Genomic DNA, 144179 nt, shown 5'->3' on the forward strand with positions numbered 1-144179 from the left:
GCAGGCTTATTGGAAAGCCCGGAGGTGGGCGGGCGCAGGCCGTGCTGCCCGCATGGTGGCATAACTATGGGGCAGGGGGAACAGCGGGGGAGGGGCTGGGGGCTAGCCTCCCCGGCCAGGAGCTCAGGGGCTGGGCAGGTCAGTCCCATGGGCCGGATGTGGCCCACGGGCCGTAGTTTGCCCACCTCTGCCGTAAGAGCTCCTACTTTGCAAAGCGTGCAGCACTATGCCACCAGTAACGACCCTTCCCGCTGGGCAAGCGTCAAGCGTGATGTGACAAGCCATTTGCTCCTATTACTTGCCCAGTGGGCAAGCAGATGCCAGTATATCCCCCCCGCCCCTTGCAGCGACCATGTTATAACTGTAACAAACTGGTTAACTCAAATCCCAGGGAAGGAGAGATGAGAGGGGATGTATGATTCTGCCCGAATGTTCTGCAGATTTTACATAACAGCTGACAACAAAAATACACCTGCAGCTTCCAACATGCAGTTCAAGGTTAAAGGGGCTTTTCCACAAGGGATGGGTTGGAGCATGTTGGTAGAACGGACTGAACGCTCGGAATAGCCGGCTGGAGGCCCAAGAGCACCTAGCAGCATCCACTGCAGCTTTGTGCCGTAGCAGCAAAGTAAAAGGGATGCTGCAAAGACAACGAGAGCTGTGGCCCAGTGGAATGAAACGAGTCTTTAGGGCTCAGCTTTGCTGCTTCCACTGCCCCACCTGGCACGGGGGAGCCCGAGTGCCTAATGCTGGTGTTAAGAGCAGCCGGTGGGAAGTGGAGCTTCCGGGCGAACGTGCAGCGCAAGGGCAAAGATGAGGGTTGGCGGGGGAGACAAGCAACAATGCCGCAGTGACTCAGAGACTTGGGCCATCACGTCCAAGACCCGCTGATTCAGACTCTCAGATGGGCGTTAAGACTTCAGAGGACCCCCGGACCATCTGCCCCCCGGCTAAGGCTGTGTTATTCTCCATGGGTGAACCCAGCCCCTGTGGAGATCGGCAGGGAGTAGAGACATCACAAGAGCTAGCCACCTTTTCAGTTCTATTCTCAAGTCTGAACAGTGCACAGGCCTCAGGCTGCCCCTCAGCAGTGAACCCCCCCCCAGATATTGTCAATCTTACTGGGGAATGACTGTAAAGAAATGTGGCAAAGAGGTGTCCCGTTGGGATCCAGGAAGTGGGCGGGTGGAGCCCTGCTAAGAGACCTCCCCCCAGCCCAAGGGGAGGATCCACGGGGCCGGGATGCCAAACGATTGCGGGGGACAGCTAAAGATTGAACAGGAACTGGAGTGAGGTCACAGGGCGTTCCGACCAGATGATCACAACGGTCCCTGCTGGCGTTAACACCCATGAATCTAAAGATTAAGCCAGTGGGTTAACTCGCCACCCCTGTTCTGGAGCACGCTGGCCAGCCACGAGACTCTAGTCCCCTTGTCTTCAGGTGTATTCCTTCACCACTGGAACTATTGAACGTACATTCAACACACCAGTCGTGTCTGGGATGGTCTCTGTTTCATCCGTCTGGACAGTGCCTACCCCAACGGGGCCCCGGCTGGGTCTCTAAACAATGCCATAAAACAAACAGATCACGAATTAATCCAGTAATGTGCTTTTCTAACCAGGAGTTCACTTATGGAGGATAACTCACATGCTTCAGACAGCAACGAAACCAACCCCCACAACATCACATTCTAAGGCACTTCAGGAGACAGGAGTTTGGCTCACTCGTCTCAGCTTGCCACTGGTCTTCAAGAAGATTTGCTGTAAAAATTATGATTGATCGAATCGAAATGCATTTTAGAATGGCTTCTCTCTGGAGGCACAAATCATAGCATTTGTAGAAAGCCGTGTAACTGGAGCTGCTAATGGATTGTATTCCCTTCCCGGCCATCTGAAAGAGGAACGTGTTTTCAATAATTCAAACAGAATGAAAAGAGATGCTGCCTAACTTCCGTTTAAGCTGGAATGGTCCAAGGCCTTCCGTGGTGAAATGGATTTTAGAGGTTCAAGGTAAGATTTATCAGCGCTGTGGATGAAACCTGGGCTCCACCTTTGTAGCTTCCAGGAATTATTTTCCATTTTGCTGCAGAGAATGACAAATCCCGGACACGCTCTCCTCTGTTGGAAGTGCCTGGCACAACACTGCAGCACTCCATCGTGCCCAGACTCTCTCCCAGCTCAAGGCCATAAGGAGAGACAAGCCCTCACTTACTACGGCCCTTTTACATGCTCTCTCCCCTATTAACACATACGTTCTAGACTGTCTGAGGCCCTCCTCTTGGCCTGGCGTAGGGACAGTTCTCACAGCTCAGAAACAGGCTACTCTGTGGCCTAGACCTTGACAGACAGGACTCACAGGCCACGTGCACTTGGCAAAGCCGAGTACTATGGTCTCTCTACCCCCAACTCCCTGTTCTCTGGGCTTTGGTCTAGCCTCCTCCTCAGTTATCATGCTGGATTCCTCACTGAGTAACAGACATGGGACTTGTCGGCCTTTGCTGCAGGTCCTGTTATCGACTTCACCTTCTCAACTTATAAAAAAATGCCATGACACTGCCCCTGCTGTCAGTCTACAGTCACAGCGTAGATGCGGTGATTGAGGCGTAAGGGGAAATAAACCAGGAGCCAGGATAGACAGACATCTGAGAGGAAATGATCACACTCTTCGTGCCCATGTACCTCACAAAATGGTGACATTTATCAATAGGTGCACCACACTGTAACCGTACGCACTTTGCTTCACAAGCTACACACATCTGACTGGACATTTGCTGCTTCGCATGGCCCTTTGAAAGCAGACATGCTGCTTAGTTTGAAAAGGTTTCTGGTTTCCCTTTAAATACGGCTCTGCTGTCTCCATTATACAGATTATAAATCTGACAAGGAATGCAGGCCGATGTTAACTGCATTACAGAGATTCACTGAAAGTCAGTCATCTGCAGCTCAAGTACTTAATTCACTTTTGAACTCTTAGTGAAGCTGAGCCCTCAAATCATCTTGTGTGTGTGTGTGGATACTGCTAAGAAAAGCAGAAATTTAAAGAGAAAACCAGTAATTAAGAAATTTTAAAAAGACCAGACAGATATGGGTTTCAAAGTGGAAAAATTGGAGAGGTCAGAATGCTTTATTCAAATAGCCAGACAGCATTTATACCCACGAATACCTAGGAAATGTTTTTGCTGAAGTATAAAAGCCACCTCTTCACAATACATTCGCTAGGAGACATTAGCAGCATTATTACGAATAAGTGCAGAGAGGAGCTGTAAGGCTCACTCATTACTAGGGTCCAAGCACAATAAATCTGACTCTGCAAAAAACTCCTCCTAGATGAATCTCCACTTTTACACCTCTCCATGCTGGCTCTAAAGACTATCGTTACTTGCCGCAGCAAGTCTTTAGAGAAACGAAATGATCTAGACAGTAAAAATGTCACCTTTCACCAAGAATTGAAAATATTTGGACAGCCTTATCTGGCAGTTTACACAATAATACTCATAACAGAAAGCAAGTATTGCAAAACCAAACAAACCACAACCCCCCACTACACACAGAGAACAGCCCTGACAGGACATATCTCCCTCCCCTGAGACCATCAGGATGGCAACTTCATAGACGAACTAGAATCAGATGCTCTGATAATGGAAGTTAAATATGTAATCAATCACATTAATACTGCTCCCTATCATAATCTTCAAATCATCATCACCTGGACTTCCCATACGGAAATGTTTACTTGATCACAGTATGCTCCATAGCAAAGCAAGGTTCTCACATGTTGCCAGAATTCTGCAAACACTAACTTGCAGCCTTAATTATAGATGAAAACTTACAAAAGCTAAAAGACAGAGGTCTAGGTATCTGTGTGCATTTAAACCATATGGCATGCTGGCCAGGCCTGGAGCAAAGATCTTCTCGCAAACAGCTGAGACAACTATGGACAATTAAAACAAAAGTTAGTCCAACATGTCCTCTGAACAGTTTTATACTGCATTGTGGAAGTTGGGCGATGGTTAATCTGTCACCTTTGGTGAACACTGAATTCACTCTTAGGGCACAGACTTCAACCATCTCACTAATGATGCTTATGAAAGCTGGCATGAAGTGCAGAGTATCAGCAAAAGGGATTGCAAACTGAATTAACAAATTTGCATCCATGCTGGCCATGTGGATTGACACGCCAATGCTTGATCTACGACAGTATCCAGCCTCTGCTCAAAGGCCAATTTCCTGCCTCTTAAGGTCCCACAACATCTGGCTGCACGACTAACTTCTCCATGCTGTTGCAGAACACGTGGCATGCACCGCGCTGGCAATGTTACAGCTCCACCAACCCCTGTGGGAAGTTAGATCACAGGGCTGGCCAAGCAGCTACAGTTTTACCAAACAGGAGAGGCCAGATCCAAGGCCCCATTCCCTCTCATAATTTGACCTTATTACGCCCTTTGGGGACTAGTAGTACCTCAGCCTAAACAGCATTTACCCAGCCTCTGACTTATGAACTAGCTCCCTAATTCAAGAGGGTTCAGTGGTAGCTGTGACATCTCCAGAAGGGCACATGCTGGGTAAGCACACTGGAGAGGGAGACAGCCATATAAGATTTCTAATGGTTAGTGTTCTGAGCATCCTTTATGGAAGGGTCAAGGTGAATAAGGACACCGATGTTGTACAGGATAGCATTCCCTTCGCAGGTCATCTTTAAACAAGAAACAAAACACAGTTATAACTAACAACATTTTCACAAAGTAACTAGCTTGAGATTTACTGTCAACCTTCCTTGCCCCCAACATCACTGAGCAAAAGGGAAAGGGGGTGGGGGGGGGGGGGAGAATAGTTCTTCTGCAGCTCCCAGAAAGCAAACCAAAAGACCAGCACAAAAATCCCACAAGTCCAAACCATGGAAGTAAGTTGTAAAATTGGATGGTCAGTAAGGAGAGACTGACAAGTGTGAATCATATTAAATATGCAAAAAAAGATGCTTGTATTTAAATGTTTTTATTTCAACTAATGCTTTGCCACCATATTACAGCATTTGAATAGCTCAGAATAGCAATGTGATCTCAAAATACAGCCAACAGCTTGCCAAAGCAAGAGTACATTAACTCCTATGGATACAGCTCCTTCCTTCTTTGGTGACACCACTTCCTGCATATTTGTAAAAAATAGTTTTAGGTCTCGGCACTTTGCAGTTCAGATTACTTAACCCTGCTGTTCATAATATTTGCCTATTCCCTTCACAGCCACCCTACAGCGTTTTATTGTTTTATTCCCAACAGCATTTTAAATAAAAAAGTAACAGAAGTTTACATGCAGGATTTGTAAAAATTATTTTCTAGGTGCACACAATTGAACCAAGATGCGTACAAAAATGCATTCATTTGGATTCTCAGATGTAATGATGCCATCAGCATGTTGTTATTGGATGCCATCAGATGTCCACTACTGCCAGAGAGGCTGAGTTTTAGGTGGTATTCTCAAATATACTCTATCTTGAAAGACCTTTAAATAAAAGGTAGCAAGAAAAAAAACACTATGCTTTATTTGTAAAGTAATCAAAATATTTGTTATGTGTATAAAAAAAGCACCATGTAGAGAGAATACTGCAGGAAGACTGATCTTCAGAAATATAATTTTCTCATTTAACCTTATAAATTGCGCTACAGATCCCAGTTACTTCTGTAACTTTATGGTTACAGAGGCAAGGAATAAAAGCTCAAACCCAGAACACACGAGATTTGACCACAAGACACAAGATAAACTGTCTTTTAGATAGCAAGTGAAATTTGTTTCTATTAAGATTCATGCCAACCACCTTAGCAACCCTCAGAAGCAAAAAAACACAGAATATCTGAGAAATAGGTCCAGTGCAGCATTTTCTGAGATGCTGGTCTGATATGAATGCATTCCCGTGAGCACTTTAAATCAAACTTCCATTCTGGGAAAAGAGCAAATCTGTTGGTTAAAAACTCCTTTCCCTGAAAACGTTGATAATGTTCTAGTCTTGCAAAGCAAAACTGAGAATCCTTGAAACTTCAACAGTTCTTAGGCCAACAGCATTTCATCCCGGACACAGCTGATCAGCTAGTCATGCACTGGGGTGGCAGGTTGGGATTTTTGCACGTGTGTCAGCATCTTACACTTTCTTCATTCCTCTGCCCATCAAACAGGCAAACACTGTCATAACCATCTTTGGTTTCACCTCCACAAGGTCTTCTGGAAGAGCGTATACTCTGGCTCCAATTCTTCTCGCCATGGACACAGCATACCTATTCACCAGTCAAGAGAAATGAGTACATGTAAACATTTCAAATCCCCTTTTTACCTGAACTTGTTAGCTAAAGAGCCAGCCATTGCAGCGCGATTTCAATGATCACTAACGCATAGTTTAATAAGGTATTAACCCCGATTTCAAGGTGTGATTGTTTAGATCTTGCAAGTAGATTGGTTTTATACATGCGTTTTTAATATAGAGCAACTGATTTTAAAATAACCTTATTACAGAGAATTAGTAGTTTTTAATATACATGTTGATATTTTGAACCTAAGTCCATTCTACAAACAGTTGATGAGAAAGTGTAATACATATACCTTGAGTTATTCAATATCCCTTCAAGATAAATAAATACTAACCCTTATTGGTGAATAGTTAAGTTTCTGAACTCTCTCTCCTTCTGTTCATGCTCCTTGCATTTGCTTTCTATCCATATTAAAGCAAGCAGAGTACTGAAAGTTACCTGAAAGTTTGCTGTTACAGTTATTACAGAATCTTCATGGAAAGCAAGTTTCAACTTTCCAGTTCAGTACTCCCACTAGAAACTTATTTTGAAGAAGACTCGTGCTGTTCTCACCAGGAAACAGACTTGCCATAGTGACCCATGTGTCCAACAGTTCAAATTTCAAATATTGAGATACAGGTCAAGTATTTATTAAATCAATCTGAACCAAACTAGAGAGAATCTGATCTGTTCACAGGGCTATCTGCTAATGGATAGGGGATCACACTGCTAGAAACTGTTCAAGCAGTTCTCTGTTCCTTCCAAAAGCCGGCATCACAAGAAGCCTGCCCTTCTGACCTGCTAAATGGGACGGTGTCGCTGGACTATCCCAGTATGGCAAAAGATTGAGAATGTGGGTTTTGGAGCACACCCATCTGCAGCCTGAAGGTCATGAATAGGACAGCAGTACTCTTGCAATAAAATGCACCATTCACAGACTACAGACACTTACATAGCATTATTCTGTTTGTCATCTTCTGATAAGTCACCTGTCTTTACAAGATCATAGTTGATACAACCAGGCTGTATGGCATCTATTAAATCCACCACTGCCAAGCTAGTGCTGATAGTCTTGTCCTAGAAGAACACAATGACATACAGTGAGGATTCAACAAGTCTGGTTTCTGATTCCACAACAGCGGAATTGATTGTGGAATGGGTAACCAAACTAAGGGTTTTTTAAACAGTCAAAAAATTGCTACCATCTACTAATAATTAGTCCCCCCCCCCGGGGATCCTTTCCAAGCCAGTTACAATGCCGCATTACCATTATTATTCTGTTTAGCTGCGGCTAAGTGCTTAAACTATGCTAAACAAACAATAACTGGTTTGCAGGCAGCAAATCTCCACCCATGTCCCTCAATGGCTTGCAACGGAGGTGCCCAAGTCTGCGGCTGACACTGTAACACAATGCATTGCAAAGGAGATGCCAGTCCCCCTCCCATTGGAAAAAGGAGCCCGGTACCTTAAAGCTCTGAATGGAGGTTGACTTGCCAGCTTCTCTCAGTGTCCTGTTCACCCAGTTTACTATGATGTCATCATTTGCTTTCTGACCATCACCAAGGTCCTCGAGAACATTCAGGGTGTATCTGAGAATGAGTGGGAGACAGTTCCTTACAGCGCAGGGTAGATATGGTTCAGGAACAAAGCCATGTTCTCAATGCAGTCTAGGATTCAGGCTACTGAGCCAAAAAAAGAGCAATCTGCAATTGCGGGCCCATCTTGGGAGCCCCGACTTCAGCCTCTGCTCTACATTACCTTTGGTGGACAAGGGAAGAGAAAGATTCTGCTGTCCAACATCCTCTCAATGTGCCCCACCAGTTAGGGCACCCTGAATAACACTGAATTGATGCGGTGTATTTAGTCACTTTTTAAGCTCCATCAGTTCAGACGAAGCTAGTGACTGCACTGGGGTTGACAGGAGTTATTTCAGAGGGGTAACACGCCCAAAGCTTTACATTACTAAAAAGGCAGATAAAATTCTTTAGAGCCAAATCACAGAAAGGTAGGGCATGCGGTGGTTCTCAACCCAGGTAACGCATATGCAGCCCGCAATGATAAATAGGGGGAGAACCACTGATTTAACCCATTCTTAAAAACCTCCAATGAAGGAGATTCCACAACCTCCCTGGGAACCCGATTGCTAGTGCTTCACTACCCTTAGCATTAGAAACCTTCCCCAAATATCTAACCTAAATCTCCTTTGCTGCAGATTATGTTACTTCTTGTTATCCATGTGCACTGACAGTCGGACAATGGATCCCAGCTCTTTGCCCTTAACACAGGTGAAGACTTAGAAGGTCCCTTCTCAATCTTATTGTCTCAAGGCTAGAGATGCCCCCTTTTTTTAAAAAAAAAACAAAAAAAAAAACACACCTTTCCTCATAGGTCAGTTTACCTAAACCTTTAATCATTTCGGTTGCTCTCCTTTGGATACTCTCCAATTCTTCCAAATCTTTCCTACAGCGTGCGCCCAGAACGGGACACAGAACTCCACCGGAGGCCTCACCAGTGCCGAGTAGAGCAGGATAATTCCCCCCTGTGTCTTATACACAACACTCCTAACACACTCCAGAATGACATTTGCCTTTTCACAACTGCATCACATTGCTGACTCATTCAATTTGTGATCCACTAGAACTCTGAAACCCTTTCCAGAATTACTCTCTAGCCAGTAATTCCCCAATTTGTAGTTTTGCATTTGTCTTCATTGTATTTCATCTCGTTGAATTCAGACCAATTCTCTAATTTGTCAAGGTCCTTTTGAATTCTAATCCTATCCCTGAAGGTGCTTGCAACCCGTTCCAGCTTGGTGTCCTCTGCAAATGTTATAAGCACCCTCTCCACTCCAATATCCAAATCATTAATGAAAATATTGGCTAGCATATTGAATGTTATTAAGTGGCCTCATTTGATCTGTACAATACATATTTTCAGTTTTGTATCTTACTAGAATCATTTAGAGCTGGCTTTAAAATGCTAGTTAATTGTAATAAATTCCTGGAAAATAGCTTTTTCCATTTAATAAAGAATTTGTCATTAAGTTTTTCATTTTAGTGGGAAAAAATATCACTTTGTTTATTTCCTTTTCCCCCATAGGGCAGGGGTGGGCAAACCTTCTGGCCCAAGGGCCACATCGGGGTTGCAAAACTGTATGGCGGGCCGGGTAGGGAAGGCTGTGCCTCCCCAAATAGCCTGGCCCCCACCCCCTATCCACCCTGTCCCACTTCCCACCCCCTGACTGCCCCCCTCACAACTCCCAACCCATCCAACCCCCCCTGCTCCTTGTCCCCTGACCACCCCCTTCCAGGACCCTTGCCTCTAACTGCCCCCTGGAACCCCACCCCCATCCAACCTCCCCATCCCCGACTGCCCCACCCCTTAACAGCCCCCCCGGGATTCTCATATCTATCCAACCCCCCCTGTTCCCCATCCCCTGACCCCCCCCGAACCTCCGTCCCATCCAAACCCTCTGTTCCCTGTCCCCTGACTGCCCCCTGGGACTCCCTGCCCCTTACTCAACCCCCCTGCTCCCTTACGATGCCTTTCAGAGAGGCAGGAGCTCACAGCCCCGCTGCCCAGAGCGCTGGTGGCACGGCAAACTGAGGCTGAGGGCGGGGGGACACAGTGGGGGAGGGGCCAGGGGCTAGCCTCCCTGGCCAGGAGCTCAAGGGCCGGGCAGGACGGTCCCGCGGGCCATAGTTTGCCCACCTCTGCCACAGGGGGTTTAAAAAAAGGAAAGGCCGGGGGTTGGTGGGGGAGGCTTTTTACCCCACAATTTCAGAACAAAAAAATTTTAAAAAAGTTTCAAAAAAACTGAAATTTGTTGCTGTTTTTCCCTTTTCAATTGGGGGGGGGGGGGAGTGAGAGAAGTTCTGAGCTCTAGAAGTATTTTGTCAGATCTCTATCTGTGGTCTCCCCCATAGAGGGAGGGAGAGCAGGGAGCATGGGATACACTATGTTACACTCAAATGCTGTATTCACACAGTTTAGATATTTTAAACGAGCTTTGTACCTCCTCATCAACTGCCAGACTAAAGCTAGCGTCAGTGTTTGGTTTCCATCATTCAGGTCCTGTCCACCAATGCCCACCAGAGAGAATTTGGCCGGACGCTTTCCCAAATCCACTGCGTAGTTACAGTTTTCGAGCTACACGCACAGGGAAAAAAAATATGTACAAGAACAAACAGAATTTGAAATGTATATACAACGAGGCTTCCAAATCTTACATTTCTAACCTAGGCTTGTTATTGTTCTTACAGTAACCTAAAGTTCTCACCTTCTTCATGTTTGCACCAAGCTTGGGGTACGGTGGCTTGTTAACCTTATTCCAGTCGACAGGAACTTTGATCTTTTCATATAGTTGCAATATTACTAGTGCATCTTGCAGGTCACTAGAATGGATTAGCATTGGTTAGCCCTGGTGTTCTGAGAGTGAGGCATATCTTGACTTTCCTTAGGTTTACATTTAATGTTATGACTAATTATGTTACAACAGTGCAAAAAAGAAGCAAACAACCACCCCAGAGTAAAATATCAAACTTCTCCCACCTTCTGACATGGGGACATAAACCCTGGCTATCATATGGCAAATCTAGATTCCAGTGCATCTCCAGAGTGACTGGCAGCTGATATACTGACTAGTCTTGCAGTTTTACTGAGAACCACCTGTTTTAGGTAGTTTTAATTTAAAAAGAAAAAGAAAGACACCTATCCAAGGCTCTAGGTGCCCTAATGTATCCTTAAACACAACCAAAGAGATCTGAACAGGTTCAAATACCTACTTCAATTCTTAGTCGACCAAAAAAGAAACCCTACATTTAAATGAACTAAAGTTGCATTCGATCAAAAGCCAACAGCTCTAGTGGAAGAAAGATGCAGAAAACCTACCCATACAGATGGTTTACGTGTGGATTCACACCGAGAGAGTTCATCCAGTTACGGAAGGTCCTTTCTTCACGTGTCTCTCCTACGTTAAAGGAGACAGACATTATGCCGCCTGTTCGGGTGCCTCTCACCACTCTGGAGAGAAATCATGCCTTTCGGACACGGAGCATCCCACCTGCCCTGGCAGGAAGCGCCATACCAGGCAGCTTACATTGAAGGTTGAAAACCAGTTGCCTCCATAATGATTCATAAAAGGACCAACTTGTAGGGCAGCTACCTGGACATCTTTTCTCAATGCTGAAAGATCTAACTAGGATTTGGGAAGTTAAGAAGTTTAGGGTCAATAAAACGGACTATGATGTATGCACGACCGGTAAGCGGTGCAATACCCCGGGTGAGACTACGCACCATTAAATTATTAGCATTAATAATAAATGGCCGAGAACCAGGCAGCCCAGTGCTTTCAGCGATGCCCCTAAAAGCAACAGCTCAGTGTCTCCGGTAACCCATCTACACATGGACTCCTACCTTCCCAGCCTCTCAGCACTGTTGTGGGGGTTGATTAGTCTCTTTAAAGCACACTATAGGTAACTCTACAGTCACACTTCAGTGCACAGCCTGGTATCTGACCCCCGTGCCAATACGCAAGAAGAGTTGGTCACACGCAGACACTGGTAAACAGCATCGCTGAAAACGAAACACCATCAGGCTGAACCTTTCGTTACTTGCACTCTTAAAAGCCTGATGGCTCATCAGAATGCTAAAAGCCTTTTGTGGTACAAACCATTTCCATTAGGTATTGTTCCTTCACACATCATGATAGGAGAGAAGTTTTATCACCTTCCAGTAGTGTCCAATCGATGTCCTGATTTTCTGGCTTGGTAAGTGCCGGATACTTGTTGAACAAGTTTGCAACGAAGGCTAAGTTCAGTTTGGGATTCCCACTGACAACATCAGCAGGGGTAACAAACTGTCTGCAGCCCAGTCTGTCTGCCTGCTGAAGCATGTATTCTGCTCTCTTCAAGTCATCCTTCTCCTGTTGGGGTGACAGAAGCATGAATAGCCAGCAGATTTGGAGGACGTCACTCAGCTATAAAGAGCAGGAACTTCTTCCTGAACACTGCCTTTGCTGGACTGAATACACAAGTCCACCTGCTTTCAGGAGATATGGGGCATTGACTAACTAGGCCAAATAAAAGCAAAGCAATGAATAAATATTGTAGTAATAAGCCATAGCGTATGGATGCACTGGTCACCATCTACCCGCTTGGTTAGAAAGCTCCCCTCTCAAGCTTTACAGTAGCCAGCTAGAATAATAATTAGAACTCATGATTCAGCATGCTCACAAATATATCACCAGGTATAAAGACGACTGAATTCTCAGACATTTGGTTTACTCCAATTGTTACACTGGCCGTTAATGCCCAGGTCTAAACATGTCCTCATTTAACTGGATACCAGATGTGTGTCTGTCTTGCTTTCCCCACACTGATATTTTATTTATTCTAAGTCTGACAATCACCAGGCGATCAAGAGGCCATAAGCAGCCTGCAAAGTCCATACCCAGCTTTCAGTTTTACAGCATAAGGACAAGGAAAAAAACCCAGACAGATGTACTGAGTACTTACATTGAAACCAGACATGTTAATGTCAATCTGCAGCTCGTCTTCTTTCTGTCCCTTTGGTGCAATTTGGTTGAGGAGATGGAAATAGGCTCTCGAATCCTGAAATGGATTAAGTGGCATATTCAACTCTCCCACATGGTGCTGAACACACACGAACATTACATCGCAGACTTGTCTGATTCAGGTCACTGAATACAATACCTTGACTGAATTACTGAAGTCAGTGAGCTTGACAGATAAGAAAGAGGGAAAGAGCACCACAGCAGAAATCCCGGAGGCATGAGCGGGAAGAAGAACAAAGTTAGAAACATTAAGCCAGTGTTAGAACCATAAACCAGCACTTAAACGGTCAAAAATAACTGGTCAGTATTGAATATTTTACACCACCACAATCTGCAAAAAAAAAAAAAAAAAAAAATGCAAGTTGGAGGTCCTGGTCTTAAACAACTGCCTGCAGAGATCCAGCCCATATAGATTGACCTCTAGAGTAGCTTCATGCTCCTGATGCCAATTACTATATAATTTCTCAGGCACATTGGCACATCCTCCCCACCTCAAATCAGAAAGGGATCCTTCTGCAGGGCTACCACATTCCTAAAGGAAACCAGTAAAGAGAAGACAGCGTTGTTGATATTTTGACTACATGGAGCCTGCAGGTTTTTCTTGTTGCATCACATTTACAAAATGCAGGGTTTGGGTTTTTCTCTTAAAGCAGATCCCAAGACAAGATATGAGTTTTGTGTATTCACATGAACGTTTTAGCCATTCCAGAGATGATTTGGGGGTACAAACCTTTCGTCTAGTGGGAAGCGGGGGAGTGGGGGGGGGAGATACAGGCCTGAGCTTGTTTTTTTGAGAGAGAGAGGAAAAATGAAGAACTAAAACACTTTCCCTTACTGGGACCATGAAGTGTCCCACGAGAGCCTACCAGCTGGGAGCCTGCACTGAGCAGAGCTGTCTGGGCAGAGCACTTGGAGTTTTTCTAATTTTGAAAATGGGGGGAAAAAATTGAAAGTTTATGCAGCATTCTCTGCACCCCCAGCCAGCGTTAGGCATCGATTTACTCCCTGCACCAAAGGAAGCTCCCTTTAGGCAGAAGAAAGTTTTAAATATTTTTAAAAAGTCACATAAAATCACTTGCTTCTAACCCCCCAATCCGTAGGCATGTCACTGGATTCCAGGCATGTTTGGAGCCCTTGCTGTATAAAGTTCACAAGTCATCACACCCAGGAGGGCTGCTAGCTGGAAGGAAGCCACAAGATCAGCCACTAGCATCAGGGTTGAGGCCCTCTAGGAGACATGTCTTCCCCCACCTACCCCCCATTTCACCAGGTCCCATGTGAAGGCTACAGGACTAGAGGTCCCTGCAGTGCCTCAGCCAGTACTTCTCAGGTAAAGTATCAGTATTTGCTAACAAGGGTTAGCATTTCCATACAATGAACGAGCTCTCCCCTGCAGAAACGGTCAAAACATTTTGTGAACATTTTCCCCATGTTTTTGGATGAGTTTTAATCCAGTGCTTTCTACAGACCCTTGAAAACAGCTTCTGAAAGAGAACCGTCTTGAGAATGTGCCTTTTAGCCACATGAAAGCATCCTAGCTATGTACTGCTTCCCCGCTCGTACAGTAAAAACCCTTAAGGGCTTTTGAACTGGTATCTGCAGCTTTTGAAAATGAAGGCATCCATAAACAACAAAGATACACCACACTCGTTTTTATGGCTGGAGAATCAGTACCAAGCAGAGAGGATTCAAGGGCAGAACCCCTAAGTACGCTAGTTGTCGTTTCTCTACTGTACGAGGACAGGGTCAGCTCTTATGTTGAAGTAAAGCAGCCCTGGATCCTGCAAACACTAAGAGATACTTCGCTTTACCAACCTGAGAGTCTCATTGAAATCAAACTCAGGGCAGTGAAGTTAAAAGCATGTGTGTGTTTGCAGGATCAAGGCCCAACTGGTTAACAATTTATGTAAGAATTCAGGAAAGAAGCAAGTACTGCCCAATCAATCACACACACATACTTCACCCCAGCAACCTGGCTCAGATGCACCTGGCTGCGCCTCACAGAAGCGGAGCTCCAATTACCTTGATGTCGGAGCTGAAATTATTGATTTTCTGCCACCCTGCATTTTCCAAATGGAAGTTGGCCCATCTTAGAAGCAGCTCTTCTGGGGACAGTTTCATAAGATCCTCCAAAGTCTCACCATCGCGAAGTAAGGCAGCCAAAGCTGGAAGAAAACAGATGTGCCTAAATACAGGACAGTACTGCTTTTTAAAAACAGGGACTTCTTCTAAGTTACAGCTAGAGCTGGCTGAAAAAAATGTCACCCAAGTATTTTTGGACAAAAAATGACTGACCATATCCAAGTTTTTCCTCTAATAATTTCAGATTCTGCCAACATACCTTGGTACTGCCAATAAAAATAATTTTTAAAAAATCGTACTTTTCCATGCAACATCTTTCTAGAAGGGATTTTATTTTTCCCCTCCAGAAAATACTTACATTTGTTGATCAGCTCCAGTTACAACCCTCCAGATCGAGGCAATTTAACTGGCTTATCTGGTACATGGCCCTTCCATTATAAAAAATCAGTGTGTATGCGATTTCACATGTTTTTCTGAAAAATCACCACCACTGCCGTGAATCCATTGCCGACGCGCATTAGGCAGGGGATTTGGAAATTCTATACCCAAGGGCTGCTTACATTGGCAGGGACAGGGGAGGGGAAAATGTAATACAAAGAAAACCAAAGTCACACAGAAGCCTTTGTGTGACACAGTAAGCCCACAAGGATCCCAGAGCTTGTTGACTGGTGGGATCACTTAGCAGCTACATGTGGCAGGCATCCTGCAGCATCACTGTACGGTCTTTGACAAGGGAAAGGAAAGCTAAGCTACCCTACCAAAAGGTGCCAGGGGAATTTAGGTGGTCGAAGAAGGGAAACTGCCAATGTGCAGTTATTTGTGATCCAAACATCTTCCGAAGTCTCCCCTTAAGAGTCAGTGTTTCGAGCTCTACCAAGAAAATGCCACTCGCCGAATGACTAACACCACTGCTGGCATGGAAGGGGTTCCCATCCAAGTTCTGGCGTGGTCCAATTCTGCCTCGCTTAGAAGAGCTGATGTCACAAGTCCACATGCCATAACCACCAGGTAGCCAGAAATTTTGCTTGATTTGACATCCAATCCAGTTTCAAGATTGTGATTGAAAGACTACACCTTTTATTTGAGTCAGCTGGCTACATATTCAGTAAGCAAGATCTGTCTTGTAACAAACTTCTCCAACAACTGGAGAGGTGCACCAGGACATAACGAAATAGAGTGTGAATGCACTTGCTCTTTGATGCCTGGTGTTTTAAAGCAAGGGGCACGCTAGCATCGATACACTCAGGACAGACACAGTGGACACTCACAGACCAGGTTGAATATTTTTCATTTAATCATGACAAAAAAAAATGGTTTTGTGAAAATTTCCATTTGGTTAAAAAAAAAAAAGAGCAACAAAGTCAGTTTTGGGAGGTTTTTGTCAAAAAGCCAGAAAGTTTTAATTACAACAAATCTGAGAAAAGAAGACATGCTTTTTGACCAGCTCTAAGCATCACACAATGGTGCCCTGTGATTTGAGAACATCTACTTGCAGATAGAAACACATCTAATTAATGGTCTATGGACATTTAGCGGTTCCCCCATTCCCAGTCAGAATTTATCATTGCTCAAAGAACACGAGCTCATTCACACCTTTTGAGGCTTGCACTGGTTTAGCTCAAGGTGGACCCGTGACAAGAAAACCTTGTGGCTACTGCTACAGCTGAAAGGTGCCCATGCTACCCGCACGTGCCATCCAGCCTATTCCAGCCAACTCCATAGAGTCCTGGGAGGGTTAATGGCCTCTCAGTCCGAGAGCCCAAAGCAGGCTCTTCACAATCAAAGTGAGCAGTAAAAGAAGTCCCTTTGCAGAGAAGGGGAAGAAAAATGAAGAGTAGATTGGCTGGATGAGAAGAATGTGGCATGAAGGACCTGCTGCTGAAAGACAACGTCTGTCAGGCTGAGCTGTGCCGCTGAAATGAGTAATTTCAAGTCTCGTTCAGATATTCCCCCTCCCCACGGGACAGTAGGTCAAGATCAGGCAGATCAGGTGACCAGGGGCTTGGTCTTATATAAGCAACTGATTACTCCCCACCTCCATCCCAATTCACACTTGCTATCTGGTCACCCTAAGGTTAGGCTTGACTAAGGATAAACAATGATTTGCAGTGTGTTACTACCTTCATTTCTGCTGAGTTCGATGTCGGCAAACAAGCCAATCTTAATAATCTGCCAGAGAAGCCCCAGCACCAGATGTGGTTTCCCTTCCCTCAAGTCCTCTGCTCCAATATTGACAACATGACACCCAATGGCGGAGGCGGAATTCAATGCCAAGTTCAAGTTCTCCTGTAAACAAGAGAGCTAAATGAGAGGTCTCTCTCTCTGCCTTTTGTTCCGTGCAGACAGCCTGGGGACTTCCCTGCTTTTAGTAGAAGAAAACTTGCAGTTTTACAGTAACTACAGCTGCATTAGACTCCAAGGGAGTATTTTAAAAGAAGTCTCATGGAAGTGGACTGAATTAATAAGAACTGAATTAGACCCAAGGGTTTAATTTCAGTCTCTGGTTTTTAGTTTCAGCCTCTGAGTCACATCAAGTGGCATCAACAAGATTAAGATTGGAACATCAAAGTGTGCATTAAAATGTTACATGTGCACACACAGGTTTGTGTATTACAACACGTATCAATTTACTACGTTGTGTATTCTAATACAAACATACATGCACAGCTATCGGCCTCCCTTCTGAGAATAGCAGCATAAACCTTGAGGTACGTAGATTGCTACAGCATTTCAGTTTTGATAAAGTCTGTGAAGGGGACCTTTAGCAGCTTTTGGCATTACGTCATTCCTCGTGCCCTTACGAATATTTACAGAACATTACCCTTTGCACTAAGATTTCCATTTAATGCACAGTACAGAGATTCCTTTAAATTATTAAATACAATTAAAACTGATCTCTGCTCTGGACCAGAGTCCTGAATTAATTCCGTGAGTTGCTGTATTAATCTCCCCTCACAAACCCTGTGTGATTTCAATCTTTGTAAGAGATCATGAAAGTATATTATACCATACCTGAATTATAAATGGTGTGAGTTTTTTCTTGTTGATTGCTCTTTCGTCAATTGTATCCGGAACAGAAAGATTGATCATTTTACTGACAAAGACAAAAATATTCAAACACCATTAAGCGCTTAATCCTAACACAAGTTGTTGCAAATAAACAGAACAATGAGATTTGATCAGACACTTTGTACTCAGTTGTTTGAAATAAAAGGTTTAGATTTGGGACATCAAGAATGTATTTGTAATTTATAGTTAAGCCTGATGAAACTTTAAACACAGTAACAGCCACCACTGAACTAGATCAGTTGCTTGAGTAAAAACAGATGAATTATCAGAATACCATCAGCAAACTAGTGAAGACCCATTATTCTGCTGTAAATTCTAGAGGGAAGACTTGTTTTCTTCCAATTTAACCCCGTTGTGTGTTTCAGCATACCTAGAAGGGAGAGACCGTGCTAATATTAAATAGGAATTCCAAAATAAAAACCCAGACAGTGCAAACATTTGGAAGAGATGGCGTGTGATGCGAATTCACAAAAGGCTCAGAATGGGTTTTTCTACTACTCAGCGTGTAGAGCAATGCTTCCTGCATCTACAGGCAAGAGGAGTCGAAGCAGAGGTTTTGCTGTACATTATAAATTATTCCCCACTTGGACCTACTTGTAGATCACAGATCGGCAGGTGTCAAAACAAGGCAGGTAAAGACATCATCAAAGTGAAAATAGGCAATGCCTAACCTAGAGTAGATCTTCCGCCTTTTGCTACAGTGCCGCTGGAATACCATGTCACCTTGCTTTTCAATCTAAAAGCCGTTTCTACAGAGTGAAAATGTAGGCTATTTGATGGCCCTGGAGAGTAGACTCCACATTTTGCAGTGAACAGCAGAGCAAGTTTCCCTACTAATGGGCCCCACCTTCGTCCTAGAGCCTAATCCAGCTATCATTAGAGCCAATGGGAAGTAGATCGGGTATTCAGAGATCCTGTTGCTAGATGCATTTCATCCTTAGCCTCTGTTGAGGCTTCCAACACGGGACATGACAGTGCTTCGAGATGCAGGTATGTAAGGAAACTGGACTGATGTCAGAACATGCCCCCACAGGTCACTGTCACACATTTCTGTGCATCCATGAATGTAGCTGGGTTTTTGTAGGACAGACTTTTCTGAAGTCAGTGTGTGTAACAAGACCCAAAGAGTGAAGCGAGAATCCACAGACAATATATAACACCAGTTTCCCCCACGTCATCAAAGCTGGCAGCAAAGCAAAAGCATGCTCTTGCACTGAAAGTCTGAAGTGGCTACGTACCCCTTTTTATATGAGCTACGAATTCTATCCAAACATACAGGGTCAGAAAAGCAGCCTAGATTGAAGAGTCAAGTCCCAATGACAGGGCTTCTGTAGGAAACAGACTTACCATAGTACAATCCCATCTCCAACAGCTTTGAAGAGGTCATCTGTATTTGGATTCATTGGAATAACATGCCTGCAGTCGGGATCATTTTCCAAGGCTTTGTTTATCCAGTTTACAAAGGCATATTTTTCTTCCTCTAAAACGAGTGCAATTGTAAAGCAAATGTAGGCTTTTTACGGCATAGCATACGTTTGAACTGTGCACAGTAATTATTGTACTACATTTTCACTTTCTTTGTCACAGCGCTTCATTTGTGCCAGGGCTGAGCCCCGGCACCTCTAGGCTTGGCTGTTCAGAGCCCCGTCACCTTTGGCTTGCTGCATCAGTTATGAATGTAAAAAAAACAACTTGAGCCCCGGCACCTCTATCATTACAAATTAAGAACTGATTGGTCATAAAAGTCAAATTCAGAGCTTTTTATACTCTGTAGTAGTAGAGGAATTTTCATAGTACAAGTCACTCACTGAGCTGGCTATAGCCAAATGCAAGAGGAATATATCAGCAAGCTGAAAATGCTACAAGACAAATCTCAGGAATGTGGACATACTCAGTCACTCCACTTAATGTGACATCCCTTGATATTTAGCCTTGCTCTTGTTTCAATTGAACTATTCAGGGCGGGGGGGGGGGGGGGGGAGCTTGTTTTCTGCCAGGTCATTAAACTTGCTAGTTCTAGGGTTTGGCCTGTTTACTCAGGAAGGCACCCGAATGTCGGGGTAATACCTGAATACGAATGTTGGGTTCCTTCGCTGGAGAGCTCGGATGTCCCGCCAATAGCACAAATCCCCTCTTTTCTGTTGATGGCTTTTCTGAAAGTTTTAGCAATCTCGCTGCTTTTCAGCTCTTGGAAAACCTGCAGTTCAGAAAGTTTTGTTTAGACAAACATTCATTTTTATAAACTGGAAAACACATGTTTAAGCAAACATCGTGGTATAACCAGTAAACATAAGAATGGTTTAGCAAAATAATGCTGGATCTAAATTTACGATGGGGGAAAACAATGTGGTTCCATTAGATTTAATCACGTTAAGGAGAACAAACACCTACTGAAATGGCCTTAAGAAGCCATTACATACATTTATCACCATTTTAGTTCGGTTTCAAGAGGCCACCAGAAGAGCGCAAAACTCTGCAGTCTGAAAGCAAGCGTACATGCAGTCTCCATGTGAGCAAAACAATTCAGAAAGCTGTTGCACAATTGTAACCCAGTTTGTGTAAGCAGGACAGCTCATGGGATGTGCCTTTAGTTCACACAGATGTGACTTTGTCCACACCCCACAGAAGACAAAAACCTGAGATTTTTAAAGCACATCTGAGCAAGTGTAAAACAACATCTCTAAGAAGGACCGCAGCAGTGACTTTCCTACCATATTAGGCTATTGCTAGGTAACAAACTTTTCAACAGATCAAATCAATACATGCTCTTTATGTTTGAGGTCAACAGAGAATCTTCAGCATGGAAAAGTTTATGCTGGGATTTCTTTGTAGATATTAATGTACTATTAATGTCTATTGAACTACTGATTAGGAAAGAAAAACTAATTAAACATCAAGAAATCATCTCCTCAGAGGTGACCTCTGCCTAGAACTATCATAACCTAATCAGCTGTCCAAACCTTCAAGAGCTCACCATTTTGCTCTCCTCTTGCTAGTCCCTGCTGAGTCCCAGTCCTATTTGCTCATCTGTGTGGGCTTACAGCAATCTCTGTATCACACCTTGCATCTTCCATGAAATATTTGCCTAAGTGAGACTCAGTCATCCTCTTGGGGTTTTGACAATCATCCAGTTTTTCTGCGCTCTTACTGAAAGCTTCCCAGCTGGCACATCCTACTGGAAAAGCACCCAAGAGCTTTCAGCTCCAGCTTCTGCTCCGCAGAGGAACGCTCTCCATGCAGGACAGCTTTGCCTCTTTCCCTGGTGCATTAAAGATACATGGTGTCTTCTCGTATTTCCCTTTTCCTCTCTACAGTTACCAGGTACACACATTTCCCCCTCTGCTTCTCTTGTGTAAAAGGCACAGTTTTGGCATTGAGGAGCTGAAGATAAGCCCCCATTTCCTGTAACGATCTGGTCCCAGTGTGGCACAATTCCACATACCAAGCTGGAGCAGTAGCATTAGTCACACACAGTAGCTAGCCTGCCATATCCTGGCTAACTCAAAGCTACTACTTCAAGGGTGCCTTGTGATGGGCACCACAGATTAACCAAGGCGGCAGCAGGCTAGTCTCCCGTCGGGATTTCAGACCCATCCAGTATTTTAGCTTAAACCTAATGTTTACTCCTGTGTGCAGCTCTCGGCAGCCGGCAGCCTTGCTAAGCATTTCAGAATTCCAAAGGCAGCATTTGCGGGCATACTGAATGCAAGTCCAGGAGACCTGGGGTAATGTCAGAATCTCAGAAGAACGCTGGTTATGGAGCACCTTTCTAAAAGCCCTCAGGGCTGGGACTCCTCGTGAGGTTGGGGAGAGGAGGAAAGAAAAGAAAATGCATGTCAGAACATATCCCTACCCAACCATTCTCGATCGACTTCAATCCCCCTGAAGGGATTGACTTCTGTCTTCAGCAAGGGGCACCTACAGCCATCTCTGAAATGCTCTCAATATCGCATAGGTGTCAGACAAACTCGCATGGTGCTCAGGGTTCTGCCTGGAGACTCAGTGGCAAGGCTCAGGTAGGGCTCTCAATTACGGTCTCAGATTTCAGTGTCTGGTGCTCAAGCTCCTTCCTGCCCCCAGTGCTCACTATTCTCCCTCTAGAACTTCTCTGTCCCTTGCCGGTCTCAGCAATCCCCCTTCTTCTGGTACAACCCGTAGTGTGATCCTTTGGCATGGCCTGGTGGACTCCCTTGTCAGGGCAGGACTAAGCACTTCTCTAGTGGCCCTATCTATTTTTCAATTTTTTCTTGAATTGCAGTTCTGGTTGCAGAACAGGGCCGTTAGCCTGTCTTAACCAGGCAGCAGAGGGAAGCCCCAGTAGCAGAGCGATTGTAGCTAGCTCTGTGTCCCCATTCCCTACTCCTTAAAGCCCTCAGCCCCGGAGACATGGCCAGTCAGCACAGCATTAGACACCATGCTGAATCAGCCCCTGCTGCCACCAGGATGGGGTAGCACAAAGGTAGCATTTAGCAACATCGCCCCTCCCTGCATCGCTCCTGTGCCAGGGACAGCTTGGCTGGACCAGAGGATCCAGGCTCCACGGGGTTAGGAGTGAGTTTGTGCCACAGTTCTTTTTATTACGAATTTGGAAACGTGCAGCCTCACACAGTGAAGTATTTGTTAGACTATTCAAACGGACCCTTTTAAATCCTCTTTTAAAAGCACTGCACTTCAGATGGCATGTTTACTACGACCGGTCTGCAAACCGTTTTGAAAAGTAACAAGCTGTTCACTAGATGAATTACTTTCATTTTAATAAGTTACCTAGGTGTTTTTTCGTTTTATTTTCCACGACCAGTCAAGGAGCTGCTCCAGTACCCTACTGTTTAAGTCATTCAAATGAACACGGCTAGCCAACCCTTCATTTTAAGACCACTTTTTGGCAATGAAATCTTGGTCAACCTCAGATAAGTCTTCCTCCTCCTTCATATTATTTCTCCAAGTAATTATGCTGAAGCTGTAACGTTCCCTCTTTCTACACTTTAACAAACAAACTTTATAAGCGGAATTGTTGCTAAATCTGATGGTCTCCCCGCAGAGGTTAGTTGCTGGTAGGAGATCTTCATATTATGAACATACAAAATTATTAAACACTTCACTTATGGGGATGAGAATCTTTTAAACCGTGTTCCAGTGCAAGTTAGAATTATGAACCAGTGCAAACTGGCATTTGAAACATGCACCCAACATGCAAGTGCTCACAAACTGCAAACGAACTCCAACTTACTATTCAGCTCCGAACTCGAGAGTTCAGAGGGTCTGAAAATAACCGAGGGACAAAAAGGTAAAGCTAAGTTAAAAGAAATCAAGAGAAGTTGCACATAAAAACAGCTGTCCGTCTCACACCACACATTTAGTGGCATTGCTGTCACAACATCACTGTCAGAATGTAAAGAGGGTAGAGGGCGGCATTTAACCCGTCTTTCAGAGAAAGCCTTTGCCAGAAATACCACACTTTTTCTGATCCCTTTTTAGAGTCAAAGGCCAGATTCTAGATTTTTCTACCAGATCATCATGCTCTGCACTCCTCCTCCGAAGGGAAAAGCAGGCCAATGGTGAAAGTTAAATCAATCAGACCAGCAACTAGAACTAACCTCGAAGTGTACCTTATAAACCCGCCTCCCACCCTCATTTGTAACAAACAGAGAAGATTCTCAAGAGATTTGTAGACACATGAACTTGAGAGGTAAAAAACTTTCCTTTCCTTCTGCTCCACTAGTCTGGGGAACCAAGTATTAACTAGCCACAATCCAGGAACTAGGACAGAATTTAAGGCTTATCTATACTTAAAATTCTCCCACTGGTGTAGGTAATCCACCTCCCCAAGAGACAGAGGATAGGTCGATGAAAGAATTAGTCTGACGACTTACTACACGGTCTACACGGGGACTTAGGTCGGGCTAACTCCGACATGCAGAGGTGTGGATTTTCTGCACCCCTGACCAACGTAGTTAATCTGACCTAGTTTTCTAGTGGAGACCAGGCCTTAGCGAGCTGTGAAGTGGCATGAGCGCATAGATCCTATCATATCAGTTCTGGTTTGGGTCGGGGACCTAAAAAGTGTATGGAAAGATCAAGTTGATTTCAAGTCAGTATCTTCTGAGGTTTGATAAGTGAAAGAACCTTTCCTTCTACTCAGAAAACACCACCAAGTCACCCTAGAAAGCGACGACCCTTCAGCGTCTCTAAGACAGACAGTTTTCATACTGGAAAAGTTCTGAGACGTTCTCTGATCCATTCCTTCAAAAGTAACCCTGCTCTTTCCCCTGGGAAGGCCAGTACTTTAGTAGGAAAGGCTAGGCCTATTCAGCTAGTGTTTCTAGAAGCACAAGAATTACTGCAAACAGTCTTTTTAAAAAAAAAAAAAAATCAAGGCCTAATACAAAGTAGACAGTCTGATCAGGGTGAATGGAGTGAGGAGAAGTTACACCCATTATTATTAGACTTCATCTAAGGCAGTTCAGACTGTGTATTTGTCCCAAAACCCTATAGCAAAAACACGGTTAGCTCAATTGCAGGAAAATGCAGAAATATACTTACAAACACAAATTCTTCAAAGCTAATCTTCCCATCCTTGTTCTTGTCACTGTCAATCATAAGATTCTGAATGATCTCTCTCACTTTGTATCCTGGGAGAGGCAGATTAGCTTCCTTGAAGAGTTCATGCAGCTCATAATCACAAATGAATCCATTGCTGTTGAGATCTTTACATCATAGTGGGGAGGAAAAAGGAGAGAATTGTAGAAACAAGTTAATCCTCCTGGAAGTACATCCCTGTTGTCACCAAAATAAATTAACCCCAAATCCCCCAGCATGCCTTACTGAAATGTAAAAGGGGTCTAACCATTTGTTTTGTAATTTCTGTAAGGCACAGAGATGATGAGAATACTGAACAGGAGATAAATATCCTAAGTAGTCTACTCATTTAGATCCAAATCTACCTGTGTCACACAAACTTGCTGTTCATAACTGTAAACTGGATTCACCAAGAATGTGAATTAAACAGCAGGAACAAAAGAAAGGTTGCCCACGCTGACAGGAGCCAGCTGGTACATCATCATGGTTTTTTGTGAGACGTCTCATTCCGTGCATGACAAGGGTCAGACCTGGGACTTGGAGGTCCTGCATTCAATGCATGGACTTTAAATTTAGCAGGCAAGCACCAGCAGCGAGGCGCCGATCCTGCACGGACTAGCGGGCTTGACTTTACATGGTGCACGTAAGCCAGCTGCCTTCAGACTTGATCTGAATGGGATTGCTCACCATGCACAAGGTTTTGCATTGCATAAAAGTCTTTGTAGTACCAGTGCCCCCGGCTTGTATAAAACCCATTTTAATATATTTTCTGAATAAGAACGTACATCCTAAACACCTCCCTCTAATTTAAATTACTGGTGTAGGTTCCATGCTTTCAGAATCTAAACAGGTTTAAAAAAAATCAAATACAGAACTGATTAAATCACTTCAGTAACATTGCCATCTACTGTGAGCTGCCAAAGAGCGCTATGCAATGACATTTGGTTTGATAATCAGCTATCAAGTTACAGCGCCACTGGATACTCAGAAATAGGCTAAAGTAAACACCTCCTTGGGTAAGGAAGAGACTGGGACAAGGGACAAGACTTTCAGTTTATCTACTGCCTTTCATACAAATGGATCCCGCGTATTTTATCATCACACAATGCCATGTAGCAAATGTTTTCCCTGCCACCGATGTACAGGCATACGAGGCGTTGCATTACCAATTACCGAAGGTGCTGGGTCTAGCGCCCCCTACGGGTCTCATCTGGAAGACTGCTCCTCCACCACCAGCCTGAGGAGTGCTGGTTCACTGGCAGACCAACGAGCGCTACCTCCCGACTCACGCGCCATTCTTCCTCGTTGGGCACGGCTTCTCTTGGGAGGACTCTTACCAGGTATTAATAAAACCAACCCCCTGAAGGCTGACGACCTCACAGTTCGGTGTGTACAGAGCCTTCGCAGGCTCAACCGCAAAGGCCAACAGCGGCCCTGCGTCATTAACAGACTGTGCCCTACATCAATGCAAGGTGCGGGGGGAGAGGGGTTAATCCAGTTCCTAGGGGTGGGGGCCACTTCACCAGTGACCCCCTGGATAGCACTTAGACCAGGCCCAGGGGCAAGGCAGGGTATAGAAGCTGAGCTGCTGCCCATGTGGAATTAGGAGTTGGAAGGAAGGACTTCCCTCTCCGGTGCTGTCCACCGGCCTCCTCAGGAGCAAAAAAAGTCATTTAACATCCACAAGCACTCTCTGAAACAACAAAGGGCCTTGGTCCCAGAGAAAACGGCACAGACCGGCAAGTCTCCTAGATACAGCAGCTGCTCTTGTTTGAGAGCAAAGCAACTGCCCCACATCTCTCTTCCCCTCCTCTCCTCCCCCAGTACAGGCATTAGGGCAGTCGTCTTTAATTCTTTTCCCTTGACAGCTCTGCAGTTAGAGCCACCAGTCACATCCGCTGTGTATTGCCAAGACTGTCTCCCCCAGAGAGCTGGTCTGCTGCAGAAAACAGACTACACGCCTAGCAGCTCCGGCAGCCACAGGTATTTTCAGCTGGACTCAGCCAAATGCATCTGTGAGAGTCACACACGTAAGTTCTTCTGCCTTAAGATCAACAAGCACACCCTTAGTCTTCACTCCACATACTCTCTCCAGGAAGAGAGCGGTGCTTCGACGAAACGTGTGTTCTACTCACAACACAGCTGCCTTCCTACGAGCGCCCAGAACTTAAACAGCCTGCCCCAGAAGCAACGTCTGTCACTGGTGCACATTCAGATGCCAGGTTGTTGTAGACTCTACTGGATTGTGGCAACAAACAGAATTGCTCAGATCAGGGTTGGAAGGGACCTCAGGAGGTCATCTAGTCCAACCCGCTGCTCAAAGCGGGACCAATCCCCAATTTTTGCCCTAGATCCCTAAATGGCCCCCTCAAGGATTGAACTCACAACCCTGGATTTAGCAGGCCAATGCTCAAACCACTGAACTATCCCTCCCCAGCCAAGACCAAGCCAAAAAAATAATCATCAAGGTCAGTCTTTACTGATCTAACACAGACAACCACCTTTAAACAAAGAAAAGCCAACAGCACATTAAAATAACTGAAAAGCCTGATCCACTATCTAAATGACAGGTTTCAGAGGAACAGCCGTGTTAGTCTGTATTCGCAAAAAGAAAAGGAGTACTTGTGGCACCTTAGAGACTAACCAATTTATTTGAGCATGAGCTTTCGTGAGCTACAGCTCACTTCATCAGATGTTTACCGTGGAAACTGCAGCAGACTTTATAGTTATTTAACAACAGCGCTGTAAGCCTGATTAAATCTTGCCTAGCAAGTGTTCTAGTAAAGAAACCCCTCCCCAACCGGCTCCGTTTCCCAGTTCCATGTGGTATTTTAAGGAATTTCAGTAAGTTCACCAGAAAATGAAATGCAAATGGTTTAATGGCAGGTGTCCAAGGTACCATAGTACAACCCTGTAGTCACTCCTAAATTCTTCCTTAAAATGTAATACAATCAAAAGTATTCCAAAGTGAATTACTAAAAGATTAAAATCCTATTCACAACTGCAGCACTTAAAATAATGCTGACAAAATAAAACGTGCTTTAACCAAAGAGTAATTTTAGTGAAAAACACTGCTGTCTGGCCTTCAATTTTAGAACTTTATTCCAAAAATACAAGCTTACAAAGCAAGCTTTATTAAGCCCAGCAGTCAGATGTCATCAGCAAGCTATTTCCCCTGGAGATAAATCACAGCTTCTTTCATTAAAATGTCTCATTGCACAAACTAGCTCCTTAAGGCAGATCCTTTCACTACCTAGAAACCAATGAAAATGCCCAATGCATAAAGGAGGCAATTCACCCCCGTGTAGAGGGCCAGCTCTGGCCTTAAGTGGTACTTCAATTTCACCCCAAATCCCTCTGCAAATCAGTGCTAAGTCTTGGAGTCTTGGTTCACAATGACCCACCAGAACCTTCTGCACTCGTGCCAAATAAGTCAGATAAGCCCAGAGACACCTGTGCAGAGTTTTGCTGAATCTTAAGCTAACATTTGTCCAAGGCACGACTGCCAACCATTTTCTACAAAGGAAATGGCCAAGTACGCAAAACGCTGCCTCCTTGAAGCTTTAAATACAGACCTTAGCCAAGGCAGAAGGCCAGCTGGGATTTTTATTTCTATTCCTCATTTATTTTCCATTTCTGACACCTCAAACTTGTATCTAAAAAAGTATTTGCAACCCAGGTTTGCCTACAGCACATCTGTGTTTATCCAGAGGTGTCCCGGGACAGGTGACGAATGGGAGTTCACATGATGGGAAGCTAGTTGGAACGTAGTGAGGAAGTTTTACTTCCAAAGTCCTCAACCCTAGAGCTCAGGAAAGAGGCCAGCCAACCTTCAGTGCTGGCCAGCTGCTTTGGATCCCCACCCTGCATCACAGAGGAGAAAGCCTTTAATGCCAGCTGGCACTATTTGGAGCTCAGGCCTAAGTCAGAGGTCCAGCAAATCCTCCACTCCCCTAAAGGTACATACCACTCCAGGGATGTCACCAGCTGTGGGTTCACAATGTTCCCCCCCCCCGTATTTCTTGCAGAACAGAACAGAAACCACCATTTCCACAATTAGAGGAGATACCGTAAGCAAGGACAGGCCACAAGAGAGACTAATTATTTGAACTAGTTTGTTTCTAAAGCCCTGGTTTGCTCATTTGAAATCCCATCCGGTCTATACAAACTGCTTTCCACATCCTATCATCAGGTGCTTTCAAATAGATTAGATTTACCTTTAAAAACAGGCAGGAATAGTTTTACCAGAAAGGAAAGCTCTGCCCTCATAAGTGCCTTATTACAGAAGACATTTTCACTAAATGGCCGCTCATTCTCTTGTGAAAGGCATGGGGGGGCGCGGGAGGGGAGGGGAGGAGAGAGAGAAAGAGAGAGAGAGAGACAGACAGACAGACACCTGGAAACTTCTTTTATTTTGGAATGATGGGACAGCCTTATAAGAAAAACAAAAGGGCAACTTGATGCGGACAGATAATATAGAACTTCAGTTGTAGGGTCTGGCTCACCATCTCTTGGCAAACGATTTATTCTAACGCTCACCAACTCTAGCCAAAAGGCAAGGATCACAGACACACAATGCTACTTTAAGCTAGTCCCGTAACAGAGACATTTCAGCTGACTATACCACCATTTAAGCTTATCACTAAAAAGAAATCCTCATTTACTCTGGGATTTCTTGCAGATCAAAAATTATTCCAAAATAATCAAATATTTGCTTATTGGGGGAAAAAAAATAAAAATTTATTTATATCATCAACCATATCCTGAACGGCTGGTCATTTCAAAGGAACCTAATGGCACATTCTCTTAACCAGGTTCTCAGAACACTTGTGTAAAAAACGGATGATGAATTGACCAAGAATTCCTCCTTAGCCTGCAAGCAGACAGACCACGGCTAGATGCTTGGACACTACAGTTAGATACCCACGGCTGGCCTGTCTCCGCTGACTCCGGCTCAGGGAGCTCAGTCTGTGGGGCAGTAAAATTGCAGTGTAGCTTTCTGGGCTCGGGCTGGAATCCGAGCTCCGAGACCCCACGAGGCGGAAGGGCCCCGGAGCCCGGGCCCAAATGTCTACACCACAATTAAACAGCCCCAACAGCCTGAGCTCCACGACCGTGAGTCACCCGATACAGACGTGGTGGGTGTTTCATTGCCGTCGAGACTCACCCGGGCTACATCTACGTTACCACACACCACCGGGGGTAGCCGTGTAGCATGCTGCGCCCACACAGCCATGTGCAGTTACACCTGCCGGAGAAAGGCTCGGGCAGATGGGAGGCCGTGGGGGGAAGGCTCTCGCTGGCATCAGCATGTTGTGCAGTAAGTGGCCCGCGTGGACCCTGCTGGTGTGCACGAACAGCTCCCTTGTGCCGGTTAACAAGAGCACCCACTAACGCACTCTGGGAAGCTTCTAGCGCACACCAGCAGGGTCCACGCGGGCCAGTTAGTGCACACCGCATTGGGGGGACTAGAATTTGCACCCCACTCATGAGGACTAACGCACTGTGTAAACAAGCCCCCACGGTCCCTTTTTAGCTTAAGTTAGTGTTATGTAAATCTGATCCCAGCTCTGTTGGGTTGGATTGCAGTTACAGTGATTTACAGAGATATGCCAGGATCTCCTGCTTACTACTCTGATCAAAAACCTGAAACAAACAACATATTTTAAGACTCTGCATTTCGGTGTTGCCATTGGACCTTGTTTTATAGGGATATCAGTGTCCCAGCTGCTTTGCGATTGGGATTTACAACTTAAATAGTTCTTCTCCTGCCTCGGCTGCAAGACATCAGGCCGCACAGCAGAGGGTTTACAATACACAGAGGCTTTTGCATTTTCAGTCTTAACTCCTTGGCAACAGAGCAGTGGATTTCGGTTTTTAAAGTTGGATGGATACGCTGCCCCAGAATTGTAATAGTTTTAATGCAGTCAGAGTGGAAGCCAGGAATGCCCGGATAGCATCTAGCTGAATAACTGAGAAGCACCCAAGCACTTACAAAAACAGTTGAGAGTGACCCTGCAGCCTGGCTCTGAAACACCTTAAAGATCGGTTATGGAAAGCTACTATGTCGTTACTAGGCAGGGGAAAGCCACAGACCATCTTTGTGACAGAAAGCAGTAAGTCTACCATTTACCTTTTCATGGAAGGGGCCTAGTACCTCACTGGCATGGTCACCATTGCTCAGACCAAGTTGTAAGCTCCTGCGTAGCAGGTGAAGTTTCACATTTAGTTACAATGTGATTCAAGCACTCCAACTGAATACACAACGCCTGTTCTGGAGAAAAGTGAGAGAGTGGAGATATGGGCAGAAGAGAGGCTGTCGAGTTTGGGAAGGGAAACTGATAAGCAGAATGGAGATGCATATTACTACGGGCTATACAGTCTGGCAATCTTAACGAGAGAGAGACAGAGAGAGAAAACGAACGAACACATACACAACCTTAATTTGTATGGTCTGGAGACATAACCTTCTCCTTTCAAATTTCAGCAGGTCCTTGTGGTGACCCAATGAAAGTAACTCCCATAAAAAGACAGAGCTCTAGTCCCTCAACCACAGGACATTTACTCTTCCAGAGGCTTACTCCGCACTCGTTCCGGCACTGCACAATAGAGATTTTCAAAATGACAACAGCACATAGGATTCAAGACTTGTTTACAAGGGTCCTTGTTGTGTGCTGGCAAGTTCTAGTAGGCTACTGTACACCATCTCCACAAATTCACTGCATGCTAATCTCCTGCATTTCTGGATGCCCTCTACTATTTGGCCAGACTTAAGACGGGAGGTTGTCTTGACATCAGCTCATTATTAGCGGAGTAAAGGTTATTCACTGGCTGAAGGTCCCAAGTTAGAAAGCCTGTGCCAGAACCAACGCTTGGGCATCAGAAGAGCCAGGACTACAAGGAAGCAAATATGGAATCGTTCTAACAGGCAAACTACAGACTGTGAGCATTACACTTTGATGGAAAGGAAACTACAGCTCATCCAAAGTTTCCTATTTCTGCTGAAGGAGTCTCCACGCCCACATGCTGGACCCACTCAAAGGTCACTGCGATGATATATGGGCACCAGGCTCTGCCCATATGCAGGTGGCAACAAAACCACAAGCAAAGAAAAAATCAAAGCCACTTCAGCTCTGGCTCAGCTTCCTCCAGACAAAAAACTTAAAATAGCTTAAATAACAGGATGCAAGAGGGGAAAGTAAACCACACATTTCCTTTTAAGGATATGTGCTCTTGGCGTGACAAACTCCTTCAGCATCACAAATCCTCTTTATATTTGCTTTAATATACTTTCTGGAGCATTTTTTTATTGCCTTGCCGAAGCAAGCAAAAAATGTTGAAGTAAATTACAAATATTAAATCCTTGGTGTTTCCAAGCAGGAGGGCCATCACCTACAGAAGTACACAAAATCGGGAGAGAAGAAGTTGAACAGATTTTGTTCTGTACCTGTCTCCTAGGGGGGAAATGCTGCTCACATCCAAGTACAGACCAATAAAGAACCCAACATTACGAGACTGCCCTTATTTGAGATTTGGAGCAAGCCCCAAGCACTATGCATCACTCAAAATCTGGACACAGCCAGTCAGGGCACAACATTTCAGCAGCCCAAATCAAGTTACTGCCATAAGCTATTGCATTACAAGCACATCAATAAAGGGGCCATTTTAAAGGTTGCACTTTCAGCCACTGGTCCCTTCAAAGCTGCCATTTGCTTCTGTCCTCCCACTCCTCCCGCAACGACAGTCCCTGGTTTTGTAGGGCTGTTTGTCCACGCAGCCGAAACCTCCATTTTGTTCTCACATTCCAAACAAACCCCAGCTCTCCTCTGCCTGCTGCCTTTCCCCTCCATCGCGTGGCAGAGTCAGAGGTGGAGCACACCCGCCACGCTGGCTTTGCCGATGGCACGCACGCATCCCTCAGACGCTGGCAGGTCTGAAGAGAAAGGAGATGGCAGGACCAGTTCTGCACAGTGAAGCTGGCCAGGGTGTGAGTCCTTTTAAATCTGGATGAAGACAGTGAACCAGAGCAACCAGATTACTACCCCCTGCCCAGTTCTTAGAGAACCTTTCACAGGTGATCTCCTTCCTGAATTTCTTAATGGCAAGGAGAGATCTCGGACACTAACCAGCAGAACTGAAGCTAAGGGATTGTCTACACCTAAAACGCTACAGCGGAACAGCTGCTCCGCTGTCGCGCCTCAGTGTAGACACTACCTATGCTGACAGGAGGGATTTTCCCGTTGGCATAGGTGATCCACCTCCATGAAAAGCGGTAGCTGGGTCGACAGAAGAATTTTTCCCTCGACCTAGTGCTGTCTACACAGAGACTTAGGTCAGCTTAACTAGGCTGCTAGGGGTGTGGATTTTTCAAACCCTGGAGCGACGTAATTAGGCTGACCTAATTTTTGAGGGTAGACCAGGCTTAAGACAAACAAACAGTGACTGAGAACAGGGGTGACCATCAATGCTCCTTCTGCCTCGGAAAGGAGCACTGAAAGCTGCTGGTTTGGAAAGTTAAGCTAGCTACTCATGAAAACATGCCCGGTGTTCACAGCCTAGCACACAAGAAGCTGCTACGAGTTACCAACGTAGCAAGAGAGGGAGGTTGGAAAAGTGACAAGTGCCAGATGTTACATTTGTTCAATACTGCACCCAGGAGCTCTTAAGAACATAAGGCTATCACAACCATACCTCAGCCCAGGTGAGCCCATCTGCGGCTAGTGTCACCAGCACTATAAATGGAAGTCCACTGAAATGGAACAGCGATTTGCTAGATGCTATAATCAAAGTGGTTCTGACACAGAGTGTAGTTTCGCTTCATTGGCAGGATGCTCATAAAGTCAAGTATCAAAACTCCAGAGTGACTTACTTATCAGTCATTCCATGGAATTCCTCCTCTCCCCATCCACACACACACTTTCTAAAAACCCCAAGAGCTCAATTTTGCTACATTTGCACTCATGTCCAAGGATCGTAACTGGACTCTCCATGGTGAGAGGAGGATCTCTTTGGAAAGAGAGTTACATATTTTCACATTTGTAAAAGAAACTGAAGAAAGATTCCCAGAAAACAAGTCATAAATCCTGAGGCAAAAAAACCCCGTGACATTCAAAACATTTCAGATAGCTTCAGGCATTTCCATTGTTGAACCAGACTGCCCTGTGTTTTATGCAGACAAGATGGTTACAAGAGAGACAAGAAGGAATCAAAGGAATCTACTGAGGGACAAGGACTCCTAAGTCACCCTTGTTGTAACTGCCTGAAGATAGCAATGATGTTTCAAAGGTTTATAAGTCATTTTTAATTAAAGAGAGGCTATCTCCAGAATTACCAGTGACCTGGATTCTCCCAGAATAAAACTGTTTTTGACAGCGATCGTTGCGTATCTTAGATCAACCCTGCGCAGTAGTGTAGACAAGCTCTTACACACTGGTCACAAAAGAGACTGCTTTACTGTGTAGGGAGTCAGTGTAGTGATCCTCCCATTCTAGTGGGGACTCTTGTTAGGGGCTGATCTGAGATCACATAACTCATGAGCCTTTGGCACACAATGCATGGACCTCCTGGTGCAATCACTTGGCAGAGATTTACGCCCAAAGTGGTAAGGACATGTATCCTTGGAAATTCACTCAGCAACAATTAGTCCTTTTGCCCCACTACCTGGAGCATATCTGGGGGTAGGGCTAAAAGAACCAGATGGGAAAATGCACAAATTCACTGTCCAAAATAGCCATTTTAATTTCTGCAGACCAGAACTCAAACTTTTCGGAATGTGCCAAAGAGCAGCGAGCTCACGACAAAAGCCATTATGTACGTAACGCTCCTTGTTGCCTGGCTCGGTCTTTAGGGTATGTCTACATTTTGAATTTGTTCGAGCCTCTGCCTCCTGGTCGGTCAAAGTAAAACTCACTCATGGCACACAGTATGTGATGAAATAAAACAGAAGAGATCTCTGCATCACATACCTGAAAGACTTTGGGTTTGTTCTCTTAAATTTCCCTTCCCCCACAGCTCGTTCTTATAGAAATGATCAGTGAATAGAGTGGGGTTAAAAACAAAACAAAACAAAAACCAATTGGTATTTTTTTAAAGCCCAAAAAATATTTTTTATTTACAATTAAATACATTTTACTTTTTAAAACATTTAAAATGAAATTTGAAATTATGACAACCTAGGTTAATGCCGAAACTAAACTAAAATTATTAAAATCATTTCCATGAAATAAAAATATTAAGCAGTACATGTGGCTGCCAAAGTCAAAGCCCTGAACTAGTGGAAGTCACTGACTAAGCACCTCGAACCAAAGATGGCTGAAGAGCTCAGCCAGCTTTTGACAGCTGCAGTCTCTTCTGAAGGTTCAGAGAAGCGCATTTTCCGTTTATTGAACTAGCTCAATTCAGTGACTACTTCATTTAAAGCAGAGGAATCAATTGGGTGTTGAAAAAGCAGGAAATCTTGTTTTATTCAGAGACTGGAAGAGGGAAAATGGAGGTATGAGCGGATGAGACCAACAAATCCCCAAAAAAACCACAAAAATGACACAACCAGAATCCATCAGTTCAATTAATTAAATTCATTGTTTAAGTAAATCAGTTTTAAATTCAAATGCATCTTTTGAAAACTGTACTTGTTTCTTACAGATCCTGCACATTTAAGGTAGTTTTGTTTTAATAAATTTTGGTTTTCTGCATTTTTAATTGAATTCCAATTTCCATCCAAGTGCAGTCTGAAACAGATCATGCACAAAAAAATTTATCTTGTAAAATAAATGCATCATTCACCATTTTCTAACACAAAAATATAAGTTAACATATTATTCAGGTGGCTAACTTACATAATTAGCTAGCTAAATGTTTATAGATGTGTATCCTTCTGGTTAGGAAAAGAGTTCCAAATTCAGTGTAAAAGTTCTGTGTAGTTGCAAACCAATGTGTTGATTCTCAGGTGGTAACCCATTAAACCCTCTCTTTTAGTAAAAGAGCTAAGAAGTACAAATGCAAAAAAAAAAAAGTTTAAAATCAGTTATTTAAGTCATTTTGCTTTAAATGAATCCTCTATCAGTAAATAAAATGCCTTAGACCAAAGTCTCACCATGTTCATACAGCAGAGAGATTTCATACTGACTGATCTTAAACATGAGCTAACAGAGAAAGCTTATAGGAACACCACTGGAAGTGAAACACTAGGCCGGTCTTCATAGAAGGAGAAGAATTTGATCCCTGCCTACTTTGAAATAAGCCTGAAGCATGTGTAAAACAGGGACTTCCTCGTTGACTGAACGCTGCTTACCTCCCAGGGGAAACTCAATTAAAAAGTAGATGGACTCAGACCTCCTCACCTTCGCAATTCATTGTCACTTAGCACTAGATCTTTGTGGACTACCCTGGCCCCTAAAAAAGGTGCATTAGCAGGCCTAAATCCATCCAACAGAGGGCAGCAGCATACTCACACCAGAGTCACAATATGACAGCAGGAGAGTGAATTTGTGTGGGGGGGTGGAGGGTGAGAAAACCTGGATTTGTGCTGGAAATGGCCCACCTGTTGATCACTTTAGATAAGCTATTACCAGCAGGACAGTGGGGTGGGAGGAGGTATTGTTTCATGATTTCTGTGTGTATATAAAGTCTGCTGCAGTTTCCACGGTAAACATCTGATGAAGTGAGCTGTAGCTCACGAAAGCTCATGCTCAAATAAATTGGTTAGTCTCTAAGGTGCCACAAGTCCTCCTTTTCTTTTTGCGAATATGACAGTACCTTTCTAACCAAAGAATTGGTCTTCCCATAGCCACAAGTTTGGTGTCCCCACTCAGCCGATTCATGCTCTAAGAGCTGTGACTAGATCCTCAGTGCTGTGGCTTTCCTGCCAACTCTAATCCCAAAGGCCATGGGAACCTGCTTTCTAAAATGTCACGTCTCACTCAACGGCTCACTTGTCCCCTTAGGACAGAAAGTTAGCATGGACGTTCACCGGGTTGTGCCCAACTTCTAGTAAGGTTGAAGTGAGCATGAGCAAGGGAGAAGGAGCAAAGATGCCGGAATGGAAGCATGCTCACACTTCCCATCAGGAGATGCAGTTTTGCAGGGTCACTTATCCTGGAACAGGCAGGTCGTGCTGGACCCTGCTCGGATAGCAAAGCCTCCTGGCAGGTGTTGAAGGATCCCAGATGAAACTACCCCCGGTGCCTACAAGGGAGACCTCTTGCCAGTTTTGTTATGCCCCCATGTTTTACCCAGTCCAGAAGGTTCAGAGCTGTGCTTGAGGGTTTTTCTCTGAAGCTGGTTACAGCACGCGGCAGGCCTTCAAATGCTAAGACATCACCCACGCCAAGCGCCTAAAATAATGTTGTTTGTTTGGAGAATTCCACTTCCACCCTTGTCAAGAGATAACGAAGAACCTGGCCAATAAGGGATCTGGGGCAGTCCGGCATCTGCTGACTAAGACAGGACTGCCCAAGGAACAGGCATTGCATGTATTCCACCAGCTTGCCCACAACACCATGGTGGGTGCTGTTAAATGGTTCACGTGAAGGGGCACTAAAATTGCAAGGCACTAAAATGGCACCAAAAGCCCACCTGCCACTTTCCTGGTGTTGCTGTTGGCAGAGAGAGAACGAACCCGTCAGTCTGTGTTGGTGGCCCTGAGTGTGCAGATGCGAGCGAGGTGGTAGGATCTCATCTCTATAAGCTGCTTGTTACACTGAAAGCAGGAAGAGCTACTTACCAACTTTGGCAAAGGCCTCTCTCAGTTCTTCCAGCTCATCTTTGGAGATCTGCGTGGTGCTGGCCATCTCAGAACTTAGTAAGTACCTGCAGGGAAAGAAGAGAGTTCATGAAACAAAGTTGTTTTGTTCACGTGCATTTGATTCCGCAGTTATGCTACAAAAGACTCTGCATGCAGCTAAAGGCAAGGGCTATTCTTCCAAAAACTTATCTCAGTAGGTCTTGTAGTTGAATTTCTCTAGGCGGCAAAATAAACAGCTGTTGAGCACAGATGGAAAGGGATGCCCAGCCCTGCCAGCCTTGTTAATATTTATCCATCTGTGTGTTCGTTTTAATAGTGGCAGCCCACACTGCAACTGCTCTTCATGTTCCATTAAAGCATCTGTCACAGGTGTGTGCCATAGTCAGAGCTGCTTGAAAAATGGAAAGCTAGTTGCATGAAAAATCTCAAATCACCTGAAACTAGAACCACCTACGTTCCTCCCCGCCCCCAGTACAATTTCAAAATATTATTTTCTTCCACGTTTACGTAAACAATTAAGCAGATTATTAAATTGCTCTCAAAATTTTTCATTTACCCAAAACCTGGTGTTTGGCAAAATAAGAGATTCAAAAATATTTGGAAAAAAGTCCCCAGACAAGGCAAAAAACCCAAAATGGCACAAACAAAAACTGCTTCCATAAAGAGGCCATTTTTACTTTGTAAAACCGGTTTGAAAAGCATCAATTGTCTTTAGCAGCCAGCATCCTGAGGAGGAACGGGGCTAATTTTCACTGACACAGGCCTCCTGGCAGCATGGTTCTGCAAGGCATGGGACAGGGGCGAGCACACAGAGGGACAAGGGGCTCTATACCATGCTTAACATAAGAGCATATGGAAACTAAGTCTTAGTTTGTTCAGACTAGTGACAGTTCCTCTGCCCTGGGTGTACTTCAGAAGCACAGAGTGGAGCGGTGCCTCTCCGTGGGCTGCAGCTGACCCCCGCCCCCCAGAGGCATTTTTGGAGGAGCACGCAAGAAGGGGGCAAGGCAATGGAAGTCCGAGGCACAGCATGCATAGGCTATGCCTACGCTGCAAGGCAATACCTGCGGCCGGCCCGGGTCAGCGGCCACCCACAGCAGAGTCACGGGGGAGTGAGAGCAGGGAGGGCACCCAACACAACACAACACTCTGCTGGGCGGCGCCAACACCTTGGAGATCCTGGGGTAGGGCCATGTGTCAGAGCAGCCGGCAGGCTGCGCAGCTCCTTTTCCCTGGTTAAATATTTACAAGGTTTAGAGCTGGGGCAGATTTTATTTTACCAGAGCCAAGGCTCTCACTGCGTCAGGGGCTGGCGACATAGGTACTACTTGTCAGTACCTCTGCCTGCCCGAATCCCGCCCCAGCCGGACACGCTAGACTAGGCAGGCCCCACGTTCACCAGGACTTGGGGACACGACAAGGCTGCTTTGAGTGCCATCGGCTGGAGAGAGCCAAGCAGAACAGTTTCTCCCCCACTTAGAGGGGCCGTCCCCATGAGCCGGGGGTTGGGGGAGGGGAAGGGAGCTCATCAATCTACATTTTGCCGGCTGGCAAGAGGAAGGTCGTGCTCCACTTTAGCGCCTTTTGACCCAATAAGCCTGCACATGCACTGATCTGCAAGCCTCCTTTGTCACCCAGAGTTATATAACAGCTCAGTTCCAAAGCGTGGCTCGTTGGGATTCCAACGTTCAGAATGTGTATTTGCCTGGGGCTGTAGATACGAAGTTTTACCTTGTTACGCCGTTTGGTTTGGGGACAATAAATAGTTTAACAAGGCAAGAAAGGGTGGGCAGAGGCAGACCGATGGGAAAGCAAAGCAGATGGGAGCTAGTCACCATTGCCTTATTGCAACATACTTTGCAAGGGAGCAACTTGTTAATTTCCTGGCTCTCAGCAGATGGAATTTGAAGATGGAATTTTATTTACACTCATTTATAAAAATCCCTAACAATATTGCAGTCACGGACCGGCTGACAGTCCTTTAACTATGGCAGCACGAGAAGCCTTAACCTGAGAGTGGGCCTGACTGTTATAAAAAGACAGTCAGCTGCGAACCAGCTGAGCGGGGAACAGCGGAGAGGCTAACAGAGGGAGTTCGCCCGGGGAGAGCCCACTGAGCCTTTCATCTTGCCAACTTCTCTGAGTAGTTACTACAACTCCTGAGGAAGGTTGTAGAAGGACGGTAATATGGATGGGGGGGGGGGGTTCAGCTGTTGTGACCTGCACTGGATGTGCCATGTTTGTCTTTCTTCCACAGGACAGAAGCGACTTTGTCTGTACGAAGTGCAAGCTGGTCTCCATATTGGAAGAGAAGGTTCAAGGTCTGGAGCAACAGGTATCGACCCTGCGTTGCATAAGAGAAACTGAAGATTTCCTGGACAGACGTCAGAATATGCTTCTACGGGCACAACGTTCTGAAGATTCAGAGCAGGCTGCGCCACGGGGACAGGACGACGGTGAAGGAATTTGGCAGCATGTGACCTCCAGAAGAAGAAAGGGGAGCGTTCACGTACCAGCAATGCAGATACAGGTAAGCAACCGTGTTCATGTTCTCTCCACAGGGACCATTGCGGAGAGTGGACCAGATGATACATCTGAGGGAAGGGAGCAGAAGGAGACTGGAAGGCATGGGATGCACTGTCCTAGGGTTGGGGGTTCCACGACCACCGCTCCCAAAAGGAGGCGGCGGGTGGTGGTGGTCAGGGACTCTCTCCTCAGGGGGACTGAGTTATCTATCTGCCGCCCTGACCGGGAAAACCGAGAAGTCTGCTGCTTGCCAGGAGCTAGGATTCACGATGTGATGGAGAGACTGCCGAGACTCATCAAGCCCTCGGATCGCTACCCCTTCCTGCTTCTCCACGTGGGCACCCATGATACTGCCAAGAATGACCTTGAGCGGATCGCTGCGGACTACGTGGCTCTGGGAAGAAGGATAAAGGAGTTTGAGGCGCAAGTGGTGTTCTCGTCCATCCTCCCCATGGAAGGAAAAGGCCAGGGTAGGGACCGTCGAATCGTGGAAGTCAACGAATGGCTACGCAGGTGGTGTCGGAGAGAAGGCTTTGGATTCTTCGACCATGGGATGGTGTTCCAAGGAGGAGTGCTAGGCAGAGACGGGGTCCTCCTAACGAAGAGAGGGAAGAGCATCTTCGCAAGCAGGTTGGCTAACCTAGTGAGGAGGGCTTTAAACTAGGTTCACCGGGGGGAAGAGACCAAAGCCCTGAGGTAAATGGGGATGTGGGATACCGGGAGGAAGCATGAGCAGGAGAGCGCAAGAGGGGAGGGCTCCTGCCTCATACTGAGAAAGCAAGATGATCAGCGAGTTATCTTAAGTGCCTGTACACAAATGCAAGAAGACTGGGAAACAAGCAGGGAGAACTGGAAGTGCTGGCACAGTCAAGGAATTATGATGTGATTGGAATAACAGAGACTTGGTGGGATAACTCGCATGACTGGAGTACTGTCATGGATGGATATAAATTGTTCAGGAAGGACAGGCAGGGCAGAAAAGGTGGGGGAGTTGCATTGTATGTAAGAGAGCAGTATGACTGCTCAGAGCTCCGGTATGAAACTGCAGAAAAACCTGAGAGTTTCTGGATTAAGTTTAGAAGCGTGAGCAACAAGGGTGATGTCGTGGTGGGAGTCTGCTATAGACCACCAGACCAAGGGGATGAGGTGGACGAGGCTTTCTCCCGGCAACTCACAGAAGTTACTAGATCGCAGGCCCTGGTTCTTATGGGAAACTTCAATCACCCTGATATCTGCTGGGAGAGCAATACAGCGGTGCACAGACAATCCAAGAAGTTTTTGGAAAGTGTAGGGGACAATTTCCTGGTGCAAGTGCTGGAGGAACCAACTAGGGGCAGAGCTCTTCTTGACCTGCTGCTCACAAACCGGGAAGAATTAGTAGAGGAAGCAAAAGTGGATGGGAACCTGGGAGGCAGTGACCATGAGATGGTCGAGTTCAGGATCCTGACACAAGGAAGAAAGGAGAGCAGCAGAATACGGACCCCGGACCTCAGAAAATCAGACTTTGACTCCCTTTGGGAACTGATGGGCAGGATCCCTTGAGAGAACAAAATGAGGGGGAAAGGAGTCCAGGAGAGCTGGCTGAATTTTAAGGAATCCTTATTGAGGTTACAGGAACAAACCATCCCGATGTGTAGAAAGAATAGTAAATATGACAGGCGACCAGCTTGGCTTAACAGTGAAATCCTTGCTGATCTTAAACACAAAAAAGAAGCTTACAAGAAGAGGAAGATTGGACAAATGACCAGGGAGGAGTATAAAAATATTGCTCGGGCACGCAGGAGTGAAATCAGGAAGGCCAAACCACACCTGGAGGTGCAGCTAGCAAGAGACGTTAAGAGTAACAAGAAGGATTTCTTCACGTGTGTTAGCAAAAAGAAGAAAGTCAAGGAAAGTGTGCACCCCTTACTAAATGAGGGAGGCAACCTAGTGACAGAGAATGTGGAAAAAGCTAATGTACTCAATGCTTTTTTGCCTCTTCACGAACAAGGTCAGCTCCCAGACTGCTGCGCTGGGCAGCACAGCATGGGGAAGAGGTGACCAGCCCTCTCTGGAGAAAGAAGTGGTTCGCGACTATTTCGAAAAGCTGGACGTGCACAAGTCTATGGGGCCAGACGCGCTGCATCCGAGAGTGCTAAAGGAGTTGGCGAATGTGATTGCAGAGCCATTGGCCATTATCTTTGAAAACTCATGGCGATCGGGGGAGGTCCCGGATGATTGGAAAAAGGCTAATGTAGTGCCCATCTTTAAAAAAAAAAAAAAGGAGGAGGATCCTGGGAACTATAGGCCAGTCAGCCTCACCTCAGTCCCTGGAAAAATCATGGAGCAGGTCCTCACGGAATCAATTCTGAAGCACTAAGAGAAAAGGGAAGTAATCAGGAACAGTCAGCATGGATTCACCAAGGGCAAGTCATGCCTGACTAATCTAATTGCCTTCTATGATGACATAACTGGCTCTATGGATGAGTGGAAAGCAGTGGACATGTTATTCCTCGTCTTTAGCAAAGCTTTTGATATGGTCTCCCACTGTATTTTTGCCAGCAGGTTAAAGTAGTATGGGCTGGATAAATGGACTATAAAGGTGGATAGAAAGCTGGCTAGATCTTCGGGCTCAACGGGTAGTGATCAATGGCTTCATGTCTAGTTGGCAGCCGGTATCAAGTGGAGTGCCCCAAGGGTTGGTCTTCGGGCCGGTTTTGTTCAATATCTTCATTAATGATCTGGAGGATGGTGTGGATTGCACCCTCAGCAAGTTTGCAGATGATACTAAACTAGGAGGAGTGGTAGATACGCTGGAGGGCAGGGATAGGATACAGAGGGCCCTAGACAAATTAGAGGATTTGGCCAAAAGAAATCTGATGAGGTTCAACAAGGACAAGTGCAGAGTCCTGCACTTAGCAAGGAAGAATCCCATGCACCGCTACAGACTAGGGACCGAACGGCTAGGCAGCAGTTCTGCGGAAAAGGACCTGGGGGTGACAGTGGACGAGAAGCTGGATATGAGTCAGCAGTGTGCCCTTGTTGCCAAGAAGGCCAATGGCATTTTGGGATGTATAAGTAGGGGCATTGTCATCCATGTCATCACTGCCTCAGATGGGGGTGAGGTTGAGTTAAAAAGCAGGGCAACTGACTGCATTGCCAGCAGATCGACGGACGTGATCGTTCCCCTCTATGCGACATTGGTGAGGCCTCATCTGGATTACTGAGTCCAGTTTTGGGTCCCACACTACAAGAAGGCTGTGGAAAAATTGGAAAGCATCCAGCGGAGGGCAACAAAAATTATTAGGGGACTGGAACACATGACTTATGAGGAGAGGCTGAGGGAACTGGGATTCTTTAGTCTGTGGAAGAGAAGAATGAGGGGGGATTTGATAGCTGCTTTCAACTACCTGAAAGGGCATTCCAAAGAGACTGGATCTAGACTGTTCTCAGTGGTAGCAGATGACAGAATGAGGAGTAATGGTCTCAAGTTGCAATGGGGGAGGTTTAGGGTGGATATTAGGAAAAACTTTTCCACTAAGAGGGTGGTGAAACACTGGAATGCGTTACCTAGGGAGGTGGTGGAATCTCCTTCCTTGAAGGTTTTTAAGGTCAGGCGTAACAAACCCCTGGCTGGGATGATTTAGTTGGGGATTGGTCCTGCTTTGAGCAGGGGGTTGGACTCGATGACCTCCTGAGGTCCCTTCCAACCCTGATATTCTATGATTCTATGATGCCGCTTACATCAACGGCAGCACTCAATGAGGTCAGTAATTGGACTGTAGGAAATAGGGGGAAAGTACAGCACAGTGACAGGGGCAAATGCTATGGCAAGATGTCATCCAAATTTCAGCAAGCTTTAATATCAATGCCAAACAGGCAGCAAAGACGGAGGGTTTGTCAATATCCTGTTCAATGCATGTAAACTGTGTGAAATCCATTCATCCACGGCTCTCTGGCTGTCTAGTCTGTACACGTCAGACTGAGATTTCATTTGGTTATTGAACTTCTACTTGAGCTTTCCCAGAGATTGGGAGTTGTTTCTTAGAGTAAACTCAAGGGCTGCTGGTGTTTACCTGTGCTGTGGCTAATAGATGTTTGCCTCCAGTTGTTTTGAAGCATAAATTTAATATATTCCTGGATGTACTGATTCCACACACAGCTGAAATTCTATAAACATCACAACGAGGTCATTAAGCCGGCAAGCACAGCCAGGAAAGCAGTGTTTGACCTGCCACACTGTACTCATTAAAGGAACAGGAGCTTCAGCAGAAAGTGAATCTTGAACTTGAGGCAGCAAACACAGAGTACTCTCAGAAGTGAGAATGCCAGAAACTCTAATAGGGTGCAGATTTCTTGCTTGAAAAAGCTTCAGGTTTTATTCTGCATACACAGAAGTTTTCTTGTAAATTACAGCAGATTTAGGAGACTTCCTACCTTGAATTACCATCCTTCCCTTTTCCTTTTATTTGTACAGCTCTACCACTGTAAGGTTCTACTAAGATTTTCCTTAAAAAGCCCTTTGAGAGGTTTGTAATGTAACCACGTTAGTTTTCAAAAAGAATGTTGACAACTTACATCTGAATGAAAATCTTTTAGCTACTATTGTTTCCGTGATCTTAGGTGTTGCATGTAAGTGACAGCTACTCAATACTGGATATGTGCAGTGTCACTGATGCTTTAGGAGAAACAGTCATTTCTGTGGGTCTTATGACGACAGGAGAAGAAAACTACATGAAAAACAGGTTGTTCTTTATACATGTGCTGACAAGGGAGTGTTTAAGTACTTGAGAGAGGGATTTGAACCAAAGAATTAAGCTGGAAATACTTGGTCTTGATGCATCTGAAGAAGTGGGGTTTTTACCCATGAAAGCTTATGCCCAAATAAATCTGTTAGTCTTTAAGGTGCCACCGGACTCCTTGTTGTTTTTGTGGCTACAGACTAACATGGCTACCCCCTGATACTTGGTCTTCTTACAAATAGTGTTGAATAAAACCTCTGCTAAAGTCTTGATTGATTGTACAGCTTTGATGCTCTGGACGGTACCTATAAAAAAAACTAACTACATCTGAAGCAATTAGTGGTCCATCAACAGAAGACAGCTTTTGAAAGCTAAGCTTTAAGTGCCACACCCATCTCCAAGCTTCCTTATCAAGTTAAAATCTCTATCTTGGTTGCAAGCTGACAATGTCCCTGCAAATTCCATTCAGGTTGCATGCACCAAGCTTGTTTTAGAAGTTTATAGAAGTCATAGAATCATAGAATATCAGGGTTGGAAGGGACCTCAGGAGGTCATCTAGTCCAACCCCCTGCTCAAAGCAGGACCATTCCCCAATTAAATCATCCCAGCCAGGGCTTTGTCAAGCCTGACCTTAAAAACTTCTAAGGAAGGAGATTCTACCACCTCCCTAGGTAACGCATTCCAGTGTTTCACCACCCTCCTCGTGAAAAAGTTTTTCCTAATATCCAACCTAAATCTCCCCCACTGCAACTTGAGACCATTACTCCTTGTCCTGTCCTCTTCTACCACTGAGAATAGTCTAGAACCATCCTCTCTGGAACCACCTCTCAGGTAGTTGGAAGCAGCTATCAAATCCCCCCTCATTCTTCTCTTCTGCAGACTAAACAATCCCAGTTCCCTCAGCCTCTCCTCATAACTCATGTGTTCCAGACCCCTAATCATTTTTGTTGCCCTTCGCTGGACTCTCTCCAATTTATCCACATCCTTCTTGTAGTGTGGGGCCCAAAACTGGACATAGTACTCCAGATGAGGCCTCACCAATGTCTAATAGAGGGGGACGATCACGTCCCTCGATCTGCTCGCTATGCCCCTACTAATACATCCCAAAATGCCATCGGCCTTCTTGGCAACAAGGGCACACTGCTGACTCATATCCAGTTTCTCGTCCACTGTCACCCCTAGGTCCTTTTCTGCAGAACTGCTGCCTAGCCATGCGGTCCCTAGTCTGTAGCTGTGCATTGGGTTCTTCCGTCCTAAGTGCAGGACCCTGCACTTATCCTTATTGAACCTCATCAGATTTCTTTTGGCCCAATCCTCCAATTTGTCTAGGTCCCTCTCTATCCTATCCCTGCCCTCCAGCGTATCTACCACTCCTCCCAGTTTAGTATCATCCGCAAATTTGCTAAGAGTGCAATCCACACCATCCTCCAGATCATTTATGAAGATATTGAACAAAACCGGCCCCAGGACCGACCCCTGGGGCACTCCACTTGACACCGGCTGCCAACTAGACATGGAGCCATTGATCACTACCCGTTGAGCCCGACAATCTAGCCAACTTTCTACCCACCTTATAGTGCGTTCATCCAGTCCATACTTCTTTAACTTGCTGACAAGAATACCGTGGGAGACCGTGTCAAAAGCTTTGCTAAAGTCAAGAAACAATACATCCACTGCTTTCCCTTCATCCACAGAACCAGTAATCGCCTCATAGAAGGCGATTAGATTAGTCAGGCATGACCTTCCCTTGGTGAATCCATGCTGACTGTTCCTGATTACTTTCCTCTCATGTAAGTGCTTCAGGATTGATTCCTTGAGGACCTGCTCCATGATTTTTCCAGGGACTCAGGTGAGGCTGACTGGCCTGTAGTTCCCAGGATCCTCCTTCTTCCCTTTTTTAAAGATGGGCACTACATTAGCCTTTTTCCAGTCATCCGGGACTTCCCCCGTTCAACACGAGTTTTCAAAGATAATGGCCAATGGCTCTGCAATCACAGCCGCCAATTCCTTCAGCACTCTCGGATGCAACTAGTCCGGCCCCATGGTCTTGTGCGCGTCCAGCTTTTCTAAATAGTCCCTAACCACCTCTTTCTCCACAGAGGGCTGGCCATCTATTCCCCATGTTGTGATGCCCAGCACAGCAGTCTGGGAGCTGACTTTGTTCGTGAAGACAGAGGCAAAAAAAGCATTGAGTACATTAGCTTTTTCCACATCCTCTGTCACTAGGTTGCCTCCCTCATTCAGTAAGGGGCCCACACTTTCCTTGGCTTTCTTCTTGTTGGCAACATACCTGAAGAAACCCTTCTTGTTACTCTTGACATCTCTTGCTAGCTGCAGCTCCAGGTGCGATTTGGCCCTCCTGATTTCATTCCTACATGCCTGAGCAATATTTTTATACTCTTCTCTGGTCATATGTCCAACCTTCCACTTCTTGTAAGCTTCTGTTTTATGTTTAAGATCCGCTAGGATTTCACCGTTAAGCCAAGCTGGTCGCCTGCCATATTTACTATTCTTTCGACACATCGGGATGGTTTGTCCCTGTAACCTCAACAGGGATTCCTTGAAATACAGCCAGCTCTACTGGACTCCTTTCCCCTTCATGTTATTCCCCCAGGGGACCCTACCCATCCGTTCCCTGAGGGAGTCGAAGTCTGCTTTCCTGAAGTCCAGGGTCTGTATCCTGCTGCTTAACTTTCTTCCCTGTGTCAGGATCCTGAACTCAACCAACTCATGGTCACTGCCTCCCAGATTCCCATCCACTTTTGCTTCCCCCACTAATTCTTCCCGGTTTGTGAGCAGCAGGTCAAGAAAAGCTCCCCCCCAGTTGGCTCCTCCAGCACTTGCACCAGGAAATTGTCCCCTCCGCTTTCCAAAAACTTCCTGGATTGTCTATGCACCGCTGTATTGCTCTCCCAGCAGATATCATTTGACTGGAAGCGTATTTGAAGCTATTTTTAACTGCTCTACCAAACCATAGCACGAAAAACTCTGCAGGAACTGGCCCTTTGGATGGGTGTGGCTTTGCAAGGCTCTCATCTGGGTATAATTCAGCCCACATTTAGTGAGCTAGAAGTCACCAGTATATTTGCTTTGAAGGCAGAGGGATGGGGAAGACTGCTGTACCCTCCTTGCATTACGTCAGCAGAACGTCTGCTGCTCTTGGGGCTCGGTCATCAGCACTTGCCTTGCATTCTCAGCTACACTACCTAAATAGAATACGAGTTGCCCATGACACTAGAGTTCATCCCACTGGCGCGATGGAATTATATAATACAGTGGGCTCCCTTCCAAGCTGTCACCAGCTGGACAGAGTCCCCTGGACCTCACACCCTCATCCGCAGTTATGGTGCATTTTGCCTCATGGGATACCAGAGAAGAGGTGTCCTGCAGGCACCAGACAAACCCAGCACAAAGAAGGGGTAGGCTATTTTTCTGGACACTTCAGACCTGCCAGATAAAGGCCAGACACAGTAAAAGCAAACTTTTACAGCGTGCTTGGGACTGACACTGCACCTGAAATGCCAGCGCCTGCGACCTCCAAGTGAGGGAGCGTGGAAAGCACTCTGGATGAGGATACGGTTTGGGCTTGGCCATGCATCTGCTTGGACGATCAAACATTCAGTGTTTAAGCTGTGTCTACACTGCCCAAAGGGCAGGTTGGACAGTGGGGTAAACCAATGCCTGATGGTGCCACATTTGCACAAGAATTTGAGAGAGAGAGAAAATTGGCATTTTTACCATGAGATAGGTGGGAGAGGTCATCTGCGGGCAAAGGTACAGTGCTGACCTCTCCCAGTAAGAGGTGGAAGAGCCCCATTAAAGCTGTGCAGCAGGACAGCGAATTAATTAATAGCTAATGCACATTAGTTGCCCTGCTTTTTACCTCAACCCCACCCCCATCCAAGGCAGCGAAGACATGGATGGGAGGCTCTGCTAACCGGAGTCAGAGCATGTGAGCTGGCCATCTAACCCGACCTGGCGGAGAACTTGAGCACAGCAGACACAGCATGAGCACGGGGCAGCAAGAGAAGTCCTTTATGTGAGACAGCCCCGCAAATCAGAGTGAACGTCTCGCTTTTGTGCGGCCCTTTCCATCCGTACTGTGCAAGGCAAGTTACCAGTGAGGCCCCCTCCCAACTTTAACGGCAGGGAAACTGAGGCACGGTGGTGACCTGCCTGCTGGCACAAAGCCAGTCACAGACAGAGATAGAACGCAGCAGAGCTAGGGCTAAAACCAAGCTCCTCCAGAGTTCCAGTACAATGCCCTGTCTGCTGGGGCATTCTCCCCCACTTCGTTCCCTCCCTCCCCCCACTTTAGCCTTCTCTTTCCCCAGTTGCCATGCTAGTCTTACCTACCGAGTTATATTTCTGTTGGGGTCAACGTCCCAGCTAGGGCTGCGTAGGAGCAGACTGCGGCCCGATGGAGAATTGCGCTATAGAGCGGTTTCAGGATCTGCAGATGGAAAATACAGGATTCAGCTAGTGAAGCCTCATCTACGTCATTAGCACAATCGTCCCGAACTGGAGCAAGCAAACGGAACTACTCCAGCCTAAGCAACACTCCCCAGCTGGGGACGGAAAGCCCGGAGAGTACACGGCTTTCTACTGCACGTCTGGGCAGAGGCAAGGGAATACAAGCAAGGAGTTGGCAGACCAGTATCTCCTACCGCTGCCCCATTACGACTTTGCCACTTGGTGTCATACCAAGTCACTCCCCAGATGTGCACTGGGTCAAAACTCTGTGTCAAACAGTGTACCACTTCTAAACGCACCAGACACTGAGCTAAGGAGTTCTGGCATTAGCCACGCAAGCTCAAAGGTACCCCGGGATTTGTATTCACAGCTGTTAAACACCTGGCCTGGCCGTGAACTATTTAACACCCCTTGCTGCTCCAGCAAACACCCCCTCAGAGCTCTGCTCTTCACTGTAGCCAGCTGGAACCCTGGGAAATCGGCCCTCGGCTCGACTCAGGTTGACCCTCTGAAGCCAGGTCGGTCTGACTGGTTTGATTAGACAGGCTACGCTCGCTCAGAAGCCCCCTCCTCATACCCCCAAGCTCACCCCTTTCCCCTCACATGCCGCCTGAGCTTGCTGGCTTGCCTGCTACACCTCCCAGCTGTTCGAGGGAGAGTGGTCCGGACCAGCCCTCTCCTCGCTAGCACGTGCAGGGGATCAGACAGCTAAGCCTGCTCTTCCTTCCAGCCACGTCCCAGTCAGAATCTTCCCTGGAGTGGTGGTGGGGGGGGGGGGGGACGGGGGGGACGACACAACAGGCTGTGGGTCCACCCCTCCATGCAGCACCCCCACAGCCAGGATCCAGGGGCCCTTTGCCTCAGGCTCTGGGTTAGGAGGAGTCTTTTAAAGGACTGTGGCTACTGCAAACAGACATTCCTGGGAGGGCAGGAGGAGCAGCAGCAAGGCACATGGGCACAGCAGATCTACCCGCCACAGCCCCGACTTTCCCTGAAGGGTCAAAATCAGGTTTATGGAGGCAGGGACAGCGCGAGGGGGAGAATGGGACCCTAGCTCTCTCTGAAGGGAGTGGAGAGAGTGATATCTGTGTGCAGGGGTGGTTTGCAGGTGGAGGGAGGGGCAACAGCCATCACAGTTCCAACACAAAAGACAGCACCGGGCACAGCAAGTGTGGGAGAGCCAGGGCGGGCTGGGTCAGGTTGAGCTGGGGCTTGGCAATGGGGCCCCTGTCCTCCTGGAGGACGACTATTCACCAAAAGCCACAGTGGAGAGATCAGTTCAGATTTTCACAGCTGAACTACTAGAGACCATTAGCATGATTCACGAGTGATTAGTCACCGGCTTTCACTGAGCACATGGGATACAAAACCACACACACGCACGTTTTAAGATTGCGACTTAACCTAGGAAGTAGGAATCCGCCATCAAGCTGGAGGAACCTATGGGCAAACAGTTCCCCAATAGTACAAGCCACTCCTACGACGGCTGGAAGTGCCAGGCAGCATTATGCCACTAGCCACATGAAGACGTGCACGCCCCGTTTAAAATCCAACGGCTCAGCTTTGGGCGTGTCTGGATCTGCGGCACAGCAGGATTTAGAAAAGCCTGCTAACCGGTCTGGGCTAAGGCAAGGAGCTAATAGCAGAAGTTTAAAAGTTCTGCAACATTAAAATTTCTGCACAACATTGTAATGTTAGAGAGTCTAGTACAAGGCAACAACGTACATCCTGACAGCCCACGTTAAACACTTCTGGCTCTAGGTGAAAAGCAAGTTCTAACTGCTTCTTATGGAAGTTGCCTTCTTAGCACCTATAGGCTACTTTAAAAGCCAGGCAACTCCAGTATTCCTAAATGTGTCCCATCATCTTAGTACCTCAGGGTAAAAACTAGCAGGAAGCCAGCATTTACCCATTTACTCCACTAAGCAAACATGGAGAGAGAGATTTTAAAGCGTAAACAAGCAGTAAGGAAGGAACATGCACCTTCCCCCACCCCATACAATGAGACTCATCTAGGAGCAGTGGCTCCCTGAGAAGAGAGCGGCATGTTGCTAATGAGACTTGCGATTTTGAGTTGTCTGGTGGCTTCCTCAAAAAAAAAAAAAAAAAAAGTTAGAAGGCAATTAAAACGATCATATTAGCAAGCTCAGGGCACTCCAACCCTGAACGAGGGACTGCATGGACAGCATGCCAGCTGGTTTCACACCCCTCTTTCTTCATTAGTCAGCTGCATGGTAATGGACTACGGCCCTTTGCAGTTTTGTAACCCAGTGACTCCCTTCCCTGCTATACGGTGCACTCTGCAATGGCAGCATCTCCCCCTCTGCCCTTTCACTCATGCCTGGCGTCAGTAAAAGCTGCCATTAATTTGCAGAAAGCCTTCCCCTCCGCTCCCAGCCTCAGCCACTGCGTTTCCTGCTGTGACTTACACCTCCTCCCGTACCTCCATCTTCTCGGAGGAGCACAGGCCCTCTCCAGAAGCTTCTCTCCATGTGGCGAGGATGATGGGACATTGCTCTGCCTTCTTCCCCATCTCCTCGGAAACTCTAGAGAGGGCTGCTCATGCCTGGATGGCCACATGGTCTTTTCAACCACCCGGGGCAAAAGACCTTTCTACAGAGCAGTTTGAGAAGGCTTCTCTCCCTTCCCCAACAATGAAATGTTACATCTGTGAGGCTTTCATGCCTCCTGCCGTGGGGTTCAGCTTACCCCTCGTATGGCCATACTAGGTCAGAAAGGCCAGCACTGATGCTGCCATATACACACACACCCGGAAAAGAGCGGAGTATTTGATGCAAGCTGAAAGCTTGGTTTTTCTATTCCTCTCAGCTAAAAGGGAGCCAGGTGTGCTGGGCATGAGGCCTAGTAGAGGATGACATCTCTGGGGAGGTGGCTGTTGCTTTGGGCCAGAGGTTAAATGCCAGGTTTGCAGACATCTGAGAGGGCGGGGAGACTACCAGCAATTACAGTACATACTTGCAAAGGCTCCTCAGATTCCTTTGATTCAGGTCCAGCCGGAGATAATTCTCTGGGGTTTTATTGCCAACAAGATCGGTCCTGACATGAGAGCGTGGAGCTCTGCCCTGCACATGCGACTGATCAGACACTCGTTTCCCCAGACACCAGAAGCGGTCAGCGAGCCATTGCCAGCACATGAAAACCTATGATGTGACCTGTCCTCTCATTCTTGGTATCACCATTTGGAAGTCTGAAGTCTACAGTGTGTTTCCTTGTTTACCAAATCCTTTCCCAGCCTCAGGAGGAGCACGTTCGTTTGTTACTGCAGGATTACTCAAAGGTCCTAGGCTGCTGGCACAAAAAGAGAAACTGAGCTATTAGCTTTGGGGAAAGGAAAACCAGTGGTCTGGTCTGTTCTGTTCAGTCCCTCTGGGGCACCTGGCACTGGCCACTGTCGGAAGACAGGATACTGGGCTAGATGGATCCTTTGGTCTGACCCAGTCTGGCCGTTCTTATGTTCAGTGACATGGACTCTCCAGGGACAATGGCCGAAATCTCGCATCTGTCCATGTGTAAATGGGAAAAGTTTCTGGCGACCTGGCCAGCATTTCCTCTGTGCTTGGGTCTGGTGTCGAAGCGTTAAGCAAGCACTCGTTCCTGGGCAGGTACAGCTTTGCTTGCAGTCACTGTACTTCCGGCCCTTCGTTCGTTGTTTGGAAGTGCTTTAAACATCCCTAGAGTATTGTCAGAGAAACAAAATTCTGCATACAGAAGCCAGTGCACATCAAGTTTCAGGTCTATGAATTTCAGCTCTGTTCCCAAATGAAGTTTTGTAGAGTTTAAGATCAGAAGGAACCATTTGATCTGAGCTCCTGTATATCACAAGCCATTAAATTTCACCCAGCTACCCCTAAGTTTAGTCCAATGAGTTTAGTTAGACTAAAGCAGATCAGGTGTCAGAAGAATGACCTGCTGTGTCACAGGCAGAGAACAAGAAAGACAAAGCTACCACCAACACCTGAGTCCCCTGCCATGGCAGAGAACTCAGTAGGTAAGAAATGCCCAGATGATCCCATCAGGCAACCCGCACCCCATCTTGCAGAGGAAGGCAAAAATCTCCCGGGCCTCTGCCAATCCAACATGGGGGGAAATTCGTTCCCAACCCCAAATCTGTTGGTCAGTATAGAATCACAGAATCATAGAACTGGAAGGGACCCTCGAAAAGTCATCCAGTCCAGTCCCCTGCACTCATGGAAGGACTAAGTATTATCTAGACCATCCCTGACAGGTGTTTGTCCAACCTGCTCTTAAAAACCTCCAATGATGGAAATTCCACAACCTCCCCAAGCAATTTATTCCAGTGCTTAACCACCCTGACGGTTAGGAAGTTTTTCCTAATGTCCAACCTAGACTGCCCTGGCTGCAATTTAAGCCCATTGCTTCTTGTCCTACCCTCAGGTTAACAAGAACAATTCACCTCCCTCTTCCTTGTAACAACCTCTTATGTACTTGAAAACTGTTATGTCCCCACTCAGTCTTCTCTTCTACAAACTAAACCAAATCCAGTTTTTTCAATCTTCCCTCATAGGTCATATTTTCTAGGCCTTTAATCATGTTTGTTGCTCTTTTCTGGACTTTCTCCAATTTGTCCACATCTTTCCTGAAATGTGGCGCCCAGAACTGGACACAATACTCCAGTTGAGGCTTAATCAGCGTGGACTAGAGTGGAAGAATTACTTCTCATGTCTTGCTTACAACACTCCTGCTAATACACTTTTTGCAATAGCGTTACACTGTTGACTCACATTTAGCTTGTGATCCACGAGGACCCCCAGATCCCTTTCCACAGTCCTCCTTCCTAGGAAGTCATTTCCGATTTTGTACGTGAGCAACTGATTGTTCCTTCCTAAATGGAGTGCTTTGCATCTGTCCTTATTGAATTTCATCCTAATTACTTCAGACCATTTCTCCAGATCATTCTGAATTTTAATCCTATCCTCCAAAGCACTTGCAACTCCTCCCAGCTTGGTATTGTCCACAAACTTTATAAGTGTACTCTGTATGCCATTATCTAAATAACTGAAAGATATTTAACAGAACCGGACCCAGAACTGATCGCTGTAGGCCCCCACTTGGTATGTCCCTGAGCATATGAGCAAGACACCAGTTGGGCATCTAAAAAGGATTTCTGTACTGCCTCCGAGCGCTGACCCACCCCACCTTGTATCCCATGTCTACCTGTGGCCAATCTCTGATGCTTCAGAGGAAGGTGAGAAAATCAAATGCATGTACTTTGGGAGAGACATTCCTTCCTGACTCCTGCAGGCAATCGGCCGAAGCTCTGAAGCATGAGAGATATTATAGTTACCTTCATTTCTGATGTTTTCTACCAGCACTAGTTACAGCTGGAAGTGTTCAAATTTCTATTTTTTTTTAAAATAATTGATGTACATCAATGTTTATTTCATCATTATCAATTTAAATTTTCACAGTTGCAGGAAATTGGGGGGGGGTCTATTAGTTATTTAATGACAGATTTTAAGATTCAAAAAGAGTTAAAGCTCTAAAACCATTAAAACAATCTGTCAACATCACACGTCAAAATGTGGCAAGTATATATTCTTAAATCCAACTCAACGTTCCCAAGCAGCACGGTTCTTCCTTTGCCCATCTGTAAAATTGCTATCAGTGGAAATGGTTTTTCGTGTATGTGTGCGCATGCCTGTGTGTTCAGTGAAATCCGTGTTTACCGCGAAAAATATCATCCTTCCGACACCTAGCTATTGTGAGCATCTTGCGGCCAATGCAGGCAGTCCTCTTTTCCCCATTAAGGAAGGGAATAACCGAGTACTCCTTACAGGTTTCAAGGCCAGAAGGGACCTCGGAGACGTTCTGCCGCTGAGCAGCGCAGGACCATTTGAAGTTTCTTCTAAAGATGCTGAGCCAGCTCTAAATTGAATTCCACGCTTATCTGTAGTTTTTAAATCCACTGCTCCCTGTTTCTGCAGCGGCTCAGATGGTTAACTCTGATTTAATGTCAGTTAGAACTTGGTTTATGGGACAATTTATAAACTTTAAAAAATCCCATTGTATGTCCCAACTGTCTCCCTCCCCCTTCACCCACTCCCAATTTTTCTGCTTCCTGGAACTAGGAAGTACTCTCACAATGGGAATAAAAGTGCTTGGATTTGTTTACACTGAGCTTTTGTCTCCCACCAGAGATGCAGGGACTCCCAGAGCTCTCCATAGGTATGCCTACCCTGCAATAAAACACCCGGCACCAGGCTCAGGGCCCAGCTCAGTTGACTGGTGCTCATAGGGCTTGGGCTGCAGTGCTAAAGATAGCAGCCTAGACATTCAGGCGTGGGCTGGAGCCCAGGTCATGGGGTTTCATATCCTGTGCTCCTGCCCAAGTGTCTAGCCCCACAGCCACAGTCCAAGTCAGCCAACAAAGGCCTGCTGTGGCTACGCTGCAGGTCTTTCACTGCAGTGTAGACGTGCCCCAAGAGGCAAACAGGTGAAAGTGGCGTGGGACACACGGGCAGGGAGCATCCAGAGAAGAATCAAATCCAATAAGGTCACCTAGAGTATGTTGACAAACGTCACCTTTCCATGAACCCTGCCAGGGTGCAGCTGGCAAACCACTGAAGACAAGCACACCAAGAGAGGCAGAGACCTGCTCTGCTGCTGCTCTGCTGATTTGCGTGTAGACTAGAAGATATTTCGCTCCCGACACTATAGCGCTAGCTTCCAATATCCGGGGGATCTGCCGAATTCATCAGGGGAGTTGAAATACAGTTTGGAGTTGGTCGCGGCAAGCCCTGCCAGGGCACTGGCAGGGGATCACGACAGGATTTGGAGCCATGTCACTGTGGGACAGAGCGCTGCAGGAGTTCCACCATGCAGACGCACTTTTCCCCAGCAGCCGGGGATTATCGAAATAGCTCTCCTGCTGGGATGTTTCTACCAGAGCTCACTTTTCCGCGATAGGTTCCGGGAGAGATTTTTGCAGTGTTGGAGTGGATGCACTGGGGCTCCTTCAAGAACAAGGATTTGTTTGGGGCAGTGTGAGATGGAGGGACGGAGACCAAAGGGTGGAATCCCCCAAGCCCTCTTGCGTGTGAGCTGCAAAGAGGCTTTTCTGGATGTCCCTGGGAACTCCCCACACTCAAACTTATCTCCCGGAGAGAAAAAACAAAAAGCTGATTTGGTAAGTCCAGAATCCTCACTTTGGGGAGCTGGTCGAGAAGGAGTGTTGGCTTCTCCATGCAGTCTTGGAGAAAACCCAGGCTGGGGGCAGACTTGCCACCACTTATTCTAGGAAGGGCTCAGACAGTTCCTATTACTCGAAGATTTCTACGACACAAGCAAGCCTTGCCAATGTACAGCTATATCCATTGGCTATACAATCAGCAAGGTTGGGTCCAGTGCTGGAGACTGTGAAACTCAAGCCATTAGGCACAGAGACATTTAGCATTAGCTCAGCTGGCAGGAAATCCCAACCGGAGCAATTAAGTAGTTAAAGCTCATGTTAAAAGCACAGTTACTCCTGGGAATGCAGCCACAGGCCCCACCTAGCACCCTCACTGTGCTGTTGTCAGAGGCAGGGAAGTCGGAGGAGAGATCAGTCACACCTGCTGCATGCAATCTGTAGCTTCACAGCAGCTCTTTGTCTGGTTGGCAGAGATGGAGAGCAGAGGGAGGTTAAGGAGAGAAGGTTGCTCAATGCTGTGTGCTCTACCTCCGACACGCAATGCGGGACAGGACCCTGCTCACTCCAAACGTGGAGCAGCAGAAGCTCTCCTGGGGGAATTCACCTGGCACACTGAGAGCAAGGAAGCTGCACCTAGGGGTAAGCAGCAGTTGTTCAAAAACGAAGACTGGGGCTACAGATACGTGTCCCAGTATTACCACTTCGCCTCCTGCCTGACAGATGGCACCACCACATCTCTCCAGGAAGGGCCAGAGAGAGGGGAGGATGAAGCACTGTCCGGTGGGAATCCTCAAAGGCAAAGAGACTCTGGCTGCATCTTTTAGACTCAGTCCTCGGGACAGCCAAATCCAGATTGCCAGCCACGCCCCGGAGATTCGGCCTCCCAGTAAAAGCTCCCTTCGTTTCCTATCAGCAGGCCCCTCTGGTGACAGCGTGCAGATAATTTCCCACCCTGGTGGCAGAGAGACAGGAGCGTGCTAGAGAGACGGCGGGGGTTGACTATGCAGGAACCGGTTACAGCCCTGTTTATTAAGACTCATGCTAACCCCTTGAAAAGTTAAACCCAGAAATCAATCTGCACAAGAGGGGGCGAAGCAGGGAAGTGGAGAGACAGACACACGGCGACAGCATCTACAGCTTCCCACCACCGCCCACCCAAGCCGGAGCTGAAGCAGGGGCCCCATGCTGCAGCAACACAGCTGAGCCACTGAACCCCAGCAGGTGAGGAGCGCTCTTTCCTGTCGGCATCATGACTCCCCGCCTGCAAGCAGCGCTTAGCTCCGTGTAACTTACATCATGCCGGGGGTGGCTTATTCACACCCCTGAGCGACAAATTAGACTGACAACCTGTCATGTAGACAAGCCCTTCAAAAGAACACATGCACTGGGGAGTAATAGAAGTACGGAGTACCTACAGACAGTGCTACCTTGAAAGGAAGGGAGCTGTTTCCACGAATAACGGGGAGAAGATGGAGTGAATAGGTTAGATTATCATTTGCCAACTGTAAATAAATCTAGTACCTTAAGTGGTAGGATGATCATACTCCAAAAACTTCGTTATAAACAAAGTATTCAGAATCTGTATAGCATGCAGCAGAAACCAGTTAAACTATTGCTCTAACTCAATCTTAAGAGACCTGCTTGCCAACTATTTCCGAAACATTATAGTTTAGCTAACGTCTATATTTTAGCAAAGCAGCCACTCCCGCATTAATGCATGGGCCATCTGAAAAACAAAACCTGCTAAATTGTTTTCCTTGACACTGGATTACAAGAAGACTTATTCACATCAACTGTGAAAATACAGTGGCAGTCTTTCCTGTTAACTGAACTCATGGCTTCATGTACTGCAAGGAGCAGGTGCTCATTTCAAGACATCTCCCATGGCGGCGTGTGGGGTGGGGAGACAAACTGTTGATTCTGTCTGGAATTTATAACACCTGATCTCACCAGGTTTCAGCTCCTTTCTCAGGCGGAGTGTGGGAAGGGAGGAGAGGGGGAAAGGATGTTCTTGTCTGTGGGAAGGGAGGAGAGGGGGAAAGGATGTTCTTGTCATTAAAAGAAAAAGGAGTACTTGTGGCACCTTAGAGACTAACCAATTTATTTGAGCATAAGCTTTCGTGAGCTACAGCTCACTTCATCGGAAGCATTCAGTGTAGTCTCTAAGGTGCCACTAGTCCTCCTTTTCTTTTTGCAAATACAGACTAACACGGCTGTTACTCTGAATCTTGTCGATAAGGCGCTGGTATTCAGTAGGTGCTATGGCACCTTAGGCAAGTCTCATTCTCCCTCTGTGGGCAGTGTTTCCTTCCTCCCAGCAACTGTCTGGAATGGAAACTGTTCGAGCAGGAAGCCTCTCTGACTAAGTGTACGGAGAACACCGAGCACAGCAGGGCCTCCAGGTGCTGTGTGATACAGGCACTTCCCTCCTTGACAAAGGTGAATCAGACTACATTGTCTGGCTATGTAGACTCCCTCCTCAGGCCCTACGCTACCAGCACTCCCAGCTACCTTCGAGACACCACTGACTTCCTGAGGAAACTACAAGCCATCAGTGATCTTCCTGATAACACCATCCTGGCCACTATGGATGTAGAAGCCCTCTACACCAACATTCCACACAAAGATGGACTACAAGCCGTCAGGAACACTATCCCCGATAATGTCACGGCTAACCTGGTGGCTGAACTTTGTGACTTTGTCCTTACCCATAACTACTTCACATTTGGGGACAATGTATACCTTCAGATCAGCGGCACTGCTATGGGTACCCGCATGGCCCCACAGTATGCCAACATTTTTATGGCTGATTTAGAACAACGCTTCCTCAGCTCTCGTCCCCTAAAGCCCCTACTCTACTTGTGCTATATTGATGACCTCTTCATCATCTGGACCCATGGAAAAGAAGCCCTTGAGGAATTCCACCATGATTTCAACAATTTCCATCCCACCACCAACCTCAGCCTGGTCCAGTCCACACAAGAGATCCACTTCCTGGACACTACAGTGCTAACAAACAATGGTCACATAAACACCACCCTATACCGGAAACCTACTGACCGCTATTCCTACCTGCATGCCTCCAGCTTTCACCCTGACCACACCACACGATCCATCGTCTACAGCCAAGCTCTGCGATACAACCGCATTTGCTCCAACCCCTCAGACAGAGACAAACACCTACAAGATCTCTGTCAAGCTTTCTTACAACTACAATACCCACCTGCAGAAGTAAAGAAACAGATTGATAGAGCCAGAAGAGTTCCCAGAAGTTACCTACTACAGGACAGGCCTAACAAAGAAAATAACAGAACGCCACTAGCCGTCACCTTCAGCCCCCAACTAAAACCCCTCCAACGCATTATTAAGGATCTACAACCTATCCTAAAGGATGACCCAACACTCTCACAAATCTTGGGAGACAGGCCAGTCCTTGCCTACAGACAGCCCCGCAACCTGAAGCAAATACTCACCAACAACCACATACCACACAACAGAACCACTAACCCAGGAACTTATCCTTGCAACAAAGCCCGTTGCCAATTGTGCCCACATATCTATTCAGGGGACACCATCACAGGGCCTAATAACATCAGCCACACTATCAGAGGCTCGTTCACCTGCACATCCACCAATGTGATATATGCCATCATGTGCCAGCAATGCCCCTCTGCCATGTACATTGGTCAAACTGGACAGTCTCTACGTAAAAGAATAAATGGACACAAATCAGATGTCAAGAATTATAACATTCATAAACCAGTCGGAGAACACTTCAGTCTCTCTGGTCACGCAATCACAGACATGAAGGTCGCTATCTTAAAACAAAAAAAACTTCAAATCCAGACTCCAGCGAGAAACTGCTGAATTGGAATTCATTTGCAAATTGGATACTATTAATTTAGGCTTAAATAGAGACTTGGAGTGGCTAAGTCATTATGCAAGGTAGCCTGTTTCCTCTTGTTTTTTCCTACCCCCCCCCCCAGATGTTCTGGTTTAACTTGGATTTAAACTTGAAGAGTGGTCAGTTTGGATGAGCTATTACCAGCAGGAGAGTGAGTTTGTGTGTATATGGGGGTGGGGGGGATGTGAGAAAACCTGGATTTGTGCAGGAAATAGCCCAACTTGATTGTCATGCACATTGTGTAAAGAGTTGTCACTTTGGATGGGCTATCACCAGCAGGAGAGTGAATTTGTGTGGGGGGGGTGGAGGGTGAGAAAACCTGGATTTGTGCTGGAAATGGCCCACCTGATGATCACTTTAGATAAGCTATTACCAGCAGGACAGTGGGGTGGGAGGAGGTATTGGTTCATATTCTCTGTGTATATATAAAGTCTGCTGCAGTTTCCATGATATGCATCTGATGAAGTGAGCTGTAGCTCACAAAAGCTTATGCTCTAATAAATTGGTTAGTCTCTAAGGTGCCACAAGTACTCCTTTTCTTTTTGCGAATACAGACTAACACGGCTGTTACTCTGAAACCTGTCAGACTACACTGCCTCCTCCCAGAAGCCTCTGGCCCCCACGCATCAGACCCTAAGCATTTCCTGACCCTTTGGGTTCCAAGCAGCTGCTCTTCCCCGGAGATTCCCCAGCTTGACCTGGCCAGCATTCAGTGTACAGGGAACTCATTCTTTCTGGCTATGGAATGAGAGGACACTGCCTCCCCCAATCCTGTCCTCCCCATCCCACCCCCAGAGCTGTCACAAAACCATACCCTAACACAGCCTGGTCTCTAGACAGGAAATTTGCCTCTCTAAAGGCTCACAAGAAGCTAGACTCTAAGCACTGCTCCTCCGGTGTAATTCTAGAGAGCACAACACCAGTGACGGAACCAGGGACCTCCAGAGCAAGAAACAGGAGTGTCCAGAGACTGAGCCAGGCTCTCTAGCTGGGGGCTGTAACGCCTATCTTCTGAACGGGGCACAAGGGGGAACTGACCAGCCTGTGGGTTACGCTCACATGCCAACACAATGGGTTGAACCCAAGAGGTCTTGATTTTATTTATCCATACTTCGGAGCACGTTCTCTCCTACGCAGAGATCCCACAGGACTATGTTAATGTGCATGAGACATCTTCCAGTTTGTGCCAGCAGGGTCTAGACAGGGCCATGGCCCTAATGCGTTGTGCTCTCTCTCGAACGCTCAGCCTTGTTGAGCACACTGTGGCACAATGTACACAAGCCCTTAGACACTGCTTACCCCATCCCTGCAAACAAGCTTATTTAATTCATAACTGAGTGTTGTTCCATTCCCGGCCCGTAAAGGAGTTAGACTACAGCAAGTTTCAGCAACTGCTTTCATGTCTCCATTTGTGTAACCCTTTTCAAAAATACAGAAACACTCTCCAAGCATTTTTCCAAACAAGATCTGATCAATTTGAGTGTCAAACAGAAGCAGCCTTCAAGCTGTAAAGCCAGGAACAAAATGCCACCATATCAGAGATTTGTACCCATTATGCAGATTACGAACAATACATTTTAACAGAAAAACGCCACACAGTGAATACATTCCTGAACTAGAAACAAGCCACTGTGAAACCCAAGAGACCATTATCATGACCAAGAACTTACTGTATTTTCAGGGGTTTAAGAAGAATTTCAGCTGACAGCTTCCTTACTAGAGAGAGACGCTGATCAAAAGGGCATAGATTAGATATGGGAGGAAAACAAGAACTTGATTTTGAGGGAAGAGAGACCATTCAGCCAATAGAAAGAATTCTCTCCCCTTGGTACCAGAAAGAACTAAAGAAAGCAAAAAGGAAAATAACTTCTTGCCTATGATGGTTCTTCTAAAAAATAACCACACACAACTGAGCACTTCTTTGTAATCCTCTCAAGATTAGTGGAGGGGAGGGCAATACTGAAAGAGCAACGATGCTCCTTTACTGCAGAGAGGCTGTTAAGGAGGAGACAGAATCTTTAATCGAAGCAGATAAAAAAAGGTTAGACTGAAGTACCGAATAGCAGAAAAACTCTGCCAGCCTTTCCCTCCCAAAAAGATTGCAAACCTTTGTGAAATTAAATTTGTATCTGCTGTAGTGAAATTAAGTTTTCCTTAAAGACAGCAAGGCGTTCCACTCTCCTCCCCAGAGTAAATTAATTACAAAGGAGGAAAGGCACAGGGAGCCAAGGGAATATACTTGCCAACACAGTCATGCCCAAGGCAAGATCAGCCAAGCTCTGCTGCTACAGAGAAGAGAGGCAGCTGTGAACCTTTGTGATATGCACCAGAAGTTAATGGATATTAAGGCCAGAAGGAACCATTATGACCTAGCCTAACCACCTATATAACACAAGCCAGAGAATTTCACCCAGTGATTGTTGCATCAAACCCATAACCTCCAGCTGTATGCCTCGAGGAGAGCTGCTCTAACTTTAAAAGCCTCAATTGACAGAGCATCCACCACATCTACAGGTAATCATAGAATCATAGAATATCAGGATTGGAAGGGACCTCAGGAGGTCATCGAGTCCAACCCCCTGCTCAAAGCAGAACCAATTCCCAACAAAATCATCCCAGCCAGGGCTTTGTCAAGCCTGACCTTAAAAACTTCTAAGGAAGGAGATTCCACCACCTCCCTAGGTAACGCATTCCAGTGTTTCACCACCCTCCCAGTGAAAAAGTTTTTCCTAATATCCAACCTAAACCTCCCCCACTGAAACTTGAGACCATTACTCCTCGTTCTGTCATCTGCTACCATTGAGAACAGCCTAGAGCCATCCTCTTTGGAACCCCCTTTCAGGTAGTTGAAAGCAGCTATCAAATCCCCGCCTCATTCTTCTCTTCCGCAAACTAAACAATCCCAGTTCCCTCAGCCTCTCCTCATAACTCATGTGTTCCAGCCTCCTAATCATTTTTGTTGCCCTCCGCTGGACGCTTTCCAATTTTTTCACATCCTTCTTGTAATGTGGGGCCCAAAACTGGACATAGTACTCCAGATGAGGCCTCACCAATGTCGAATAGAGGGGAACGATCACGTCCCTCGATCCGCTGGCAATGCCCCTACTTATACAGCCCAAAATGCCATTAGCCTTCTTGGCAACAATGGCCCACTGTTGACTCAGATCCAGCTTCTCATTCACTGTAACCCCTAGGTCCTTTCCTGCAGAACTGCTGCCGAGCCATTCAGTCCCTAGTCTGTAGCGGTGCATGGGATTCTTCCTTGCTAAGTGCAGGACTCTGCACTTGTCCTTGTTGAACCTCACCAGATTTCTTTTGGCCCAATCCTCTAATTTGTCTAGGGCCCTCTGTATCCTATCCCTACCCTCCAGCGTATCTACCTCTCCTCCCAGTTTAGCGTCATCTGAAAGCTTGCTGAGGGTGCAATCCACACCATCCTCCAGATCATTTATGAAGATACTGAACAAAACAGGCGCCAGGACTGACCCTTGGGGCACTCCACTTAATACCAGCTGCCAACTAGACATGGAGCCATTGAGCCCGACAATCTAGCCAGCTTTCTATCCACCTTATAGTCCATTCATCCAGCCCATATTACTTTAACTTGCTAGAAAGAATACTGTGGGATACCGTATCAAAAACTTTGCTCAAGTCAAGGAATAACATGTCCACTGCTTTCCCTTCATTCACAGAGCCAGTTATCTTGTTATAGAAGGCAATTAGGTTAGTCAGACATGACTTGCCCTTGGTGAATCCATGCTGACTGTTGCTGATCATTTCCCTCTTCTCTAAGTGCTTCAGAATTAATTCCTTGAGGACCTGCTCCATGATTTTTCCGGGGACTGAGGTGAGGCTGACTGGCCTGTAGTTCCCAGGATCCTCCTCCTTCCCTTTTTTAAAGATGGGCACTACATTAGCCTTTTTCCAGTTGTCCGGGACCTCCGCCGATCACCATGACTTTTCAAAGATAATGGTCAATGGCTCTGCAATCACATCTGCCAACACCTTTAGCACTCTCGGATGCAGCGCGTCTGGCCCCATGGACTTGTGCTCATCCAGCTTTTCGAAATAGTCCCGAACCACTTCTTTCTCCACAGAGGGCCGGTCACCTCCTCCCCATCCTGTGCTGCCCAATGCAGTAGTCTGGGAGCTGACCTTGTTCGTGAAGACAGAGGCAAACAAAGCATTGAGTTCATTAGCTTTTTCCACATCCTCTGTCACTAGGTTGCCTCCCTCATTCAGTAAGGGGCGCACACTTTCCTTGACTTTCTTCCTGTTGCTAACATACCTGAAGAAACCCTTCTTGTTACTCTTAACATCTCTTGCTAGCTGCACCTGAAAATGGCACTGTCATAAATATAAAGGGAAGGGTAAACACCTTTAAAATCCCTCCTGGCCAGAGGAAAAACCCTTTCATCTGTAAAGGGTTAAGAAGCTAGGATAACCTCGCTTGCACCTGACCAAAATGACCAATGAGGAGACAAGATACTTTCAAAAGCTGGAGGAGGGGGAGAAACAAAGGCTCTCTCTGTCTGTGTGATGCTTTTGCCGGGAACAGAAAGGAATGGAGTCTCAGAATTTAGTAAGTAATCTAGCTAGAGATGCTTTAGATTCTGTTTTGTTTAATGGCTGATAAAATAAGCTGTGCTGAATGGAATGTTTATTCCTGTTTGTGTCTTTTTGTAACTTAAGGTTTTGCCTAGAGGGATTCTCTATGTTTGGAATCTGATTACCCTGTAAGGTCTTTACCATCCTGATTTTACAGAGGTGATTCTTTTACTTTTTTTCTTCAATTAAAATTCTTCTTCTAAAAACCTGACTGCTTTTTCATTGTTCTTAAGATCCAAGGGTTTGGGTCTGTGTTCACCTATGCAAATGGGTGAGGATTTTTATCAAGCGTTCCCCAGGAAAGGGGGTGTAGGGTTTGGGGAGGAAAGACATTTCCAAGCGGGCTCTTTCCCTGTTATATATTTGTTAGACGCTTGGTGATGGCAGCAATAAAGTCCAAGGGCAAAAGGTAAAATAGTTTGTACCTTGGGGAAGTTTTAACCTAAGCTGGTAAAAATAAGCTTATGGGGTTTTCATGCAGGTCCCCACATCTGTACCTTAGAGTTCAGAGCGGGGAAGGAACCTTGACAGGCACCATTAGTCAAAGTGACAGCTACTGTTTAAGTATTTATAACTAGTGTATTATGGCTTTCAAATAAGCCATAGGGCTATTTTTCCACTATGAAACTTCTATGGAAGATTAGTGTATTTCAGCCTCAGACATCAACACTTCCTAACCTACAATACCAGATGCCTTCCACTCACTAAAGCACTGTTTCATATCATGCCAGCAATGTGTATTTAAATAAATGATCAGAGGGGTACTGACTCCGGTTTGCTGTAATCCTCTGAAAAAAGAGCATTTGGACTCCAGAGCCAGTAGTATTCCCAGATACTCCCGTAAAAACTTGTTCTTCTTGCTTAGATCCTTCATATACAGAAGCAGATGCATAGAGCTACCAGCACTAAACGTTTAGCACCTTTCAGCAAGTTACAGTGGAATGCAAGCTTAAATGGTACTAGCATTTCAACATTGCAGAAAGCCATTTAAAATTATTAAACTACGGTAAGTGCTTGCGGGGGAGGGTGGAAGGGAGGACCACAGTCCAGCTAGTTTTTAAAAAAGAGTTATGTCTTGTCACTTCACTCTCTAACAAAGACAACTAATGAACACTGAATTATATTTACATCACAGCACTCCAAACAAACGAGACACAGCTAACATACAGTGATATTTGATCAGGAGCACAGATGAAAACCATGTTCGCTAGGATTTGGTTGTCTTCGGCTAAAGCTACTTGCTTTGCATATCGGGCTACAGCATCAGAAGCTACTACAAAAAAATAAAGGAAAGGCATCTCTCTCAAGCATGCACAAATTCATGTACAAACTACCAGCATCCAGGGCTACCAGGAAATGTAGTAAATTCAAGCTGAGGTTAAAATGCTGGCTCACAGAATAAGATATCCTTACCTTTCCTCCTCCTGTTCTGAGAGGAGAGCAACCCTGCTCCCTTGCATAGTCCTGGGACTAATGGCACCTCACCCAGACCCACGCCCAGAAAGTTAATCTGGAAATCCAGCATTCCTCTTACAATTGCAATTCTAAACAGCAAGTTACAACACTTCCTGCCAGCAAATGAGAACATGCTGACCGAATACTACAACTTAAAATACTCTTCCTGAGAAGCTAGCATTACACTGCAAAACATTTACAAAAAAGTGGCATATTTCTCCCACACCCACAACAGCCACTTCTATCACTGCCTCTCCAGAACCTTACGAGTGTACGCAGTTCAACACTGGCCTGTGTACTTTGTAATAAATATATTAATAAAAAGTCCAGCTACTTTTAAAGCACAAACCCACGCTGTTTGTCCTATAACACGACAGACAGGCTTCACATCAGACATCACAAGCAAAAGACAAGTTACCAAGCAAGCATTTTTTATTACATTGACTTGATCTCTGACTTGATGCACAGAAATACAAACCCCATCAAGGATAAGTGAGGCAGGTTTTATACACTATTCATGTTAAGAAATTGCTTTTATTAAGCCCCTCTTTTAGAGGGCGATCAATCCATCCCCCCCCCCATGCTAGCAGGGGAGTTTACTCCACCCTGAATAAAACTCTCAGGTGATTGAAGAATTGAGAGTGGTAAAGAATCCGTGGTCATTCTGAAGATTTAAATACTCTGCCAACAGATTTTCATTGCATTTTATTAACAAAAATACTTCAGCCAGGAAAATGAGTCATCTGGTCTCAACTGCAGCCGAGGAGCACACAGCAGAAGTCAGGAAGACAGTGAGAGAAATACAAAGGTGGCTTTAAAACTACCTTTTGTACTCCCTTGATCTTGGGCTGGCTGTGCACCAGGGCAGTCTAAAGGCAGCTCTAACTTATACTAACTGGAACAAACAGGGCGTATAAGAACATCACAGCCAGGCATTCTACATCAGGTACAGGAGTTGATAACATAGGCTGGTGTACCTGGTTGCCTGAGGAAGTACACAGTACTGCTACCCTTTCCCTTGAACGAGGAGGTTCAGGAGATAGCTATGTTGACACTGAACTTTTGGGGAGCACTATGAGCAGTTAAGAAGTGTGCTACATAGAACAAAAGAGCTAGTCAGGCAAAACTACTGAAGAAACTAAATAAGATTCATATTTTATTTTATTTTTTTTAAAAAGATAATCCTGATTCCCCCAGCCTTCTGCCCAACCCAGCAACAAGTCTCACAGCTAAAGTGTAGGTGTCCTTTATGAATTATCTCCATTCATGTCACCACACACACTATGAATGCTGTCCTATGCCTTCGTGAGACATTATCAGTAATACAGCGTATTAACTAGGACATCTAGTCCTTATCTGGTGGTTCTATCCCAGACCATAATTAAAGTTTCAGTTTACAAATATGCAACAAGACAGACATTTACAGGTCACTAGTCTGAACTGTTTTCTCTTGGTTCTTTGCAAGCGATTCGCACATGACAGCAAGACTTAGATACTGCAGATTTACCACATGGGCTTTCAGACATTACAAAATCTCTTGGTATCGTGTGGTGTCTTTTATATGTTCTCTCTGTACAACTAAACTCTGGATTTCATGACTTCTTTGCATGCTCCCAAGACAAGCTCTGAACTTTAAGCACCAGCATCTCGACTCTCCAGAGAAAGGTCAAAGGGGTTACGGAGCACTTGAGTACCAGCTTCTTCCAATTACCCCTCTCCACCTCTGGCCACCGGGGTCCGACGGGGCTGGGATACTGGAGAAGAAATGCACACCAGCAGCAGCTCTCGTGTGGGAAAGGACATGAGACAGAAGCAGGGATGAAGCAGGCACAGCCGAAACCAAAAACCCTACAGCTTCTGAGTTCGGCTGGATCCTCGATAACGTCATTCTCCCTCCTGTACCTAGACCAGCTGAATCTGGTTCAGAACAACGCGATGGCCCCTTTGAAAGCTGAGCATCAGCAAGACAAGGCCGCGTGCAGTGCTGCGGCCTAAGCCACTCCCATCGTGGGAGAGCTAAAGGAGGTCAGCTCCCAGCCCTTTTAGTCAACATGGACGCGGTTGTGAGCACTAAGGGGGCTTCAGAACCATCGAGAGCAAGCTTTGAATGTACCATCGGTGCATGACGTAATACATCCCTTACTTTTTCACACATCTGTAAAGACGCGAGTATGAAGGGGGAGGTTAAGTGCTAACTAGTCGATCTGTACCTTGAGAAGCAGTCAGCTCTCTAAATCTCTCCGAATCCAGTACTGTCGATGCATATGCAATTCTGCTCAAAAACCTCAACCAGCACTAAGGCCAGTGCTAGTCACTCCAAAGTCATGCTCTCAGCCACACCCTGGAGCGAGAGCATCTCTGGGAGCCTGTGGAGTGGACAGTTTCAGGAACACTCCCACGTCGCTTCCTAGGGCATGCCTGGTCAGATTTGGTTTCTCCAGTTCTTGCACAAGAGAAATCTTACAGCCACTCAACATATGATCTCAAGAGGGAAAAAAAGTCTTTCAGGGAGATTTACAGAATCTGAAGTGACTCCAAAATCGGGATGTTGTCAATTTCATAATTAATACCATTCTCCAAATTCTGTAGTTCGCTACCCAAAGCGGAGGTGTTTGCACATGCAGAGAGTGTATTTTACACAAGTCAAAGTCTCGCTCTCCATATGGAGTATTACTGGGAAGCAAATCCATTTGTCAATCTGAGAGCACAATCATGCTTATCTGAGCTAGTTAGCAGAGATTCTAGTGATACTAAGGGCTCCTCTACACTTGCATTTTATAGGGCTCTAACTTGCTGGCTCAGAGGTGTGAAAAGTCACCCCCCTGAGCACAGCAAGGCTGAGCGCCTTAAAACGCTAGTGTAGACAGGCTCCGAGCGCTGGAAGCTAATCCCCTGGTGGGAGTGGAGTACCGGGAGCGCTGGGAGAGCTCTCCCCCAGCGCTCACGCGCGACCACGGCAGCGCTTTGAAGTGCGAGTGTGGGAACGCTCCCGCAGCAAGCAGCGCTTTGAGCTTTCCAGTGTAGCCCTGCCCTAAGACATGCCAGTTACACACACACAGCAGGAACTCCCATTAAACCCTGAACTGTCCCATTCACTTCTGACAAATGACTCATTCCTCACAGTGCAACTACCCCTAACATTAACAGTCCCACACCCTCCCGAAATGAAGTAAATCTTAGACACAGGGAAGCTCAGGCAGAGCAGTTAAGAGATTTGCTCAAGGCCAAAGAGCAACCGAGTCAAGCACCCGGGATTAGAAGTAAGGGCGTGTCTTCCCTGGCAACATGAAAACACTACCATGGCAGCTCTTTAACGTGCCTTGTGCGGGCATGGCGCAGACCTCTAAAACCACCCACGTCCGCGAGGGGCGCGCCTCCGGGGGCTGGCAGGTCACAGCGCAGAGCCTTGCAGCGCCCAGCGGGCTGCTTTCCACACCCCTGAGCGAGGGCCAACGTAGATCAGCCCTAAGAAATTCCTGGCTCCCTGCAATGCACTCAATCCACTAGGTCAGGGGTGGGCAAACTTTTTGGCCCGAAGGCCACACCGGGGTGCAAAACTATATGGAGGGCCGGGTAGGGAAGGCTGTGCCTCCCCAATCAGCCTGGCCCCCACCCTCTATCTGCCCCCTCACTGCCCCCCTCAGAATCCCTGACCCATCCAACGCCCCGCTCCTTGTCCCCTGACCACCCCCTCCTGAGACCCCCTCCCGTAACCTGGGACCCCACCCCCTATCCAAGCCCCCCACTCCCTGTCCCCTGACTGCCCCAACCCCTATCCACACCCCTAACCCGACAGGCCCCATGGGACTCCCCATGCCCTATCCAACCCCCCCTGTTCCCCGTCCCCTGACCACCCCCCACAAAACCTCCACCCCATCCAACCGCCCCCTGCTCCGTCCCCTGACTGTCCCCCCAGAACCACTGACCAATCCAGCTGCCCCCTGCTCCCTGTCCCCTGACTGCTGCCCTGGGAGCCCCCGCCCCCTTACCGTGCCGGAGCCAGACACGTTGCTGTGCTGCCCTGCATGAGCATGCCGCCCAGTGCGCTGGCTGCGGGGTAGGAGTGACAGCAGGGGAGGGGCCGGAGGCTAGCCTTCCCGGCTGGGAGCTCCAGGGCCGGGCAGGACAGTCCCGCGAGCTGGACGTGGCCCGCAGGCTGTAATTGCCCACCTCCGCACTAGGTACACCGATATTGTCTAGCAGTAATTGGACAGACAGACTAACCATACCTGCTCCTGTAAGAGCCAACCAGATCATCCCAAAGGCATACAGAAATCCCTGAGAGGTTTAAATTACAAACAAACACTTATTTAGGTTAATCTTTCTATCTACCCAATGGGACTCAGTGTTCAGTCTAAAAGATACCATCAGAGACGCTTAGTTTTGCAGTTCTCAAACTGTGGATTTGCGTCTCCAGAGGTAACATGCTTGTTAACAGCAAAAATGTTTTTAAACAAATAGATACTACATAGAGGTGAGAAATAACAGACATCAACTCTATTGTCCCTCTGCAAATTTGTGTACACAGAATCAATCCCTTACCTCTTTCTAAAAGTGCAAAGTTTCAAACAGTTCAACGAATAGAAGATTGTTGGGGGTGGAATAGATCTGGACAAGGAGAAGAAGTCTGGAGATAAATGTGAGAAGCGAGGGACATATGCTTGTTTTGTTAAAATATTATATGTTTGCTGTTGAAGAAAAAAATCCAGAATACTTAATGTTGTTGTTTTAGTTAAATAAAACAAATTTAAATGTCTATCTGGTGATGTTCTCCTCCTAATACAGCATGGCAAGAAAATCCTCCAAATGTTAATGATTAACCTATTGAATTGGAGATATTTATGAAATAATTGGAAGGTGAACTATCTGCTTCAATTACCTTTGGTAAATGAAATAACCAAACAATCCTTCATTTTCGGATATATCTGTAAAACTCATCTGAAAAGTTTTCAGAATAAATCACTGTTTAAAAATGTATATAGCATGTACCTTCTAAAAATGAAACCTACATCTACCTCTGAGTGGTGAAGAATATGTATTATGGTTATAACAACCAACAAGAATGCACTTTTATGTAGAAACGCATGATTAAATCAAGTCTTCCTGACTAGTGATTTAAAATCAATGTGATTTAAATCAAATCCACCCTGATGTCAAAATTCACAAATCCCCAGAAGCAAAAGAGCAGGGCCAGAGGCCTCCTGGGAAGGAGGCACTGGTGGCTTCCACATTCCTCCTTCCAACCTTGGGAGGCTGCTGGGGCCAAACTGGCCACCTGAACAATTTAGAGCAGCCTTGGGACTGCTCTAACTTACACTGACTGACAAGAGTCTTGAAAATATCACTCTGCTAACTAGGATCAGTGGCCTAGCTCCCAGCCTACACCTGACACACATACCAGGATGCCCCCTGCAGCCAGTAGGTTAGGCTAGGCCCTAGATGAGGCTAGTTAGCTGCTGCATGAAGCCCCTTTGTGCCACTGAAGCAGCGCAAACGGAGCTTGAAGGAGCTGTGGCTCCGACTGAGATTTCAGGGTCATAAAAACCCAAAACTTGGGGGTGGGGGTGGAGCAGGTGGCTGTTGGGCCACTCCAGTCACCATCAACTTGTCCTTGAGGCCTTGCCCTAAAGTCAGTGCTCAAAGCATCATTTAACTAGCAAAAACAAGGCCATCTGCCCTGCTCCATTAAAGGCTTCTCACATTCAGTATCCTGGACCATTTACAGGATGGTTGGTATAATTAGGTTCTCAAGAGAAAACAAAAGGCCCTACTAGCCAGAGAACCAGTGGCAGGGGAAGAGAAGGTCAGAGGCTAGAACTCCGGAACAGGACCGCCTGGACTGCCCACTTCTTTGTCAGGAAGAACGTGCCAAGAGTCAGTTTGGCAGAGTTTTGGCAACTAATGCCCGTCCTCTCTCCAGCCACCTATTATTGACTTCGACTGCGATCCATGCAGAGCCACAAGCAATTCAGGACAAACGGTCACCAGAGTCCTATGTAGTGCCCAGCAAGCCAGCCCCAGGTTCGGGAGCACCTGACTTCGGTGGCAGCCTCATTTGCAAATTGTTTTCATATGGAATTCAATTCAAAACTCGAACAGCATCCTCTCCCCGGTGTTCTTTTCATACCACATTCCATTTCACGTCGCTCCCCTTTTCCCGCCCCCACCCAGAGAGTCAGTTGTGGACATACTGCAGAATTTTATATCAATATAAAAGGTGTAGGAAGAGTCTGACAACTAGGGAGCGGGAGGAACACCAAGGTTAACTTTAGCAGTTGCCCTCTTGCGGTTTCAGACTTAACACCTCTCAGAGCAATCGTTTCAGGCTGCCTGCATCCAGAAGACACCACCACAGAAGTTGTGCTGTGTGCATTCAAGGATTTGTTCACAATCACAGGGGCTAGAAGTTTGTGTGTTTGCCTTTAACAAAGGTTGCACACTGGAGTAGGATTCTGCAGCTCACAAAGGATATTAAGGACTATGTTCCACTTCTTCGCTAGCCCTGAATATCAGAGTTTGGTGTAGTAGCTAAACCCCTATTCATTCAGGCGGGCGATCACAGATGTTCCAGGAGGCTGAAGGTGTAACCTGAACACAATGTAGAGGGCACCTTGTTTCTTGCTATTTGGTAAGCAGAGTCTCGAATAAGCTCCGTGTCCACTAATTTCCTGATGCTGACAAGCAGGAAGCATATGTTATAGTTGGGACTGAATCACCCACTTTCTTACATCTCAGAAATGTCAGGTGAGAAGCATGGAACGGGGGGATTGAAAAGGGAAGAGAACATGCTGTCCAGTGAACCCAGGAGCACACTGAGACTCAGACTACATGCAAGGGGAAGAAATCTCTCCTCCAGTTTTTGCTTACAACACTTCTGCAGATTTCACAGCAAGAGGCAGTTGCCAGCGACGTTATCCTTCGCAAGGCCAAACTGCAGAGAACTCAGAGTTTGCTGCCCTACTGGGAATGGTTTAAGACTGGCATCTGAGCAGTGTCACAGGGCCTGACCTACACCAGCAATTTGGGGGACTCTCCCACCTCTGCTCTACCACCAGGAGATTGAGGAAAAGCAGAGCGGGCCTTTGTCTTATAAAGAGGGAGGTGACGCTAGTAAGAAGTTAAGCACAGAATATTTTTAGCCAAGAACTTCCCCTGCAAGGTGCACTTTGTGCTATAATCAGAAAGCACAGCAATTACAGTAAATTGGTTGCTCGGAAAAGGCACTTCACTGCTAGAGCCAGGGAGAGCTGAAGGGGAAGGGGTAGCTGAAGTTTTCCAAGGACAAATGCAAAAGGAACAGATTTAAAGAGACAAGCAGTGAGCCAGGAGCAGGAAGAGGGAGTACCTGTCTTCCAAAAAAGTTCTCAGTGCAACAGGAAGACCAACAAGAGACAAAAAGAAAAGGAGTACTTGTGGCACCTTAGAGACTAACCAATTTATTTGAGCATGAGCTTTCGTGAGCTACAGCTCACTTCATCGGATGCATGCCGTGGAAACTGCAGCAGATATTATATACACACAGAGATCATGAAACAATACCTCCTCCCACCCCACTGTCCTGCTGGTAATAGCTTATCTAAAGTGATCATCAAGTTGGGCCATTTCCAGCACAAATCCAGGTTCTCTCACCCTCCACCCCCCTACACACAAACTCACTCTCCTGCTGGTAATAGCCTATCCAAAGTAACAACTCTCTTCACAATGTGCATGATAATCAAGGTGGGCCATTTCCTGCACAAATCCAGGTTCCCTCACCCCCATACACACACAAACTCACTCTCCTGCTGGTAATAGCTCATCCAAAGTGACCACTCTCCCTACAATGTGCATGGTAATCAAGGTGCATGGTAATCAACAAGAGACATCGGCAGATTTCGGCTCAGCTGACGTCTCCTCTCAGTACCACTCATCTTGCTGCTTGGGACTCTGCATCATCACCTCCAAGCCAGCTGCTGGACTACCGGGGTGCTGTTCTGCTCAACCACAGAAGGTGAATGAATGGAGAGGGCTTGTTTACATGGGGAAACTGACTGGAACAGCTACTCCAGAACAGCTCCTTGCTTGGACACTCAGTTCTTGAGTAGGAGTCATTCGTACTGTATTCCAAAGTAGTGTCCACACAGGGAGCTGTCCCAGGCAGTTTTCCAGTGTAGACAAGTCCTTAAACAGTTCACACTTTGAACCCAGATAGAACGCTGGGTCTTCACAGAATGGTTAACTTGCAAAAGGTGAAGCTCAAAGTGCTCCTTAAAAAGTCAAACAAGTGTGTAAGTAGCAAAGTCTTCTTTTGACATGCAGCAAAAGTGGGACATTTGTGATCATTTAAAACCAGTAAGATATAACCAGTAGTTAACCTGGCTTTTCAGTATCCCGGAGTGGGTATGAGGAGAGTGTCAGAAACGGTCCTTGCCTTTCAGCTTTCCCTGTCACAAGGGATATTCTGCCATGTGAACGGCAGCAACTTAAGTCCGCACACTCACCAGCCATTCGTGCTTGTATCTTTCATTGCACAAATTCACTTTTGAAATAAAGACACCAAAATGCTAACAGGTACTTTAAAATGTTTACCTCATTTTAAGTCAGACTTATGGATTTTGCCTAATATTAAACACACCTTTGTTTTGTTTATTTTGTTTAAAAAGAACAGGACACTGAATGGTTTGGTCAGTGAGCGACTGCAGAAGTACTATATTAAGTTACCAACAGAAAGCAAATTGCTGTAATGGACAAGGCAGGATTGCTATTCAGGGAACAGGCTGTGGCTCTGCCCATGACTCATGACTACAGCAGGAATGGCAATTAGGCATCACCTGACCTCCGGTCTTACATAATCTCTCTCTCCAGTTTGCCAGGAGAGATCTTTACACTAGAGCAGATGTGAGTTGTCTGAGTAGCTATTGATGGGAAATGCTGCCAACACACAATACTTCACCTACCAATGAAAAGGCAGAAGTGGTAACTCACCCATTGTAGGAAGCACTCTTACAAAATGCACACTTGTAAAATTATATACAAATTCTAAAGTAACCCCACCACCATAGCTCCAAGCTGGGTCCACACCTTCACTCTGACAAGGACAGACTTTGAACTCATCAGTATCTCCAGGTGTTAAGAACAGGGTGACCAGATGTCCCGATTTTATAGGGACCATCCCAATATTCAGGGCTTTGTCTTATATAGAAAAGGAGGACTTGTGGCACCTTAGAGACTAACCACTTTATTTGAGCATAAGCTTTACAGCTGTAGCTCACGAAAGCTCATGCTCAAATAAAGTGGTTAGTCTCTAAGGTGCCACAAGTCCTCCTTTTCTTTTTGCGAATACAGACTAACACGGCTGTTACTCTGAAACCCGTCTTATATAGGTGCCTATTACCCCATCCCGATTTTTCACACTTGCTATCTGGTCACCCTACTTAAGAACCCCCAGATTTTATATGGCCAGCTGTCAACCTCATCAGTCTCTTAAGCGCCTCTAGTAGCTAGCCTATCAGTTCATTTAAGTCAAACTGGTCAAGTCAGGAACCAGAATCATGAGCACTCATGCCTCAGACATCTTGGAGCCATTTCCAGCTATTTAGCTCAGGACTAGATTTACTGGTTTCTGCTAAAAATTGTTCCATCTAATTCTTAAGCCCCTGCTGGAAAATCTATTGTGACAATGGCCCGCTGGAGTAGTGAGCCCCAGGCTGTTTGGTAGCTTGCTCTGAAAGCTTTTTAAATGCTTAATGTGACTCAAACTCTCCTGGCTTACACACACAATGCAGGTCATTATCTGTCAGACTGTGAGTCTCCTATCACCATAGCTCTCTGGATGTTGTTAATTAGTTAACTGCCCAAAGCATTCAGGCCCAGGAAGAACTGAAATGACTTCCCGCCTTCCACATTCAGTGTAACCAGCTCTAGCCCCACGTGACAGCCCCTGATGAGTTAGTTCATACATTACCCCTAAGTTTGCATTAGCAGCCACGTAATTAGTCCCCATAGAATAGAGAAGTCGGGTTTCTCTCTGCCTCCTACAGTTTACTGTTCAGCAGCAGGAGCCCATGTATCTCAGGGATATTTACATTCAAGCATTAACTTACCAGATTCCCCTCCCCATGCACTCCTGTGACTTGTGGGTTTTTACCCACAAAAGCTTATGCTCAAATAAATCTATTCAGGGGATACCATCATAGGGCCTAATCACATCAGCCACACCATCAGAGGCTCGTTCACCTGCACATCTACCAATGTGATAGATGCCATCATGTGCCAGCAATGTCCCTCTGCCACGTACATTGGTCAAACTGGACACTCTCTACGAAAAAGAATAAATGGACACAAATCAGACGTCAAGAATTGTAACATTCAAAAACCAGTCAGAGAACTGGTTCAATCTCTCTGGTCACTTGATTACAGACCTAAAAGTGGCAATTCTTCAACAAAAAAAACCCTTCAAAAACAGACTCCAAGGAGAGACTGCTGAATTGGAATTAATTTGCAAACTGGATACAATTAACTTAGGCTTGAATAGAGACTGGGAGTGGATGGGTCAATACACAAAGTAATGTAAAGTAAAGTAAAGTACACCTTGATTATCACGACAAAAGGTCCTGTCCCCACCCCCACCCCGCCGCCACCCGCTCTCCTGTTGGTAATAGCTAACCTTAAGTGATCACTCTGGTTACAGTGTGTATGGTAACACCCATTGTTTCATGTTCTCTATGTATGTAAATCTCCCCACTGTGTTTTCCACTGAATGCATCCGATGAAGTGAGCTGTAGCTCACGAAAGCTTATGCTTAAATAAATTGGTTAGTCTCTAAGGTGCCACAAGTACTCCTTTTCTTGTTGTTTTTGTGGATAAAGACTAACATGGCTACCCCGATACTTGTTACCTAGGTGTAGTTATTAGTGGCAAATCCCAGGTGGCAGGTTTTGGGTTGACTTCAACTGGCTACACTGAGGTACTAGCTACCTGTGACTTGTTCCACTAGGTCTACACAATAAGTTGTTAGCTCAATGTTTAAAAAAAAAGGGAGAGAGAGAGAACACCACTTTTTGAAATGAAGGCAAAGACTTAGTGTAAGATGGCTGCAATCAAACCAGACCCTTCACTTAACAGGTTCGCTACTCAATGTTTTATACTTACTTCATGGATTGTGTTTCACCTTTGCTAAGCTTGTTTTCTAACTAAGAAATTAAAGAGAGATTCTAAAGCATACAAAACCTATTTTGACCGGAAGAACACAACTCTGTTTTGCAGACAGATAAAACTCAAATATTTATTGTGCATTTTTTACCCTTTATCAGCGTACTGACTGCACCAAAAGCATCCAACATGGATCAAGGCCAACACTAACTCATGTGCATTCTATACAGAAGACTCGACGTACCAAAGGATAGCACGCTACTACACACAGCATGGTATTGCCCCTCCTACCCTCTGCTGAACTTCTGACGGCTCTCCTAAAGCAAGACAGAGCCTTTATCATGAAGCTGAAGCGTTGACAAGTGGGAAGATAAAGGGATACAGACTAGTCAGAAAAGACTTGGATCGCACCAAAATCTCCAGATGTTCCTATGTGACTGGTGATGGACAAACAAGGGTCACGGCTCATATTTATCTAACCTGTGAGGCCTCTCCTCCCACAACCCTCTTGTAATCCCTCTGCTCCCTTTCTCCTTCAGATCCTCCCCAGAACAGGGCCTTACATAACCCCAGCAGACATACATCACCAACCATGCTAGCTTTGATCTTTGGAGAAAGAGCTGAGATAAGCCTTCTTCACATCATTCTACAACTCACTTTCAGTGGCAGATGTAACTTGACGCCATCTCTCCAGGAGGGTTAAGGTTACAGGGGCCCACACCTCCAAAACCTTCCCAGCTGGATATCAGCAACGCAAGTTTTGCAAGCTCTGGAGTGGTACATTCAAGTGCACTGCCGTTCTTGACTTAGTTAAGCAGTGGCAAGTATCCCAGAGAAATTCTGAGCTCAAAATTTGATCAACAAGGAGGGGCGATTAGAGGGTGGGAGCAATATTGTGCTGGGATCTCCCCTGATCATTCTCCCCAAGAAAGGGGTTGGCACATCCCCCAGCCAAACAGCGCAGAGGGATTGTAAGCAGTATAAACTGCAGTCTGGATTACAGAGTGGTAGCCGTGTTCGTCTGTATCAGCAAACAGAACAAGGAGTACTTGTGGCATGTTAGAGATTCAGTCACAAGAGCTTTGGTGACATGAGAAACACATCCAGGGTCCAGATCGCCCCCTCCACTCCATAGCATTTATGGAAATCAGGGCCCAGGAGTTTGCCTTCCCCAAGGCGGTATGGTGGAAGTTATATCAATAACATGGTCACTTTACCATTCTCTCCTTTTCCTACCCCCTTTGTTCACTACACCTACCTGTTGAATCCTGTCACAGCCCAGACTAAGATTTTAGGAGCAGGGAATGTCTTTTTACTGTAAAAACAACGAGGAGTCCTTGTGGCACCTTAGAGACTAAACACATTTACTTGGGCATAAGCTTTCAAAAGCTTATGCCCAGATACATGTGTTAGTTTCTAAGGTGCCACAAGGACTCCTTGTTGTTTTTGCTGATACCCGGCTACCCCTTTGAAGCCGGCCATCTTTTTACTGTGCGTCATCACAGGACCTAGCTCAGCAGGACCCTGATCCCCAGCTGATAACCGTGGGCTCAACTAATAACATATTTCAGGGCCTAAATGAAGCAATGTTCTTTTAATTTAGTATTTATGGTGAAATGCTTTGTGCACGAGCCACGAAGATGGGGACTGAAGGGTAACATGGTTACCACTAGCTTAACCCCTATTGCCACCACAAACAGCTGGAGAGGAGCGCGTTGCTTTACACTGTGGCTCAAAGCAACGTTTTACTACATATTCTACAGTAGTTGGTACTCTGCAGGCCCGCTCTACACAGCTGCATTACTTATAGCAAAGACAAACACTGCTTTCACCCAAGAAAAACAGTGACAGATTGGAGTCTCTGCCTGCCCACTGGACTCCTGTTCAAGATTCCAGGGAGTGCTCCAAAAGAGAAGAATATATAAGCCTGTCTCCAGAAGAGTCAGCGTCCTGGAATCTCAAAGCCACAACCCTGTTTAAAACCCAAACACAAATACTCACTTGATAAAGTCTGTTTTGCACAGACCCTTACCAACAGATTAGCAGGGAAGAGAATGGAAGATCATTATGAAAGCAAAGTAAATGGGGACCCAGTATTTACATTCTTTCCAAAACTTTCTTCACCAAACAATCCTAGTCTGAACTGTGGATTCCCAGGATGTGAATTCCAGTTACAGGAATGAATAATCTCAATACAAATTTCCACTCAGTTGTATCAGTGCAGTTATGAACATAGTTAACTTTGTTGCTGATCCAGCAACTTTACCTGCCTTGAGACAGCATTCAATTCTCACAGCAGCACTCCCCAGCGAGTCAGACACACAGCCCTGACGAGTGGGTAGGAATGAGCTTTGCCTCCCTCTTTCCAGCAGAGTCAAATCAGAGGCACACGAAAGTTAGGCAGCAGAACCGCACATTATGGAAGCCATGTTATTACTGTCACAGCAAGCAATGGGCAGGGCGAACAGATTAACTTCTTTTAAAGACTGCTTATGTTCTATGCTAAGGGGCTTTCTCAGCTGATTCTCCTGCAAAGAGGAGAATAAGACCTGTCCTACATATCGTACATCACAGGGGGAGAGGCTAACAGCCGCTGCCATTGTGAAATAAAATCCACACACACAAATCTGTTTCATTACAATCGCTATAGATGTTGCAATTTGTGTTAGTTACACACAGTGCTATTGTTGATAAAGCTGAATAGTTGCAACATGTCAGTGTTACATTTGAATGAACTATGCAAGTTATGCCCCTTATCACTTGGTAGTTTCACCACACTGAGGCAGAGCATAACCTTGTCCTCTCTCCAAGTCACTGTGGTGTCAGGCTATGTGCCTGATTTGAGGGGAAAGGGTGGGGATCTAGAGTGACTTTGCTCTCCAAGTCTTACAGTTATTCCACAGAGAAAACTGGGAGAATATCAAGGTATGCCATTAGACACCCAAAAGCGTGCAAATGCCAGAGTCAAAGGTTGCACGTCCCCTTCTGTGCATGCAACGCCACAGCCTAGTTACAGGATTACATACCCTGTTATTTTCCTGCTAGCTTTGCTACACATTAGTATCTAAATATATTTCATTCGTTTATACTTGGTGCAATCCTAATGGAAAAGTAAGAGGTTTTTAGGGAGGGGTTGTTGTTGTTGGTTGGTTTTTGTTTTTTTTTGTTGGTTGGTTGTTTTTTGTCTTTTAGAAAAACCCACACTTCTGATAGGAGCTCGAAAGGACATTGTTACCAGCTCCACATCAACATTTTGGACTTCCATTCTTTCTTCACAGAAAGATAGCGTAGCTATCATTGGGAGTAAGTGCAACAGAACCAGTTTGATCAAGCAACAAAGTTAAAGCACAAACTCCATAGCTAATAGGAACCAGGTTGCTGGGGGGGATTACCCACTGCATTCCATACTTTGAGAGTCAAGAGTGAATGCCATGGCTCTAGACGTGTATATTTACTCACACTTTCTAAGTGGAATGCCAAGTTGTCCAAATTCACAGCAGCGTTTAGCATGAGACATTGGACGTTCTGTTGCCTTTTCTCCGTTTTCCAACTTTGCCCTTTCCACCTTATCTCATTGCAGGGAATTTTGCCTTTAGTTGGGCATGAATTTGTGATCAATCATACAACGAGGATCTCAGTGTTTACATGTTTCTCTTACAAAGGGTAAGGGCTCACTGTGGCTTTAGCGTTTTCCCTATTTAGAGTATTTTAAGGTTTTTGCATATGGTCTAGAACAGCCTGGTTCAAACGCTCCTGAAGAGGATCAGCTTCTTACACTGAAGACTATCATCTTGCTACAGCAGGAGTCAGTTTTTTCCACCTCTAAGCGAACACACAAACTCTTTAATCCCACCTAAAGTAGTATCAAGCAATTGGAAAATGATTCCAGCAAAGGCTCCAGCCCTTAAGACTTCTGGGCAACTGAGTCCTTACTGCTACAAAAGGGAGTCATAAGCCACCTAGAGTATATTTACATAGTGCCTTCCAGAAGTGATGCTCAACATTTCCCACCCTGAAGATCTTACAGTCAAAGTTAAGAACCATCAGACACAGAACAGACCAGGAGAAAGAGGGGCCCTGTGATTTCAAAGGAAGCAAGATCAGGTGTTTGGCAGAGGAGAGGGAAGCCATTCCAAGCAAAGAAAGCATGAAGCCCAGAGCGGTCTGTGGGCTCAGACACCAAGTCCAGAGTCATTCTGGCTTTCTCATGCACAGCCATCTCTTCTTAACCACTCCCCGGTTACTCATCTGCAGGGCATACATCAGTGCTTATGGCCAAGCCTTTCTACCCTCCAGCCTTTTCAGAGGCAGATTAAGGTTTCCTGGGGCCCTGGACCAGAGCAAGTGGGGAGCCTTCTCTCCCTTCTGCCTGCAGCCCTGCCCCCATTTTGCCCTTTTCTGCCAACGAGCAGGGTCAGGGTGTGAGGGCTTCTCCTGCCCTGCCCACCCGATGGCCAGGGACTTCGAGTGTCTGCTGTCCAGTGCCAGATTTTTTCCGGGGCCCCCCTCAGGGCATGGGCTCCGTTGGCCCAACGGCTAATTCGCCACTGCTCTGGTGGCTTCCATAAGCCTCCTCCACCCCACCCCCCCTCGAAGTGTAGCTGTCCTGATTGCGACTGCACATTTCTGCATTCCAGACGTGGAGGATGTTCGTGGTCCCTCTCACCATTCCCCTGCATCGAAGGGAGGGGGAAGCGCAGCAAGCAGCTGAAGTTCCTGCACTCCCTGAACCGCTGTAACCCGGTTCTCTCTGCTGCAGACAACAGCTCCAAGTAGGAAAAACCAAGAGCCAAGATCCACACAGATCAGAAAGTGCCCCGACGGGCCTCAAACCCAGCCCGTCACTACCACTGCCCAGAGAAGGAGGATTTGCGGCAAGTCAGGGTTTCCTCTCCGATTGCAGCATGGGGTTGGGACGCCACACCGGTTCCAGTGACCCTCATCCCTTTCCTAGTGTGGACGCTCATAGCCTAGCTCCAAACATGCTGCGGGCGATGCAGCCAGTCTACCCACTGCAAGCAGAATTCAACCCTAAAAGGGAGATGGGCCAGAGACACCATGCAGGGACACTGCTATTGATTTTATGTGGGAGTTGTACGACACTGTGGGAATAGGCAAACAGAATGCGGAGAGTGCTAACGATTCACAGAGTAGTTCATTCAGTCTGGTTTTTCCTAAGCATAGCTGAAGCCTGGGTAAGTTTTTTTCCAAAAATAAAAAACAAAATCTGAATCCTAGAGGCAGGGAAGAGTCAGCAAGCGAGAGCACCCACCTCTGCAGTCACTGAGTTACTCTGCTAGGGAGCAGAGATAGGACCCCAAGTATTATGAATTTATACCTGGGCTACAGAAATCTACAGTCGCCAACCTGCATTTTTAAAGAGCTCACAGGACCTGTTACAGCACGTGCCACAGTTCCCGTTTCTCCAAGCCTCTTCTGAAAAGCAGCAAGAATCAATACCGGACCATCAACTGATATTCAGTCATAACTGAATTACCTCGCTTTTGCTGGTTTGCAAACACACACTTAGGACAAGTCTACACGACAAAATTTAAGTTGACCTAAGTTACGTTGATGTATAACCATCCCAGTAATTGAATCAGTTTTACACATCCACACTATGTTTCTTGTGGTGCTGGTCCCCTCCAGGAACACTTACACCAATTTAACTGCTAGTGTGGGGCATCGCATGACGGTTTCTGAAAGACAGCAACCATAGATTTAAGCAACACAGTGTCTACACTGACACGGTCGATCTAACTACATCAGCCTAAGTGCTGTGACTCTCGGAGGTGGCGTTAGTAAGTCGTTACATCAGTGGAAGCTACATTTTGCTGTAGACGCTTACAGAGTTAAGTCAATGTAAGCGAACTCTGTAGTGTAAACCAGATCTTAGCATTAACAGCCTCAGTGACCTAGAGCAACATAACAGTTTCTCAGATTCAGTGAGGAACAGTTCCTCTGAGGCCTTTCACAGGTAAAGGGCTTCCCATAGCGCCGAATGGTCTAGAGCCATCTACCAAGATGCGAACACATCATGCACAGCTGCTAGCTTACTGGAAAGAACATTGGTTTTATCCTAGTTGAGATGGGGTGTGGCTCAGTCTCTAGCCAGGCCAAGAATATGCCATTCGATTCTATCCTGCAAGACTGAGATCTGGTGACCTCTCTGTATAGGCTGTCATTTAGTATTAAAGCAAGCTCATATTCCCTAAATAGAACCAACTCCAATCTCTATGAAAAGTGAGTGGAAGGGAAAGGCAGATCTATCCTGTGTGTTAAGTTTCAAAGAGATGGGCCCTGTGTTTAGCTCAGGACAAGAAAGTACTTGATTTTCTGTTTTGGATACAGTACTTTAAGATGCTGCCTTAAACTTGTGCTCTTCAAGGCAAAGGAACACAAACAAGTGTATTTTCTACGGGTAAGCACCATATTTAAGTTAAGTTACAACTGCACACAAGAGCCTCAGCTGAGTGTGGTTATTTGTATTCATAGACTTTAAAGCCAGAAGGAACCACTAGGTCACCAAGTCTGATCTCCTGCATATGTCTGGCCGATACATTTTGCCCACTTACCCCAGGATTAAGCCCAATAACTTGCATGACTAATGGACATTTTCCAGGCTGCTGGGACGCCACGAAAGGAATTCTGAGCCCCACCAAGGATAGGCAAGAGGACGGGCCAGAAGGTACATTTGGCCCATGAAGATTAAACACAAGATTCAACAGCGCTGAACATCCACTTCACACGCTGCCCTCCCCATACGCCAACCAGCTGTAGCATCACATGAAGGGCCCCAACATCGATAAGCCCTCGTGTTGCTCCCACGTCACTGCTTCCCCAATATCCCCGAAACACGGGTACAGTACAGAACAGTACCCAGCTAGTGCAGCTTACTGGGGGAGAGAACGGGAGTCGGGCAACAGAGTTATGAAGCAATGAATTCCCCCCCGGGAACACCCAGCTAGCACATCACCGAGGTACTGCATGAAGGCGCAAGCCCCATAGCGCCTTACTCAGTAGGACAGAGGGGACATTCGGGCCAGGGGAAGGCTACACAAATCCACCAGCCAATTACTCCTGAGCGAACAATGGCCATGAAATCTCCAGAAGCCCCATAGCAACGTTCCAGCCTGGGGACAGACATCTTGTTGCTACAATCCCTAATAAACAGTCCAGGGTTTAGATCCAACGTGCTAATGTGGAATTAGGTAGCACGATAACAATGTGGCACCAAATCCCTGTGCAACACAGTACCACACCATATTCCTTCCCGCACAGGTTGTCTCACCCAGAGCCCGCGTATTTTATATCTGCTCTTAAATCCCAGAGTGATGGGGTTTGGGCTGCTTTGTAATCGTTTAGGAATACGGTATGCTGGCCTGGTGGCCGGGTCGTTCTCGGTGTGAATATACGAGTTCACACAACAGGAGTGTGTGTGGAAAAACAGGGAAGAGGCGGAAAGAATGGCTCAAGACAGCCACTTCTCAGCAAACGCTTGACAGTTACTAAGGGACATTGCCAGCAGTGACATCACACGCCCCCGCAGGGACTTCATTCCAGTCCTGCTTGTCCCCCGGCTCCTTCCGCAGGGATCCCAGGCCACCCTCGCCTGGGAGTCCCCCCTCTAACCCACACAGCTGGTGCTGCCAGGTTCTCAGCGGACTCCCCTGTGCTGCACCATACAGAACAGCCCCCCAGCATGCTAGGTCACACCACCACGCGCTGAGCTTTGGCCCAGCCGTCCCCCGGGACGCTCCAGGTCGTTTCAGCAGCAGCGTAATGGTTTCATAGGGGGCCACTGTCTACAGGAGCTCGGGCCATGGCCCCTCTGGCTCCACAGCCTATGGAACGTTTCCAAAGCCGCTGTGGGGAAAGGTCAGACTTCCCAGTCAGCCGGAGCCTAACTGACAAGCCACACGTGCAGCAGGGCTAGTGCTTTCTTCAGGCCAGGAGGTTTGCAGGCCGCCTGCTGTCACATTAACTGGGTGGCTTAAGAGGACATGCTGTGGCCACTGACCCTTAGCAGCACCCGCGGACTGTGAGCTCAAGCCCTACGCATGGCAGGTTTCAGAGAATGCATGCCAGGCGCATTAGCGGGTCTCTGCCTGCCTTCTGCTGGGGCTTCCTTTGGCAGCTTTGTCCTGGCTTAAGAGAAAACGTTTTAATGTGCTCTAAACCCTACCTGCAGACGCAGATTTTACTTTGGAAGTACTGCCAAGGAAATTAGCATTAATGAAGTACAGGGAACATGAGAGACTCTAGTAACAGGGCAGCGATACTCAGACCTCAGGGCTTCCGGAGCCAAATTAGAGATCAACAGTCCCCACAAGAGTCACCGTCGTGTGAATTCACTGTTTTATTTACTACTCTCTCATCACATTGGAACAGTGTGACGGGGAAATATTTAGAGTCGGTCTCTCTTTCATATATATATTTTTCTCACAGCAAAAGGACTGACCAAGTATTATTATTAACTACAATACAGTAAACGCATCTGGACTGGCTAATAACTTAGCTGGGTTAATAATGAACTCACCCAGTGTTTTAATAGCTTGTGCTGCAAGAGCAGCCGGAGACACATGAAAGAGCCGCTTGCAGCTCCCAAGCCTCAGCCCGAGTATCCCTGTATTAGGGGCAGGTAAGCAGGAGTCCGGCTCCTCGACCTTTTCCCTGAACAACGGGGCTGCGCGTGAGCAAAGGACGGCAAGGCAGGGAGGACACGAAGGGTGCTGGAGCCCTACAGGGGAGAATGGGTTGGGGGGGGGGGGGGGAGGCTCAGTCCCTGCACCCTGTTCCCAGGTCCTCAACCCATGGGGCGGAGAGAGGACCTGCGTGTGCTGGAGAGGCAGAGAGATGGGAAATAAGGAGATGATGTAGGGCAGTAACGGAGCTAACAGCCATCCAGTGTCTATCGTGCCACTCAATCATTGCCAAGGAGCAGGAGAGCCAGGCTGTGGGCCACGTGAGTGCTGAGAAATTATTTAACCAAAACTGAAGTTAACTGCCCAAAAACTTAATTAACAAAAAGTTTCGGTTGCTCAGTGGTGATACTCTGGAAGGGCACAAGACAAGTTCAGCTACACTCAAATGTCTGAAAACCCAAAAGCAAGGTGCTAAGGTACACAGGACCCCTGTAACATAACCTTAACTCTGCCCTCTTTGAGCAATGCCTCAGTGTGCCAAAGCTATACCGGCACTCTGTCCTTCCAGATGTGACCGAACTCTCTGGGGACGGAGCACACGACCACTGAAAAGGCAACACTCAGGTTCAGGTCAGGCATAGCAAACAGGTGTTACCTACCCCCAGCTACTCTCAAGCTCTGCACAAACTACACAAACCACCACCAACCTCCGACATGCTACATGTTAACATCCCTTCACCCTTGCTTTGAGGGATCGTTCTGTGACATTACTTGCCTTCACTTACCCCTCACTAAGCCCTGGAGACCAGAGTTACATATGTGACCAGACCGCTGACAATCCCCATGACAAGACAACCCTGTGCACCTCAGACAACCTACGGAACTCAGCACTGAAGTGAGGCATATTTGAGCCATCAAGATACATGTGCACCTCTCATTTCATATCGAAATCCCTTCACCATTCAATATAGCTACGCAACAGTGAATGCAGCTAAAGTGCATGCAGATAAATGCTGGCATTCAAACCAGAGGAGCACAAATGTCCTTGTCTATTTACAGCACCCCCCCTTATGGAAACATTCCCGAAGGCTACCACCAGCTCCAGGGGGCAGAAGTAAGGTGATACTGCAGGGGTGGCATGTACCTTACCTTTGTATTTCTTCTTTTTCAGAATTCTGCGTGTGGCTGAACTCTATGTCCTGGAAAAGCACAAAACCTCACCACCAGGCAACCCACCTCTGCATTAAAGTTTTGGGGCAGTTAGTTGAGAGTGGCCTGATACCAGGCTATTTGCCCTCAGCTAACCAAGCCTGACAGGTGTGCATGGAGCCACCCATTCCCCATATATTGACAGAAGCATTTGTACACAAAGCTCATTTGTGAGCCAGTCACAACAAATGCAAATACAGTCATCATTGCTTATACAATAGCCTAGCTCCTCACATGTCAAGGAGAGCAGATGCATCAGGATACTGACAACAGATGCGTGTCTAAATATTTGGGATGGGAATGTAGGAGAGAGGACCTGTCATTTATGAAATAAAGACAAACAGCGTAAAGGGAAATTAGAAACTCATGAGTTGCCCTAACATAAGATAGCTTCCCTCACTCTCTTGTTTCAAGCAGGTTGCACCAGTACCCTACTTGAAACAAAGGATATTCAGTAACAGCTTTTGTTCTGCATTTCTGTTCAGACTATTTGGCAGATTTAAAAGCTTCTCTCACCTACAGCATTTAACTCTGGTGTGGACTAAACCTGCCATTTGCAGAGCTGGAAGTTTCTGAAGAACAGTTGTGTTTTGCTTTTATAGGCTAATTAAACTATTTTTCAAATGAATCTTTTATGAATACAGCCATCATCAAGTTCCATAGAACACAGCTTGGTATATACTAACTACTGTGTAGTCAGTCATATAAGTACTAACACATACCTCACACAGCAGCTGTTTCCAACATTTGTTATAGGGAAGAGAGCTTCTTTGTTACAAAATTAAGTGCAAAAGTTTAACCTATCATGTAGTCCTGGTTGTCAGTTACACAACTGGCATTGATTATGAGCCTAACTCACCAATTAAGGTCTTTGATTTTTATTACTGAACATTACAGATAAGTCTGGGTTTAAAGGAAGATACAAGCCCCTAATTTAAACACTTTGTTTTGTCACTTTTCCATTACTTCACTATAATAGTCTTTGATAAAATTAAGTTCCAGCCAAAGTAAACTAGACTTTATAATGTAGTCCTACTTTGGAGGATGCAGAGGTAATCATGGATTAGCATGTGAAATTAGAACATCTTCATTTGCTCTGCTTGCTCAAGACATTCTCTGGCCATAACGCTCGAGACACTTCAATCTCTGGATTTGGCAGTATTTCATGTTCACCAGTACCTATCAGTTTAGCAGCTTGCGTAGCTGGTTGACACATATTTCAGTCCCAGAACTAGCATTCTGCTCTGGGGTGCAGCACAAACTGCACCTGTTATTTTACAGAGTGTTGTCGGGGCTCTATGAAACCCAATCCATCACGAGCAGGCCAAGCATTGTAATACAACCATTTCCTTTGCCACTGGCAGTTCACATGAAAACTGTCTTGGGAAAGGGACAAGAGACACAGACGTTTCTCTTTTGAGCATTTTAAAAATCGATAATATTGTGCTTGGCGTTTAAGGACCACAAAAGCTAGTTTACGTCAACAAATCAGTGATTTCCCCAACTCAGGAAGAGTTTTGACCATAATGAATATTTTCTTTTTTGTTTAACCGACACGACTGTACTGATGAAAGCTGGGGACGATGTGTATTCTTTTTGCCTTTACTGAAAATATACCCTTTACATTGCCTTAGCTCAGTCACCTACATTTACAAAACCATTAAGCACAAATCTCATTTGACAGTAAAGGTAAAATCATTGTCCATGACTTTCATAGAATATCACGGTTGGAAGGGACCTCAGGAGATCATGTAATCCAACCCCCTGCTCAAAGCAGGACCGATCCCCAATTTTTGCCCCAGATCCCTAAATGGCCCCCTCAAGGATTGAACTCACAACCCTGCGTTTAGCAGGCCAATGCTCAAACCATGGAGGGAAGGATAGCTCAGTGGTTTGATCATTGGCCTGCAAAACCCAAAGTTGTGAGTTCAATCCTTGAGGGGGCCATTTAGGGATCTGGGGCAAAAATTGGGGACTGGCCCTGCTTTGAGCAGGGGGTTGGACTTTGAGGTGTTAATTGGCATTTTAACAGATTTACTGAATGAACACTGCAACTACAGTCAGTCAGTCATATAAAGATCCCAGTAACTAAGATGGTCAGACATTTGATGAAGACAGTTTTGTACTTTCACAGTCATGTTTTCTTTTTTTCCTTCTCTCTTTTCGGGGGGGGGGGGGGGACGGGGACGACTGTTTCTTTATTTTGTTAAAGGTTTCTCTCCCGTTATGTTAATATCCACACAAATATCAGGGAGAAAAGTAACGAAGGTACTGATCCTGCAAACAAACACTTAAGCACCTGTGCAGCTTTTGTGGCACAAGAAATCATTCTAAAATTAGGTTTAATCTATACAGCTGTATGCAACAGTGTTACCATTTGCTGGATCTCTGGCAGCTGCTACAAACAATAACTCCATTCAATCAATCTTTTAGGGATTGACAGACAGGGAGGATAGCGTTGAGGGAAGAAACCAGAAATGTAGCCGTCTTTAACAATTAGAAACGGTTGTATCGCAACTCCTGCAAAGCAAAGGAGTTGTTACTAGAGCTCAGGTCAACAGAGCAAGACAGCCACTAGAAAGTCCTCTACAGGTAAGCTCAGCAAGAAAAAACATTTAACAGGGTGGCAGTCGCCTCCACAAACATTCTGAATTCCAGAACAAGTTTACACTTCTGAAGTGAAATTGGGAACACAGAAATTAGCACGGAAAGTATCAGGGGAAGGGAGTTCCTCTGGATTTTTGTGTGATATCCAAGCATCCCATCAGTTAGCTATTTGATGTAGTCATCAGCCCCAATGCCCCACCCCATTCTGAAACCAACTACAGAAAAGCAACATAAAGCTAACAAAGAATGTGTACATTTCTAGAAACTTTGTTCTAGTCATCCAGTGTTATTTCAATCTTTATAAAAAGGAAAACATTGTCATATACATTTTGATAAAAGAACAGAGAGGATCTGAGTACAGTCATCCAAGGCTAAATATAGAGCAGTGAATTCAATAATCACTGCTGTGATCTTTTAATCTAGACAAAGAATTAGCGATTCATCGTCCATAAAAGGAGAACTCCTTCAAAAGAGTTCAGTTACCACTAGGCAACATCCTCAAATTGTTTAAACAAATCATGCTCGGTAAGATTAGCAAACTGTGATAAGAGCAGTGCTGTAACACTCCTAGTAAGTTACTTTCTAGCATATTTGTTTAAAAAAAAGAAGCCATTCTGCCCCTTACAGCATGTTTGGAAGCATTCCAGTAGATCTGGAATCAGAGCTCCACCACATATACATAACTGTACATTAACACTCATGGATGAATAAACAGTTGCAGAACATTACACTTAAATAAATGATCATGCTTCTGTCCATTAGCTTCCAGGAAATATTGCCCTAGACTGCAGGGCTACCAACAGGTCCCCTCTGAACAAGGCCTCTCTTCTTAAATATTGACAACTTCTATACATTAAGATCCGCAGTATATACACACGTTGATCTCTGCAGCTATTTCCTAGCCACATCCACATTCCAGCTGTCGTCTTTAAAATTAATGAATGCAATTCTGTCAGTCTGAAGGTTTTCTTTTTGGATTACCTTTAACTAGACTCATCTGAAAGTTCACAAGTGTTACTGGTTGAACAATATAGCTCAATTCTCATAGAAAATGTTTCGTCTGAAATATCTATTATATTTTATAGTCCATCTACAAAAGAGACCAAAAACAGGAAGCATAGCTTTGGTTGTGCACATACATTCCACTGGGATTTTGTAACATGTAATAATAGTCTCAGAGGTTATAATTCAATGGCATTTTCTCAGAGCTAAAACAATAGCTCTTTAGATAAATCAAAACAGCGATGTCCTCATATAAAGTAAGGAAAGTACCATAAAGCAAGCAGGCATACTTCCCTACAGGAGGTTGGGGGTTTTGCTTATTTTGTTTTGTTTTTTGCATACATATGGAAAACTCTCAGTACAGCTCCCCCCCTCCGGTCTTTCAATAATCCCCCCCCCCCCCCACACACACACACACACCTCTGCCCCAAGCAAGATTTAAATTTCAGTTAAAGCATCAAGATCCAACACTATGTCAGGTTACAGAGTAACAGCCCTGTTAGTCTGTATTCGCAAAAAGAAAAGGAGTACTTGTGGCACCTTAGAGACTAACCCATTTATCTGAGCATGAGCTTTCGTGAGCCTCAGCTCACTTCATCAGATGCATACTGTGTGGAAACTGCAGAAATGTTTCCACACAGTATGCATCCGATGAAGTGAGCTGTAGCTCACGAAAGCTCATGCTCAGATAAATGGGTTAGTCTCTAAGGTGCCACAAGTCCTCCTGTTCTTTTTACAGCTAGAGCTAAATGCTTGCAAATTCGTAAGAGGAGGAAATGTAATCCAGCACCCCTGGAAAAAGTCCACTCCTCACAGCTCTGCCCTACCAAAACACTTAACATGCACAATCATTATCCAGTGGACACAATGAAGTCACAATTCCTTTCTGATCCCAAATTAGAGATGTATAAAAATAAACCAAACCAGTCCCCTGAGTAGTTCCCTTTAGTCCAACACAGGTCTGTTGGATTAAATCTGTGCCTGCCATTTCCCTTGCCCAGTGACTGGTCTACCTCTGGGATACTACTCTGCAGAAATAAGTTAGAAGGGAAATTGCAACGAATTTATGGTTTCCTAATACCACATGCAATTCACAGCAGCAGCCTCCTTCCCCCAGAGGAAGGGGCTGATCTTGCATTTTTTCCACAGGTTTAACTTGCCCGGAAGTCATTGGGAATTTTCAGCAGAGAACATTTGCAGAATGATCGGGCCCCATAAATCCAGTCAAGAAAAAACTGCTCCAGCACCTCAGAGCGGGGCTTCGCATCGGCATCCCAGTACGGCTGTTATTCAGGGCAACTCCTGCAGATCCCCGGAGAAGGAGCCTAGCGGGCACCCTCGAGAGGAACGTTTTAAAAGCCTGCCCTGGAGGAATAAAACCCACGCGGAACTCCAGGCGAAGGGTGCAGCAGGACCCCTCCCTCCCACTAAAGAATGCGTCTCTTTACAACCTCTGGGAACGAGGGCAATAAAACCCCGGGCGGAGAGAAGCGCAATCCGCCTGGAAAGGGGGGAGAGGGCCAGCGGCGTTAGCCCCAAACCAGAAACACACAGAGAGGGGGAGAGACAGACCGAGCGCGCTGGGGCGCGGGGTCCTCGCTGCAGACTCCAAGGGAAGCGTCCCTCCTGCCCGAGCCCCGCCGAGGCCGCTGCCCGGGCGCCCGAGCCCGCAGTTATTTAACCCGGGCCGGGCCGGGCCGGGGGCGGGACTTCGCAGCCAGGCGGGTTCGTGTTTCCCGACTGCGCTCCCAGCCCTGCCCGTGCCGAGGGGCGGCCGCGGAGCCCCCCAGGGACCCCCCGCCCCGGACAGGGCGCGTCTCGCTCTGCGGGGCGCAGCGGGGGGACCCGCAGCCCGGCCGGGGCGAGCCGCCCACCCCCGCGGGGAGCCAGCCGGCGGGACACGGTCCTCGGGCGGGCGGGCAGGCTCCCCACGTGCCCGGCCCAGGGGCGCCCCCCCGGGGTCCCCGCTCCGGCCGGGCTGGCGCCGGGGCGCACCAGGCTCCGGGGCCGCCGCCAACTTCCCCCCGCCCCGGGGCGCCCCCGCCCGCCACTCACGCTCCGTGCGCTCCGGCCGCCCCGCGTCTCCAGCCGGCTCCCGCGCCGCGGGCTGGCTCCGGCCGGCGGGGGCAGCGCCGCTGGGATTGGGCCGGCCGCCGGCGCGTCAAGCCAGTCGCTCGGGGCGGGGCGGGGCGGGGCGGGGCGGGACCGGCCGGGAACCTCCCTGCCCAGGCCGGGGCTGGGGTCCCGGCGCCCCGCTGAGCCCCGGCGGGCGGAGCGGGAGCGGGAGCGGGCTGGGAGCCGGGCAGCCCCTTTGTCCGCGCACCCAGGGCACAGCCGCCTGGAGAGGAACTCCGTCCCCGGGAGTCCGCCCGCGGCGTTCGCACCGCCGCCGAGCTCCGTCCTCCGTGAAGAGCCCAGGGGCTTCTGGGGTGTGCTCCGGAACCGCCTCATTTCCACCAGCTTCTCGGCACCAGGGAAGCAAGATGCGTTTGACTTCTATCATCAGCCTGCCTGTCCCATTCTTGTAGTTTAATTTTTTAGCATCACCAGGACCTTAAATTCATAGAAACCCTACAATTACTGACCCACTTCTGAAAAGGGAGAGGTAATTTGCTTCTTCAGCAGAGCGACCTGGAATTAACAGGTGTGAGAGGACATCCTGGATAAAACTCAGCAAGAACAGGGTCATCCACAGTATTTGTATGTTAAACAGTTTAAATGTTAGGAATACATATTTGCTTAAACCCACTTTGTTTAGAATGTATATAACTGGACATGTTAAAGGGCTCCAGCTTCCCTTGGCATTTTGACTTCAGTGGGAGCAGGGCTGGCCTTTTAACATGCTTTCCCATGGTCAGATCAGTGCTAACATAGTAACTGTGTATTTCACAGAAGTAAATGTTATGGATTCTACTGATACCTGCTTGCAGTATGCATCCCATGAAGTGAGCTGTAGCTCACGAAAGCTCATGCTCAAATAAATTGGTTAGTCTCTAAGGTGCCACAAGTCCTCCTGTTCTTTTTGCGAATACAGACTAACTCGGCTGTTACTCTGAAACCTGCTTAAACATAAATCTCTTAGCTGGCAGTTTGGTGATACATAATCTGTATCTGCTTTGCCTCCTTATAAAAATAATGTCATCTTCACTCTTGTCCAAGTTATTTAATTGTCCGTGCTTTTATCATGTCATTTTGGTTGGTGCATGTGACATATTGCCTTTAAGATGTCAGTAACAGGGTGAAATAAAGTTAAGTCGGCATTATAAGGAATCCATGAGCCTTGTCTCTTCAATGGCAGATCAGATTGTTTTCAGGCAGACACCACTAGCCGAGACCATTAACATGTAAAAGCGTGAACATTAGATTAGGGCAAAGGTCAAATGGCCCTTTGGCAAGCAAATGCAAAGGTGGGCCTGGAGACCATTATTGTCACCTTTTAAGTTGTGCAAGAAAACAGGAACCAAAACAATCCAAATCAACAGTAACATCATGACAGGTTTCAGAGTAGCAGCCGTGTTAGTCTGTATTTGGAAAAAGAAAAGGAGGACTTGTGGCATCTTAGAGACGAACAAATTTATTTGAGCTCAAATAAATTTGTTAGTCTCTAAGGTGCCACAAGTCCTCCTTTTCTTTTTTAGTAACCTCATAGAATCCTGGAAGTGTAGGCCTGGAAAAGACCTCAGTAGGTCATCTAGTCCAGCCCCCTGCACGGAGGCAGGGCTAAAATACAAGTACGAGAGAAGTAGGATTTTACTAAAAGTAAATTAAATGAGGAAACGGACAATGCACATGTCATAAGGGACCATGATAACCAGCTGAGAGTGGCATCTGTGTAATATCTTTGTGAGGTCTGTCTGATATGATCATGTATAAGAGAGCTTCTTTAAGGTCAAGAGGATCCCAGATGTGAGGAGGGGATGCTCCGGAGAAAAGGTAACCCAAGGCTGTGCAGTCTGCAGAAAGGGAAGACGACTGCTGAACACATTAGAAGAATGGTAAGAGGATGTGTCCAAAGATCAAGTGGAAGTGGGCTTCTTACATCCTTGCACGCATTGAGGTCAGTGGCAAAACCCCTGCTGGCTTCAAAGGGTACAATATTGGTCCCGTTACTGTGCTTTACGACATCTTTTTTTTTTTACTACCACTTTATTTTCTGTAATTATTCACAACTTTTCCAGCACTCGAGATTGTTTGTCCAAGAGCTGTAATACTAAATAATAATGTAATAAAAAAACGTGCATTAAGGTTATCCGATAAAGAGAACAATTAAAGTAGCATGCTGTGTAGATTAATGAGCCTGCACTGGTGGGGTGGTCTTTTTTTTTTTTTTTTTTCTTTTTTTTCCCCAACTGCAGAAAGCACAGAAAAATCTGAGTAATGTTTTGGTGCTGCAGCAAATAGGATTCACCTCCTGTTAGAAACGTTTCCCTGAATAGTTCTGGACACTTGCCTACTTCCAAACAACTTCTTACAGAGAGATCTAAAAGAGCCTGATCTAGCAAGTTTGAGTCATAGGAAGAACTGTTACCCACTCAAGTTAATAAGACCACTGGTGGAAGGATGGATTACTCAGGAAAGTAAGGCTTGCAAGGTCAGTCCATTGGATTGTTGGATGGTTATTATAGCGGGCTGGCTCTCAGTCGCTGCACGTTCACTTGCTCTACTGAAAGCTAAGTAAGTGGTGGGTCATGTCATGGGACTTGTCAATAAAAATGAATGGTATTGTGAAATCACCAGTGCCTTCTGTTTGTTCTGCTTGTGTAAGATAAGCTCATTATTGGCATCAGGGCTGCCCAGGTTTCACGCAGTCTATAGTCTGCAGTCAGACTGTTATTTCTCAAAAAATATGCTCTTGTTTCCCCTCATTGGAGCCTGGATGAAGCAGAGAAGTCACAGTGTCGTTCCAAAAGGACAGGGTGCAAGGCAGAGTTTTGTGCGCCGCAGAACCCTGATAGACTTTAAAACGAAGAGGAGTCCTTGTGGCACTTTAAAAACCTTTAAAAGGAAGAGCTTCTGGAGGAGTCAGTGACCTCTGGGGCATTCACTATGTAGGAGAGTGGGTGACTGAAGCCTTTACTTGTAGCTCATATCTACAGGCTGAACTTTCCTCCTTCCTAGCCACAGGGTCCCACATCGGTATTTACACTGAGACAAAGCAGCTTTGGGAGTTTTCCCTCCGTCTTCACTTTGCCTGACCATATGATCCCCTCTAAGCCCAGCCATCTCTGCTTTCCGTGGCTTGCATCCACACTCACTTCTTCCAGCGTGGGGAGCTGACAAATGGCTATCTCCAAAGCACAAGCCTCTGAGATCTCATCTCTAGAGAGCAGCATGTGGTGAAGGGGCAGGAACCAGTGGCCAGCACATTCTGGATCAATAAACCAAGCTGCAAACTGGGGTAAAATATAGTCACTACTCATTATGCTTGTGTAGAGACCTCGGAGTCCTTGTCATGCACTAGTGCTCCACCGAGCTAGGAGCTGTACAAACATGGAACCAGAAGTGGTTGCTTCCAAGTTAACATTTCACATGCAGCAACTTGGTCATTGTTGTGAATTGAAATTACGCCTCTAGCCTCTTATTGTTAAAGTGCTGATCACATGCACAGCGCTGGGCAACACAGCCCCGAAATGAGTCTTAAGGAAGGATGTGAAGGAGGAAAGCCAGGGGGTTGGCCGAGTGGGATTGGGCCGTGTTCCGTACAAATGGTGGAGCACAGAGCCAGAAGAGGAAGCTGGGGGGGGGGGGGGAGGGAAGGGTTGTCTGAGGCTGGCATTGCTGGGGAACCAAAGGAAATGTGACACAAGAAAGAGTCTAAGCTAGACTGAATTAGAGCTGTGTAGGACTTTAAAAGAGAGGACATGTAATTTAAACTCAATGCAGCATGAAGTCAGAAGTTATATCCCTGAGGAAGCCAGGAGTGTTTATGAAATGCTTTCACATGACTAGCTCTGCAACATGGCAGATGAAACCAGATTCAATATCTTGCTCAGAGAATCTCTTAACAATGCACATGTCCCACTTCCTAAAGAGTCCGCAAGACTGCTCTGCTCCATCAGGAAAATAATGGAAAGAAGAAATGTGAAATGCACCAAAACCATGGCCCTAGGACCACCTTCCTTTGTAATTCCCTGACTGATTCTCGCTACAACCCTGGTTGCCTTTTACACGGTTTCTTTCCCCCACAGCATGCCTTTCTGTGGGCTGGCCCTTTAAATTTGATAAAGGCATGCAGCTGCAGCCCTAAAGGGGTTATTTTGCAACTAGCTGCTGCTTACTGCCCATCATCTCTTAACTCCTACCGGGTTTCCCTCTCCTACTCCTGAGAAGGCTGGTGCACATCTCACAGGTGGGTTGTGGTCAGAGTAGACAAAGAAGAGTTAGTGGCCCTATTTTGGGTGGCCTGGAGGTGGGGGGCAATGTGAGAATCAGGGTGGTCAGAGAGGAGGTCACAGCAGTCAAGACAGGAGATGATCAAAACATAGGTTTTGTCTTCACTGCTACAAAAGTGAGTGTGGGTGTGGGCTAGGGTCATAACAAAATCGCTAACACAAGACAGTTATCTCCTGGTAATATCCTAATGGGCGAGTGTGTTTCCTATCCCATACAAAGACATGGTGAGAGCAGCCCAATGCCACAGAATGTGATAACCTCCATTTCCTCTCTCAGCCCCTGTCTGCCTTCCCCTAGCTCAGCCCCGCTGAAATGAGGTCTAACAGGGCTGGCTAGGGGTAATGAACAGGATTAATCCTGTATGTGATGGAAAGCAGGAAGGGGGGTGTGGAGGAGAGATATCAGGACAAGTTCTCTTATTGCTTTGGAATTTTTATGCCCTAAAAGTAAACTTTGTTTCTTTAAGTGGATTTGGTGGTAATTGTTCTGGAATTTGTTCTGGTTATTGTCCTGGAATCTATGACAAAGTGTGATTATTTGCCATAGAGTAATCTGTGAGTTTCTCTTTCCCTTTCTCTGTAGTTCCTCCTTGTCTCTACTGTCTTTTGGCCTTCATCTTTCTTTCTTTCTCTATCCCTCTCCTCATCCCTTTACTTCTTCTTTCACTTTATTAATGCTGGCACAGTCGTTGCTCCGCTTCAGGGGTGGAGTAGCACTCCAAATTCCCAACCAGCTCTCAGCCTCTGAGGTCCCCCCAGGGTGGAAGAGGGCATTCGTGCAAGCCTAGAGCTGGGGAGACAGCCTGGATGAGTGCCGGTGCTAATAAACATGGACCCACTGGTGACTTCATAAGGCAGGAAAATCGTAGAGCAAGATAAAATGTGTAATTCAAAGCCAATAAGGTGATTTTCAGATAACCCTTTTTTGTAAATAACCTTTCCTTATCTTTATAAATATATGCTTATATCCAATATTACACACGCTGACGTGTGTGTGTGTGTGTGTGTCCATTTCTATGGGCAGCAATAATTGGGATGAAATTCTGCACCCACAATTTTGGCATTTAAGTTACCAAAATACTTGTGATGCCAAATAAGGGTTTCTCTACACAGGGAACAAACTATTCAGCAATAGCTATTCTGGAATAGCTCCCTTTGTGGACACACTATTCCGGAATAATTACTCTGTGTTGGAAGCTCACTAATTGGCTGAATGATGGGAGGCCCTACCCTGGAACGTTTGTTTGTCTGTTTGAATGTACTGCAATCACTTTTGAATGCCACATTCGATTAATTCCAAAATTAAGTGAACATTCTAAGCATCAGTAGGTAGAGCCCTACTGATTTGGGTGAAAACCAGACACCTGGAAGGGAGAGATGGGGGGACACAGCACCCCTGGCAAATGGCTAGCAGACGCAGCAACGTCAACTACCTCTGTAATTGTGGATAGATCAAAGAACCAGTCGATGCCACTTTCCAGCATAACAACACCCCCTGTTTCAACTCTGCCCATCCTCCCAATACTATTTAACAAGTGGGCATCCTGAATGACTTATTTTCTGACAGAGAAAGAGGGCTGGGGGAAGGAAGGGAGGAATAGGTGGCCGCACACAGCTCCTGGCATGGTGGGGGCAAATGAGGGACCTTGGTGTGAGAGGAGGGGAGGATGTGAGAGACACAGTATCCCTGGCAGGAGGAGAATGAGGACCCTGGAATGGGGGTAAAAAAGGGAAATTGGGTACACACCGAGCTCCTGCCATGGTGGGGAGGATGGGGAGAGGGAGACGATGATATGGGGAGAGAGGGACATAGGGGACACACATGCTGTTCTGGAGCGTGAAATCACACCGTAGGTTGCACAGCACAGCAAGGTGCACGAAGTAAAAATATGATGTAGGATGCATGCTGCTGAAACCTTTTTTGCAGCAAACTCATACTAATCAGGCATCACTCTGGTCCTAGGGGAATCCTGGGAGAAAAAGATTGCTTTCCCCTGAGATCTCAAAGGGAAATTCTCGTTGTCCGAGCCCCCCCGAGCAATGCTGAATCAGCGAGCTTTGCGACGTCCCCTCTCCATAGCTGTGCAGCAGCAGCTGCTGGCCCGTCCTGCAGCCCAAAGGCTGTAGTAGTGGCTAAGGCTGCTGCAAGACCTGGAAGATGCACCTATCCCCATATGCCTTGCGTCCTCCCCTTTCCAAGCCCCGTCCCCTCTGCACAGTGGTGTGAATGAACCTGTATGACAGCACTGCTCAGGTTGCACAGTGCATAGAGGGTTTGGACCCAAGGGATGGGAGTTTTCTCCAGCCTGTGCCCTGGCCATGCGTTGTGGAACGTACTGCTCTGGTTCTGCTTAGCCCTTGATGTTTTATCTCCAATCGATTTAAATGTATTGAAAATAAAATTCTCCACAGGTTCCTCAGGCAAGACGCTCAGTAGACCAGGTACAGTTCCTAGGTTGTTGCCATTCTCAGCTCTTGACTGTGTTATTCATTTGCATGAGGCTGGGGATTTGTAACTCTCTGAATACCTCCCTTGTAATGAAGACTAACCAGTAGTAAGATTCTCTCGATGTTTTCCTTTGCCAGCTCCCTTTTTAAAAAGGAATGCAAAGAGGGCAGCTGGGCCAGTACATTTGCCTCCTGGTTTACTTTTTGGTAACATTTCCATGATTATTTCCAATCCTGCCTAAAGTCGTTGTAACTGTCCCATCTTACGCCTCTTAAGCTGGCAATGTGTACCCAATGGGTAAGCTTGGCGTCATGTTTCCTATAAGGGAAGAGTTCAGTGCAAGCAATCCCACCAAAACCTGTAACCGTTTACCATAAAACCTGTCTCCAAATTCTAAGCACAAGTTCTAACATCCTGCTGGGTGCGGCTGCTAGTTTACAACACAAAAATGGAACCGCGCAAAACCTGACCGTGCCCAGAAAGAGGGCGCGGCTTCAGGAGGGTATGCGGGAGGCCACAGAGCAAAATTTGAGTAACCTGCGGGCTGGCCTGTTACTCAAGTGGAAATTTTTCAGGTGCTGACTGAGGAGAGTGTGTGGCCCCAGGTGTGGGTTGGGTGTTTGGCAACTGAAGAAATTGCGTGAGGAGGAGAGTGTAGCTTTGCAGATGATTCTTTATGGGTTCATGACTCATTTGTATGTTTCATAGAAAGTGGATACGATTGGTGTTGCAAGACATTTGTAATAATCGGGAGAAACTTCCTGAGCTATAGTTTTGTGACTTCTGCATGGGGCAGCCTTTGGTGTCGATGCTACGCTGTCATTTCACATTCCTGTTTGACAAGAAGCCTGAGAGTCCTACCAGTGCAGTCCACACAAACAAACAAACAAACCACTGACTGACAAAGCGCAGTAAACGGCTTGTAAAAATGTCTCAGGGCTGCATAATAAAGGAACTTCTCCCAGAATTCCATCCGACCGTTTCCATTCATGTCTGATCAGGGTCTGCGGCCAATAGAAAGATATTAATAGCTGCAACGTGGCTTAAAGAACAGAAGAAGAAAATCCTGTAGCTTTTCTTTTTGTGGGTTTGGCATAGAGAGAGTTGGAAAGTGAGCTGAGGATGTCCTAAGAGTTCTGCTTGGAACCAGGGATGCTGAGGAGGGTCCTGTCTTAAAACCACAGAAATTAGAGATTAAAAAAGACCAATTAGCTAGCGGTTCTCGGATGTTCTCATTCTGGGGAACTCTGTGATTCCCGTCCCACCTAGCCTGGATTGAGTCAGGACCCTCATCTCATTTAGCAACGTGGGAAGGGCAAAGTGGCCAAGTCCCAGGGTATTCCCAGCCCTCCCCAGTGCAGGATTGTCTCCTTCAGTGTAAGTTCTCGTGCCATTCTGCTTTCACAGAGCTCAGTCTCTGTGCTTCTCTCTTGTCTAATCCGTGCAGCCGTTCGGCTGTGTGACTCACAGCCACAGCAGTGCATGATGCCAAGGAAACACTCAGGGATTGCTTTGAGAATTTTCCCCAAAGTTTTCAGCCTGGTTCTTTTCCCCCAGGGGATTCTGAAGCAGGTGAAGCAAAGGCGGTAGCACCCGGAGCCTCTCTGCCGAGGAGGTGGGTGGAGACTTGGGGCACAAGGCTGGCACGTGGGCCCTGGGTCTCCGCACCATTGGCCTCGGACGCCTGTAAATCCCTTCTGATTTCCACTTAGAGATAGCACTGTAATCACTGCCCCTCCTCTGATGCCGGGCTCTGACTCCTCAAAGGCAGGGCCTCCCTCTTTCCCGGGGATTCCGATGCCACTGCTCACGGCTCAGGTGTGGCAGGGCTGGGCCCTGCATGGCGCTGGGAAGACATACCTACCTATAGCATTTGGGAGTGGAGAAAAGGGCGTTTTGCTTTTGGACGCCTTCCTGTAATTACCGGAGTAACAAAACGTCCGGTCTCGCTGGGTGCAATGCAGCAAGTGTCCAGGGCTCCTGTGGCCCGCTGTGGCTTGGTCAGTCCCGCTGTATGCGTTCAACCAGGCGCAGCCTCCTAGCTGGCCCTCCTGATGACAGGGAGCCGGCTCAACCAATCAGAGACTCAGAAGCCCGACCACATCGTTAACACCGCATAACCCCTCCCATTGTAACCTGAACGAGCCAGAGACACTCAGTCTCATTTATTTTCATTGACCATTTCCCTCATAGACCTGTCACCTTCAGGCCAGGCTGAATTCCCAGCCTGACTCCTGACTGACTGTCCCTCATTTGCCACTGGCTCCCACCACCGAGTGTGCCCGGATATCTGCCTTCATCCCTGTTAGCCGACGGCCAAGGATGTTTGGTGAGGTGCCAGCTATGCCCGTTTATACCATCCGTGACTTTAACCGCTAGGACGCACTGTCCCTTTGCGGCGGGCAGCCCGGGCTAGGCTGACAGATGCCCCAAGGTCCTAACCACCCGTGACTTTAACTGCTAGAGCTCAGAGCTCCTTCGCAGCGGGCAGTCAATACTGACTGACAGGTGCCCCAATGGCAGCACTAAGAGCCTCTCCACACCTGTGACTTTAACTGCTAGAGCTCAGAGCTCCTTCGCAGCGGGCAGCCAGGATTGACTGACAGGTGCCCCAAGAGTTTGCCCCGTGGAGGCGGCACAACTCAACGCTAGGCTCTTAGTACTCTCACCTAATGGCCAGGCTTTAGAGCCAAAACGGCTGAGGTTCTTTAATTGTGTTGGCTGCTTTACAGTAAACCAGAGAAAACAAGTCAGGCTTATGCATAAATGGTTACCAAAATTTATTAAGCTAGATTCTAATCATGTGGTTACAAAATTGCTAGTGCCTACTTATTTAAATGTAGAGATGTTACACACACAAACAAGTTACAAAACTGAAGCCACAATCCCAAAGAAAGAAAACAAAGTATAGAGCTCTATTTCAAAATATGTGTACACTAAAGATAGGAGATCAGGTGTGGGTGCTTCTTACCCTCCTTGCATCTCTCGATTCCAGCGGTGCCAAGCCAGGATCGGTCACTCAATTCCGCGGAAAGATGAATAAGGGACAAGGCGTAGGGACCCTCTTAGCTGCAGAAGCCTTGGGAGGCTGTCACTTATCTGACCAGCAGATAGATAGTGAAAAGCACTCAAAAATCATGGTGCTGTAGGTCCCCTACTTATACCTCTGTACTCCTTTATTCTCTTTCTCCTTTCTTATGCCAAATTGAGGCTGGTCTGTCGGGGTGACGCCAGCTTTCGCAAGAGTAGTTTACACTTGCAAAGGAGAGAAACAATAAGTTTCGACTACTGGACATTTCTTTTATCAGGGTAAATATTTTCCCACCTAGGATGTTGGGGTGTGTGCATCACGCTATTTAGTAGGGGCTAAGAGCCATGTCTGTCACAGGGCCTCTGCCTGCTGTGAGCTTAATCGTGGTATCTGTTCCCAGAGGCACATTGTAGCAGCACACCTGTGCTTTCACAGCTTCAAAGGCTGGGCTGGAATATATGTTAAGTGCCCTGTTCCGGCTTCCTCCTGTGTTTCCAGCAATGCTGGTCTGAGGGGGGGGCGGGGGGGGCTGGCTGTCTGGCTACAATCCCCCACTTGGTCCATTTTCAAACAAGCATCTTTGTGCTTTCTTCTCTGCTGCCCAGGAACCACTTCCTCGTCCTCCCAGAAAACCCTTCTGAAATCTCTCCTTCCCCAGCATGCCTGCGAAACACTTGACAACCATGAGAAAGCTGGAGTGTGGATGCCACTGCCCAGGGTCATGCCAGCTGGTATTGCCTCGTTGTTTCCTTATGCTCCCCTGCCTGTTTGAATCCACCTGCTGCTTCTCATCTGACACGTAGATTGTCGGGCGCTGTGGGGCAGAGACTGTCTTTTTGTCCCGTGTTCATACAGCAGCCTGCACAGAAGGGTCCTGGTCCGTGACTGGGGCTGTGGGTGTCACGGCGATGCGCATGATAGTAACAATAATAGGATGCACTGTAGGGTGACGGGCTGGGGGAAATGTGAGGGTAACTCAAAGCTGGTTTGTTTTCTGAGGGCAGACCTCAGGGTTTCACAATTTCAGGTTTCACAAGGAAATGTCCAGGCAGCTCTAGTTCTTACCTCAGGCTGATGACCTGATGCCAGAAAGAAGCCTCCTCTCCCCTGCCTGGGATGATACACTCAGCACTCTTGGTCACCTGGGTGAAGAAAAGGCCTTTCTTCAGAGGACTTGACCTTTGACAGAAGTTTAAAAAAAAACCTTGAAAAACAGGCCAGCCAAACTCTCAGCTGCTTGATCCCGAGGTAGGTGTGGAGATTACTGTTCTCGAGCCAGCAGAATGCCACATAAGAGCTAACAGAAGTTTCAGGGAGGAATTAGTCAGATACAACTGCTGACACAATATATGGCAGAGAAAGTAATCCAAGCCTACGCAGCTACCAAACGAGGGCCCCAGCTGTTGACTTGAGTGTCAACAGAGCAAGAGCAGGAGAGGGATAAAGACCAAATGAAGCGCACCTGTTGCAACAGGAATGGCTCGGGGTCAATATTCATTTACACGCATACACAACTTGATTTGCAGCTTAATTGCCATTATTAAAAGTAAGCTATAAAACACAGGAGAAGTTGTGTTCTTTCCTTGCTTCTCTTACGAAGTCCACATTTCCTGGAGGACTGATGAAGTGCCCTGTCACTTTCACATCGGCAGATGCTGGCACTGTGGGGGTGGAATAAAGACCGTCATTTTTTTCACATGATAGAACAAGCACAGTATTGAAAGCAGCAGATACAGTGCAAGTCGGAGGTACCATTGTTGACAGTCATTTTTCTATGGCATTAAAATAGCTCTTTGAGGCTCCAGTCAGGACCCCCATTATGTGGGGCCATGGGCAAGGACAAAGGAAAAAGACAGTCCATCCCCAAAGAGCTCACAGTCCAGGGCCCATGAGCTCCATGCAGGTGACCCACTGTGCCTGCACAGAGTCCCTGTGACTTGAGCGGAGCTCCGGGGGGCTGTCGGGGGCTGCATGCTGGTGCTAGACTGGGGGCATAGGTTAATGGCAAGAGGTGGATGAATCTAACAAAGAGAGGGGCAGGGAGGAGTTTGGTTGAAGTAAAGTGAGCAGGGCCAATAGATCCAATGCACCGTCTAAGGATTGGTGCTCCCCTGCCCTCACGCAGGTGGAGAGCTGCGAGACCTGACGCCACGGGGCACAGAAATAGGGAATGGTTTCAGAGGGGCAGCCGTGTTAGTCTGTATCAGCAAAAACAACGAGGAGTCCTTGTGGCACCTTAGAGACTAACAGGTTTATTTGGGCATAAGCTTTCGTGGGCTAAAACCCACTTCATCAGATGCCTGGAGTGGAAAATACAGTAGCAGGTATAAACACATAGTACATGAAAAGATGGGAGTTGCCTTCCAAGTAGGGGGCCAGCCTAATGAGACAATTCAATTAACAGTAGGATACCAAAGGAGGAAAAATCACTTTTGTAGTGGTAATGGGAGTGGCCCATTTCAAACAGTTGACAAGAAGGTATGAGTATCAGCAGGGGGAAACTAGTTTTTATAGTGACCCAACCACTCCCAGTCTTTATTCAGGCCTAATTTGATGGTGTCCAGTTTGCAAATTAATTCCAGTTCTGCCGTTTCTCGTTGGAGTCTGTTTTTGAAGTTTTTTTGTTGAAGAATGGCCACTTTTAAGTCTGTTCTTGTCAATTGTTATTGTTGATGTCGCTGCACCTCTCCTCCTCCCCAGCAGCAGCTCCACACAGCTGGGGCTCTCTGAGATGGGAGGGGAGTGCTCTGGGGTCATGTCTGGAGAGCAGCCAGGGGTAGCCTGACTTGAGCAAGACACATGCTCCCAAAGGCTGGAGGCCAGCAGAGCAGCAGTTAACCTGGCAAGAAAACTTCGAGCTCCTCGCAGTGGGGGTAGGGGTTGATCCCAAGATCTGTGTGATCAGGAGGAGGCAAGATCTCCAAACTCCGCCAGGCCCCTGTCGCCTCCTGCCAGGGGTGGTGGTGCCAGGAGAACTTTACTGAGCTTTCCTCCCCCACTGAACCACCTCCTGTGGGTATGTTCATGGAGGGGCCATTCTGGATCACGGAGCTGCCCCTGCATTTCCTCCCAGAGCATGCTGTTCTGTAGAGTTCACACCCTCAAAGTCTTGTGCAAACATTCACTCCGTTTAATTGTGTGGCCTGTGCTATCTCCCCTGTGAGAGGGCGGTTATCTCCAGTGCACAGGGTGTGCCGGCTCCCACAGAAGCTGAGTGGGTTTATGGCTGTGTGGATGAGCAGTATCTCGTGTGACCTGCTCAGACCCAAAGCACACATTGGCGGGGAGAGGAATGTAAATGAGCAGTGCTCGAGGAGCAGGGACGTTCTTTCTGAGATGAGAATATTAAACAAGTCAGAGATGCCAGCGTTCGTAGCCCTTCCACACTGCCGAGCGCTGCTCCGAATGAATGAGGCAGCCCAAACATTTTACAGCCCTGGTAGATATTTACAGAGGATTACGGGCATATGATAAGTGTTTGCCCTCATACAAAGCGGTGCCGGGAAATGGTATGACATGAATTGCAGGAAATAATAGTGGAACAAAGAATTCAGAAGGACTATTCTGCTTTCCCAGTGAGGTCTGGTAAAGGACAGAGATTGATTCTCATAAGTGTATGAGTCCTGCAGTGTTAGGCTGGTCACAGCAAACATCCTCCAGAGCAATTTACAAAGAGGTAGTACTGTGCAATGTCGCACATTAACTCAGAGGAGTTTTGACAGCCATTCCTGACTACCATCCACAGCAGGAACTAACTGTACCCTCGCAGGTGCGCACCTTCCCGTTTCAATAGCGAGGTGTGGGAAGGGGAGGGAATGTTTCGCTCTGAATCCACTTCCCCATCCTTCTCTGGGAGATGCTCTTTGATAATTATTCATCAGATCCTTTATTCTCTCTGTCATCACGCAGCTTATCGTGAAATGAAAGGAGAGAGCCGTGCTAATGCACGATGATCGTACAGTGCCCTTCGCTGGTGCATGGCCATTTCCCTGTTGGCTTTATATGAAAGTCTGGTTTCTCTTTCGGGGGTCAGGTACATCTTCTCCCATTGAAATAAACCAGGAACAAGGACTAGCATTTGAAATGCTTGTTGCCTACCGTGCCCACAGCAAGCATGGCAACAGAGTCATTCAGGGGCAAACTGTGGCTCTTTTATGCTTGTGCAAAGTGAGTGGAGGGAGAAGATCCAGAAAACCCTGTCATCCTCTTGTGCATGTGCCCAAACCCAGACAGGATATGGGTGCTTGCACCCCGTGTGCAGGGAGATGGCAGGCTTGGGCAGCCTCCTCGGGCATCTCCCATTGAAAGGAGTGGGGCTGTGGGGGCCGTCATCCCATCCTTCTGCACCCACGGGTGCTCAGAGGCAGGCACTGGGGGGAGCCAATCTGGCTTCTTTTTAGGGACTCCCCAGTCCGGACCAACACTGCAAAGGTGATGCCTCCAGCCACCACGGTATCTAGCCTGGTCATGTAACTAATCCATACGCACTAATCTCACATGGGCCTAGAAAAGCCGATGCCATAAATCTTAGTAACACCCCATGGGCATAGGAATGTGCGCTGGGCCATTCTTGCTTCCATGTGTCTGTCGTCCATTCCTTGAACATCCAAAGACTCGCACTGAATTGCAGATTGTTGGATTTTTCTAATTAGTAAGTGAGTAAATAGGGATATTCCATCGCTAAACGTGCCGTGGTTGTGTATCCGGGCACCCCGGCTTTCATAGAATCATAGAATCATAGAATATCAGGGTTGGAAGGGACCCCAGAAGGTCATCTAGTCCAACCCCCTGCTCAAAGCAGGACCAATTCCCAGTTAAATCATCCCAGCCAGGGCTTTGTCAAGCCTGACCTTAAAAACCTCTAAGGAAGGAGATTCTACCACCTCCCTAGGTAACGCATTCCAGTGTTTCACCACCCTCTTAGTGAAAAAGTTTTTCCTAATATCCAACCTAAACCTCCCCCACTGCAACTTGAGACCATTACTCCTCGTTCTGTCATCTGCTACCATTGAGAACAGTCTAGAGCCATCCTCTTTGGAACCACCTTTCAGGTAGTTGAAAGCAGCTATCAAATCCCCCCTCATTCTTCTCTTCTGCAAGCTAAACAATCCCAGCTCCCTCAGCCTCTCCTCATAACTCATGTGTTCCAGTCCCCTAATCATTTTTGTTGCCCTTCGCTGGACTCTCTCCAATTTATCCACATCCTTCTTGAAGTGTGGGGCCCAAAACTGGACACAGTACTCCAGATGAGGCCTCACCAATGTCGAATAGAGGGGAATGATCACGTCCCTCGATCTGCTCGCTATGCCCCTACTTATACATCCCAAAATGCCATTGGCCTTCTTGGCAACAAGGGCACACTGCTGACTCATATCCAGCTTCTCGTCCACTGTCACCCCTAGGTCCTTTTCCGCAGAACTGCTGCCTAGCCATTCGGTCCCTAGTCTGTAGCTGTGCATTGGGTTCTTCCGTCCTAAGTGCTTCATCCACAGAACCAGTAATCTCATCATAAAAGGCGATTAGATTAGTCAGGCATGACCTTCCCTTGGTGAATCCATGCTGGCTGTTCCTGATCACTTTCCTCTCATGCAAGTGTTTCAGGATTGATTCTTTGAGGACCTGCTCCATGATTTTTCCAGGGACTGAGGTGAGGCTGATTGGCCTGTAGTTCCCAGGATCTTCCTTCTTCCCTTTTTTAAAGATTGGCACTACATTAGCCTTTTTCCAGTCATCCGGGACTTCCCCGGTTCGCCACGAGTTTTCAAAGATAATGGCCAATGGCTCTGCAATCACAGCCGCCAATTCCTTCAGCACTCTCGGATGCAACTAGTCCGGCCCCATGGACTTGTGCACGTCCAGCTTTTCTAAATAGTCCCTAACCGCCTCTATCTCCACAGAGGGCTGGCCATCTCTTCCGCATTTTGTGATGCCCAGCGCAGCAGTCTGGGAGCTGACCTTGTTAGTGAAGACAGAGGCAAAAAAAGCATTGAGTACATTAGCTTTTTCCACATCCTCTGTCACTAGGTTGCCTCCCTCATTCAGTAAGGGGCCCACACATTCCTTGGCTTTCTTCTTGTTGCCAACATACCTGAAGAAACCCTTCTTGTTACTCTTGACATCTCTGGCTAGCTGCAGCTCCAGGTGCGATTTGGCCCTCCTGATAACATTCCTACATGCCCGAGCAATATTTTTATACTCTTCCCTGGTCATATGTCCAACCTTCCACTTCTTGTAAGCTTCTTTTTTATGTTTAAGATCCGCTAGGATTTCACCATTAAGCCAAGCTGGTCGCCTGCCATATTTACTATTCTTTCGACTCATCGGGATGGTTTGTCCCTGTAACCTCAACAGGGATTCCTTGAAATACAGCCAGCTCTCCTGGACTCCTTTCCCCTTCAAGTTAGTCCCCCAGGGGATCCTGGCCATCCGTTCCCTGAGGGAGTCGAAGTCTGCTTTCCTGAAGTCCAGGGTCCGTATCCTGCTGCTTACCTTTCTTCCCTGCGTCAGGATCCTGAACTCAACCAACTCAACCAACTCATGGTCCTTATAATTGGCTGAGATACTGCCAGTAAATGTGCTTGGCAATCTTTGCATCAGTGAACGACTTTCTCCAAAGGACTCTGCTGTGTGATCTTTGCTAAGGAGAGGGAGGAAAGGACACTGTTAAATGGTTGTGACTAGAGCCACCTTATTATGGCAGCACTCAGCCAGGGGCAGCTGGGAGCCGCCTCTTTGGGGAAGTGCCCCCGAGAGCAGAGCAGGGTGATTTGCTGAAATATGTGTTTTCAGTCGACCTGAATTTGACATGAATTGTATCAGCCATTCTCCAAACAGCCAGAGGAGGAGGGGGAGCCCCTGCTGCCCTCCCAGCCTTACCCCTTGATCTGTAGCTGAGAGGTTGGGGCACTCACCTCAGATTTGGGAGATGCAGGTTCAAATCCCTGTTTGAGCACAGACCCCCAACAGGCTTCTTTGAGCCTCTGGAAAAGTCAGATTTGGTTCAACCCCAACACAAATTTCTTTTTCAATTTTTCAGGACTGCCACCAAACCGAAAAAATCAATGATTTTCCCAACTCTCCTTGGGAGTCAATACCCTGTTTGTCAGCCACTGCTGTGCATCTCTGCTGGTGGCCAGAGAACCTAGTGCCAACCGAATGGATCAACGTCGATATGTCGGGCCCCTTACCTCATTCAAGCCTGTAGCTTGGCTGTAGTGAGCAGTGCAGAAGGTCTGCGGGTTCCTGAACCCAGCAACGTTCCCCTGTGACTGCAAACCTCAGCCTTAGAATCATAGAAGATCAGGGTTGGAAAGGACCTCAGGTGGTCATTGAGTCCAACCCCCTGCTCAAAGCAGGACCAATCCCCAACTAAGCACCGCCTGTTCCTTTCCTTTGCAGAGCTGAACATCACTTCACCCGGCTGGATGTCAGTCCAATGCTCTGTGGCATCAAGGACAAGGTTTCCTATCTTGAGATGGTGGCAAGGCTGAAGGTCTTTGTAATGTGAGGGGAAAAGTAGACGTCTTTTAATTGTTTGTGTTGGAAAGAGAGCTGGAGTTAAGGTTACTGTGATCTGCGACTGCTAGCAGCAAATTTCTCCAATGGCCAGTGACGGGACACAAGATGGGAAGGGACTTACTACAGAGAATCTTTCCCACGTGTCTGGCTGGTGGGTCTCACCCACATGGTCAGGGTCCCACTGATCGCCATATTTGGAGTCAGGAAGGAATCAGGAACCAGGAATCAGCCCTGGGACTCAGCACCAGACACAGACCAGAAGGTTCCCATTGGCTTTGTCACTGTAATGGCCGACACTGACCCTGTTGTTCGGACAATGTCAGATGTCCTAATAATACCCAGCTCTTTATAGCCCTTCCCTCAGCAGATCGCCAAGTGCTTTACCCGGTCAGGACCATTATCCCCATTTCACAGAAACTGAGTCTCCTATAGGGGAAGTGGCTTGCCCAAGGACATCAGGCAGAGCAGTGGCCAAGCCAGGAACAGAACTCGGTCTCCTGGGTCCCAGCCCAGTGCCCTCGTCTCCTAGGCCACACTCCCTCCCTTCCATACCCAACTGACTTTTTTCAATTTTTCGGAAATGCCAGCAAACCAAGGAATCGGTTGCCCACACAGCGCTAGTCAAAGCAACGCTAAATGCCCCCAAAGCGGGGCAGAGAGGAGCAGGTGGGGGGAGGGGTTGTGGCCTCAGCACCCCTCCCCCCCCGTTCCACACCAGCTAGTGGACTGCAATCAAGGGAGAGCAAAGACGACTCTCCCCGGGGTTCCTGGTAGCACTCGAACTTGCTGGTGTGAGTGTCGTGCAGGCAGGGTGCAGCCAGATGTGCAATGTCTCTTCGTGCCCCGCCCCGGCCCTGTGACCCTGACTGAGGGCTCGTCTACACTCACAGCTGCCCCGGTGCAGTTGTGCGGCTGGAGCACGTCCATGAAGATGTCGCCTGCACCGATGGGAGCGATTCCACCTCCCGGAGAAGCTCTCCCGACAGAGTGCTGTGTGCACCGGAGGCTAGGACGCTCCGACTGCTTCGCTCAGGACAGTTAACCTGATGGAAGTTCCTCGTGCAGACCAAGCCTGACAGAGCTGCAGCAGTGCTCGGGAAAGCTGGCCGTAGAAACCGGAACCTCTGCTGAAACAGCTGAATCTTGCAGTAGGGAATTCTGCAGATGGGGCTTTACTGTGTTACCCATTTCCCCCGCCCTGGCATGCAGACTGGGAAGTGGTCTGCATGCTGCCCTGGCGGAGCTGACCGCAGTATATGGTACTTTGCCCTGAGTTCTGAAATTAACTGTCACCCTTCCAGTGAGGAAACACGAGCACTTTAGGGGAACCTTTGATTGCAAACAGCTTTGGAGAGGGTTTATTTTCATTTGCTTGTAAGTAGGTTGTAACGACAAGGGATGGGAATGAAAGGGACGAGGCTAGCTGTTTAGACAGAGGACCGTCCTCCTGCATTTTCTGACTGAATAGCTTCCGAACGTTGACGGGAACAGTTATTCATATGTTTCCCTTTCCAGAAGACAAAGAGAAACACGGTCACCCAGCTGAGCTCAGACAGGATTCTCAGTGTCTCAGGACCTGGGAGACAATCCCGCAGCTGTAGCAGAGAATAGTGTCTCCATAAAGCAGTAAGGAGCTGTCTTTCTAAGAGGCAATGCTCTTCTCTGTGAGGCAGAGAACAGCCCCAGGGGGTTACCAGGAGCCACAGAGCCAGAGCAGGTTGGGGCTGATGAACCCACCACTACACAGCCACTGGCTGGCCCTGCCCCTCAGACTGGGCACACAGAGGGCACGGGGCTACTGTGACGCTCCAGCACATGGCCACTTACTCAGCTTCTGTACAGCAGCCTGCAAGACACTGAGGGGTCATGAGTGCCCTGAGCTCCCTTTCTGCTGCCCAGCACCTGGCAGGAGGCTCTGAGCAGGAGGGACGGCCCTGGAGCACTCCTGTCTTGCAAAGTGTTGTCCTGCCTACTCTGAACAGGAGCACAGCGCTTCTCACCCCTGCTCTGCGGAGCCGGGCACTGTAGTAGAAGGCGCTGTCTGTGATGGTCCACAGGCCCATTACCACACAGACAGACTGGGAGGGGAAGCACTCCGTAAAGGGAACGTCTTCTCACTCTGAGCGAAATGGGATCTGTGAGAACCTCAGCTCCAGTAAGGGCCAATAGGCTGATGAGAAACTTTTCCTGGTGGAATCTTGCTTTATGATTCTCTCTCAACAAATAAGGAGGATATCCTCTGTTAATGGCACTTTCTGACTCAGTGATTTGCAATGTTGTTTTATCTTAAAAACAAACCAAGGAAATTGTATGGGGAAAAAAAGTTTGTGAGAGATGAGGGGGCTCAGCCCACTTCCCAAGAAATCCTACATGCCCACTGCAAGGCTGGATACCTGAAAATCCAGAGCCATCAGTGCTTAGGATGCATGCTGGAATGCTCTTTGGGTAGCTTTGGCAAAGGGATTTCCCCTGCTAATTGCTTCCACTCTCGGATGGAAATGCAATTAAAAACTGGAGGAAGTAAGCAAGAGACAACAGCGCTGTCTTTGTTGCAGATATGACAGAACTCATATTAGTTTGACCTGTACCTTGGACCAAATCCATAGCAGAACAAAGGAAGCCAGACTAATACCCTTCTAAATAAATACACAAAATCTCCGCAGTCTCTGTTAGTACCAGAGACTCTTTGATAAGGTAAATCATAGCTCTTCGAGTCACTTGCTGTACCTCAGATACTAGCAGCCCTTATGAAGCACTTACCCCTAATCTTTGGCAACCATAAGGGGAGAGCTAATATCTGAATTAGGGTCCTAGAGAAAAGGGGGACGGGAAGAGAAACCATCACAGGTGATTTGTCTACCTATTTGCTCTGTACCAATACGCACAGGAGGAGAGTCCCAAAGGCACTTAAGCTCCCAACTTCCAATGACAGACATAATTCCCGCAAGGTCCTCTGTGGGGAGAAGTGTGGGGCAAGCCCTGGGGCTGTGCCACCTGGGTGTGCGAGGGGAGAGAGGTGCTTGGGAGGAGGATGTCTTTTCTGCCAGGGAGCAGTAAAACAGAGTCTCTCTGGGAAGCCCGAGGAAGAGACCTGGGTTCCACCAGGAATGTGCTTGTGTGTCTCGAAGGCAAATCCAATCCCTTGGGGACTAGCCTGCAGGATGCATGTCTGTGCTGGCCTCGGGCACACACTGCACCACCTCAGAGCAGCAGCAAACGGTGCCTCACATCACATTCCCTTGGCCAGGCTCAGCCATCCTACCCTGCAAGGGCAGGACCTAGCGTTGGCCCGATTTCCATCGGAGGTACTTACCTGGCCTGGAGTGTCTGAGGACCTCCCAACTCTGAATGTATTTATCTCCCCAGCCCCTGGGAGGCAGAGCAGGGCTCTTATCGCCACAGTATGGGGGAGGAACCCAGGCCCAGAGAAGCTAAATGACTTGCCCACGGTCACCCAGGGAGCCTGTAGCAGAGCAGGGACTTGAGCCCTCGTCTCCCAAGCCCTAGGCCAGCATTGTAACCTCCTTTCTTCATGTATCTCTTTGCCATAGGATCTGGAACTTGGCCTCTGGCTAAGTAGCTACCACACTTAACTCCTGGCGATTACCGGCAAGTCGCAGAAGCTAATTCTGAATCCCCCTGAAATTGTCGTTGGCTGCACTTCTGTTCAGTGTAAAGGGGTGAGGACAATGAAGACGGATGGGGATGGGTTGAGTCTAGAATGGCTGTGCCGTAACACCACCCCTCCAGGGGGGCCTGCTGCAGGCCCTTGGTCATGTTGCTATTCCTACAAGCTGCTGAGGGAGCGAGCCAGCAGGTGTGGCGTGTTCATTGAGCACCTAGGAGCAGGCTGGCGTTGAGATGCTTTCTGCATTCGGGCCCCAATAGTCAGGAGAGATTTGGAGCCCTTCTGAGGCTGCGATCTGCAGCCAGATATTAACACTGCCCTCCTCCCAGCACCGAATACCTCTCCCCGCGCCTCCACCTTCCCAGTCTGAGGTGTCTCAGACAGACCTTCACCGGCAGTCGCTGGGGTTTGCCTCTGTCTGTGGGCTCTCCAAGCACCGTCCTGCCTACTCAGCCAGCCCCCACATTGAGAGCAGACCCGCTAGCGCTGTGGACTCAGTGCCACGGACTATCCTGGGCAGCTGGGCAGCACCCCCAGCTCCTTGCTGCTGAGGCGGGCGGGGCGCCCCCGACAGCGACAGACGGCAAACATCAGTGAGACGAATAGTGTCGACGTGCGGGACGTTCGGCCAACAGAGCGTGTGATTTGCTGCCCTGGCTCAGAGGGCCTGTAGGTGTTGCAGTCACAACACAGCCTTTATTTTTGTTTAAGCTGTACCCAGTGCCTCCCTTTTGAGTAACGACCACCTTGCTGCCCAGAGCAGCCGGGCACATACTGTGCACAAACCTGCTTCAGTCAAGAGTTTTGAGGGCCTGATCCTCCTCTCACATTGGTGCAAACCAGGAGTAAGTCAGTGGAGCATTACAAGGGTAAAGCAAGTGAGTGAGGTGAGGATCAGGCCCTGAAGTCATTCCAGCTGTGTCCAAGATCCTTTTGTTATGATTCACTTTCCCCAAATATTCCAGTGAACAAGTTCGTTGGCAAGACTGTCATGCAAACAGCCCCACAGGTTCCCAGAAAGCTCATCCAGAGCTTGTGAACGTGAGCGTTCCCGCTGGCTGTCTGATTCAAGACGCCGCACCCTTCCAGATGGAGCGACTCAAAAGTACCACGTGACCTGTGCATCCAATCAAAACGAAGCACCCCACCTTGAATATCAAATGTCAAAGAGTCGAAGCAACAAACTGCCCGCAGATAATCTAGTGAGCATGATTTTTTCAGTGAAGACGATTTAGAAAGAAATTTCAACAAGCAAATAAATGTGAGAAAAATGGAAGCTACCAGTGAACAAACCACAGACAAAAAGAGAAGGAAAGTTAGACTAAATTATTTAGCCATCTCTGTTATCTGGTCCTTTTAATAGAATCATAGAATACCAGGGTTGGAAGGGACCTCAGGAGGGCATCTAGTCCCACCCCCTGGTCAAAGCAGGACCAACCCCAACTAAATCATCCCAGCCAGGGCTTTGTCAAGCCTGACCTTAAAAACTTCAAAGGAAAGAGATTCCACCACCTCCCTAGGTAACCCATTCCAGTGTTTATGGAATGGGTTACCTAGGGACCCTCCTAGTGAAAATGTTTTTCCTAATATCCAACCTAAACCTCCCTCACTGCAACTTGAGACCATTACTCCTCGTTCTGTCATCTGCTACCACTGAGAACAGTCTAGATCCATCCTCTTTGGAACCCCCTTTCAGGCAGTTGAAAGCAGCTATCAACTCTCCCCTCATTCTTCTCTTCCGCAGACTAAACAATCCCAGTTCCCTCAGCCGCTCCTCATAAGTCATGTGTTCCAGTCCCCTAATCATTTTTGTTGCCCTCCACTGGACGTTTTCCAATTTTTCCACATCCTTCTTTCCTTTGGGAAGCTCAGTGGGGTGCCATTTTAAAACTGCGACACTCACTCCACATAATCATGTCATGACCTTAGGTACTTCACTGTTCATTTCACTATCTTGAATTCTTGAATTCTTCTGCACTTCTAATGTGTAAGGTTGTCATTAACAGAGTCATTAAGAGTTGGTCCAATATTTTATTTGGTCCTTACTTTCACTGATCCTGGGAACTGATGTTGTTACATGCAGTTCATCCCTGCAACTATAAAGAAATTCAGTTACAAATGATTTCCTTGGCCTGTTTTTTCCTTGGCAGTCTATACACATTCCTTAGAATGCAGCAAAATTTCCCAGCTTCCATATTGAATTGAACAGCTACTAAGTCAGTGTTGCATTTAACTTTGTTAGACTATAAAGTTGTCTGGAATTTCTGAGCATTGTATAAATCAGGGGTATTATTTTATGTTGGATGGCTCTCTCCCAGCTGCTATGTTTTGTGAGAGTTAAATAACCATTTTCTAGACTTTTGTTATGGGCATTTTATGAGTAATATAGCTAAATGGTATGAGACTATCATGTGATATATATATTCTAAAACCAAAAGAGAGAAGAAGAAAAAAAAGAAGTCCCTCGTTTAGCATATCTCTGTGACAGATATGGCAATTTCCTGCAATATCCTTTAAAAGTCTTATTGAATTAAGTGTCAGTATCTTTGGGGTCCATTGTATTAAATGCACAGGTTCCATATTCTTGTGGGCCAGGATTATGTGTGACCTCTTTAGGGAGGAGATGGGCTCTGAACCCTTGAAAGCATTATGAACTTCAGAGGACTGTATTGAACAGTGAGCCAGGCAAGAATGGACAAACCGTGTCAAGGGGTTTGCCAGGGTCATCTCTAGGGGCAGGTGAATGCCAGTTTCCCCCCTCCCCCCAGTCATGCAGAAAACCAGCCTTTTGAAGCTATGCCATGAGAAGAAGGCCCTTGTCTGCTGACTACCTGTTCCCAGAGTCTCAAGATCAAAGGCTCAAGCTGTCTAAAGGAAAGACTGACCTATGGGTAGGGTGTGAGTTCTGAGCTAGGCTGTTGTGAACTTGTAACCACAGAAACTCCTTGATGGTGTTTGAAGGACTGGCTCCTACCTGAGATTGAAGTTGGAGGGTGAGCTCTGGTAAGCTTATTAGCATGATATGTTTATGAAGGGGATGGTATGACAGGATTGACTACAATGGTGTGTGGCCCATCGGCGACAGCCAGTAGCAAAAATCCCCAATGGCCGGAGACTGGACACTAGATGGGGAGGGTGCTGAATTACTACAGAGAATTCTTTCCAGGTGTCCACCTCGTGGGTCTTTCCCACATGCTCAAGGTCTAACTCATCACCATATTTGGGGGCGGAAAGGATTGGCACAGACCCTGGTGGGGGGTTTGCCTTCCTCTGCAGCATGGGGCATGGGTCACTTACAGGTTTAAACTAGTGTCAGTGGTGGACTCTCTGTAACTTTAAACCATGATTTGAGGACGTCAGTAACTCTGCCAGAGGTTAGGGGTCTATTACAGGAGTGGATGGGTAATGTTCTGTGGCCTGTGATGTACAGGAGGTCAGACCACATGATCATGATGGTCCCTTCTGACCTTAGAGTCTGTGAGTCTGAATCTATCCATGTAGGCTCTTTTGTTGTTTGTAACATGTTTTCTCTGTAATGTTTTCACCTTAAGAATAAATGTACTTGCTTAGAAGCTGTGTGGTGACTTGTGACTGCTGGAAATTACAGTTGGTCGTGGCCTTGGGAGAGAAAGCAAGGTGCTGACACCAGCCTCTTTAGGCTGTCTGGCTTGCTGGAGATATCACAGTGCAGGCAGGGAACTGTGCCACCTGGAAATATTCCTGGTCAGGAGGGAGAGAGATGTGGGTCTCTGCTCAAGATAGGCCAGGAGCCTGGAGTTGGGTGCCTTTGAGGGTCCGTGGAGAGGGAATACAGGTGCAAGTGCCCTGAACAGTGACAATCTCTATAGCAGGGGATCTGTGATAAAAATATAGTTTTTGGTTAGAGTCAAAGTGAACATCAGCATGCTCAGCCCAGAGCCACAGCGTGTCATAGGAGTAGCAGGCTTAGAGCACAGTTACAGTGGACATGAAGCATGAATATGGCCTACTTAACCCAACTGGAGACATTGCACCAGCATGTGACGTACTCTATCATGTTCGCTTGAGACAGGGGCTTGTACGATACGTTATTGTTTTGAATGCTGCTATAATACTGGGCACACCAGCTTCGTGCAGGCTGGTAAATGAGACTGTAATCCTTCTGTCTTGCTACGGATCTCATAACAAACATCAGCCCCTCAGCTGGTATGTGACTATGGAAGCGGCATGTGAATGTCCCCAGGGATATAAGTGCTTTAAAGAGTTTTTGTTCAGTTGTGTGTTTATGCCACGTGAAAATTCCTGGTTCGTGTCTCCTGGGCGCACGCGGGCTGCAGCACTCAGCAAACGGGAAACAAAAGCAGAATGCAATAATTTCACCGTGACGCTGGGGGTGGGGTCGGCAGCCATCGTCCTGACTATCTGGGAACTGGAATCATGCCTGACTTGGAAGGCCCAACAACAGACACGAACAACAGAACAGAGTTCACATTGTATCCCCAGCACTGCAGACAAACAAACGTTTGAAACGGGGCAGGTGTCGTTATGTCTCTCAGAGTGGGGCGACAACCCTGCTCTTGTTGCTGCCTCTGAAGATGACGGTCATTGTGCAATGGCGGGGGGTGGGGCTCTGTGCTTTCCTTACTTATGTGCAATCGTTCTCGTAAGCAAACTAGGGAAATGCAGCCTACATGAAATTACCATAAGGCTGATGCAAGACCATGCTCAAAAAGCAGTTGTCAATGGTTTGCTGTTAACCTGGGAGACTGTATCTAGTGGGGTCCACAGCCATCAGCCCTGGGTCCAGCACTATCCAAAATGTTCATTGATGAATTGGATAAGGGAGTGGAGAATACGCTTATAAAAATTGCAGATGATTCCAAGCTGGGAGGGGTTTCAAGCACTCTGGAGGACAGGATTCAAACTCAAAACAACCTTGACAAATTGGAGAATTGGCTTCAATTCAACAGGATGAAATTCAATAAGGTGCAAAATATTTCATTTAGGAAGGAAATATTCAATGCATGACTACAAAATGGGAAATAAATAGGTAGGTGATGAAAAAGGATCTGGGGGTTATAGTGGATCACAAATTGAAAGTGAGTCAACCGTGCAGCTAGAAATGTTCAGAGTCAAACAGAGATTTAGCCTTGAAATTTGTATCAAGCAGAATGGGAGTCACCCAGCTAAACCCCCACTCACTGCGCTGATGGAATTCCCCCTTGAGTCAGCCATTTCAATACCATTTTGTGTTCTGATTTATTGTCTCAGTAGAGCTGTGTTGTGGTGCATAGTCTGGATATGGAAGTGGCACTTGTGGATAGAATTCATTCCTCAGCTTTTCTATGATTTGCTTTGTGAAACCTTTAAACCCATAAAGCAAATTATAGTCTCATTTTCATGCCTCATGAAGAGATGGCATTAAGCAAGCTTACATGGGTTACCAAATGTGTATATTTAGAAGACCAATCTGTACCCAGTTTGGGGAAAGTGCAGGCCAAGCTGTTCATGAAATAATTCCTTGAATCATTTGTGCTGAAGTTTTGGTTATGGTTTACTAAACTTAGCAATAGAGTAATGGTTTCCCAGATGCTCTTTCTGCTCCAATTTTTGAGCAGCCATTCCCCTTTAATGTTCCAGAATTATATCCCACTGCTCTGAACAATTTGTTCTCCAAGGATGTGAAGAAAGAGGAAATTGATCGCCGGGCTCCTGTCTATCCATTCAAAATCATTGTTAGACTGTTGTTTTTCCTCTTTTCCTTCAGGGCAGATACATTGAAAGAAGTTCTGGCTACAGCCAACTGGTCTTACACATGGAATGGGCAGTTGTTTGTATCATGTGAGTGGCAGGAAAGCTATGCTTTGTGATGTTGAGCCATAGTTGCCCCAGTAGGCTGAATTGTTCCAGAGCCTTCTGAAGCTTTGATTGTTTTTTCCTACTTTGTCAGCTTGAGTTGTAACGCAGACAGGTTGTAAATCAGTTAGTGTTCTCAGACTGGAGTTTTTCCTTTGCAGAAGTGGGATGTGTGCGTTTGTCTGTGTGTGTGCACAAGAAGAGACAGAGACTGATGTTATGGAAAAGAGTGCTGTAGCCCAGGAGGAGCAAAGGAAATCTGTGCTGTAGTTTTTGGATTTGTTCATCCTGCGTTTCTCTTTATTTTTCTGCCAAAGTCTATTTGAAATGTCTGACTCTAAATTTTCTGTGGTTATTGAAAGGCCATAGCTTCTCACAGCTCAACAAAGCTCCGAAGATCTCATAAGCATTTGAGTGCTGTGCAGTTTGGACAAACTGTGCCCCTCCTTTATGTTTATACCTCAGGTGCACAGAGGAGCTCAGAGGTTCTTTGCTCAGGGTGTCCTACAACAGCAATTGTCAACCGTTTCCAAGGGGCACCATGGTGAAGGGCAGCTTTGCAGAATTGTTTTCATTTTCCTCAGATTTGGTTTTGTACTAAGGTTGGGAAAGTTCACAGAAATCACTGTGACAAATGTAAGGAGACAACAGTTAGGGATGAGGCCCCCGACCTTGCATTCATTGCTGAAAGCTGGCCAGACTGGGTTCGGCACCGTCGGTTCCAGCTGGGTATCTTGTGCAGCAACAGTTGACTGGGGATAAGCAGAGAGGTGGTGTGGCTGTGCTGTTTACATCCAGTCTGAAATGCAGGAAGCCTCCAATCCCAAAGCCGAAGAGAACAGTGTGCTCGCTTGTTGTGGGGTTAAGTCCTGGCTGGCGTTCGGGTATCAATTCCCCATAGCAGTGCAAAGTCCCTGTGGGAGCTGATGAAGTTCCTCACCAAAGAGACTGAGAGTGGTGGGTGACCTTATCCACCTGGATAAGAAATCCAGAGAGACAGCTGTGGATTTTATGGCCAGGTGATTATTGGCTCAACTTGCCCCACTGGTCACAGTCTTGACCTGGAGTTTGGCAGCTGGAAACTAGATCACTGTCTTGGACTAACAATTATCTCCTGTATTTCGAGGTTGGGGAGCATCTAGGCTTTTGGGGAGAGGGCTCTGTTTTTGTGGTCTGCCTCAAAGGCTAATGGAACCAGAATATTCCTAGAGGCCTGGAGGGAATATGCTGTTCCTCCAACAGGGCATTCTACCAACGGTTTGGTAGGACTTATCCCGTAATCGTCAGCAGTGCAATGGCCCCCCTCGTGCCCTTTTCTCTGGCTCCACCCTAATAGGTCACTTCTTTGGTTTACTGCTGACCGACGATGCAGGAGGCAGCGTGGCAAGTGTACGGGTAGTATAAGCCTTGAGCTGGAAAGCAGGAGACAGTACAAGTTCGTGGAGTCAGGTCTTGTTGACCCTGGTCAGTCTGGGAACAGCACCAAGGCTGCACAGGGACGATGGAGGAGATCTTCCCCTAGCGACAGAGAGAGCTGAAGGACCAGGTTCTTTGGACTGGGCAAGCTGCACTTGGCACAAGTCCAAGAGGGGCAGAGCTCGACCCTGGATCCAATGGGACTTTTGTGACCGTGATTTGGCCTGTTGATCTTTCCCAGGTACAAATCAGGCCCTTCTGCCTGAGACGTCACCCAGATCCAAAGCTGTCTTCTGACTACGTTGGAGTTTTAACTGACAGCCCCTTGGCAGTGCACATACAGTCCCTTTATCTATCTCTGCTTGTAGTTCTGCTTCAGAATCAGGTTTTGCTACTTTCAGTTACTGCGGGCTGATTAGCCGCACAGACTGCTCTCCTCGTACGGCTCGGAAATGCGTCGGTTCCAAGACAGGTTTCCCGAGCCTCGCGGGGAGCTGGAACACTTTGTATAGAGGAGTGCTGAGAGCCACTGCAAACCCTGTATGTGATGGAAAGCACTTCAAGCCAGGGGGTGCGGCAGCATCCTGAGCCCCCCCGGTTCCAGCTCCTATGCCGAACACTGTAAATGGTTGGTTCCTGCCATGAAAGAAACCGATTTTTCCTTTTCCGTGTCACACGTGCGGTCATGTCTGAAATGGCTGAGCAATCCCATCAACGCACTCCTCATATGAAGAGCTTTTAAGTTGCGTTTGAGAAAAGCTGTCTCCTCGTAGGACTCTTTCAATGCACTCTAAAAAGTCTCATTTTATTTCCATTCCCTGCATCATTTATGTAATTGAAATTGGCATCTGAACAATAAATACAAATGCTGGTCAGTGATCCAGTCCCTGGTAAGCAGGTCTGTAGGCATTTGCCTTCTTATCTCAATAGAAGGAGAGGTAGACACGCATTGAAATCCTTGTACAATAAGGAGAGCATTAACACACCCTTCAATGTACGCAGCATGTTATTCCTTGGACAAGTATCAGGGGGGTGGCCGTGTTAGTCTGGATCTGTAAAAGCGACAAAGAGTCCTGTGGCCCCTTACAGACGAACGGCCGTACTGGAGCGTGAGCTTTCGTGGGTGAACACCCACTTCATCACTGGACAGTGTCCCAGGGTGAGGGCCCCTTTAAAAGCAGCTGGACAGATCACCTGCTGCCCAATAGGGTTTAAGGGAAGGCACCGGGGCCTTATAAAGGGGAGACAGCTGTAGGTGGCAGGTAGATGGCTGCAGACACTGCAGGGTGAAGGCACCAGTAGGGAAGACTCCAGGCAAGAGGAGTTGGGAGGGCATGAAGACAGACCTCAACGGGGAGGGGCTAGGCCCAGTTTGGGACTGGGATGAGACATAAGGCTGAGTTTTCTTTTGAAAGATTTTGTGCAGCATTTAATAAGCTGGACCATGATACTTCATAGTGAACATTACCAGTAAGTTGAGATTTCATGTGCTAGATAACCTGAGCACTGGGCAGGGATCAGATCACTTGTGTGACTGTAGAATTAGGCAATGAGCATCGGCACAGAAGGGCCTATTGTTGTCTTTGCCACTCGAGAGTAATAGAGACCGAGATGAAGCAGAGGGGGATCTGTTCTAGAGTGCCTTGGGGTGTTCAGGGCCCCAGGATGCAAAGAACAGCCCAAGGATCAGTAGAGGGTAAAGGTGGTCTTGCTTGTCCTGAACCAAAGGTCTAGCTGAGAAACTCAGGGAACTATGACATTATGCTAATAGGAGAGACCGTAGCAGATGCTAATCATAGAATCATAGAATATCAGGGTTGGAAGGGACCTCAGGAGGTCATCTAGTCCAACCCCCTGCTTACAGCAGGACCAATCCCCAACTAATAGGAGAGACTGTAGCAGATAGCAATATTAAAGCAGGCAAGGTAACTTCCACAGCATCAGTATGGGAGTCCTAGGAAGAAAAGAGCTTTTAGAACAATGTTTTTCATCCTACGTTTCCAAGGAGTTTTAAAAAAAATGTTTTAATAATACTTAGCTCTTATGTAGATCTCAAAGCACTGTACCAAGGAAGTGGCTTGCCCAAGGTAACCCAGCAGCCTGGAATAGAACCCATGTCTTCTGAGTCTTAGACCAGTGCTCCAACCACTAGGAAACCCTGCCTCCCTTATATTTAACAGTATCCAAAATATCCTTCTAATAGTGTGAGATCCAAAATGTAACTGAAAGCAACAGCATGCCCTTTAATCACAGAATCCTGACGCTTCTACCATTCTTGTTAGAAACATCATGTTAATGAAATAAAATTGGATTAAAAGGCTTTTATTACTGAAATATGGTTTGCATTGAGTACAAACGGAACACATTGGTTTCCTTAGTACCATGTGCACTGAATTCCTCTTTAGTTTATATTCAAAGCTATTTGAAGAGAAACTGTCAATTCTATTACACAACGATATTTTTTCCTTAGATACCATCTGGACTGGGCAAACTTTGAAGGCATAAAAAATATGCAACAGGATCATATGAAGACAATGTGACTGCAAAAGAACAACCAGCCACACATGTGAAAACAATAATGCCTTGTTCCATGACTACAGTTTGGCTACATGCTGTTAGGCAAATGGGTTATGATAACAGTTTATAGAGGGCCGTTGTTAAAAATAAATATGTAATGTAGTGTAAAATAGGGATCTCAAACACCCAGTTGCATATGTAACATCCAACTATCTGTAGGAAAAATATGGTCCATTTAATATTCAAAAAATGGCAGTTAAGTCTTTGATACCACACCATAATACACACACAGAGCTCTACTGAAATAAAAAATGAAAGAGAGGAAAGGAGACTTTGCCCTTTAACCATATAGGATCTTCCCCAGGGTACTGTTAAATATTTGCAACCCCGAGATTTAAATCCTGGGCAGACAAATCTGTATTAAAAATGCTGACACCATTTTTTAAAAGTCTGTTTATAGTATTATCATTTCATTTCTTGTTGCAAATGAGACAAACAGAGCATGGCAAGTAAAAAGAAGAAAACCCACAGCTAAGTGTGTTATACCCTGCTGAGTGTGTAGAACACTTCAGAACTGAAAATGCCATTTGCACATCCGCTGTGACCCCTTCTTTGATAACATTAGTATCTGAGCAATTCAGTCCTCTCCATAGCCACGGACAGGGTGGGAGGTGTGACGGTCTTGTGGTTAAAGCACAGCATGGGGAGTCATGAGCTCTGAGATCATTTCTTGGCTCTGCCATGGATTTCCCGTAGACATTAGGCAAGTCATTTAATCCTTAGGCACTTGGTCTTAGATTTTTTAAGATATTTAAGCATTACAACCGCTAAGTGATTTAAACATGGGAATCTCATTTTCAAAACTGACTCCCATTGATTTCAATAGGAGTTAGGTGCTTAAATACCTTTGAAGATCTGGGCTGTAGGAGCCTAAATCTCATTGACTTTCAATGTTTAGATACCTTTAAAAATCTGGGTCTCCGTTTATAAATTGGTGGATGCCAGTATACGCACTCAGATACAAGCAATGGGTTTTAATGATGTTGGCAGTTTTCTTCTGTCATAGTTCTCTAATGGTAAGAATCAAGACACACAACAACCTTGCAACAGTCCCCTTGCTGCACTGCGCATACCTCTCACACTCTCTCAAATTACACCCCCAGGGTTAGAAGAGATTTTTATTTTTCAGACGAGACTGGATTTTTCTTGTACACCGTCTGTCAGTATTGCCAGGCCTGTGTATTCTCTATAGTAGTACAGGACAATACAAAGGGCCAAGTTCTTTGCGGGTGTAAACTGGAGCAACATCACTCAACTCAACGAATCAGCAGCTGTTTACCCCAAAGAAATTGGCTCACTACCTATCCTAGCATCATTCAGCTGTTTCTCCTGCTGACGCCATGAATCTTGGTTGGTGGCACAGTCTGCTTTAAAGAGGGTTTCTCATCAAGGAGCAGGCTGTGTTATGGCAAGGCATGCTACGTCCCAGTCTTGCTAGGGGGCCACCTGCATACCTGGGAACAAATGAGAGGCCTTCCAGCACACGCCAGCGACGGATAGTTTGGAAGAGATAAAGCTCTGGTGCTAGGAAAAATGAATGTGCTCTGGGAAGGGCTCTTGGCAATGCAAGGTGGGGGGTTGTAAAAATAGCCAGACTCAGAATAGCGAAAACACCCCAAACCTCGGATTGCTATTGTCAGAACTCTACAGCTCTGACAGCTGCAAGTGCCTTTCGCTACTTCCCTGGAAACATGCTGAAGCCGTAATAGCGGGGGAGATGAATTCCCTCCTCCACTTTCCTCTCCTCCTGCTGCATTAGCTGCATGACCAAGTCAGAGTGACCAGCAGTGCTTCCATATGCCACATGAAGAAAGATTTGCCTCGCTGTGGTGTCAGACTGCTGGGAGGGCTCTCTTGACTTCTAATTAGGCTGTGCTCAGGCTGTGAGGGGTGCCTTTGGCTTGTCCTGTTAACAAGAGCTTTGCGCACCTTTGCCTTCATGCATCCAAGAGCCTCGCTGTGCCTGGTCCCTTCCTGATTCTCAGCAGCCGACTGCAAACCCTCCTTATCATGGTTCTAGTCACAAAGGCCAGGCCTCTGCTTGGACATCACACTTCTGCAGACATCTCTGATCCTGACACCAATGAACAGGTAGGGTCACTTTTGTAAGAGTCTACTCAGTGACAAGCCAAAGGTTATCTACTCTGCATTCAGACTCATTCATGGCACAGTACACATCTGCTAACCACCTGAGCTCAATTGAAATTGAGGAAGAAAAGCCGAGGAAGAAAAGCTCTCTTTCCTAAACACTAGAACAGAGCCAGCCTGGGCTGAATTTGGCCTGTTGAATAGTCATATTGTAAAATGCAGTGTTCAAATTGTGCAGTTCAGAGAGGGGTGAGGAATGAAACCTTGTCATCCTGGCCCTTGCCTTAAAAAGTGCTAGAGTACTAACCAGTAACCGTCCAAAGCCCCACAGTTTACCATGGAGCTACGGCCGCGTTTGGGGCAAGAACCCTGTGGTGTTCGTTTGCTAAGGAATGTTATTAAAGAATAACCTGAAAATGAAAGGAATATGGAAAAGGAAGGGGAAAATCGATTGCAGATAATGGGTTGTTCTGAAAACACTGAGGTGATCCGAAGCTCATTTTCGATTAATCTTTAATGGACTGAAAGCCATAAAATATGCAGCCAAGTGTTTCAAAGTGACTTTGTGAAATATCCTCAACAGAGTCATTTCACTAAATCTTGCCCAGCACACAACGAATGTAACCCTTTTCAGAAGTACCAAATGTTATAGTCAACCAAAAAGCTCCTTTGCGGGTCACCCACGATGACTTGGCAGTAATATATAACAGTCTGTACTGGGTATTAATACACAAGGCGATTGAGTGGAGGCCAACAGAGTTCAATCAGCATTTCAAATTTCCACAGTCCAGTAAGGTAAAGACGAAGGAGAACAGTTTAAAGGGCGTATGCTCGGTCGTCCTTTCCACTGCCTCTCACTCTATACAGTTACAAAATTGTAGTAATCATATGCAGCTTTCGGCAGGTTCGTTCACTACTCGTGCTTCCTCAGTGTGAGTGGACTAAGAGTCTAGCGAGTGAATGGAATACTTGCATTTCTTTTTGAGACTTTCCTTTCTCAGGCAAGGATATTGCACAGTAAATAAAAGGCAGAGAGAATAGATCCAGGCTCCTATATTTATACAAACCCTGAGCAAACTGTAGGTTACTGTTCCCGCCGTTTCATTGCCCAGAATGGCAGACGTGGGCCAAGAATTTATAAAAAGAAACGTAAAGTTAGGCTCTTGCGTCTTGGCTAAGAAGTGATAAGTGCATTATACCCTGCTGAGTGTGTAGAACACTTCAGAACTGAAAATGCCATTTGCACATCCGCTGTGACCCATTCTTTGAGAAAGTTAGGCTCTTGCGTCTTGGCTAAGAAGTGACTTGATTACTGTCTATAAGGACCCTACAAGGGGAAGAGATTTTGGATAGGAGGGGCCTCTTTAATCTAGTCAAAAAAGGTATAAGAGGGACCCATGATTGGAAGTTGAAGCTAGGCAAATTTAGACCAGAAGTAAGGTGCAAATTTTTAACAGTGAGTGTAGTTAACTATTGGAACAACTTGCCTAAGGATGTGGTGGTTTCTCCATCCCCTGAAGTCTTTAAATAAAGACTGGCTGTCTGCTCTAGCTCAGACAGAAGTTATTGGGGGTAGATGTAGAAATTGCTGGGTGAAATTCTTTGGTCTGTGTTATGTAGGAGTCAGACTAGATGATCTTAATGGTCTCTTCTGGCCTTAGCATTTGAGGAGATATGTTGTCCAACTTCCCTTTTCATGATATTGTTTGAAATATGTTGGTGTTCAAAGTGACATGCAGTGGGATAGATTCTCTACTCAGTTCACAAGGGAATGTGTAGGTCTTCCAGCACTACCAGAATATAAATATTTGCTATTAATAACGATGCTATAATTCCCATTCATATTGGCAGGGCTTGCCCTTCACTGCTGGCAGAGAGAGAAGATCCCCTGTAGCATTCTATGATATTACTGATGTTGTTACCTCAAATAGCATTGTGATGGGTTTCTCCCCTCGGGTGCAACCTAGAACTGGGGTACCGCTGAACCCTCTGTCTCACCAGCCTGGGCTCCCTCTCACGCTGTGTTGCTGTGGCAAGCTGCAGACCACTCCCGGTCCTGCACTCACACGAGCACTTTCACAGGCAGGGACACACCCAGCTCCAGTTACACGAAGGTTTCTCCTCAGTCACTCATGAACTAACAATAGAGAGATTCCAGCCAGCTCACCCTTAGAATCCCACAGCTGTACCTTCTTGCCCTGGTCAAAAGCCCGACCAGTATAAATTTATTACCCAGTCCTCCCCTCCCTCGATGTGGAGAGGACAATGCACCGCCCCTGTTCCTGAGCAGATTCCCCACGCACCTCAAGCAAACAATACTGTTATAGGTAAAAAATATAAAACAGATTTATTGACCTCAGAAAGATAGATTTTAAGTGATTATAAGAGTTGCAAACAGATCAAAGATGGTTACCTAAGAAATAAACAAAATCGCAGTCTAAGTCTTAGACACTAGATTGGATTTGAATCAAGCAGAGTCTCACGCAGTTAGATAGTATGAGCGGGTTAGTTTTTGCATACACAGGTAGGAATCCTCTTTTCCAGCCCGGGACCAGCAGTTCCCCAGGTCAATTTTTGCTCCAACGGTATTTCCAGGTGTTATGTTGTAGAGGGAGTGAGGCCCCATGGTGATGTCACATGATCTAGTCACATGGCCTTACATGCTTCGATGAGACATTGCGGTCATTAGCCATATGCTGATTGAAGGATCCACAGGTGAGGATAAGCTTTTTCCCATGGCCCATTGTCTTTGTTGATGGGTCTTTCCACTTGAATAGGACATTTACAATGTGGTGGCTAGACTGGATGTAATGCTTTGTGTGTGTTACCCATGAGCAAGCACATTTGAAATACAGCTGCATAGTCAATATTTATAACTCCAGATACATAAATGATACATGCACACAAATAGGATAATCATATTCAGCAAATCATAACTTTTCCATTGACACCTCACATGACATATTTTGTTCAAGAGGCAGCATAATGATATTATAACCATATCATGATCATATCACTATGGTGAATATGGAGTGCAGGGTGTCACAAGCATAAACAAGGATTCATCTAAGACTGTGGCTGTCTGGGTGAGATGCACTGGTTGAAGTTTGGGGGGATAATAATTACACCTATGCTAAAAGTTCACACATTTGAAACCATTAAAAACTCAGGCCCTGTTCAGCGGAAGGGCCAAGAACCATCTGGGTGAAACTGGGACTCCAAACCTGATAAGCCTGTCAACAGTCACGTGTTTATTGGCTTAGATGAGTGTTTGTTTGTGAACTGGACAGTTGCTACCACTCTCAAATCGGGGTAATGTGCTTCTTGCTCGGTGCATGCAGCTGCTAAAATAGATTTTCATATTCACTTTAATGCAGTAGCGACGAGCCCTTCCGAGGAAGGACGTGAAATGAAAACAACATCGCTAGACAAAAGGCACTGAATGAGTCACTGCCCAGCTGACCCCTCTGCAGAAAGTGCCCTTTGCTGGTAGCTGGAGGCTGGCTTGAGAGGAGGAGGAGGAATCCATTCGATAATACGTACAGAAAACTGAGAGCCAGATTCACTCAGGCCACTTCCTGAACATCTATCCAAAGAGAGGTGGTCAGACAGAGGACAGGATTCACACCCCACCCACCCCACATGTTCTCGGTGGAGGAAGCATTCCAGAGTGGGCCCTGGACTGAGGGAGCCAGATCGACTCATTGTAACATACGTCCCTTGGATCATCCCCTCCTGGAGTTGCCCGTTCTGAGTAAACTTGCCTGGGTTATCTGGCTGTAGAATACAAGTCAATATTAATTGTGGTTTTAGCAACATAAATGAGCTCCCATGTCCACTCAATCATTCAGACAGGTCTGGATTTGGCCTAGAAATAGCTGCCTAAATTGTGCCTTTGGTTTCCATCCACAACACCCACTGCCTTCTCTGAAATTGTACAGGCATAAGCAAGGGCTAGATGTGGGTGGGAACCAGGCTTTTCTATTTCATGGGAAATTGCATGAATTAAAAAAAAAAATGGCACTGTGCAAAAAGAACAAAACCAAAATTGAAATATCCCATGAAATGACATTTTAAAAATATTCCAGGGCAATAAACCCAACACATTTTATTCCAATTTTTAATTTTTTATAGTGAAAAGTTTGGAAACAAACCGTTGTTTTGAACTGAAAAGCGGACAGGTTCCATTCCAAAACCGCTGCCACAGAAAGCTTTGACCTTATCCCCTTCAGTGTAATTTTGTTGAAATGAACACGTCGCTGGGTGATACTTTTACTTCTGATGCACTGGTATTTTCTGATGCTGCTGGGAAATGCCCACCCAGCCCTGCTGAGGGCAGAGTTCAGCACGTCTCTCCTGTTCTTGCACCTTTTCACCCAGGAGCTGTTACTCCTGCAACCAGTGCTGATGTGGCTCTTCATACTCAGTGGCCTAGACAAGTGTGAAGCTTTGACGATCACCCAGGCCGCTAAGGGGTTCTGTCACTGTCTGGCTTGTAACTTTGGGTCAGAGGAAACATGTAGGGGGGTATGTGGGGTCAAGTGCACCCCCAGATTGGCCTGCTGGGGGGGGAGAAGGGCTATGTCCTCCTCGTTCTGCTTGCGCCTGCCTCTTGGCACACTCGGCCCCTGTCCCTGGTAGCTGGGCTGGGCAGGGAGCAGAAGGGGGGGAACCAGCTGCTTCTCGTGCTGGCAGCTCTGTGCAGTGCGATAGCTGCCTGTGAGAGAGCCTGGCTAGGGCACTGGCCCACCCCACCCTTTCTGCTCCCCTCTTGGACCCAGTTGATGGGGACAGGGGTCAAGCGAGCCGGAGGCCCCCCGCTCCCCCGCATGTTTCTGGTTCACTCGGACTGAGAGCAGGAGCCCCGGTCACCCAGGGTGGGCTGGCGGTAGGAGCCCCCCAGCAATTTGCCAGTGCAATGAATTCTGACTTGTGTTCTTAGCCTCCCCTGGCCTATTATACCCACCACCCATGAGGCTCATTGAACAAAGATTTATATTTTGCCCCTTATTGGATCAATACCCCTTCCCTCGGTGCTGGTGCTATGTTAAATATGCACATGTCCCAGAAAAATACTGAATTGTGTTCTCACTGTGTGTATAGTCGATGATACAGCTAGGATTGCAATGGCATAAGTACAGTATTATTTTTATATAGCATACAGATTTACATTACCAAATTAGAACAATGTTAAACACTAGGAATTATACAGACATTTGAAACCTGTGCCATCCACACTAAAAAGAGGGTGCAAATATAAAAATCTTTATTTAGTATTTTTTAAAATCATAATTGACGGCTTGGCGCACGTTCCTCTTTTTGAAGGCGAGAGAGCGAGTGCATTCCAGGCTGTGTGGATGATGTGTCCTGAGCTGGACAACTGAAAACCACCGCTCTGAATCTGGCAACTCTTTCTCTGACAGGAAAAGAGGAGGGAGGTCACTTTGCGACCATGGCTAAAATTTTTAAAAAGAGGAGCAAGAAGTGAGATTCCTCAATCCATATTGAGCCACTTGGCTGCCTTTCTGAAAGGCTGAGCACCTGGCTGCTCCCACGGACCTCAGAAATGTTCTCTGGCCTCAGCGCGGCTGCTGGGTGTCAGCAACCCTGACAATCAGTCAGGCGCCGAACGCTGGACGCAAGAGCCTAACTTTACGTTTCTTTTTATAAATGTCTTGGCTCAGGTCTGCCATTCTGGGCAATGAAACGACGGGAACAGTAACCTACAGGTTGCTCAGGGTTTGTATAAATATAGGAGCCTGGATCTATTCTCTCTGCCTTTTATTTACTCTGCAATATCCTTGCCTGAGAAAGGAAACATTCAGAACATGACTGTTCCTTTACTTAAAACAGCGCTTTAAGGGCCTGATCCTGAGCACCCACAACTCCCACTGATTTCTGAATCAAACCCTGAATGTACAGACAATCCCAGCAACATTGTAGCAATATGATCGCATTGGAAATTATGACAGGTTTCAGAGTTACAGCCGTGTTAGTCTGTATTCGCAAAAAGAAAAGGAGTACTGTGGCACCTTAGAGACTAACCAATTTATTTGAGCATGAGCTTTCGTGAGCTACAGCTCACTTCATCGGATGCATACTGTGGAAAATACAGAAGAAGTTTGTTTTTATACACACAAAGCATGAAAAAATGAGTGTTTATCACTACAAAAGGTTTTCTCTCCCCCCACCCCACTCTCCTGCTGGTAATAGTAATGGTAATAATCCTTACATTGTAAGGAGAGTGATCACTTTACATAAGCTATTACCAGCAGGAGAGTGGGGTGGGGGAGAGAAAACCTTTCGTAGTGATAAACATCCATTTTTTCATGATTTGTGTGTATGAAAACAAACATCTTCTGTATTTTCCACAGTATGCATCCGATGAAGTGAGCTGTAGCTCACGAAAGCTTATGCTCAAATAAATTGGTTAGTCTCTAAGGTGCCACAAGTCCTCCTTTTCTTATCGGAAATTATGTGCACCAAGTACTGATGTTTACAATTGCTACCAATACTGAATGAGCTGAAAGTGAAATTCATGATCCACACAGAGCATGAGACTCGTTAATAAGTGTTTGCAGGATTGGACCCATTCCTTGGCTTGGGATCCTATTCGTCTGCTGTTTTGATGTCTCACTAAGTAGTTTGACAGAACTGGAAAGTATTCTCATAACAGCCAAAGAAGCAAATGAAGATACACATATGGATAAAAGCGAGCGTTGGCCTTTAGGAAGTGAAATGATTTTGTCCCAGTTCATATGTATTTATAAGTGGCTGGTTGCCCATGTGTGGTCTCAGACAGGTGCCTCTTGGTGCGGGTATGAGGTGGGTGTTACCACAGCTGCAATAATTATGATCAATAACTCCAGGTGCCAGAGCCTGCATCCGCTGAGATTATGATTGGCATCGAAGGGAGCAAGAATGGGTTGGCAATTCACTGCTGTCTAGACTCGTCGGGTGAGATTCTGTGCGGCGCCTCGTCGAACTCGTGACTTGGGGAGGAGTACCTTCAGCCACCTTTGCACCCTGCCAATCCCGGGCTGCTCCAGAGGATGGATAGACCCCGGTGTAATGTAGACAAGCCCTGGGGACCTAGAACTGCAGCTACACTTGGATCTAGGGCGGTGATTCCCAGCTTGTGTAGACGTACTCTTGCTAGCTCTCATCGACCCAGCAGGCTACAAAGAGAAGGGCAGCCATGGGGGACTAGGCTACCCGTGGTGAGCACATCCCCACAGCGTGGAGGCAGGCGTGTATTCGGCACGACTGCCCAAGCTGCTCACCGCCGCTCATGTTACCCCGGCTGTTCTCCTGCTCTTAGCTTGCTAACTCAACGAGAGCTCAGGCGAGAGCGTCTGCACGAGCCTCACCCGCAGCTCCAAGTACAGACGTACCCCACATGACGGCAGCCTCCCTGCATGGCCTGTGGGCAGCTCTCCATGGCCCGATGGACACTGCCCCTGGGCTGTGCCTGCACCCGGGCAATTCTTTCCTGCACCCTTGCAGTACAGTTCCGCCCCATATCCCACCACAGCAGCTTCTAGGGACCAGGACAGAGCCTGCCCCAATGATTTACTGAAATATCATCTATTGACCCCCATTGATGGCAACAAATAGTTTCCAAAGAGGCAATCACTATACCAGCCAGAAGAAAAAAATGGTCTAGAGTTAAATGCCTCTGGGACACTTTCCTGGTACAGGACAACTAGTATATTGCAGGGTCTAGACAAGGCAGCTTTCAGTCTGAGCAAGGCATGTAACCTCTAATGTCTGTACCCAGCAAAGAGAGGAGTTTGAGCTGCTTGGCCTGCACACTGGTGGGCATACTGTGTTTGATCATTTCTGGTGCAACTACTGCTAGCTGGGAACACGCGACTGGGTAAAGTCTGGAGCCAGCTGAGGACATATTAGAAATATTAAGATTCTGCCCCCAGCCCCCTTGCCCCCCCTTCTGCCTTTAGGCAAGGATGCCTTAAAAAGAATCCAAAGGTGGGGGGACAAGTGATTGTTTTGTTTGTCCTGCGCTCATCCTGAAACAGTGCAATTCAGAAAGGAGAGCGACCCCCTTCTCTTCCGTTTGGCTAGGCCATTCCACTCCCCAGCATTTCACACAGCTCTCAGCAGCCACAGGCACCCATTGCATAATGTTGTTGTTTAGCTGCCGTGGCTTTGAGTTTAAACACCTTTCAGGCTATATTCATTTTAATGAATATAATCAACTCTAAGAGCACAGGTCATAAATAATCCAAACGCAAATTATACCCTTGGTCTAATTCAGTTACATCCTTAAATTGTATGTTTCCTTTTTCCTTCCTGAGGACTGCAGTTTTATCCTGTATAAAGAGCTGAACATTTAACCTTCCGGAGACGTCAGGTGTTTTGTGTACAGACATAGCAAACTAATGGCTATTCGTGTGTGGACTAAAGACATTGTATGGCCCTACAGAGGTGATTCAGAGTCCAAATCTTCAAGTGCTCCATGCCTGGCTTCCTAGTTCTGCCTGTAAGAAGTGCAGGATCAAGTCCTGGTTGTGGTTTCAGCGAATCACGTCTGATGAATTACACAGGGGTCAGGGTAGGCTCAGTGGTGCGGGATAAATATTTCTGGAACTTCTGAGTTGCATTCACCTCAGCTGGTGTTCATCAAAATGATCCTGGAGTTCACGTCACTGGCTGGTTGAACAGAAACGTACCATGAGTGGAGATGGGCCAAACCCACAACTATTTAAATGGTTCCAGCACAGGATCTGAACCACTCTTGGGTTTGGTTTTGCACAAATGAATGCTGACCAATTAAGTTCTGCAGGGGAAAAAAATGCCACACTGAGATTAGCACTTGGAAGCTCTTCTGCCTCAGATTTCCTCCTTTTGCAGTACTTCAGGCATCTACATCAGGCTGTGGGTGTGTCTGTATCTTTAAAAAAATTCACAAGTCATCTGCTTGAGCTATTATTTTATTGCAGGCAGTAATAGCATAAGAACGGCCAGACTGGGTCTGACCAATAGTCCATCTAGCCAAGTATTTTGTCTTCTGTCAGTGGCAGATATTTCAAAGGAAATGAACAGAACAGGGCAACCATCAAGTGATCCATCCCCTGTTGTCCAGTCCCAGCTTCTACCAGTCAGAGGTTTAGGGACATCCAGAGCATGGGGTTCCATCCCTGACCATCTTGGCTAATAGCCATTGATGGATCTATCCCCCATGAACTTGTCTAATTCTTTTTTTGAACCTAGTTATACTTTTGGCCTTCACAACATCCCCTGGCAATGAGTTCCACAAGTTGGTGGAATGATTTTCCTGTCCTGAGAAAATTGCCAAGATTTTTAAAACTTTCCCTTCCCAACAAAAAGTCAAAATATCTGAAAACCAAAAATCTGAAGAAGAAGAAGAAAAAGTTTAGTTCAGGTCAATCAAATTGTTTCATTTCAATAATTTTGAACTGTTTTGCTTCGATTTTGAATATATATAATTTTAATGGCAAAAATCAGTCACTGAGCCTGAAAACTAGAATCTTTCATTTAAAATAAATGAAGAAATGAAACTTTCCAATAGTTTTAATTTTTTTTTAACAAAAAACTTCAAGTTGATAACTTTGCCAAAACCAGTTACCAGCCCTTTCCTGCAAAACGTTTTGGTTTTGACAAATTGGCATTCTCAGATGAAAACTGTTTCACTGAAAAATTCACGCCCACCTATACTAGGTAATACCTGTTTTAGTAATATATTTTTTCCACTCTTTTGCTTCCTGCAGCTTTTGGGGAAGAACGAAGTTATGCTAAGTATTCAAAGGATACTATGTTTGAAATCTTTCATTAACAACTATATTCTACGCCCTATATAGCTATATATACACACTTTTAGAAATCGCACTGCACGTTGCAAAGCGAAGTAGATAGGGTTGATATGTCCTTATAGTATGTAGCAGGCGTTGATAACATCTACAACTAGCTTTTGAGCAAAAATAATTTCTAGACAATGAAGGTTACTTTCTCAGCCACAAATGAAATGTTTATGCTTCGCTGGGAAGCTAATTTTGCACCAGTTCCTACTCCCACTCAATTTCCAAATGGACACTTTGCCCTTGAGGCTCTGGGAACAGGACCATGCCCATTAGTTTGTACACCTTTCTATGAGCAAAGCTTCACTAGTGACAATTTGGTCCTCAGTGTGTTTTAATTCAAGGCATAGCCAAGGCCAGAATTGGTCTGGGTGGATTGTCACCAGACAAAAAGTAAAACAAGCTGGGTGGTGATATCCTGGGCCAAAGAGGCAGGCTTGTAACCAGACTTCAAAGGGGCAAAAATTCACCTTCCTTCTGCTGGGGTCGCCTTAAGACTTGCAGAGAGACAGAAGGGAATAGATATTGCAAGCTAATGAAAGTCATTAAATAGGAATGGGAATTGATATGAAAGGCAATCTAAACTGCAAGAACTTTGCCACTCTGTTTGCATAACCTTCAACATGCTTATTCTTTATTTATTGAGACATTTGAAAGCGAGAGTTAAATGGTCTTTGGGTCGAGGCTAGAAAGGTATTATGGTTTTGAAGCAGTGTGTGTGTTGTATCAACCACAATCCTAAGTCCTATTATTGACTTTCGTGGCTGGGCCACAGAGTTAAATGTGCTCATTCTCCTTGGAAAGTAAATATTCTCTCTACCAACTCCAGAAAAGGAGTCTGCACTATGTTCTGTCCAAATACAGGGTCGGATTCAGCATCCCGTAGTCAGGAAAAGCCCCTTTGATGTTAATGGAGGTTTTGCCGAGGATTGGATTGTCAAGAAGTTCAGCAACAAAAATTCCAGCCTCCGTCTCCTGAGTTTTGATGTTTGATGATTGATGTATCTCGAATTTCCTGAATCGGTGACGGAGCTGTACTTAAAAGCAAATGCCAGCCAAGACTGGGAAATGGGATTATATAATACCAGTAAAATAATTCAGTCATGGCCTGCAAACAAATGATTTAATAGAAAGAAATCCCTTTTCCTCGCTCAGTGTTTGGACTAGATCCACCCGACACAATCATTCACCCTAGAGCTGGTCAAAAGAAGTAAATGTTGTCACCGATATATTTTGAAAATGTTAATGGTTATTCACAATCGAAAAACTGCAACCTGCTCAAATTCAGCCCAAGATGTAGCTCACCCTTTAGTCTCTGCACTTTTCTTCTTCAATTCCTCCCAAATACTTAAAACATCTGTTCCAGAGTCTTATCCTGTACTCCTTCTCAAGAAGAATTCCACCAGAAGTCAATCAGAGTGTTCCCTAAGTGAGAAATGAGGTGACAGGACACCATTAGAATACCTGGTGTTAAATTTTATATTCCATCAAAATTTATGTATCAGATGAAGAGTTCTACACAATTTATGAGATGGGAACAATTTAGGAAAGAGTTCTGTGGCAAATACAAATCAAATGTCTAATAAAATGGTTTATAAGCAGTGTTAACCTATGCTAATATTTAGCACTTGCATTGTGCTTCCTATTCAAGGACCTCAAAGTGTTTTACAGAGGTGAGCAGGTATGATTACCTCCCATTGCAAAGATGGGGACCTGAAGCTCAGAAAAGTTAGGTGACTTGCCCATGGTCATACAGCGAATCTGTGGCAAAGCCAATAACAGATCCCAGGCTAGTCTGCTTGACCATGCTGCCTACCTTCAGACTGTAATGTGGTGGTTAATCCTCCTCAAAATTGAAACAGAGAGAGCTGCCTTTCTAACAATGTGGGCAGAGTTCTCTGATTAAGAATATTTGATATAGAAGAATAGTCATTTTATACTCAGTGCCAATAAAGGAATAAATGAGCCAACAATTATTCTGCAGCTCCTTTCAACAGCAGAAAATGATATACACATTTAACCCAGGCATTTAACAGAAATATGCTTTAAGTAGGCAATTTTTTCATAAGATTAGATTTAAATAAGGGGGACCATTCTCAAGAGAGAGCTAGTCTGGAATTAAAGTGATATGGTTTATCTAGTTTGCCCTAGAAGCTAAGGGGGCGGGGGGGGGCAGGGGAAGGGAAACATGCTATCTAATCCAAAGTCATTTATACGGTTGCATTATTTTGGTGTGGAGTGTGTTAATGAGCTCATTTGGAGGAGGATGTAGAAAAGTATGTCCTGCCTAGAAAACGGTGATGACCCTGTTTTAGTCAGCATTTGTCATGAGGCAGAGATGCAAACCTGCTTTGCAAACCTCTAACATGATGATTTCCACATGTGCTGGAAGTCTGAGCGCGGCAGAGCTGCGGTGGGTTCAGAAAGAACATTGAGAAGTGGTTGGCTTCAATGCTCCGGAGCGCCAGGCTGTGTACTGAAGGCACAGAAGTAACAGCCGAGCAAAAATGTCACTTGCCATCTCCCAGGAAATTCTGATATTTCAACATCTGTGTTTTCTCCAAAATCAGAAAACAAAGTTGAGATATTGAAATATTTACAGAATGAAAAGTTAGAAAAAATTTTGATTCAGAAATGACAATATTTTGTTTTGCCATTTTTTATATAAACAGTTTGTTAGTCCCAAATGGAAATGATCCATTCAGTTTGTTGACCTAAGGCAAAATGTTTCGTTTCAAGTCAGATCAACATTAAGCTATGGTGGTGCATTGCCTTGTGGGAGATGTCGTTTGGATTCCTGATGCCATTCTCCCTACAGAGTGGGCTCCCTGGCTGGACGCCATCCCATTTGGTCAGAGGGGAAGTGTGTTGCATCATGGAAGATGTAGTCCAGCCAGGGACCCTAGTTTATATGAGATAAATGGAAGCCTCAGGGATTCAAACTACGTCTCCCAAAGGCATTTCCCCATAGGAACCTGCATTTCAATGTAAAACGCAACGGTTGGCGTTTGTTCTTTAAAGCCCTAACTGGCTTAGGACCTGCCGGCTGGAGAGATGTCTCTCTCGCACGCCCCACGCGGCGGCTTCGCTAGGAAAACCGGTGTGTCTTTAGCCAGTGTTTGCCCTGCATGTCACTTCTGCTCAGAATTACTTTGCTAAGTGTGCAGTGGGGCTGTGGGCAGGTGAACAGAAGTTTCAAATGTAGCGAAATGGTTAAATATAAAGTAGTCTGTGGTGCACAGTGAACGTCGTGGTTCTAGTCAACAGGGGTGGCATAGCGTGGGCTGTGGCCAGGCCTCCTCCTGGGCCGAGCACGGCAGCCAGCTGTTCGTATCCTGCGAGTATCAGACTGAACGCCCCTCTAGCCTGGTCATATCTGAGAGCAGGAAAGAAATCTCCCTCCTTTCCCCCTCTATTTCCTTCCCTCTCCTCGGCCTGGCTTTTGTCGCCTCTGCTTTAGAATTGGGGAGCTGCCTCCTCGCGACTCCCTGCTCTTGGTTCTGATGCCTGCTGCAGCCCAGCCCAGAGCAGCCATTCCCGGGAAGCCAGGCGGCGCGGGGATGGCAGGTGTGCCGTTTGACGAGCATTAGGAGCCGGGAGGAGATGGAGCATGCTCAGTTGCTCGGTGCACGGGCGGCCTGGTCAGCACCAGGAGCTCTGAGAGCCTCAAGCATTCTCAGCAAGGACAGACACGGCAGGGAGTTTAGCTGCTGAAACACAAGACGTCTCTACTGAACTGTGCAAACTGCAGTTTTTCAAAGGCTGATAACTTGGGCTGATTTAGGCAGATGTTCACGAGGATGACAAAAGCCACATCCCTGAAACAAAGGCTGTCCCCAGCCAGCTGCCCAGTCTCTGCTCCAAAGCACAAAGCGCACTAGAGCCGATCAAAGGAAAGGTCAGAGAATTGTTTAACATAGACAAAAAAGTGTGTTTTCCCCCTAACCTCATTCTCCAAACTGGCCGAGCTGCTTTGGCCCCCCCAGCAATCTCCAGCAGACATCTGGCATGGAACACTTCAGCCCAGCCCAAGCCTGGCTAAGTTACAAACAACTGGAAATGGCGTCCTACAATGGGATGTGATAAGCAACCTTAATAATAGACAGTACTACCAGCCCCCCCATATAAATTCTTATACCACTGCTTACTACTGTAGTATCTGAGCATCTGCAGGTATGGCATTAAATGATATGACCAAATGGCTCCTAAACTATGTCCTGAATTGACCTATTATGTGTGTGTGCTTTCACCCAAAGGACACAGCACCACGCCTGCAAACTCACCAAAATACTTTCCTCTGCCCATCAGCATCACCTCTGTCTTGTTTGGGTTCAGTCAACTGTACTTCGTGCATGAGCTGATCTCTTCAAGCATGGGGCCATCTTGGTGGTAGTGGTGTGGACATATATGGTGAAGAGTGGGTAAAGCCGTGTGCCATCTGCATATTGCTGCACGAGTCGGCATTGTCTGACCAGGGCACCCAGTGGCTGCGTATAGCTGTTGAACAGAACCCCCAGTGGGAGAATTTATCTTAGACTCCTCAGGTGAGGGGTCTCATGGTGGAGGTGCAGTTTCCCATCACTAGCCCACCAGGAAGGACTCAAACCATTTTTAGCACATTCCCCGGGCCTTCTCCCCTGCCACCTCTCTCGGTATATCGTGGTCAACAGAGTTGAATGCTGCAGAGAGGCCCAAGAGGATGACAATGGAGGGCTGCCCTCTACCCACTGACAGCGGGAGATTTCCATCAGTGCCACTGAAACTGATTCTGTCCCAGGTCCTGGCCTGAATCCAGCTTGTGCCAGGTCTAGAATATTAGCTTTCAGGAGATGACCGTATAGTTGGCCTTTGGTTAGCTTCTCTAGGATCCTGCTCAGGGATGGGAGGTTTGGCGCTAGGTGGGGGGTGGCAGTTCATGGGCCTGTGGGGTGGCTACATGTTACTCACAAGCACCAAGGGAGGAAGATGCACAAATAGCTTGATTTTCCTCTCTGAGTTCATCCTACAAAATAGCCCCCAAGGACCGTGAGCATATGTGACTCAGACACGGGTATCCGCTCCAGGAGTGCCCTAGAGAACACATGCTGAGTGCCATCTCGCGCCTAATCCTTCCCGAAAGCGCTATCATTGCACAGCCCTCCCGGCAGCCTGAAGTTTAAAGACCTTTCCAATACTGGGTTTATTTGTACAGCATTTCAAGGCCCTCTTAATGTAAACAAAGCATTGTACGAACAGCTGGCAAGCATGGACACTTGTGAGCAAGCCTAAAGAGCAGGGCAATGTAAACAAACCACATGCAGAGGAGATATAGAATGCATATGAGACTTTTACTCCGGCTGCATTACCGTAACCCACTGAGACAGCCAGGGAAGGGGGAGGCATGCTGGGTAATATTTTCATAGGCACCTAACGGGCCTTCTAGTCCTTTCCTCAATCTAAATGCTGCTGAGGATTTAACTGAGATGCTACAGTGATTGACAGACCAGGCACCATTAGAGTTTTAAAGGCACCAGAGAAATCAATTTTCTACATGTTAGTGTAGATAATAAGTTCAGAATCTGCAGCTGTTGGAGCCTGTGGCTCAAATCCATTCCGGATGAGGTTTACACATGCCTGTGTGTGTATGTACACACACACACATGCTCTTTCTTCAGAGATCAGAGCCCAATTCCACCCTGTGTCAGGCTCATCCTGTAGCTCTTTCCATGCCACAGACTACGGGGTGGCCTAGGAACATCTCTCACGAGCAATCCCACTGAAAGCAGGTGGGGTTGAGAATCTGCTCCTTTCTGGGCAGAAAAAAAATGGCTTTTGTTGATTATGCATATAAACCTGGTTATCGGGCAGATGCAGGAGTTGGAAACGTGTGAGCAGCATAGTGCGGTACCCTGCGCATCTTGCATTCCTGTTTTATAGACTTGTCTGGAGGTGACACGGAGCAGCAGTGGGGAGAGAAGAAAGAGGACAGGGAGGAGATGGCTTTCTAGTTAAGACACAGGACCTGGACTTGAGACCTGTGTTTTCTGCCTGCCTCTGCAATTAAAATGGGAACCCACTGAAATAATGGCGATAGAAAGCTGGCCCAGGACTGGGTGATCTGCCAGTGCTAGATTTGGATATGTTTCTGCTTGGAGAATATTGTCCGGTATTAGTTTGAGAGGACAAGCTAAGTGTCACACTCATGGCCTAGCTAGTACGGGGAGTAGCAATATGCATTAGCCTCCATCAGCTGGAGCTGCTGCTGGCCGCGGGTACGGACTGCTCCTGCACTGGATTGCAGATGCGCAGCGAAGTCTAGCTCCGTACAGCTATTTTGTCACCAGGCCTAGGATGGCTCCAGTTATGTAGGTTTGGTTCACATGTTGGCTTATTAACCTGCACTCTCCAGAGCAGCGAATATGGCTCTGCACATCCGTAAACTCCCTGATTCAGCAGCAGCATTTCATCACCCAGGTCAAGCAGGGCTGGGCTGGCTGAGGTGTTCAAAGCCACGAGGGCCGTTACTCTTCATTCTGTGCTCTTTGGCGGCTGAACTTGGCGTGAACATGTAAACTGGCCTCTGCAGAATTGTTTTTAGTTGGTGACGTGAAGCAATTGAACAAACACTGCGACTACACCATGGTACCTGCAGGTAAACTGGGGGGTTGCTAAGCAACTTGGGTCCAGGCAATGCTGTCTGCCTAATTAGTCCCCTGGGTGTATCTTATTACAGAAGAACAAAACAGGAAAAGCCTTTGTCCAAATGATACACACAGAGGACATGATTCTGATCTGATTTGTACTGGTGTAAACCAGGATTACCACTACAGAAATTGCTGGAGACTCGCGTCAGTTTACTCGGGCGTATTTGTGGAGATGCCACATCTGACGTTTTCAGCTGTAACTATTAAGACTGTGAGTTTAGCTCCCTCTTAAGCCAATTAGTCTTTTGGAGCAAACATGCTTTTTGGAAGTTCTGTCTCGCTATCCACGCACACAATATACCATGAGTTTCTTATGGAGACCCTAACTTTCACTAAGACAAATTTTACACAACTTACTTCAAACAGACTCCCATTTGAATAGCATGTACTGTACTAGGAGAATGCTTTGATTTTCTCAAAGGAACATATTGAAAATTCTCAAATCCAACTGAATAAAATAAGCAGGCTTCTGACAAGAATTCCCCCTAAGCATATCTCCATTAAAAAGCAACATACCATATGCATATTACCATGGCACTTGGAGAGCTGATACAGTTAATGATGTATAAGCAGTTTTATTCTAGACCGCTTGCATCAAGGAATTCTAACCGAGCCATTAAAGTTTGCTTTGGGCTACAACTTGGCACAGAATTTCTAGCCACAGTTGATTATTCTGAATTAATCGTTGTATTAGAGATAGGGACATCAGTCTTTAGCGCAATCAGTCTGGTAGCCTTTGTGAACACTAAATTCAAAACAAACTTAAAGTGTACATTTGGTGAGTCAATAAACCAGAATGCTGCAGCTGAACCTGCTAGGCACTAATCCAGGTGATGGGGTAATCTGCTCATTTTACTCTAAACTAAAAGCTGTTTTAAACTCGTAAGGATTCCAGAAGTGTCTTTGGAACAACTTTACTTTTTTGTTTTGTAGACCTTTCTCTGAAAAATGGTCAAATTTTTAAGAAGTATTGATTGCCAGGTTAAGGGCTCATTAATCATGTGTATCTCTGCTCGGAACTCATTTTAATTTGTAATATCAACTCAAACATAGAAGCATATGTAGGGACATTTTTTTCTGGTATTGAGAGTTTTGGAGGTTTTACAACTCCAGCTAAAAATTGCATCTTCCTAGGTGCACTGCAGATTAGAGGGAGAAATAATCAGAAATACATCAGACTTTGGGGAGTTTGGATTACAACCTTAAATATATAACTTTGACCTGTTTCCAATATTTGAGAAGGAAAGTCATCTCTTGTAGACAAAGTCAGTCAGACACCTATGAATGTAACAGATGTAATGTAGATTGAAAGCTAGACAAAATATAAACATGGATACAATAAATGCTGTCCAAAGGGTTTGGTAAATTTCAGCATATTGTACTTTTCTATGGATGAGAAAATGCAGAAATTCATTTGTCTGTTATAGTTTCACAGAAATAAATGTATTTTCTGAGGTCTGCTGACAGTTATTCATCACACTTACCAATATAGAATGGATTAGTAACAAAAGAAGGAAAATCATTTGAAAAGGCAGGACAAATTGTCTGCCAACATACAATGGGCCATTAGTCCTTCCTGCACCTGAATTCCACTTATGAGAAAGACATGGCCTAGCAGCAAACCATGTCCACAGATGTTAAATCTGCGGGGAGAAGGGGATGATTATAAAGAAAATTAAGGCTTTTCTCCAGAGACTATCCAAGAGAGAGTGAACTGAAGAGACCGGGAGAACATGGCCCTGGTACTGAAAATAAAACCAGTCATCGCTAAACTCTGCCACAATGAAGCATGCCAGTTGCCAGCCACAAACTGTCAGGACCAACTTTGAACCTGCTGAAGTTAAGATGAAGCCTTGACACTAGGTCAGAATGATGAAATTTCATTGGGTCGAAGTTGAAACATTTCACAGACTCTCCTTCCATCCTTACCCAAAGAAAGCAAAGAGCTGCCAACAAG

At 46.5% G+C, this 144179-nt stretch overlaps 1 protein-coding gene across 6 annotated transcripts; it reads right to left on the reverse strand.

The window, feature by feature from the left end:
• Positions 1-4976: 4976 nt before the first annotated feature.
• On the reverse strand, positions 4977-92919 carry PLS3 (plastin 3). 6 transcript variants are annotated; one of them, XM_073358567.1, is made up of 17 exons: positions 92822-92919; positions 48919-49015; positions 37295-37380; positions 24538-24701; positions 20065-20194; positions 19345-19477; positions 17941-18022; positions 17049-17214; positions 14869-15011; positions 12788-12883; positions 12000-12195; positions 11163-11241; positions 10552-10666; positions 10288-10421; positions 7738-7861; positions 7225-7349; positions 4977-6263 (listed from the first exon to the last, which is right to left on the reverse strand). In XM_073358567.1, exons 3-17 carry the CDS (start codon positions 37359-37361, stop codon positions 6131-6133), a joined length of 1887 nt encoding a protein of 628 aa, XP_073214668.1. In that variant the 5' UTR covers positions 37362-37380; positions 48919-49015; positions 92822-92919; the 3' UTR covers positions 4977-6130. The 6 variants fall into 6 exon arrangements, with proteins under 6 accessions (XP_073214668.1, XP_073214670.1, XP_073214672.1 ...); XM_073358569.1 differs by lacking the exon at positions 92822-92919 and adding an exon at positions 92339-92445; XM_073358571.1 differs by lacking the exon at positions 92822-92919 and adding an exon at positions 91927-91986.
• Between the last annotated feature and the right edge of the window lie 51260 nt (positions 92920-144179).

Source organism: Lepidochelys kempii, chromosome 9, assembly GCF_965140265.1.
Source record: "Lepidochelys kempii isolate rLepKem1 chromosome 9, rLepKem1.hap2, whole genome shotgun sequence".
Taxonomy (NCBI): Eukaryota; Metazoa; Chordata; order Testudines; family Cheloniidae; genus Lepidochelys; species Lepidochelys kempii.

Excerpts from the sequence above, each read along its gene's own strand:
- PLS3 (XM_073358566.1), bottom strand. The coding sequence starts at position 66,178 with ATGCAAGGGAGCAGGGTTGCTCTCCTCTCAGAACAGGAGGAGGAAAG. Across the intron at positions 19,478-20,064 it reads AACCCAACATTCGTATTCAG|AGGAAGAAAAATATGCCTTT; the intron begins GTATTACCCCGA and ends CACTCGTTTTAG. Across the intron at positions 10,422-10,551 it reads TTGGTGCAAACATGAAGAAG|CTCGAAAACTGTAACTACGC; the intron begins GTGAGAACTTTA and ends CTGTGCGTGTAG.